The sequence below is a fragment of the Aquila chrysaetos genome, chromosome 11, assembly GCF_900496995.4.
Source record: "Aquila chrysaetos chrysaetos chromosome 11, bAquChr1.4, whole genome shotgun sequence".
In the NCBI taxonomy this organism is placed as follows: Eukaryota; Metazoa; Chordata; class Aves; order Accipitriformes; family Accipitridae; genus Aquila; species Aquila chrysaetos.
Genome location: NC_044014.1, coordinates 18,716,586 through 18,838,481, shown reverse-complemented (window position 1 = coordinate 18,838,481; position 121,896 = coordinate 18,716,586). Strand labels below are relative to the sequence as shown.

At 36.8% G+C, this 121,896-nt stretch overlaps 2 protein-coding genes across 6 annotated transcripts; one reads left to right on the top strand and one right to left on the bottom strand.

Annotated features, from left to right (window-relative positions):
• Positions 1–4,863: 4,863 nt before the first annotated feature.
• Positions 4,864–18,675, bottom strand: CEP55 (centrosomal protein 55). Of its 2 annotated transcripts, none has more exons than XM_030029720.2 (8): positions 18,194–18,674; positions 16,212–16,496; positions 13,907–13,972; positions 13,122–13,263; positions 10,705–11,021; positions 8,678–8,749; positions 7,712–7,837; positions 4,864–6,083 (listed from the first exon to the last, which is right to left on the bottom strand). In XM_030029720.2, the coding sequence occupies exons 1-8, from the start codon at positions 18,374–18,376 to the stop codon at positions 5,877–5,879; spliced, it is 1,398 nt and encodes a 465-aa protein (XP_029885580.1). In that variant the 5' UTR covers positions 18,377–18,674; the 3' UTR covers positions 4,864–5,876. The 2 variants fall into 2 exon arrangements, with proteins under 2 accessions (XP_029885580.1, XP_029885581.1); XM_030029721.2 differs by having other exon boundaries at positions 5,839–6,135; positions 18,194–18,675.
• Positions 18,676–20,462: 1,787 nt separating this feature from the next.
• On the top strand, positions 20,463–93,455 carry MYOF (myoferlin). 4 transcript variants are annotated; one of them, XM_030029719.2, is made up of 54 exons: positions 20,463–20,670; positions 26,734–26,789; positions 27,686–27,777; positions 38,652–38,760; positions 39,978–40,062; positions 42,328–42,488; positions 43,005–43,133; positions 44,596–44,658; positions 44,771–44,821; positions 46,409–46,439; positions 46,901–47,016; positions 48,251–48,377; positions 49,673–49,776; positions 50,699–50,767; positions 50,890–50,933; positions 51,387–51,469; positions 53,786–53,824; positions 56,333–56,457; positions 56,939–57,055; positions 57,437–57,614; positions 58,457–58,581; positions 59,070–59,176; positions 61,417–61,609; positions 62,659–62,814; positions 63,802–63,933; positions 65,279–65,442; positions 67,247–67,361; positions 67,481–67,586; positions 69,647–69,789; positions 70,089–70,262; positions 71,361–71,472; positions 72,913–72,990; positions 74,787–74,968; positions 75,062–75,220; positions 75,382–75,480; positions 75,775–75,936; positions 76,479–76,644; positions 77,222–77,298; positions 81,040–81,051; positions 82,399–82,497; positions 83,157–83,282; positions 84,058–84,213; positions 84,327–84,418; positions 85,771–85,941; positions 86,477–86,625; positions 86,851–86,990; positions 87,958–88,046; positions 88,132–88,227; positions 88,850–88,991; positions 89,308–89,407; positions 90,274–90,467; positions 91,503–91,612; positions 91,956–92,103; positions 92,574–93,455. In XM_030029719.2, the coding sequence occupies exons 1-54, from the start codon at positions 20,583–20,585 to the stop codon at positions 92,607–92,609; spliced, it is 6,177 nt and encodes a 2,058-aa protein (XP_029885579.1). In that variant the 5' UTR covers positions 20,463–20,582; the 3' UTR covers positions 92,610–93,455. The 4 variants fall into 4 exon arrangements, with proteins under 4 accessions (XP_029885579.1, XP_040983139.1, XP_040983140.1 ...); XM_041127205.1 differs by lacking the exon at positions 53,786–53,824 and having other exon boundaries at positions 20,568–20,670; XM_041127206.1 differs by lacking the exons at positions 87,958–88,046; positions 89,308–89,407; positions 90,274–90,467; ... (1 more) ...; positions 91,956–92,103; positions 92,574–93,455 and having other exon boundaries at positions 20,568–20,670; positions 88,850–88,877.
• The last annotated feature ends 28,441 nt before the right edge of the window (positions 93,456–121,896 follow it).

The following is a 121,896-nucleotide window of genomic DNA, read 5'->3' as shown; positions in this document are numbered from 1 at the left end:
GGTGTAAGGGGAGGTCTCTCTTCATGGATATGTGTCCTGTTTGAAGTCTGCTTTTTTTTGCAAGAAGAGACTCATTTGTCATAAGCAGCTAATGCTAGAAGAGAACTTCTATCTGTGAATCCTCAACAGCACCTCCTTTCTGTGCACCTAGTCTTTCTTGAGGAGTAATGTTTCTCACTGGCTGGCTTGGGTAGCTCCCACTCAATATGCTGGCTTCCTGAATCCTGTTCCTGGGCACCCTGTGGAGGGGAGCCCAAACTCCCCAAGTGCCAAAGAACTGGACACCACAGCACTCTTCGTTAAAACAATGTGGGAACAAGGCAGTTCCCAACACTAGGGAATTAAGTGACATCAAGTTGCACTTGGGTCGTTTATCTTGTTTTACAGCGGGGTTGCGATGCATGAGTGCAAAAACTGATTTTAAATGGCTTCGTCTGCTCAGACTAGAAGCTTATACAGACATAGGAATGCCAATAATTTTCCAGTTGAGAAACAAGGTGAAGTTGGACTTCTGGTGCAGTAGCTACTGATTTTGCATGGAGTGAAATAACATGAAGAGTCAGTGCAGAACAACCATTGTTTTACCTGCTTTTTTAAATTATTTAAATCTTACAGTGTGTTGTTTGCAGGTCTATACATGTCATTAAAAATAGGGCTTCAGGGGACTGTGAGAAATCATCGGGCTGATGTCCCTGACCCAAGGCAGACTCACCTGTCAGGAATGGTTTATATAGTTACATAAGTGTCCCTGTAAATCTCCAGTGGTAGAGATTTTGCAGCCTCCATAAGTGATGTGTTTCACTGCACATTTATTTCAACCACCAGAAAGGCTTTCCTTTTGTCAAAATTTCTCCTGTTGCGATTTTGAGCTTATTACACTTCTCACTGAGCATAGGAAGACACTATTTCTTTCCTCTTTCTGAAATTTTGTCATTTTTCTTCATGGTCTTTTCTAGACTGCATAACCCTGATTCTTTCATGAATTTGATCAGAAATCTGAAAGACTTCTTCTACATTCACATTAGTCTAAATTGTTCCTGAAGTACAATACTCAAAATTGGATGTAGTATTCCAGCTAAAAGTCTCACCTGTATTGACTAGAAATGAAAGCTTACGTGTAAAACATGTAAGAGTCTGTTTATTCATCATGTTGTAAAACTGTTGCAAAATCATGCAGGTGGGATATTGAGTCATGTTCAAGTTTCTGTTTATTGTAATCCCAAGAAACTTTCTGGAGGAGCTGATACACTGTCATACTATTTATTTGGGGGTTTGGTAGTTGATTATTCCTACATGTAGTACTTCATCCTATTTATTTCAGATCATTGGTGTTGATAAATTGAAAATTCCTGCTGTCCTCTAAAGACCTCTCAGTTCCTACCTTGGAGTGTCTCAGATTTTATCTGTACTCCAGTAGCATCTGCATCACTTATGAAAATAGAAATAGTTTTGGAATCAGACAGACTGCCATGGAATTGTCTAATACATTATTGTTATTTAATTGTTTCATGTTTTAAAATGGGCTTAAGGGGAGGCTAGAAGAGAAATCCATTCTATCCATTCTAGTACCTCTAGAGAGGCACTAACACATGGGAACCACACCTGGCTCTAATAAGGAGCCTAATAAGCTTGGGATTATTAGAAGGTCCCACATATGCATCACCTATCCTTAGGCTATATCCTAAGCATCCACTTCAGGCTGCTTGTCAGAGACACTATATGTTCTGGCCATGTGGGTCAGAACAAAGATAGATCTTTCACTGCACTTATGTTCTTAGGGCTATAAATTATTGATACTTAATTATGTAATGCAGCTTTTCAGCCAGTTGTGCCACCCATTGTATAGACTAGAGGAAATAATTGTATTTCCCTACATTGTTATGAAACTGGCATTTGAAACTAAAGGTCCACATTAGCACATCTTTTGCTTTTTCCCTGTACACAGGACTTGCTCAGTTAAGAAAACTGGGGACATGTGACATGATTCCCACTGCTGGTTCTATGCCAGTGGGTTTTTTCCAGGAATTGAAGTTAGGTTGATTTGGTCTAAAATTCTTTGGCTTCTCTTCTTCCTTGTTAGGCATCACACTTTTATTTCCTTCCCCACCTTTTAAAATCCCACCTACACTGCAGAATTCTCCAACACAATTGCTCGCTGTGCAGGTGACTTCAAAGAGGTCCTGCACTGCCCTTCCCTGGGAATATATGCAGCTGCCTTACTCCAGATGGCTGCCTTGAAAATAACCCAAACAGACCCCCATACTGACAATATTGCCATACTTTTAACACCCAGAGAATTTCAGCAGGACCATCCCTTACTGCAGGAAGTACCACTTTGCTACCTAATTCTGTCACGTTTTCCAAATTAGAGAAAGGAAGGGATTTAGAAATGCTGCAAGGAGTATTCTGAGTTGCATAGTCCCACTGTACATCATGTAGCTTGTATTACTATTTATACTGTATCTTTCTTGTATGATAGAGATAATTGCTTATCATTTTTAAGGTAAAACCATAGGCACAACTGTTACTGTAATCTTAACAGTTCAATCAGATTACAAGATACGGAAACTAATAGACACGTTGATTACCAGATTAAAATGGAAATGCCTAGAGCTCCTCTACTGCTACATTTTCATCACTTGTAAACTCCCACCTATCTCTGCTTTGTTACAGAGATACCACAAGAACAACATTCCCCCTAGTTTTCTTGAAGACACTGCACCATTTACATTAGTGTTCTTTGCCAGCTAAACAGTGACATCCTGTTGTCTCTAAGTATTTGTGCTGTTCAGCATGGTTCTTTTACAGCATAAGCAGCACTACACCTCCCTGCCACTTTTATCTGCGTAATTAAACATAAGTGCTTTATTGTATAGTTTGCCTAAACACCTGTAGTACAATTACTGGCACATGGCAAATAACTGTGAAAAATGGTTATCAAAACCAGGAGTAAGAGAGAAAGCTGCACAAGCAAGTAAGTGATTAGAAGTTGATCTATTTGACATCAGAAAAACAACAGAGCCATCTTTCAGTTATTATTGCACAAGCAGCTGTCCTTGTGTAAAAAAAGTCAGTTGTTATGCAGAGTTTAGCTGTCTTTCCAACCACACCACATTGCATCAAAACCACTTAATTCCCTTGCTGTTTACAAGAACACTGTATGTGTAAGCCAGGATTTAGAAATATGCTAGTAGTAGTGAACCCTTGTATTAATCCAGAAGCTTCCCTAGACCAACATCTTCAAATGATGCAGACTTTATAGAATTCCTGCTAGGTTGAAATTCAAGTACTTGAAATGGACATAAAAAAAAAATAAAAAAGACTACTGAAATTGTAAATGCACAGTGCTTGAAATAACAGCAATTTTTTAATTACTTCCTGCCTTACAAAACATTAAACTTACAGCTAAATCTCAGCATTAAATGAGCTCATTAGGCACAAACCTCTCTTTCCTGCATATAACAAGAGAGGAGCAGCAGACCTTTTTCTTATTCATTTAATTTTAGGATAAAAAATAATTTTCAGTCTTACACTCATTTGTAGCTTCTGAAGGGTGAAAAAAAGCAATGATACAATCCACATGCTTCATGGAGTTGTTTTATAGTTAGTCACATGTAAATGATGACAATATTTGTGGTTCTGCCTTCAGAATAGGTCTTTTGATGCATTAGAATGTTATTTTGGTATTTTTCAACATGTACCACACTGATGTATATAAATTTAATCAGTAAGGGTTTTTTGTACTTAGGCCTAATATTTAGCAGTAGGACTAAATGCATTTTTAAAGTTCAGAAGAGGTGCTGGAATGAACAAAACTTTTTAAAGGTTATCACATTATCAACTTTATGAGCCCCCCCTTTACAGTACCAGCTTCTAATGAGGAAGTGTTTTACGCTAATTTAAGAAAGCCTTAGAACTACTGAAGAGTGCTGACCTGTAGCAGGCAATCTTATTTCATCTATAATACATAAAAGATCAGAATTTCCTTTTGGAGAAACTATGCCAAGTATACAACTGGGAATAGAATACTAGCTGATTAATGTGCTGTTAAAAGACAACTAACTTAAACTTCCAAAAGTAGTTTAATTAGAGATTATTAGATAATAGAGATAGATATTATCCTGAATTTAAAAGATGTTTAGAAAGACAGACAGACATAAAATTAAGACAATTTTTCTCATGGCAAAACCATGAGATTCTGAAGCATAATTTCTGTTTTACTCATTAGTTCATCATATCTTTGGTCAGAAAACCTGTTGCTACAACTGAACAAATTGTCAAACACAAAGACTAGCCTGAGACATAGTCAGAGAAATTGAAAAGTGGATAGATAGTGGCTAGTAAAATAGGTGTGGCAAAGATATTTCAGATATAAAGAAAATAGCTTTTAACATTTTCTTTCTGTCTCACGAACACTGGATTTAATCAATAACAACATCACTTAATATTATAATAGTTATTGAAAACAACTTGGAAAACACCCTTATATTTCAGAATAAGGTTTAACCATCAGAGATTAGGGTGAACATTATGGGGTAAATGCATAGTTTGCAGCAAAGCATGATGGAAAGAGCTGACACTAGCTAGCAATTAGAATCAGTATACCAGAGAAAGATAGACCTTGGGTATTTCACTGTCCTCAGCAACTATAAACTTGTACAAGAAGCAAATTTATCTTTACTCGTGTATCTTTGTAAAATTTCCTCAATTTAATAATTTTTGTTGAAAGAACTGCCTGTTGGACTTAACTACATATGCAAGGAGCAAAATGCTAGCAACAGATCCAGGTTTACACCACGACAAGGTGCTAGAGGAAAATAACACTGTGATTGCAAATCCATAAGGGAATTTTTTGCCAGTTTCTAATTTGTTGCAAGAATTTATTGCTAACTTGTTTTCTGTATTAATACCAAAATACAGTGACACTTTAAGTCCACTAGAGCAATTTATTAAAAACTGCACTTTTAAACTGGGGCATTTGTCAAATGTAACAGATTGAATAACTGGCATTGCCTAACTTTAGCGTCTAAAATACAGAAGTGCAAACAAGTTTACTTCAGCATAATTCCATATCCAAACTTCAAAAATGGTCTCTGACATTGTCAGAAATACAAACTTTTTTCAGTACCAAGGAGGTTTGTATTTGCTAGGAAGTTTGTTTTCCCAATGACAATTTTTTTGAGAAGCGCTTAAACCTTGGTCAGCATTTTTATATGAGCTCTAAGTCACACCTGACTGTGGTTCAGGAAAATAAGCTACTTATGATTAATGTTTTCAACATGAATCTTAAGCAGCAAAGATCTAGCTTGAGTCTTCTGAGTTTTAATGTATCAAGATGGTGATACATTACATATGTATATGATACATATATATAATACATGTACATATACACTGTACATACTATACATATACACACATACCATGTATATATAAATATATATATAGTACACCTACGAGGGCCAAAAATCTTTTGCAGCTATTACTGTCAGTTAAGGTACAAGCACAATCATCAGGATTCACCAACCAAGAACTGGATATGGCAAACATGAAAATAAAGTCTGACACAATAGGTGTGCTTTTACTGTTCTCATTTTTAATAGTGCAAAAAAATAAGTCAGTAGTTTACTATTTGAAGATATTCCCAATTCTAAAAATATTTCCATTTGCAACCAAAAATGCAGTAGCTGCTTTTTGCAAAAACATCGGGTAAAATAATTGAGGCCAAATAAATAACTATAATGTTTTTGTGGAACTGAATATAAAACTAGTAGTCCTTTATACAACCTTAAGAAAAAAGCTTTAAAAAGATCTTTTGCCTTTGTAGAAAAGCACGTTGGCAGTGTGTATAAAGCAAATACAGTAAGTCCATTTGGAGCTCAAGCTGTACAGAAGTCAATATGTGCTAGTAATTCTCTATGCTGGCTTGTTGGATACTGCACTTTACATCTGGGACACTCGAGAAAACTTTCATCAAGAAGGTTTGAATGTTTCAGGGAAGGACTTCTGTCATACATGGTCAGCTTCTCTTCAAACACAGCTTGCAAATCTTCTTGTGGTTCCATACGTCCAGATTCCTGGAGTTTCTGGAAAAGCAGCTTTAGTGTAAGATTGAGGCATGCATGCGCTGATCAAATACTGTAGGAAAAAATATTAAGGTTTGATGGCACACAAGCCTTGTGTGTGTTATAGCACTAACGGTAGAATTTTAAAGATGGCTAAAGGCAGTTATGCTGCTTGTGTTGATTACAAAGGGCCTGTTGTACAATTCTAACACCACATTTAAATTAGATTGCAGGTAGCTTTTCTGCAGACTATTTAAGACAGGTTTCCCACAATGTCTGACTGGGAATCCTTCCCCAGCCATCTTCCTAGCTACTCACACACTATCTTTCCTTAATAAAATGATGCCTCAGCCCCTTCTACATAGGATGCTGCCTAGCTATCTTCCCAAAAACTCTGCCATAATTTTCTCTTCTCCTGATCCCATGCGTGAAGTTTCTGTGCGTGAAGGCTGACCCTAACTGTAAAACGCAGCTGGTTGTCCATTTGACAGCTACTTCTCCAGCTTCTTAGCACAGAGAAACTCAAAGCTGTAGCTTCCCTGCTCTGCCCAAACTTCTGCTGTACTCCTAGAAGGTTTTCCAGGGGCTTCCCCTGGCAGCAGCAACTGCAATCCTAGCAAGTGAGGCTCTCCCAAGGGGCAACACATGAGTGAAGAAGAACATCAGTATCTCAGGATTCATTCCATTCCCTTCCTCATTTGAGAAAATACTTCCAAGTTGCATACAACTAAGAGGGAGAGTAGTCTGGCAGTCACTGAAGAATTCTTCTCATCTGCAACTTGTTAGGAGCTTTTGCATTTATCTCCTCTGCAAAAATCACACTGGCCCCAGACCTGATCTAATGAAGGACACAGGTGTCTGATTTCCATTTTGAACGTCATTTAAGTCCAGAACTGCAGTTTTGACAATCCTATTCAGCTATCACCTCATCTTACAAGATACCTTATAGTAGAGTTCCAGAAGCACCAACAGTCAAAATGCATTTCTGCTCAAGACCAGGGCAATCCTGGATACAACAGAGCAAAACAGATCAATGGCTTGCTTAATACTTAATCTTTCCCTACAAATTTCTCCATTCAGTCTAGGGCTTAAATCTAGGTGGCTTTCTTTGGGCTTGTATAATAAGCAGCAAACAGACCACAGTCCTCATAGTACAACAAACGTCCTTTTTCATTGTAGTAGGGAGCTTGTCTTTTTGGAAGTGAAAACGCCAGGTTTTAATGACCCACCCATCCTGTATCAGATGGAGGTGGGGGAGGAATTCTATATTTAAGGATTGTGTCCTGTTCACTAGCAGCAAGTCTGAGTAGAAGCATACTGCAACTTTGTCATTGTGCAATAGTCCAAACTAGGTAACATGCTGTGATACAAAATACAATTGTGTTCCCTGCTCAGGAACCTGACTATTCTGGATCTCCTTCTGCAGTACTAGTTCTCCATACATGCTGTAGAGAAAAACAATGCCTAGCTAGCTGACATAGGGTTCTGCATCTTGGGGCCACATACCTAAAGGATGTAAGGACCTACAGTGAATATCTGATAACATTAACCGAAGACTCACTACAGTTGAAATAAGATCCCAAAATGAAAAGATGTACATTTATGCAAAATCCCTGACTAAATTTACCTGCAAGTTATTCATTACATACCAGAGGTTCCAGACGGGTTATTTGCTCCCTGGCCTTGCGCAGTTCCTTAAGGACTTTGTTTAATTGATGCTGCAAGTTCTGGCGATCAAGCTTTTCATTTTCAAAATCTGTGGTGCATATCTGGATCTGGCAACCCCCCAAAGTGAAAAATTAAAGAATTAAAGTCAGAATTTATTAAGAATTGGGGTGTGGAGAAGAGAAAGAGAAATGTTTCCCCTTTATATATTTAAAGTAAATTTTACTCTGCAATCATATCCTAAAATAGGATTTAAAAAAAAAAAAAAAAAAAGTCACTTGTTGCTTTCACTACAGTGAAATTCATACATGCCTAGTTATGAAAATCTTCTCCCTTAGTAGAGATGGAATTTGAAGTTATTTTGGTTGGAGACTATTTTAAGCTGTCTTGCAATCTTAACATTTTGTAGAAAAGCATATAGTGCAAGTACTCATTAAAAATGCCAGTTTCTACTCCAGGATCTTTCTTGTAGCAACATAATTTGGACAGAACCTACGGGTAACACTGTACACCCAAGCTTAGCAAATAAGTGTAACTTTTTTTTTTCCCCAATAATATCAATTAGATCTGTAAGAATGTAATTGGAAAAAATAAAGAAGATGGAAAAGATGACAATGCAATTATTTGTATAACTTTATCAAGAGTATATTACAAAACTTCAATAAGCTGATTGGTATTCAGATGTTTCCCATACCTAACCTGAGGGTGTACAGTTGAACAAGTGATTGTGGAGAAAATAGCATTAAGTTTGATCACACCCTCTTATCTGTAAAAGATTACAGATTTTCCTCGACAGACATGCCAAAATTTTTAGAAGCATCAGGAGATTATTCACAGTTGAATATTCATGTCTAATATTACTTTAATATACTACTCGTTCTTAAATTTGAAGTTAGTCTAGAAAGCCTGTGTGCATAATACAGATTAAGTATTAGCATATAATTGGCTACCTGTTGTTCCAACAAAGCTATCCTAGTGTGTTCCTCCTGCTGTTTGAGCAATGATTTGCGAAGAAGTTGCACCTACAAGACAGAAAAACATTTGTAATAAACAACATCCATATACAACAGTTAATAAGTTTAACAAATAATGAATCTAAAAAGGGATAGAAGTAAACTTTTATATTCCAACACCAAACAGAAAAAGTATGCCTGTTATGCAACAGCCAAACCAAATTAAAATATCTCTGCTTCCCTGGAGAAAACCTCAGGGAAGCATTATTATTGCATTGAGCAGGGGAAATGCAGAATGATGTTATAAACAACAACAACAACAACAAAATCAAACTGAACTTTCCTAGGTGATTGCCAGGATGCAGACAAAAATATACACACAAAACCTATGTTTGCACTTACATGCCACTATGTTAAAAAACAAGCAATGCAATATTTTTTTTAATAGAAGAGAACCAGTTTAAGACTCAGAAAGTACTATACTATAATGGATTAAGTAAATGCATACATAAAAATATCATCTGTTATTAGCATGTATCAATTCTTGTAGTGAATGCTATTGTTCAGCTGAAAAAACACAACAAAAAACCCCGAAACCCCCCAAAACCAACAGCACCTTTTAATCATTATTAACCAGGGAGAATCAGACAGTATTTAGAGAGGTAAACTGTTGTTCTGGTTTTAGCCTACTTTGGTGCCTAGTAAATTTTATTCTCGTACTTCAAATTTCAGTTCTACATTGCTTTATCAACCCTAAACTTCTCCAAGTAGCAAGTCTATCTCATTTGGATGCCCTGAGGACAGTCCTTTTAAGGAGGACTTTCCAGTTTCTCTTCAGCAGATACATGGTCATGATTTCATGTCCACAAGAAGAAACAACAGGGGGTTTTTTTTGGGTTGTTTTTTTTTTTAGCATCACCATGCTGATAGGAATATTCCAAGACATCACTGTAGCTCTCCATGTAGGGGAAGTGGCATAGTCCTCATGAGTACTCCAAACAAAAGGAGGTAAGCACTGAATATTTTTACATACAAACATATAGCACATACATGTCTTCCCCTGCCTCTGATCAGCCAGAGTGGTTAAAGTCATTGGGCTCAAAAAAAAAGAAGGAAGGAAGAATTAAGAACTTCACATATGAACAGAATTATTTCACTGAAGTCATCAAGGTACTCTCTGGGAGATGGGCAAGTCCTGCAAACAATTTGAATCTGATGCAAAAGCAACAGAACAGATCTGGCAACAGTGTAAACCATGCATATTGAACAGCCTGCCTGACAGGCACATCTTAGGCCTTTATAGGGAATTACAGAACTCTTCTCAGTGGTTTCTACCATAGCCATCTTCAAGACAGTGACAACTTAAGGTCTGTCCCTTCCCTTGCTTATCTGGCGATCGCTTTCTAGTGCTCAGGCATGCCTGCATAGTTCTTACCCATGGCATCATAGAGAGAACCAAATGCAGGAACTCATCTGAATGGAACAAAAACAACCAAACAAAAAACCCCAGCTGCATGGCCACAATGGTTGGCTGGGGTTATTATCCAGGGACACAGCTGCTTATCCACTAAGTATGAAACTACAAGCCCACATGTATTTTGTAGCAGCCAGGTGACAACAAATATCAGTGATATTCCATAGTTAGGATCACATGATAAAATAGCCTGTATGGACTTGAATTTTTACCTTTCCTGTTCTCATTTACTATTAACCTTGAGGATTAACTAGATTAGAATCAATTAAGTATTCTCTTACTTCTCCCTCTTGTGTCCCATAAGACCAAGGAAATAAGTGAACAAATAAGTTCCTTATTTAAACAAGGAAACTTAACAAAAGTTTGGATTTTGATTCAAACCAATATATTAAAGAAAGTATTCAGTTTTAACCTCAAGAACATGAGTCTAGATATACATAAAGAACAGTTACCAGAGCAAGCGAGTGATGATCCATTCTGATTAAGTATGACTTTTCAGCTCTCTTGATTCTTTGCTAATGATGTTAAACCTCTAGATGCATGCGCTTACCTGACATAAAAGATCTTCAGACTTTTTCTTTTCTTCTCTGAGCTGTCCTTTAATAGTTTCATTTTCTTGTTTTAGTCTCTGCACTTTCTCTCCTTTAATTTTATTTTCATTTTCTAGAGTCTTCATTTCAGCAACCTGTTGTGACTGCAGTAAGGCATTTAAAGTTGTTATTTCTTGTCGTGTTTCTTCATACTTCTTTTTGAATTCGTTAAGTTCAGATCTCAGCTGGGTTATAGTGCGTCTTTCAGTCTCAAGATCACTCTTAGCAGTTAGTAACAGCTGGTCATAATATTTTTGCTTTTCCTCTTGTAGATGACCTTAATGAGTAAGAAATAATTGAGATAGTGGGGGGGGGGGCAACCAACACACTTAAAAATCAGAACACCAAATCCTTGACAGGATTTTAAGGTATATTGATTGAAGTTGACATTCTAGGCTCTTCACAGCCCAGACTGGCACCAAACTTTAGTTAAAACACCTTTCAGTACTCCTAATGCCGTGAAGTCTCCTTCCCAATATAGTTATCAGAAAACTGCAACTTGGCTTGCGTGTGGTATTGTGTGCTACAGCTACTTCTTTCACTAACCCTTATAGCAATATTATATCCTTTGCCCTGACTACACAAGCTCCATGACCCACACATAGTTCTTATGTGGCCTCAGGCATTATACTGACACATGGGAAGCAAGGCCCAATGGCGCTAGATTCTCACTTCCAGATTTAGGCCCCTTAGCCAAGGTGCTGGCATTTCTCCCTCCCCTGGGGAGTATATGGATAACCTGGGGATCTGATGGGCTCTACTTCACCATTGTTGACCAAAGCCAGACCTTCCATTGTCTTTTGCAGACTATCTTCCTCAAATCGTATGCCATCGTTTACTTCTAAACTGCAAATAGAAGGGACTAGGATAGAGTTTTTTTGATAAAAAATGCCTGCTTCTTGGCTAGTGACTGTTCCTTAAACCAGAGTTTGAAAAATTTCTGCTTGTTGACCCAAGGAGAGTTTAGTAAGTAGGGAAAAAAAAGAGGTAGTTTGTATAAATTCAGTAGTAATACAAAATATACCTAGAAGCAGAACAAAATGCAGAAGTTCACAGGCTTTGCTGATTTTTGGCACTGTAATTTTCTTAACTTTGATTCTTTTCCTATTGAAGGCTTCCCCTCCTTCTTCAAATTGTAAGTTACTAGGGGGAGTTTCTTGCTTGACTGTTCTCCCTCCCCTCAACTATGAACTAAGCCTTACCTTCTCATTAGCGATACTCCTTTATAGGATGGTGAGATCCTCAGAGATACACCAACTTTTTCCTTGGAAAAAGTTGTCCTATCTACTTTCAACTTGTATAGCTAGGTTCTTAGAAACTTTGATTTCTGCTACTGTCTTCTGCTACTGAAGAGAGGAACTTTCTTATACCCTTACTCCTAGTCTCCTGGCTGCTCTGATGACAAAGCTTTGACAGCAGTAACTCAGAGTTACATTTCCTGGTGAGCTACTTCAGTCTGTCTCCCTCTGAAATACTGCTTATAGATTTCTGAACACCACCAAAACAAGATTATGATGATATTTTACTGCTTTCCACAAAGATTCAAGCAGTAATACAGAAACCAAGCCACTGTACATGAATTACTAAGTGGCAAGTATCTGTGGGCATACTCTTACTCCAGATAATGCTAGTTCTATTTAGTGAATTTACCTTGCAGGTCAGTTGCAGCATATATGAAATTAATAATTTGATAATAAGAAAAGCAAGCCAGCTCCTTCGGGTTCTTCTGTTCAACGTGATTTTAATTTTACTCCACACATTGGTCAAGCACCACTCAAGTCAATCTGAATGCGTGGTGCTGAGAGGGTGCTCGTTACTGAGGAACTGCATAGCACAGAAGTGAGCTAGAGGTGGCCAGATCCATGTTGCGAAACAGTTTTGGATAGGTGCCAAAACCTATCACAGGTTTTTGTGCCCTGTAACAACTGTTCAGGTAAGTAAAGAACATGGCAGTCTTGAGTAATTTTTATAATATTTATTTTGAAAAAAGTAAATTTAAAAAACCCTGATCCACACCTAGCTAATAAATCCTTAATGCTTCCATTATGTAGGTTGAAAGTGTACTTTGGAGGATGGGATACATATATATATTTGCCTCAACACTTTCCACAAACAGAGAGGTTGCTAATAGAGTGTCAAGGCTATTAAAAACCATCCTTGAAGTAGATAAGAACGTGAAATACTGTTGATCAAGTAACATAGCTAGATAACAGGAACCAAAGAAATTTTACTTACCCAAGTTTTACCATTAAGAAACCAAAATGTTGAGAAGAAATTCTTGATTTTCTTTAATTGTGCTATAATTTGTTTTCAGAAAACTTAATTCTATAGATAATTATGGTTTGGGTCACTTGTGGGGAAACAATAAAGTCGATACCTTCTGAATTGAATTCTTTAGATTCTTGTTGGCTAACTGTTTCTGACTTCTGTTCAAGTTCAAAGATCCTTCCAAGCAGGCCCCTGACATATGCTTCACGTTGCTGGTCATACAGTAGCCACTGTTGGTTTTTCTCAAGAGCCTTCATGAAAAGGAACAGAAGAACAATAAAAAAGCCTCTGTAATTTATCAGACTTTAAAAGTATTAGTCTTATTTCTTAAAAATGTTAAAAAGTTATATATTATACAGTTTAAAGATAAGCTGGAAGTTGTAGTAATCTTCTCTGTACAATAAATAAAACCCATCTTCATTTGGAAAGATAAGTCAGGTTGTTGAGCATAAGTTAAAATTGCAGCAATATTAAATACTGATTGGCTTACTTCTTGGAATGGGAAAATTACTTTGAAACAAAGGCTTTCATGAGTCATGCCCAGATTATGAAGAATTAACCTTTCAATCTCAAATATAAAATAAAATATAACACATCTTGAAAATGGAATAAACTAAAACTGTATCATGGCAACTTAAAGTTTGTAAGAACAAGGACATGTACTTTATATCTGATTGGATCATAGAATTATTCAGGTTGGAAGGGACCTCAGGAGGTTTCTAATCCAACCTCATGCTATCCCAGGCAGTGTCAGCTCCAAGGTCAGACCAGGTTCCTTGGGGCTCCCATTTTGTCAGCAACCACTTTGTTCTGATGTTCCAAGCAAGGTAATTTACATTCTTACGCATCTTGATACAGATGATTTGCACTTGCAATTTTGTACAGGAAACTTACATCTTTCAGTTGTTTTTCAACTTCATAAAGATTAGTTGATGATCCAGTGCTGTTTGTTATGAGTTCCTGCAGGCAAAGAACAACCTGTTATTGTTCTTTAAAATAGATGGCTGAAACAGTAAAGCTACTCCTGTATAACTATTAATCTCACATAATCAGCACAAGAATATTTTAAAAATGGAAAAGATGCATACATATGCCTTTTGTGTTTAAAGATCTTTATAGTTGTTTGTTTGGGTTTTTTTAAAGGATCTAAGTTATGTAGAAAACCATTTCATAGATTTAAAACAAAGTCTCCTGCAGGATACAGGACAAAGATTTACATTTCATTTCTTCCATAACTCTGCAACTCATAGTTATATTAAAACATTTCCTAAGATGACTGTCTTGTGTCTTCTGCTGAACTGCTATCTTAGAAGACCTGAGGAGTGCAGGAGAGCTTCTGAAAAATGAAGATATTCAGGGTATTATTTACATGAACAAAAAAGGTAACTGTTCTATTTTCATATCCTCATACCAGTTTGACAATAAGCCAGACCTATAGGAGTTGTTGGGGAAAGCTAGAGACCTTGACAACTTCCTTGGCATAACAGGAGGATTTATAAACATATGGGAAACTATGCAAGCCTGTCTGGAACGATAAGGACATACTGACTGATTTTCTGAGACCTGATCCACAGTAGAGTGCTTGAAGTATGAGTTGGAGAGTTCTTTACACCCATCTAAAACTAGAGAGCAGTTAAACAGCTATACTTCTTTCATGATCCGATATGTTTATTCACTGCATGATAGAAAGCTTTTTTGAAATTGTATGGATACATAGAGGGAACTTTAAGGAGATAAAAATGTAGATTACTACCCAAATCCAAGCTACATTTTTCCAAAGTTTTCCTGTGATTTTTGGAACATGATTTAGAACAAGCTTTGTAACTGAAGAAATACAGGAGAACATGAATACAATTATTAAACTTCAGCACTGCCTGATAAAAATAGGATTTAGAGACAATACAGTTGCTCAGATTTCTATTTCTGTGAACATTAGAACTCTGCCTCAGTGAAAATTTTCTCAAAAATGTGTCATAAAACTGTTGTTCCTGCTGCTCATGTGCCACCTAGCAGTTTCAAGCAGCATTGCTAGACTTGTTTTCAAGTTTTCCAAGACATCCAGTCAAAACATCAGTCACATTTTGTTGTCCTCTATTGATAAATCAGTAAAAAATTTAAAAGAAAATTCTGGTTTTAAACTAAAAGATATTTTGGTGGTTCATTGACAAAAATATCATGGAAATCTGCTGAATTAACATACATTAAGTTCAAAGTCTCTTGAAACTGAAAATAAACATGTTACATTTAAAGTGGTATTTCTGAGGATACTGCATTATTAGAAGTGATACATATATTTATTATCATTGAAAATTAGTAAATTAAGGTATTTTGCTATGTATTTGGCTAAAGCTGAATTTCTAGAGATTACTCAACTTCCAGGTAGAGCATGCGGAACCAGCACCATCTGCAGGTCAAAAGCTGGAAAAGACCTATAGGCACCTACTTCTAGACACCAACTTCCCTGTGTCCCTTATTGAGATACTACTGTATTTTCCATGGAACATTAGAACAGGCAGGGGTGGAAAAACAACTGTAGAAAAATAAATGCACTTGTAAAAGCTCCAAGTACCTGGCACCATACCTATTAACCACTTTAAATGAGAGAAGCAACTCATTATTCTTGTCCTATCTTCTGTTACATTGAAGTATTTACCATGTGTGATGCCGTGTAAAGTACAGGCAACTAGTTTTAACAACTGAGGGGCAAATGAGGATTCATAAGAGCAGAGAGGGGAAAGATATTCTCATGACTGAAGCCAGATGAAGTGAGCAGCTTAGTTTGGCTTTATAAATGCCCCATGTCTATTACTGCTGCCTTGTCAGTCTGTTTAATCACTGCGCATACAAACCCAAGAAGGCATACCTGCTTAAGCAACAGTGGATCATTACATGTAGTACCACTAGTCATACCACCTGCGTGTGAACATGAAAAAGGAACCTTACCATACAGCATTAGAGAATTCCCTCCCCAGCTGCATTGCCTGAAGTTGTGTTCCCTCACTGTTCTTCATTTAGCATTCAATCTGGATACCATCTCTCTTCATACAAGAATATTTCAGCATGCAACGCAACTTGTAGGAAGATTAAAAATCCATCCTATTTTATAACACATACTGGTCCTTAGTGGGCACAGATTCCAAGTTTAACCTGTAAACAGGTTAGACTTGGAATTTGCAATTGCAAACTTCTCAGTGCTTACCTGGGGTGCCTGAGAAGTACTGGCTCTGTTTTCAAGCTCAGAACATTTTGCAGTAACGCTGGATAAATTACATTTTAACCGGTTCATTTCTTCTGATAGAGAACAAAGTAACTGTTCTCTCCTTTCTGCTTCCTTTGTTTTTTCCTCTAGCTGACTTTGTAATAAGGAGACTTCACTATTCTTGTTTTTTGACCTAAGCTTATCTTTCAGATGTTGGATTTCTTTGTCCTTCTCTCCAAGCAGGCGGTTGTGATTTTCTTTTTCTTTTTCAAGGGAAAGTATTTTCTAAATGAAACAGAATTAGAGAGTGACACAAATGAATAAGTGTCAGTTTATGCAACAAATGCATTAGCAAGTTTACAACTGTTTGAGAAGATACTCACTTTGAAAGGTTCTCCCTTAGTCATTATTTAGCTGAGAATATTACTTTTTACTCAAAACAGACAATACTACAGTGATCATCTGAAATATTTCAAGTGATAGTAAAACCAGCCTGAAGTAGATAAAACAAGGAAAGAATGCAGGGAAACAAATTTCACAGACTTGGTGGGTACTCAGTTTTGTATATGAATACAGATCACTACAGTATATGAACCTTAAAACCCAAGCAGTACAAGAACTCTAAACCACTTCGGTGAAGAGGTTGGCGATACACTTCTTAGTGTTGGTTAGCATATTTAGTAGCTTTGGAGAAGCAGCAGAGCCTTCTTGCAAACTAAGTGACTGTAAGTGAAGTTACAAAAGAGTTACAATAAAGCATTCAGGAGAAGGATCCTGTTTGCCAAACTGTCTGGCCTTTTACTTTAAAAGTGTGCTGTATTAGATATTTTCAACAGGCACTCTCTTTTCAGCAGGCCTCCAGCACAGGTAATTATTACATAGCATTAGTACTGCATTTGAGATACCTTGGGGCTCTATGTAGACTTCTGTTATGATAGCATTTCATTTTTCTTGAGAAAGGTTGACATTGAAATCCTACATGTTGACATCAAGTCAAGAGAAGATAACAGAGAAACTGAAAGAAATTGAATTTTAGAGAGTCTTATTTAGGGTGTGGTTGACAACCACACAGTGCTCACTAGAATTAAAATATTGACACCAAATACTACCTAGTATATCCAAGCATGCCTGTGATTTTCCACCTGTAAAGCAGGAATCCAATATTAAGTAACCAACACGGAGCAAGCAGGAAACTCCACCACTCACAGCAAATACACGAATTCAGCCACAACAGTACATGAGCTGTCTACCCATAGCTGGTACTTGGGTTAGCACTTCTCAACTGATGTTGTAGCACAGACATATGAAAAGCCTTACGGTCAAAAGAAGTAGCCCAGAAATGTTAGTGTGCATAGTCTCCATTAGTTGTATCCTTTGAAAGAGTCCATTTATAGTTTCCTAGTCTTTCTGGGAAGCCTGACAGTGTGTGACTTGAACTTCTTTCTCTGCAACCACAGGTTTACCTTGAATGGACTACTGCACAGAAATTGCAGTGTCTTAGTTTCTGCTCTTCGGTTGTAATGGGAGAATAATGTGGTGAACTGATTGCAGTTTTACTTACCTATAGCTGAGTGAGCTTGAGAATACAGTTCAAGCAAATGCTCAGCACTTTTTAGTGTGTTCTTAGGCAGCTGTTTGCAAACATGGTTCTTTGCAGGAAGCATTCAAAATAATTCTCTGGGACCAACTGTTCGAAACAGTTGGACATGTGAGGACAGGTCTTCATAGGCTAATTGTCACTCTGGCCTCAAGTCTTTGTGTTTAACAGCCTTGTCAGATTATTGTAATTTTATTAGTTCAGTCATCGTTGAAAAATATTTGAGAACAAAAACGTCAAACTAAAACAACAGTGACATCAAAGTAAACTAAATTTTAAGAGGAGATCGGCATCCTGCTTCCAAAGCCGGACACACTCAGACTCACGATACCGTGCACAATTAGGACACCACAAACGTCAGCCCGAGTACCCACATCCACCTCACCTCTAGGAGCCCGTTCCTTTCCGCGTCGGTCATTTTGCCTTTCCCTTTAACGACTTCCTCCATTGATTTTCTCAGGGCAGCGTTCTCCTGCTTATACTTCTCGAGATCACTCTCGCGTCTGGAGCTACCCGACTTTAAGCCCCACTTGCCAATAATTATATCTTTGGCGGTCTTGGAATTCATCTTTAAGCGCCTATAAAAAGTAAAGGTAGCGTTACGGAAGAGCAATCCCTGCTAACGGGCCGGACGTGACTTCTTACGCAGCTTCAGTCAAGCCCGGGCAGCACAGGGCTTCCCGGCTCCCGCTGCCGGCTCTCGGACCGGGGCGCGGGGAGCAAACGGGCCCGTGCGCGCCCTGGGACACGGCGCCGCAGGGACCCTCTGCCCGCCGGCGGCGGCTGCTCCGGCCGGCCCCGGCCCAGCCCCGCTTCCGGGAGTTTGAATCCCGCGGCTCCAGCATCGTCACTTCCGCCCGGGCCGCCTCACAGTCGAAGCGAGGGCTACGGCGTCGCCGAGGGGTCAGAGAAGGCGGGGGGAGGGGTTAAAGAACTCTTCCGCGGAGACACTGGCTAGAGGGGGCTGCGCGAGCAGGCGTGGGCGGGGCTGGAGGGGCACGAGCTGGGCCGGCGTGGGGTGGCCGCTAACGGCCGGCGGGGCGCTGCCGAGTTCTCCGCAGAACGCCTGAGAGGAAGCTCCCCATTGGCTGGCGTTGGGCGGCCGCGTGACCTGTCTGGCCAATGCCAGGGGGCCTTTCTTCTCTCCGCCTCGTTTTCCTGCCCCAGCGCACGTGCTTGCGAGCAGTCGCCATGAGGCGAGGACTGGCCCGGGGCGGCTGGGCCCTTCGGAGCGGGCTGGGCGGCGGTTGTTTCCCCTTCGCGAGGCCGTAATTCGTTTTTCCCCTGAGGGGATTTCCGCTGCGTTGTTAAAGGGCGGCTGTAGAAGGAGGGGCGGTGGCAAGTCGTCGCCCCATCATGTTTCTTCCCGGCGGGTGTCTCGCCCACCCTGCGCAAGGCTTTAGTCGACGTGTTGTTCGGGCGGGGGGGTGCAGTGGCTACCAGCTGCCTGGGGCAGCAAGCCTGGCCTGTGGCTCTGGCCATGGGCCAGCTGGGGGACTTGTGCGGGACTGGGGTGGGTGGGGATGGAACAGCCTGTCATGATGCTTCAGCCAAGTCTTCTGGGTCTTCTCAGTGCTGTGTCTTGTGTGTCTTTTTCTTCCTTCCTTCCTGAACATGTTGGCTGTGGATTACCTTTTCTTTCCCCAGAAATCCTTTTCTTCAGCTACCCAAAATTTCATAATTTTAGAAAGGAAGCAAGGTCCATCTTGGCTTCAAAAGTAATAAGCTAGGATAGTTGTCGTGTGACCATGTAAAAAACTAGGCTGAACTTTGTCCACATGTGACTCATTTTGCTCCATCTTGCTGGCTTCCCCTCTCATCTCTACTTAAAAACATATTTTGCAGTGGTACTGTGCACCACTTGTGTTTTTTGCATCTGGTCTACAGCTGAGAAAAAACGCTGTAAAGCTGAACACTGGGTAGCTTTGAGCAAAGACTTCTTTTTACTTAAATATGTAAGTTTTTCTTAGTTTTGTTTTAGTGCAATCTACTGCATGTATTTATGTTAAGACAAAGTATTTATAGGCTTCCAAACAATACAGAGAGTCTTCTCACGTGTTTTGCACGTATTTCCTTAATTATTCTTTCTTTATGCGTGTAGATGTTAATAATTTCTCAAGAGATCTACTAAATTCAGCGTGTTAAATGCAGACCCTGTAGTATTATGTAAAACGTAGTTGTTCCAGAGCACAACTGAAGAGGGAGCACTTAAACCATTTTTGAAGACCGTATATTTGTGATTATACACTGACACGGAGGCGAGGTAAAAACAGTTACGAACAATGAAGTTCTAAAAATTAAGAGGAAAAAAAAATATAAGCTATCGTGAAATGTAATACCTTGGTATACCAAGAAGCAGATGTGATGTATCTTGAGGACTAGAGTTGTGTTTAATGTTCATGTTGCTTATGCTTATTTTTGCCTCGGTTATTTACGAGAGACTTATCACACAGCTTAAGAATAAAAGCAACAACAAAAAAACCCCTGCACTCGTTTTTACACTGTGCCCTTTCTGTAACTGGATTTCACTAACGACAGCTCTTTTGTGCAGCAACGCAGAACTTGGTGTCAATTTACAGGTACTTCTTTTTTTTTCGTAGCCTTCAGTAGCGAGTCTTGTCATAGATCCACCCATAGACCTTCTTTACTGTAAACCAGCTATTCCCTGCCTCCTCTTCCTGCTAGCATTTCAGTCCAGAAGTTAAGGAGTTTGAAATTTAAGACTTCCTTGAATTTCTTTCGTAACAATCGACGTTTAGTCAAGACGGGAAACAATGCTTCGGGTGATTGTGGAATCTGCTACCAATATCCCTAAAACCAAGTTTGGGAAACCAGATCCTATTGTTTCTGTTATTTTTAAAGGTAAGGAAAACTATCATAAATGTACTCAGGGAGGAGGTTTTCTGAAGGATAGTGCTCTATGTTAAGTATTTGAAAATCTGTGAAAACATGTTTTGCTGAAGTTACATCTGATGTAACTTTAGGGAAGACTTTTTAATTAGACAGGAGTTACCTGAATGAAGTTTGAACTGGGTGGAGTGCATCGGTCTTTTCTGGCCAGCAGTGCTTCTGTTTCAGGATCTGCGTTTTACAAGCTTTTGCAAAGGTTTAGACCTTTGCTTTAAAAACCCAAATCTAACTGCATAGATAAGTCCACTTTTAATTCTGTTATTGAAGATTACCTTGTTGTTTTCCATCTGAAAAAAATCATTCCTCTGTCTTGATTACTTTGCACAGCGACTGCTCACTGTTACATCAATTTTTATTGTGACTGGTTTATTGTTATTACCAGCATGTTGAAAAACAGTAGTACCATTACTGAAGGTGTTTGGTTTTGTTTTGTGGTTTTTTGGTTGGTTTTTGTTGTTGTTGTTGTTGTTTTTTTTTACAAACTGAATTGCACTTTAAAATTTTGCCTGTTGAGTGTATTTAATTTAAAATAACGATTTAGGAAGGAAACCCCATTTTACACTTTCATTGCTCATCAGATACATACGGGAGAAGGAGAAAACAGTGTGATAAAATCAGCATTTATATGTAAAGCTAATTATATTTTACAGCATATTTTACCTGTTGCCATCATTTCCTTATTTGGCTAGACTGAAGGAACTTGATTTCAAGTATTGGTTTATCTTTAAGGTGCAGAAACCTCCAAGCAATTTTGGATCATGTAATACGTTAAACCAAACTGTGACAAACAGTCATCTTAATTCCTGGTGACCTGGTTTCCTAACTGTGCACTGAAATGGAAATGGTTATTTCTTAAAGTATGAAAAATCATTGCAGGAGTTTGTCACCTTTAGAAACTAAATCTGAAATCATGGTATTTTGCTGGAGGCTGGAAAAGGACAAGGTAGTACACGTCCAGTATCTTAACTTCCAAAACATAAAGTTTTTGGATATTTTATTTCAGCATCAGAAAGACGTGATATCATTCCATTTCCTTTCTTTTCCTCCTCTTTTTCAAGTTTGTTTTTTTACCCCTCTCTGTGTTAGGGCAAGTGGCTGAGCCTGTCTCAGTAGCTTTTAGAACTTCCTAATCCTTAAAAAATTATTTTATTTGCCTGCAAAAAGTGCTGTTACTGTTGTACTGTAATTTCTCTGGTTTGTTCCATTTGTTTCTGCTGCTGCTTAAGCATTCATATTCTCTTTTCAGTTCCCTGTCTTTCTCTTTGTTTTCCTGTCACAGTTTTGCCTTTCTGTGTTACCACTGTTCCTGCAGTTTCATACTCCAGGGTTGGTTTATGCCTTCACTTCTTTATGCCTTAAGTGTCTGTTTAATTCCTCCTTGCAATCTTTTGTTCTGTGTACTCTAATGGAATTCAGTTTTACCTAATAAATATAAGTTACAGATTTTTATTTTTTCTTCTGCATTGCTGGATTTGTTTCTCAGACCTTCAGTTATCCAAACATGGATTGGGCAACAGACATTAAAGGAATTAGATTATATTTGTCCTTTATGTGCTACAACTGGGATTTTTAATGTTCACAAACATGCTTAACCATTGTCTTAAAGACAACTTCATAATTGTGACAGTTTTTTAGTAGGATAGTTCTCATTATACCTGCCACTTCTTTTTATGTGGTTTTACTGCATACCAACAGTCTGATTTTTTGCTTTCTGTCCAGAGTCATTCAAGGGGGGGCAGAAAATATCAGACTTTTGCCAGATATTGAGCAGCTCTGATTTAATTTGTAAGTGGAGTACCTGGTTGCCAGGGGCAAGGGCGTAGGGATCATATCTGAAATATGTTGAACTTCTGGCTGTTTATATTTATAGATGTTTTTTATATACAGCCTGTTTCTCCTCACCCTGTTAGTGTGTAGAGATGGGAAATCAGTCTTATTTTTGGGAAGGCATATGTCAAAGGGCAGCAGTCTTTAACAGTAGTCCATACCCACTGTAGCTCCTGGGGGACATAAAAAACACAATTGGGAGTTTATTTTCCAGACTGGGGAAAAACTCGGGCATTTGCAGGACTTTGGCCATAGGCCTGCAGTATATTTTCATGTTCTTGTTTGACTCTCGAGTATTCTTGGAGAAGTCCTAGAGAACAGCACTCATTTGACAGAAAATTGCCGTGGAAGTTGACATTTCATTAAACAGTGTTCTGTTCGTTAGCTTTTTCAAACTGTAATTTACATAGCCTTTGCTGATGTCAGGTTCAGTAGGTTTAAGACTTCAGTGAAAACACACAGTATCTCTCAGGATTAGACCCTTACGGCTATGCTGTGAAGAAAAAGGCCATGATCCTACAACTGTTAGTATGTAAGTGACTCTGCAAACACTATATGTTAACACACATATGTTAGTATAGTTTCATATATGTACAGAATAGACTTCATCAAATTTGTATAACTAAGCTAGTTATAGACTATACAGTCAGTACAATTAATAGTGACATGTATTAGGTACATATTAAGAGGAAATACGCAGCTTTTTCTGATGTGATATCTTACTTAGAATAGAGGGGGTTTGTGCAAGCATTTGCCTTTTTTTGCACATTTATGTTTAGTCCAGTGGGATGGAACTTTTATTTACTTTAGGAACAACTCACTGTTCAAAGAGAACTACACCCTGAGAGTAAACGAGTATTGCTGTCTGCAACTGGGTGCTGTTACTGCAGAATTCGGAGTTCATCATGACTTTACGTTAGACAGATTATTAGTCAAATTAATATGAAAAAGTGTTGCCATTTGCTGAAGCGGTGCTAAGTGGTAATGATTAAACCAGTAAAATTCTTTTGCTTTGTCAGATATACCAAACTGGAGAGGAATGTGTCATTCTTGTCTTTGGGTGTAAAAGTTGACAAAATTGCTTATATGTGCAGTCAATACTAGGACATTTAGTGCTTTGATCATTCCTTTTGACTGCCTCAGTCAGCTTTATACATTAAAAACTGATGTGAAATGGCATTCAGTTAGATTGGGCCAACTTGAATAAAATTTCTTTTTCTATTTGTGCTTAATCTAAGAGCTTTCCAGCAGGCCTGCATTAGTTCATAGCTGTTAGTTTATATTTCAGTGTGTGAAAGAAAAGAGTATTAGAGGGTAATTATTCACTAAATTTATATTTTCTGTTTTGCAGAGAATTAAATTACCCTAAGTTTAATTTCCTGGTTTTTTTGGAGTTCTGCCTGTTTGATCCTGCAGTTGCTGCCACTATGCAATCTTAATTCTTCATTCACAAAACTTTAATGGAAAACTTAACTGAAATGTGACTCTCTCTTGAATCTTAGACTTAAGACTGTTCTAAAAGATAATGTTTGCTTCTGCTATTCCTCACCTGCTGGAACGGATCAAAATGCTAGTTATAATAGAAAAAATTTAAGATGTAAGCATTGGTTGTTTTGCAGCACTGTAATTGTCTTTCTAATGATGGAACAGTTATTATTTAAAAGCTCATCTTGAATGCATTTTTTTGAACAGTGTAATCTCATTGACTATCACCAAGTTCTTATTACATTCATTTCCAGTTGAGAATATTAAACATGTCGTAGTATAATGCCTCTATCAAGATAAAGCAAATAATGATTTCTTCTACAGTACCAAGGTTATTGTAGTTAGTTTTTACAGAACCAAGTCTATAGGGTGTCCTACCAGTATCCATTATCATTTCTTACTCTTATTTCTTGGTAGGGCCAAACTAAAAATGATGACTGGCCCTATCTTACAGTTTATCCTGATGCGGTTTACAGTCTTGGCTACTGTAGCTGGATTCATTACCAGTAGAGGACAGCAGCCTGAAGACCTGAAACTTATGTGAGCTTCTGGAATAACTGGACAGTTCATCTTACCCTGCTTGGTAAAGATTTTTTTGGTGGGAAGAAGAAAGCTCTTTGCCAACAGTTCAAAAAACAAACTAAAAAACCCCAGTGCATTAAAAGAATGGTAAAAGGTGTAATAAAAAGAAAGTCAGTGAACTGAAGAAAATACATGCAAAATAAATGCTTGAGGAATTTGAATGCTACACTCAGACTGACTAAAATTAAAACTAAAACCCAATGTTTCCCAGCGTTTTTCATCCAACTTCCAGACAAATGCATAACACAAAAAGTTTTTTTCTTAGTATAATCTAGAATATGGATATTGTTAGTGGAATCATAGATCTTGCTCTTGTTTTTATGAAAACGGATAGTCCAGAGTGGAAAATTTTACTCCTTGTCAAGAATTGTTTTGACTGTTGTTCAAGCCAGGGCTTTCCTTACCTTACAGAGTTACATTTGAGCTTAGGCAGGGATCATAGGACTTTTATCCATTAGTTCCATCAGGATCAGGTCTGTGATTCATTATCTCCTTTACAAACAGCTGCAACTGTTCCTTTTTTCACCAGCACTGAGAACATTTTTCCCTGACTCTCAGCTCCTATTTGTAGGAGGACCTGGAGTACCAGTGCCAAACCCCAGATGTTCTGGGATATTCAGTTTTGAAAATGCTTTGTCTCCTGTTAGATAACATGAAGTTGAATTTCTCTTACTAGCATGTTAATTAGTTCTTTGTTCTGCAAAATGCAAGTCCACAGCATGGTATGTTATGAATGCTCTTTCCTTTGTGGTACGATGTGAGTCAATATCCTGTATAAATTGTAGACAATTCCTGTTACATAAATGTGAGTCAGTTCTCGCAATTTGCAGTATGGACTGACTTTTTTCTTTCAGTACATCCCCCTCTCATACAATAAAAAGAGCCACCACAGTCTACTGCTTGAATAGTGGATATATGAACTTGCCCGTGTGGCCTATCTTTACTCTTGCTTCCCACGCCTTTGCAGTGTTTTCCTGGCAAAGTATAGCCATGACTTGCAAATAATAAAAATGCTATTACCTGTACTGTAGTCCTTAAATACAAGGAGAGCATCTGAAACTTAGCCTTCTTGTGGTAGCTGAGCATTTTATAGATCAGCAGTTAGTTTACAGCCTGTACTTAAATATACTCACTTGTTATCACTATACAATTTCTCTTTAGACAGCTGCGTGTTTGCCAGTGTTCTTTTGTGCTACTGAGTGTCATGTCAAGACTTGTTCTCCATCAGAGCTGTATACGTATAGTGCAACTAAAAAGTAAAAATAAAGCCATGGCATGTTACTTTCTTTGAACCTGTTTTAAGAACAGAATTTTGTTTCCTTTTTTAGTAGGTGAGGGGGGCCTGCAAAGGGCCTCTGCAACACTTGAGTTGTATTATTCCTCTCAGGAGAAGGAACTTGAATTCAAATGCCACACTATATATAATTTACACCACACCCCACACTCCCATGATTTGTAGATTAACCAAATGCAAATTTTACCATGAAGTATGGAAAAATTGTAATTTTTAGGCTACAGTAAATGTCAGTGAAATGATCTGCATAACCTCTGGAAACCATTTTTTTTCAGGAAGGACTGCAATTCCTCTTATATGCATATGTATTTCTGCTAATATTTGCTCATTTAAAGCAGAAAGTGCTGACACTGTAAGCATACCTTCTTAAGATTTTTTTTTTCCCCAAGTGATTTTACTTCAGAGCTAAACACAAGTATTTTGTAACTCAGATATGGTAAATGTGTAACACATTTTCTTTACTACTGAAGTTCATCACTTTGAGGTTACTGTTTGGTGTGATGTCTTCAAGTCTTTTAGTCTGTCTTCTTGCATCATTACTGAAGTTGCAGTCAAGGGTCATAAAAGGTTGAGAAACCTAAACATTAATTTTGCTTTTTGGGAATACATCTAGCTATGCTTAAACAAAACAGAATAAAAAGCCTCAACTACTAAAATTGCCTGGGAGATATTTTGATTGTAAAATGTGCAGCTACTGGAAGAGGCAAAAAGAATTGGAACATTTGGTTTAAAGCTCACACTTTCTTTTGAAAAGTGAAAGGAAAAATGATGGTATTTGTGTAGTGCTTTAGCAAAAACAGATAATCACGCTTTGTTTGCATTTGCAGATGAAAAAAAGAAAACAAAGAAAATTGACAGTGAACTTAATCCTGTTTGGAATGAGGTAATTTTTTTTAAATCAGTTCTTGGTCTTTTTTAAGACAAAATGCTTGTAAAAATGGTAAGTCAGTTTCTACAGTTGTGAATATCAATTAGAAACAGGAACTAGTGATATGTGTTCTTTCAAGGTGTTAGTAAATGCAGGTGAATGGATTCATCTTGCGCCATGTGTTTCAATTCATTAAGTAATGTTTTTAGGTAAAAATAGATGGATATCTGGTGAGTTTGTGGCCTAGTTTTGTTCCCTCTTACTTTGGACTAATTGATATTCAGCCATTGCTTAGCCACATGTATGGGAACATAATTGGATCCTTTATTACATACTAGGAGAAAACCCTACAGAATTAGAATGAATCATGTACTGAAGTTCCTCATGGTTTATTTGTAGGACTGGTGCTATTTTGCATCTTCAGTAATGTTTTCCTTTGGGAAAATGTTTTCTTAGTAGTGTTTTTTCACAACCAGAAATGAAAGTTAAAGATTATTCTTACATTTTGTAATTAGGAGTATAAAGAAAGGGAACCTACAAATATTTGTCTAAATTCAACAGCAGCTGACTTCAACTAGTATTGCAGGGGAATAGTATCAGATCTTATAAATTATAAGAAAATACTTATGTTAGTGTGAGAATGTAGAACTGCAAAAGAGGTTATGGCTCAGTATTAAACAATTTAGTTCTTTTTCTGTTGTTGTTACTAGTAACTAGCAAATCAAGAATGTGCTATGAGCATGTTCCCGGATTTTTAACTTTGCTTTTGCAAATGGAAGCTGGTCTGGTCTGTCTCTCACTAAAAGCAAAATTTATTTCTAAATAATTTTGTTGTATATGCTACTCTGGTGTTAATTAATTTACACATGACTTGTAATTATAATTTGGTTTTGCTCTGTTTTTTTGTTCAGATTCTTGAATTTGACTTGAAAGGAATTGCTTTGGATAATTCATCTTCCCTGACAATTATTGTGAAGGATTTTGAAACAATTGGACAAAACAAGTATGTTCTCTTTTTGTTTTCCAGTATTAAGCACAACTTTCAATACAGAAGTCCAGGGAAAAAATGGAACTGATAGCTGCTGTAGAGGAACGATGGATGCAATTAGATGGTTTCTGATGTAATACCTACTTGTAGCCTATAAGCCAGCGGGCTTTCCATCCCTCACCAGTTGGATTGTTACTCTGAAGCAAAGCGTCAGTTTTCTTTTTATGCTTAATTTTAGACATGCTGAAGCTAAATTCAAGGAATATTTTAGGCATTTAAAGCAGAATTTGGGTAAAATATACATCCCTTCACCTATTACTGTAATTTGAAAACCACAGCTGCCATATTTCACTTGTAATAAAGGTCCTTGTGTAACTAGATTTATGCCACTACAGATACATGGTGCAGGTTGTCATCTTGCAGAATGGTGCAGGGCAGTACCCAAGACCACTATACATAATAAGTGTCCAGAAAGTAGTTCTGAAGAACTCATGATTGGCATGCTCAGAGCACAGCTAACACAAACCATCAAAAATTACAAAATGCAGTTAAGGCCCTGAGAGGCTATGTTTTACATCACTTCTTTAAGTCTTGCCTAGGAAGAGGGGAAGCCTAAGTTCAATTCTCTATCTTGTCTGGAGGGATTGAAGTCCTAGACTCATCTCCTGGAAGACTGACTTAGTCATCAGGATAAGTATGTTGAATAAAATACAAAAACTCTTGGGAATGGAATCTGGGTTTCTGTTGTCTTGAGTGTCCTAGCTAGGGGGGTCTATGAAATGTCATGTTCCTATTGTACTATTCCTGGCCCAATGAATCATGAGTTCTCTGCATGGTCATTAAAAAGCTTGAACCTGAAAACAAAAGTAACTTCCCCAAGATCAGCTTGCAGAACTCTTTTTCAATGTCAGGTGTGAGAGTAAATTCTCTCACACTGAGTAGGGAAACGAATCTGCAGTTGTTGGCCAAGTGTTACAAGCCTCAGGCTTGTTGCATATGTGGAAGATTAGCAATGCTGTTGCTACCTCCTCTTCTGGTTATGTTTTAAAAACCTTGTTTAAAAGTGGATTGAGGATTTTTTCTTTGTTTGGTGGTTTTGTTTTGGTTTGTTGGGTTTTTTTTAAAAAAATATGTAGTTTGGTATTAAGAGAGTCTTCTGTGGAAAGTAAATTGAATAACCTCAGCAGAAGAAGAAAATGGATATCTAGCTTCCCATTCCTTAGAGGACTTGAGACTTATAAAAATGGGGTGGGAGGCCACTGAGAATTGCCTTTTCTGACATTCATTTCTTGGAAAGGAAAGGCAGAGACTCCTACTATCAGTAAAGGATTTAGAGTTTAGGTCTGCAGTAGATAGAAACACCCATTTTCATGATGTCCCTAACATGCAGGAATTTAAGGCTCTTTCCCTCCTGCACCATTTCTGGTCGGTTAGTGCTGTTAGTGCATGTGGATAGGCTTGAATCCTACTCTAAAAGTCTAAACTCTACCAGTGCAGTATGTACAGCACCTAGATACCTAAAATTGGGTTCTGCATTTTTCAGATATCTAAAAATCAAGTATCATGGGATCTAAGGCTGCAGATCTTTTTGTGTATGGTCTTTTTTTCTTTCATTTGTGAGAGGCTAAAGGACAGTTTCATTTGTGCAGTTGTTTGTTGATTCCTCAGTGCTCAGCCAAAAACTTCTTCATGTAGTAGTAAGATGCTTAGATTTAGTTTTGACAAAATCAGGTTTTATTATTAATTTTAGAGAACTGAAGATAACAAACAGTAGCTATATCTATGTGTGCCTGGAAGGATATCACACAAAACAAATAGATTTCCTTCAGCTAAAAAATGACAAACATGTCTAGTTTTTCTACACATGAAATAATTACAGCAGAAAAGATGCACAGAGTGTATGATTTTCTGTAAATGATTTTTTTTTTTTTGGTTTAGTCATGCTGTTGAAGACACTGAGAAAGGAGCCACCTTGAATTGAGGCTTCTATCTTATATAAAAGGAGATGACATTATAAAAAGTTGTAGAATACTGAAATGCTGTCACGTGTCCCATGTTGGCATTTAAACATTTTTTGTAGGTTTATACTCCTACAGAATAGGAACATGTAATAAGCAAACATAAAAGTAATTAAGGTGTCTTGTTCAACTAACTTTTAAGAGTAATCTTTGTATTTTTCAAACTTTTTTTTTTTTTTTAATAAGAATAGATTTTTTCCTGTGAATTGAGTTGATAGGATCTTTTGACTGTGGCCGTTGAAAAAAATTTAAAAATTGTTGCAATGAAAAATTAAAATGGTATATATGGGAGCACTAGAATTCAATTAATTCACATTCTATTAAAAAGTATACTATAGAAACTTTAGTAAAGCTGGAGGGCGCTTTTTGTCATTTTGACTTGGACTTTGAAGTTCCTGCTGTATTTGTGATGAAACAAATACATAACGCAGACTCTAACAAGTTTTATGTGGTTCTGAACATAAGATGATAGAGATTTAAAAAAAAAAAGTATCTAGAATTTTGTAGGATTTAAGCTTTAATTTAATATCAGAATTGGAGGTGTACAGGATACTTTAAAGCAATGCATGCAGATCATTTCAACGAAGAAGACATAAATTACCAGTTGAAATTGTTAGCAACCTTTTGTGTTCTGCATGCCATTTGTTTTATGACTCATCACACAGAAATAAACCTGGTCCCTGAAATCACCTGCAGGAAAAGGGTAAGGTCTTGGGTGGCGGCAAGCTAATCGGAAAGCTTTTCTTTTATATAATCTACAGCAGGGATACGGTGTATTGTTTTGTGTTGAAATATGCTTGTACTAAAAGCTCTGGCAAAGTCTAGCAGTTCTTTGTTAACACACATAAGATAAAGCTTCATCAATGTGTTTAATCTTTAGCTGTCCCACAGTGGTTAAGATCTGCCTATCTCTGCTTAAATCATAGGATTTTTGTCTAAAAAGGTAAATATATACATTTGGACAAGCATTATTCAGAGATTATTTTTTTTAATCTGTGCAGAAAAAGCAACAGCTTATGAAAAATGATATGCCATTTCCCTACTTCTTTTTTATAAAGTCCTAGCTTTTAAACAAGGATCTATTTCTCTGTTTGCTGCACTCCCATGCTCCCTCTTTTCTGTCAATGCCAAGTAGTGTTGGCTGTTGCTATTTTGAAAGGGAGTATGATATCATCTTCTTTCCTTTTTTTTTTTTTTTTTTTTGTGTGTGTGGCAAATTTGGATATTTTGTGACACTGAGCTAGGCATACATTCATATTTATTGATAGTAGTCCACTTCCATTGTTAGGTTTTCTTTACTACTTTCTGCCTCCTCCCAATATGTGAATTCAGGTTTTTACAATACTCCAACAGCTCTGTCATAAAATCACCGTGAGTCAAGCCGATGCCCTCAGATCTCTCATTCTTGAGATTTCTGTAGGTCAGTAAAGCAGGAATATGTTGCATGCCTGTGGCTTTAGGGAAATCCCAGAAATCACAGAACTTGATATAGGAAAGCTTGCCAGTAATCAGAATGTTGTGATGGATTTTATAACATATCAGAAAATAAAGGAAAGTGCTTATCTGAAGCTCCTAAAATGTTTCACTCTGTATGTGGGCTCAAAGCTAAGAAGGCATGTGTTGGGTTTTTTTCAAACTGTATTTGTAAATATCATCTGGACTCATATTTGTAGTGCTTAACCCCCAGCTTGTGCAAATGCCTGTTTGTTTTGCTTGGGTTTATGCACTGGTTTATGCACTGCTTACTTACTCTGCGTACAATTTTAAAAATGAACCAGTAAAATTCTTTGGGAAAGTGAATTCCATGTATGGAGCTGTGCAAAAATATGTGTAGTCCATACCAAAGATAGAGCAAAACCTTCAAAGTAATGCTCTTTGAAAATAAATCCTCAATAACTGCCACATATTTGCAGCATGTGATGTGTTTGGAAGGGCTGTTGGCAGGGAAATAGGATAAGGGGGTGAGAAGTGGGACACATGAGTAGGCTTCCTGACTCTAACAAGATAATAGGAAATGTCATCTTAGATTTCGTTTAAAGACACAAAGCACTGTAACATCAGAAGAGATTTGGTATTAACGAACATTCACATTTAGACAAAGGAGCATATGAAAGAGAGAGTGTGGAGTAAGTTTCTCACATATTAACATGCATGTATGCATAACCTGTGTTTCTGTAGAGTTACTGATTCTATTGACTAACTGAGTTTGAGAGAGATTTAGGACTGCCATATCCCAGTTTTGCCATTCTTTCACAGTATCCTCTTTAATACTTAAGAAAAAGTCTATAGTTAGATACATGCCTGCAGTGTTGCAGCATTCCAAAAAGATGCTTGGTGGAAGAGTGTGCAAATGACACTCAAAGATGGAGTACGAGGCCTACCTAAGGTCCTTACTACTAAGAGCTATTGTAATGACAGTTTTAAAAAGGGGGGGGGGGGGAGGAATGGAGAGAGGGCTGGACAATATTGTAATAATTTTTACTTGTAAATTTGATGTGGTTAACTGAACTGAAGTCTTTCAGAGGTAAAGGCCCATTATTTCAGAAACCCAGGGTTTGCCATGTGCTTTTGACATTATTCATGAGTAGACCCATTAACCTGGGAGGTGTATCTGGTGTTTAAACTAAGTGGGATATGAGTCTAAATCAATAATCTTTCCTTTAGAGGTTCATGTTTTTATATATTTTACTTTAAAGTCTAGATTGAATTGGGATTTAGTTTTTGAGTGTAAAGGGTACATCTGTGGGACTGTGTTGCCTGAGAAAGAGTGCTGAGAAGAAACTACACCATGGCTTTGGCTTTATTTTCTCTCTTCTGGAGGAAAATAAGCAATGGGGATTGCTGTTGTTATCTTCAAGGTAGATACAACTTTTGCTCAAGCATTCTGCCACAGTTCTTTGCTGCAGTGTAGGCTAGAAGCAGAACAATGTGTTTCTCAACCAGCTCTCTCTCTGGCTGCTCACTCACAAAGCTCCTAGCCAATACACACTCTGCTGCTCCATGCAGTGCTACTCCTGACTACTTCGGGGCACCTGGTCTGTTGCTGCGCCTAAGAGGTAACTACAGAACCCATACTCCCCTCTAGAACAACGCAGCAGAAGATTGCAATATAACCCATGATTTGTTACAGCTCCTAGAAACTTACACAGCTGTTGATCTAGCCCATTCTTCTACTGATGCAGGAGGAGGAGCACAGTGGATGTTATTCTGTTTTTACACTGTGCCAAAACACTTAACTCATTGCTTTGGCATTTACAAATCAAACCTGAAAGAACATTTGAATATTTTTCTGTTTCTTTTTTCCTGGAGATAGAATTTACTGCTTCATTTACAGGATCACGAAACTTTTGTAGATAGATTAAATGAGTGCTCTTCATGGTAAAAAGACACAGTCAATGGAAAAGATAAATAAAGCAAACCACACTGACATGTATGCAGACAGACCATCATAGGAATAAACTAGAGAGGACTCATATGATCCATGCTTAGCTAGATTTTCCAGCATGAAGATGTTTGAAAAGAGAACACATCTGTTTTCTATTATGTCTAATACTGTTAGTAGAAAGACTTCAAACTCTCAGAACACAAATCTTTATGCAGTTAAAAAAAACAAACACCCCCCCCCCCCCCAGTTCAGTTGTCCCCATGAAGTTAAGAAAAAAAAATGTTAACAGGAAGTTACAGTTGTGTCTGAATGAAGTGATTTTCATTCTGTTTGAAAGAGAGTTGGGATTATGTGTTTCCCCATGTTCTTTGCATAGTTAGTAACCTAGCGACACAGAGGAAAAACAGATTGGGCGCACCCTTTTCTCAAGCAGAAAAATGCAGCCACAAATGAACAGTGCAGCAAATTATTTAATCATGTTTAAGTATTTTCCATAGTTAAGTAATTTCTAGATTGTTTGAATCCTCCTACAGCTGTACCGTTTTGTGTGGATTCTTTTCTGCGTCAGTGTGGCTGTGCATAGTTGCACATTTTCCATGCATATGTTGTATGCAAGGTCCAGCCTGGTTATGATTCAGTTTTGGGGTTTTCTGCCTTGTACAAAATAGTACCCATGCTTTGTTTCTTTTTTAGAGTTTTTTCTTGCAAAGAGTATTATCAAATAACTAAAGAAGATAAAAATAGTTGATTTGCTCTTAATAAAAATTCAAAACACAGCACAAATAACAGAAGGTGGGTGTTGGGTCTTGTAGCATAGAATCTATAATGGAACATATACACTGAGAAAGAAAGGTTGAGTGTAACAATTATAACTGCAGTGTGGGATCAAGTTTGCTGGTGAGAATAATCAATATAAACCTCTGCGAAAATAAACCCCTGCCAAAATAAACCCTTAAAAATAAGTCAAAAGAATTTAAATGCTTGACTCTCAGGGGATTAAAATCACTGGGCTTCCAGTAGAAGTAGCATGTAAGCAGCTGGAGGACATGATATGCTAAAGAATTTAGTATAAATTGCTAACTTCAAACAGAGGAGGAGTAATAAAATGGTTGGTACTGTGAGTTAGCATTTCCTGATCCAGGCATGGGTGTGAAGTTTCACTTCTCTTGGTTATTTGGGCAGCTAACAGGAAGTGCTAACCACAGCGCTAACGGATTAATTAGCTTTGGCACAAATGCAACACTGTGTTTAATAGTTGGTCATCAGTAGTTCATTGATTTCATGCTGATAAACTAAGTATTTCCCTTTGACTACAGGGGTGGAAAGTATCATAGGCCTAGTACTGATTTGAAGTGGTTTAAAATCCACAGTCTTTGCATTTATTTTTGGTATCTTATTCAGTGGTAGACCAGAATGTTTAAACTGCTTGTGGCAGGACAGTTTTTTTGCTTTACTTCTGCAAAGTTGGAAAAGTTTAAGAGACCTGGCTGACTGGGCACTATACACATACAAGTCTTAGGGATGGCAAAAAAGGTACTTAAGCAGAGTTAAGAAGCCAATACTCATTTGCTGTCTACTGCCAAAAGAGCTGATGAACAAAATGTCAGAGGATGTATTGAGCTATTCCAAAAGCAGAAACTATCCCACTTGATGGTGGCAAGAGACCAGTGTGATCTGGAATTAAACAGGCAAGTGTTGTCTGCCTAGGGAAGAGGAAGAAAGCTGAAAGAGCTCCAGCAAAGAGCAGTGTCCTTTGAGGATGAATAGGTGACAAAGTCTTTTCAGCTGTGCTGGAAGGAAAGGACTTCTTGTCACCTTGAAGGTCATGACTTCAGAGGGGGATTGCATGCAATCCTGCCTGACGGTAGAAAGTCTTCAGAGTTCAGAGGAACGCAGCAACTTCACAGTAGTCGTGCAGAGAACTGGGGGTCTAGTTACATATCAGAAGCAAGTATAGTAGCAGACCTTGCAGCAAAGCATTAAACAGCCATGAACCATTAATGGACGTGTTGTCACAACAGCTGCTGCTATCTGACTTGGCTGACTTGGTTTACCTGACTTAGCCCAAAGATTAGAGACATGAGAGAAGCATCTCAGGAAAAAGGCTTTCTCCAAGACCTGTACAAGTGACAAAGATGAGACTTAGTGATGACCTTGAGGCATTCCTTGTTACGTTTGAAAATACTACTTCAGCTGTTAAGTAGCTGTATGATCAAAACCCAACTGGACATGGTCCTGGGCAACCTGTTCTAGCTGACTGCTTGAGCAGAGGGGTTGGACTGGATGATCTTGAGTGGTCCCTTCCAAACTCATCAGTTCTGTGGTTCTGCTAAGGGAGGGGTGAAACATCCCAAATCCAGTAAACAGGACCACTTTGGGGAAGGCAAAAGACTAACTACCTAAAGCTTAGAAGTAGGCTAAGGTAGTGTATAGGGTGAATATTAGATTTCTTACTCTTGCTAGAGTGGAAAAATACTGGAGACTATTGTTGCCCAACCTGTTAAAGGAGGGGGAAACAAAGGACTTTAGGGGCAACTAGTAACAAACAAGTAGTCTATGTAACTGACTCCCTCTTCAGTCTTCTGAAGGTGGTCAGAATTTTAAAAATGATTACTATGTATTCAAATGTGTACACAGTTATCATTTGCACAGGACAGATAAGGATGTAGAAATGGAAATTTACACTGGAAAATTTCAAAAGCACTACTGTTGAACAGCTGTTCTTGAGTTAATATCACCGGATAGGTGGGTGTGGTTGCTGAAAGAGTCATCCAGATGATTTGAGACTGCGTGACTTCTGTACTGAAGTTCTTTTTGGAGTTAATGTAAGTCACTCCAACTCATATCAAATCAAAATAGCAAGTCTACAAAATTTTTCTACAAATGTACATAGGAGAAGATTTTCTTTGCCTTTCTCCAGAATCAGATTTGGCCTAGCTGGTTTTGGGTAGTCTTGTTGGGTTTTTCCCTTCTATGATACCTCAAACTATGTATGTTTCTCTCTGTTATTCTCAAATGGTAAGGAAGGCATAGTCATGGTTGAAGGATTTGGGGAAAATAAGAATATTTGGAATTGAAAGGTTTTATTGATTCATTTTGCATTGAAGGAAAAAGAGTGAAGAGAGGTTGGTTTCTCTCAGTATGCAGTTGTGTAAATGAAGTTGTAGGAATAGTTTGCCATTTGCTTATATTATACTTGCTTTCAAAGCTATTACCATGTTAGAAGGCTATGTAATAAAGAGAAAAATGCATTAAGCTACCCAATATTTTTCTCTCTTAACTGCTTTGGGATTTGCAATCATTATGGAATGAACCTTTTCTGCTTTGCTTTGATTTTTGAACAGTATCAGTGTCTGTCTGCATGGCACCTGCTCTTTATATAGGAAAGTTTGGTCAAATATAGAGGGAGATGTTCTCTTTGGTATGTAATGTCAGACTTGCTTGACTTCTATATAACACCAGTTTTTGGAATGTTGAAGCCACAGGGGAAAAAATAAACCCTCTTTCTGTTTAAGAGAGACCACCTTCTGTTGTTTCCTGAGCTAGGTAGACATTACTCTTTAGTGTCTATATTTGCTACATCACATCATAAGCAATGCCAAATAATACTACAGTTAGAGGGATAAATAAGACCACTGCATGTATACCTAATGTTCCAAATCTAGGTTTGTCTTGTGGGTTGAATGCAATTTTGATTGCATAACAGGAGAAATTGCTTCTTAAGCTCCCTAAAGTTGAGAAATATGTAGAGTCAGTGTTTCAGCTAACGCCCAGCTCTGTGCAACAAGTTGTAAAAAGTGAAAATGTACCTACGGTTAATCTAATGCTCACTGAAATAACTAGGTGTATTTCAATAGTTTTTTAAAGGACACTGGATCAAGACTACAATACTGAATACAGGTGTCCATTCAGTAAAGGGAGGAGAGGCAGGTGTTAGAAATGGCATTGGAGTTTCAGTTATGGTCATCTTAAAGGTTAGAACAGCTTCATGCATTTCCTCTGCAGCATGGCCTGATCTTAAACTGCTTTTCACATCTAGCCCATCCCCTGTGTGTGACGAATATGTGAGGCATAGCTGGAATATTACTGTGCTCTGGCAATTTGGGGGGCAGAAGTGAAAGGTTTGAGTAGTGAGTCAAAACTATCAAAAAGACAACTGGAATTGGAGGAGTGAGATGAACTGGGAAAGCAGAGTTGACTGAGGAGGTGACAGCACCAAAGTAATTCTAACAGGTCATTCAAACAGAAAGTGTAGTTATTTTTTGTGCACAGCTAAACAAAAGTTGTAATGTGTAATACCTGGAATGTATACTTGCAGGAAATTAATGTTTTATACTTACCTTTCCTAATGTAGCTTGCAAAAAGTAAATTATGTTCTCATGACATAGCACCTGAGAGTAGCTCCATGTCAAAAAGTGCCCTTGCATCCTTAGCTTCTCCATGAAAAAGCACTATAATGTATTCAAAGGGACCTCAGTTAAGTCCTCCGTGTACAGATCTTTTTTCTGCTTTGGCAGCAAAGCTGGTATTTTGTTTGTAAGACATGATCTTTGTAATATTTACAGGGTGAAATTATCTTAGGGTTTTTTCACTGGCAAAAATCTCAGTTATTCCAATAATCCACTTCAGTATGGGAGTGAACTGCTATTACATACTATGGGAACGAAATACAGTGCCAGATATCATGAGACCAATGCCAGCCACACTGTTAGAAACTCTGCCTAGGAGAAGTTTCTCAGGTTAAAAGTGCATGCAGTTTTCACTTTTTTGAAGAGGATGGGCATGACAGATGCAGTCCCAAAGTAGGCAGAAGGCGCTCAGGAGAGTCTACTGCATCATGTCAGATCCCCTGGGTATCCTTTGGTAGGCCTCTCTAGAGCCATATCGAAACATTCTGAGAATTTAGAGGTAAGGATATGAACCTATTCCAAAATGTAGAGTATGGGCAAGAAGATTAATTTTGTGAAGGCTCTAGTAAGCACATTGATTACGTTTGTTCTGTTTCATTGTATTCATTACAGAGATCTGTGTATGTCTTTTTGTGTCTCTGTGTCATATCTACCTTTTATACATTACTTCTCATCTGAGAGTTTGCAAAGCTATATAGGGAGAGAAGTGTTACATCCTTTAGTTTAGCAATGAGAATTCAGTGGCTGAAACAAGTGACATGGTTGTTGAAAGTTATACAGAAGATTATTTTCAAAAATACACATAAAATTTATTTGAATTTAGGTTTTTAACCTCTTTTAGCTTAAAGCTGTGTCTTCCGTAAAGAACACCAGCACATTTAAGTGCAATGAAACAGAAAATACAAATTAGCAGTACACAATCATTAGACAACATCTGCAATGATCTTTTGTTGTGTCTTGGGTTTTCAAGTCATGGCTGGAGTTATTTGGTCAACTAACAGACACTAGCAAAAGACAAAAGGAAACTTCTGTTTGATGTATACTTGCATTCTAATAATGATTTTTACTTCATTTCAGATTAATTGGCAGTGCATCTGTAGCACTTAAGGATCTTGTAGGTAACCAAAGCAGATCTTTTCCCTTCAAACTCATACCTCTGCTAAATGAAAGGGGACAAGAAACTGGAGTGAGTGGCTTACATTTCCTTATTTTACTGCATTCTTGATCAAAATGCTCCAGCAACAGGGCTAATAGTGAAGCAAAAATATTTTCAAGTTATTTTTACTTTATAAATTAAATGCTTGGAATTTTGTAGCAAAAGCTCCAGACAGAGGAAATTTATAACAAGATATGGTTATGTCTATACCATCTGAGTTTGTTTAATATCCTTTAATTTAGATAAATTGTTTTCTGTGTATGTATTATGTATCTGTATATATATGTTATAAATATTATGGGCCACAGAGTATGCATGGAAATCAGCCTGATGTTGAAAAAGAGCTTTTTCCTAAGTACCAGATGGAGTTCCCATATGTACTTTTTTGCTGTCTTCTTTATAATATCCACATGGGTCATAGCACTGATTCTAGAAAGCACAAATCATGTACATGTTCACTGCCAGCTCAGTTCAGAAAGTTACACAAGAACTTGCTTAACTTGGTTTAGCACGTGTTTAAATTTAACAGTTTATTAGTTATTAATTAAGTGGTTTCTAGAAGTGGGACCTTACTGTGTTTGTGCAGTCTAGCTGTTAAGGCACTTCATAGTGCATTCTAGTACACTTAATAATAAGAGACTTTAAGGGTAATTTCAGTATCTCATCATCTCTAGTTTAATATCATGGTTAGTTGGTCACAGGGTTGGTCTTTTTTTGCTGACTCCTCATGTTACTGTGGCAACTAGGAATAATAATGGTTTGTTCAATAATCCAAAACCACAGTGAAGGACAAAAAAGGCAATTCTATAATTAGAATGAAAAATGTCATAGTGTTTCTTCTAGGATGGAGGTATGAACAAGCAATTAGAAGAGTCAGATAGGAAATTTTACTTATGATTCAGACTTGTTACGTTGTTCATCAGATAGTGTTATTTCTCACTGCCTTTGTTTTTCCGTCTGCAAATTTAGGGTGTCACCCAGTCTACCATGAATATTGTGGAACTAAATAAATTAACATTTGTAGAACACCTTATATATTTGTATTGTGACAGATTTTTCTAAATATAAACACAGTGATTCCATTTGTTAGATATTATTTTAGAGCCTATTCCATTAGCTGCAAATTGTGTAATCTTTATTGTTCATGTTCTAACACTGTTCATGTACGGTGTTAGAACAACTTACTGCTTTAAATCAATTGTTGTGAATACTGTATGCTACATAAAAAAACGTGTATTTCTCTATAGGCAACAATTGATTTGGTAGTAGGATATGAGCCACCAGCTGGACCTGCAAATCCAAATGATCCAGGAGGGACCAGTACACAAGAAGGTATTTCAGTCTTTTCTCAGAACATTATTGTTAAAAGATCATGGAGATATTTAAGGTAAGGCAAGAAAGTGATTCAACAAGCATTATTCATCAGAAAAAACATAACCAGAAGCAAGCATGTCAAGACTGCCAGATAGTGATTTTAAAGAAATTAAGGATGATTCAGAACTACAGCTAGGAAGAAAATTGGCATTTCCTGACATAAAATGGTTTTTAACATCATTCTCTCCAGTGGAATCAGGTTACAAAAGAATGATGGTTGCTTAAAAGCTTTTCAAAATGGCTTTTGTTCAGGAAAGAAAGGTTTTTGAGCGCTCAAAGAAACAGCAATTACCTGCTGTAATGCTAGGGCTAACCAAAAAACAGGGAAGCCATATTTTTAGAAAAATATATTCGACTACTTTGAATGTCAGGGAGCTTTGTGAAAAGATTTTCTTAAATTGTTAAACTTTTTTTTTTCCTGTAGAATAAGTTTTGAAAGACACTGTTGTATCTTATATTAGGCTTGATATTTGACTAGCCTATGAAATACTGTGATCAGCAGGGAATATTCTTTGGTCTCTATATATCATATTAACCAGGCTTTTGCTGAGAGTGTTTTTGAGATCCCCTGTTTTTCCAGACTCTTAAAAGAACTGTGAAGTAACAACAGGTTTTTGCAGTTGACGGACAAATAATTACCCTAATATCCAGGCTGTGTTTGTGCAGAAAGAAGTAAATGTTACAAATGTTATATGTTTGAGGAGAAATAAATCAGTTTGACCATTATCTGCTGATAGATAATAACATAAGAAGGAAAAAATTGAAATGAGGAGTGTTCTGGGAGGAAATTTTGATTCCACTGACTTCACTGAGAGGTGTTCTTAGGGAGTGGAAGGATAGGTAATGCAAACACAAAAGCCATGTGTTAAATTACTACACTTCAGAGTAATTTTATAGAAATGTGGACTTGAAGGCTAAAAATGCAAATTGACTTCTATGAGATTATTTTGATAGCTTTTAAAAAATGTACTTGACTATAAGGTAATACAGGTAAAATAAAACATGGCAGGTTTTTTTGCTAGTATCCAGCAACTGCATGAAAATTATTTCAGTGCAAGTTATCAAACACAGCTTAGTTAATTATTGTAAATACCTGTTTCCCATGAAATGAAATCACCTCCCCAGCTGAGATTGCTACAGCTCAGTTTCAGAAATTAAAAATTAAGTGCTAAGTGGGTAATCAATTGGTTGCATGGATCCATCCAGGCAGATGGATTTTGAGAGATATTAGGGAGGTGGGATCTTCCAGTTACAAAATACATGGTATGTCAGTCTCTGTGTTTTATACGTCTCTTAGAAGGAGAGGACTGAGGACTTCATTATGCAAAGCGATCATCACCCTGTGTTGGCAAACTAATTCATAAAGTTAACAAACATTCTGTTAATGCTAACCATCAGAGACGCAGCTTGTTCTTCCTGTAGATTTTACCATAGTCATTGTCCTTTAGTTAAGAAAAGAAGCTGGAAACACAAGGGAGTGACACACTAGATATTTAGGGATCCTGTTTTGCAATACTGGAATCTCGCTGTATGATCCAGTATTGTAGTGTCATGTGGTTGTAGAACAGTCTTCTACAGAGGTATTGTGATTTCAGAACTGTCAAAGAGGCTTACTAAGAAACTTTAACTTATTCCACAGTTAAACGCTGTGGAGGAGGATTCAGAGTTTTAGTTTGGATGGCAGACCCTAAATGTCTTCAAGTTTTCAAGATTCTGAAATAAAAACCAATGATATGCTATAGCCTAGTCTTGCTGCTGGGAAACAGCTTCAACTGAAATAAAATTAATCACTTCTGGTATATTGTGAACTAGTCTGGTGACAATTACAGCTGAACTGTTTTTTGCTAAAACTTCAATCAGTTGGTTCAAGAAAGTGTATGGGAATTGTATTAGATACTCTGCATCCTGAAGAGGGACAGATCTACACTTAGTTTGGTTAGGATATAAATTTGTTCTTAAGCAGGCTAAAATGACTAGCTTTCAAAAGGAGTTGTAAGCATGTGGTTAGCAAAAAAAAATTGTTGAAATGAGATAATAATACAATTTCAGTGGAACTCTTGAATATCAGACTCTTACTCCTATAACTTTAACATCAAGCTGTACTATTTGTTTATTAATTGCACTGTTTTTTTACTGTATGAGATGGAGAAGATGATGGAGGTTATGAGGATGGCTTGGATGGTCTATTTGTTTATTAATTGCACTGTTTTTTTACTGTATGAGATGGAGAAGATGATGGAGGTTATGAGGATGGCTTGGATGGTCCAGTTGGTGGTATCACACCAACAGTTCCAAGTGGCACGAAGGAAGCCCAGCTAGCTAAACGCATCACCAAAGGAAAGAAAACACGGAGAATCCTTTCTAACAAACCACAAGATTTCCAGGTAATAGATTTATTAAATGTTGCATGTTCCCCTTTTCTGCCTGGCATCACATTGTTCTTTTCACATAGCCTGAGCATAATTTAATGTCAGATTGTGCAAATCTAATGCACTGTAGAGACAATTAGCGTCTTCATTTGAAAGCCTGTATTTCAAAAGTATTCTTCAAATTTGCCTGTTACAGTGATGTCCAATTTTGCAGAGTTCTGACTGAAATCTAGATGAACCTTATTTATTGTATAGTTGTATAGATTTCAAACTACAATAGCAGCTTTAAAAATAAGTAGTAAAAGCAAGTAAAAAAATTTTTACTGAAATAATTATCCCCAACTTGTCTTGTAAAATTCAAGTAAAATTATAGTTGCTATCATAATTAAGTTTGAAATGTCTGTCGGTGCATAGCTGCCAGCAACTTCAGGTGTTGGCTAACTTTTTTGGTGTAAGAAACTGTTGTCACCAGGATGATAAATAATATAGGGAATGTATTAATACGAATATTTGAATTATATTTTTTTTCAGATTCGTGTTAGAGTCATTGAAGGTCGTCAGTTGTCTGGAAATAACATAAAACCAGTAGTCAAAGTTCATGTTTGTGGTCAGACACACCGAACAAGAATCAAAAGAGGGAACAACCCATATTTTGATGAAGTGAGTGGCATAAGAACACTGTAGCTGAAATGTGGATGCCATCACATGTAGAAAAATAGTTATTACAGCTTTCATTATCATCAGTGAATAAGAATATGCTAATATTTAAGGGTAATTATGGCTAATACGCATTTTGCAGTTCCCAGTCCCTTTCTTTATGTATTCACATCAATAAGCACATCTCTCTTGCTGGCAGTCTTAGTAGATAAAGCTATCTAGAATGAAGTCAGACTTCAGCTGAGATGTATGGAACATGTTCTTTGATATAGTTGGCCATGTGACATAATAATGACTTTGAATAGTTGTGTGCAGGTTATAAAATCACAGAAAAATTAATTAGGAGTCATTATAGACCTCTATGGTGTGTGCAGATGAGCTTTCAATGTAATGCTTTGGGTCAGTAAGACTGCCACACAGAATCTGGAAATGTCATTGCCTTGCTACCCATGGTTTGTAAAAGCACAACTAGATTTCTTTGTCCAGAAGGGATCTGTACAACAAACATACTGAAATACAGCAGAGAATTCAAAGCCATATAAGGGACACAAGAATGATCCCATGTCTGGAAGACTAATGTTGCAAAGCTTAAGCTTAATAGAGAGAATGCTGACAGATAACTCTCATTACCTGGACGTGTGTGGAAAATTCAGAAGATTTTGGAACTGGGTGGCAAGCATGTTTAACACATACAGGCAAAACCAAGGAAGGTATAAACTTAGAGACTTGAACTAAGCTGTAAGTAGCAGTCAAGATTTATGAAGCAGTGGTAAAAAACAGGGAAAGGAGAAAGCCAGTTGCACCTTGTATTGAATCAATTCCTAGGCAGTCTCAGTATCCAGACTAGGCTAAAAATGCAATAGGAGGGACCATGTTTATGTACCCTTCCCTTTTGTTGGATAAAGTACTGACTGGAGTATAGCTGGACTCAACAACCAAACTTAGTGAGGCATGTATTATTAATAAAACAAGTACCTTCATACTGTCAAACTATCAGATTTATTCCTGTGGCCTTGAATTTCAAAGATGCAAATCATTACAATCACTATCACCACTAGCCCTAAACAAGGCTTTTTTGACAGCTACAACAGAGATGGCTAGACCAGGATTGAATGTCCTGGAAAATGAACAACCTTTGTAATTCCCAAAGTTGTTCCCCTGAGGAAACTGTGAAGTGCAGTGCAAGGAGCAAGGGCAGTGCTGAAAGTCTGCAGCATAGCTATGCCTACTGCATTCATTCAAATTGAAGTTGTGACTGTCTTTTGTCTATTTTGTACTGTTTATTTACTAAATTTAGGTTTTTATTCTGCATAAATTATCGTGTGTCCAGCAAGGAGACAGAGTAAAAGTACTGTAGCAGGCATGCTTCACAAGCCTCTTAAATTAATGTTTCTGCATTTTCTGTTCAGAGAATTATGTGTTTGTCATTTTGAGACAGGTTTTTTGTTTGTTTCTACCTTAACAGATATTTTTCTACAATGTCCACATGACTCCTTTAGAGTTGCTTGACGAAACAATTAGCATTCGGGTAAGGAAAAATGATGCATGTTCAAAAGGCTGCTGGATGCATATAGTATTGTCTGACCATTTCACTGTGATGTTTAGGAACATTCCTGTTTCACGCTTGTCTGTCTTTTTAGGTGTACGATTCCTATTCTCTACGAGCAGACTCTCTAATGGGAGAATTTAAGGTGGGTATGAAACAACTTCCATATCTTGACTAAATTAAATAAAATGAGAAATTTTTTAAGTACTTGTTTTAAATGTTGAAATTTATACTACTTCAGCATGGGGCCGAAGAATTACCTGATGATGTCTTCTCATGCTAGAGACCATTTGCTCAAGGCACTAGTAAACAGTTTTCTTATCTGAGTAGAATATTATTGTTACAGAAAATTGTATGTTTTATATACCAAGTTCTCTAACTTGCAACCAAGAGAAAAAAATATTTACCAAAAGGTAAGTTTTTTCCTCAAAAGGTATCAGGGTGATTATTTGGTATGAGGTAGGGTTTGAAGAGATAATTTCATTAGATAGATAATAGGCAGAATAGTGATATGTGTGGCAGCATAAAGATACACATTCTCAAGTGATGTGCAAAGATATTCCTTTGGTCAGAAGTTTGTTAAGTAACAGAGATTGTGGAAAAGTCTCTTAGTTAAAGTAATTTCTGTGGTTCTGATTATATTAGTGAGATTGTCTTTATTTGTATTTGTTATAGTCAATATTGGGAGGTAGACATCTGCCTGTTGAAGGTATTCCTAAAGCAATACAAAGAATTCACATGACAATTGTAATGGCTACTGGGATCCCACATTATAACATTTCCAGTATCAGTGTTCACTTTATTTTCTGTTTGCTTATTTTGTACTGCATAAATTCATTAGGTCTCTAGACCAGCTTTTCACAAAAAATATGCAAGTGTGGAAGAGTGCTCTTTTCTAAATGAAGCAGTTTCTGCCACAAAGCTGGTTGCTTTTGCTTCTCACTGCTTATTACCTATGTAATTTCTAGTGATTCAGACAGCGGTATATTGCTTTGTGGAGGATTGATCATTCACTAAGCAGGTGACAGCATGTCTTTCAGGTACTTTCTGTTGCTGCAGGCACACATTCCAGGAGAAAACCCCAAGGGTAATTCTCTCTAGAAAATCACCCTTTCAGACTTTATCTGCAAGGAATACTAGCCCCAATTGCAATGAGCAAACATACTTACCTTCCTGAACATGTTTGAAATCTGATACAATGAATACAGTCATGGTATATGTGCAGTCTTGTCCAGATTTGACACAGTGGGGGTGAAAACTGCCTGTGATCTTAATAAAAGAAAAAGGAAATTATTAACGAAAAAACAAACTTCATTTCTGGAACTGGAGGATGAGATGTTGAGCAGGAAATAGAAACAAAAGAGTTCTGAAAAGCCTGTCTGAACATAAAATAATGGGGAAACCTAAGGAATTCAAGAAGCACTAAGCTAGCCCCATCTTCTGTCTCTAATAAATGAAAAAGCTGGGAATCTGAGGAAAGAAGAAAGTAACTACAGCTGTTAGTTCTAATACATCTTTTCTTGCATTTTCTTTGGCTGCTGTATCCATTCAAAATCCCTCATTTTTCAATGTAAGGCATTTTCTCTTCCTCCTCCCAAGAATATTCTATGTAAACTTTTGTTTGTGACAAGAGAACAATGTAGTAGTACACATGGAAGATTGAGGGGAGTTGCCCTAGCATTTTTCTGTTTTGGTATTTCTTCAGAGGTAATGCCTTTGATCTTTATTTCAGATTGACATTGGCTATGTTTATGATGAGCCTGGTAAGTAACAGTTACTTCAGAGCTTCTTTCCTAGCTTGAAAGTTGAAACATTTCATTAAATTTCTAAAGTAAAAGAAGAAAGTTAATGGAAAGTTATTTGAGATTTCTGCTTTAACTTTAAAAAATCCAACAATATATAATTCTTTTTAGTGGTTTCAAGATGAAGTACAAGCACCTAAAATTTGGATATTAGTTTTGGTATCAAAGACCTAAAATGTGAAAAATAATGCAAAAATATTTGATAAGTATGTCCCTGAATTAGTATGCCACAACATTTAAACACCACTAGATTTCTTGTTTTGAATGGCACTATTGAGACCTGTCTAGGAGAGAATAAATTTTTAAAATAATAAGCTTTAGGATAAAGTATGCTTTTGGAACAGTTGACTTTGATTTTATGATTTCTGCCATTTTGTAATCGTTATTACTGGGGGTGCGTGGTGGTGTTTGTTTTATTTTAGGCCATGCAGTCATGAGAAAATGGCTTTTGCTGAGTGATCCTGAAGATACAAATTCAGGAACTAAAGGCTATATGAAAGTCAGCATGTTTGTCCTGGGAACTGGAGATGAGCCACCAGTAAGTTTCATTTAAATGTTTTTCTTCCCCTCTCCACCCCACAGATATTTATTCATGTCCCCCTGAAATTTTTTTAATACTGTATAATTCACTCTGTGAGCAGTATTTAAAAGTAAGACAAGATTTACAAGTTGTTTCAAGGGCATCCAGTAGTAGGTGGGTAACTCAAAGCTTATTTTGTTATCCTGTCCAATTCAGCAACCTCTGGACCAGCTCTGGGTGTGTTGATCTACCATTTGTAGATACTTCTTCACATCCTAGAAAAAGTGGAGATGTATTAGCCTGGTGTTGCATGCAAGCTAATATCTAATTCTCCTTAGCATAGCTAATCAGGCTGAGCAACATATTGATACCAGTTCCAGGACTAAGTCAGGAATGTCTTCACTACTATGTAATGTAGACAAGCCCATAGAGAAACCTGAGTACCAGAAAGCTCCAAATATTTGCCAGGTGAAAATCAGACCTATCAATAATTACAAGTTAGGCATAAGTAATTTGATGCATATGAAAGCAGTAGATAGTTTTAACAATCCAATCCTTAACTGTCTGCTGTTCTGTCAAGGTAAAACCAGGCTCTCTTTTCTGTGTGGCATTTTTCTTACTTGACCATTGTTGCTAGTTTAAGTTCTGCTGTTCTTCCTGCCTGAGATTTTTTGCATACTGCTACTCCTTAGTTAAACATAATGTGGTCCCCAGAACCATGGAAGATCTTCTTTTTCCATGTTAACTCTTCCTTTCTGCTATCCTCATGATTCTTGAAATCACAAGGATACGTCTAGTTATTCGTGGTGAAATTTGTTATTTCGTATTTGTTTTTAAAGGAGGAAGAAGTAAGTTCTGTAAATTATATCAGAGTTGTATGGATTTTCTAATTGCAGTAAGATACCTTACAACAATATTCATCTTGAGAGGAGTATGAAAATTGCATGAAGTTGGCATTGTACAAGTGCCAAAATCATCATCATCATCTAATGATGATGATGTTAAAAGTGTGATTATAATGGGCTCCTGCAATTGAGTACTTTAGAGATAAAAATGTAAATAAAATACTTTAGGTAGAATTCATTTTTGTGGCTTGATAATTTGATAAAATCTCATTCTTTATAATGAAACTGACAACAGTCCTCTATCTGAAGAGTATTGTGGGCACCAGTTTAGCTAATCACCTTAATTCTGTACATTACTCTGTCTTTCTTATGTACCAGATACTATGTACCACTGTATCTCCCAACAGGTTGAAAAAAGGGAAAGAGATAATGAAAGCGATGATGTGGAGAGCAATCTGTTATTACCTGCTGGAATTGCACTTCGATGGGTCACTTTCCTTCTCAAAATCTACAGAGCTGAGGACATTCCTCAAAGTACATATCTTCTGACTACTTGTCCATCAGTGTATTTGATTACTATCAGAAATATTTGTGTTAGCTGTTCAGAAACATTCCTTGAACATAAAACATCTTGAATGTTCTACATAGTTACTTGAGCCAATAATTCTGTGATGGCTTAAGTAGCCCATTTCAAGTCCTTTGGTAATGCTCAGTAAGTCTACTTAATTCTTGTAATGCATAATTTAATGTGTTACCCATTAGATTAGTAATGCTCATCTGTTGCTGAGTGGGCCACACAGCTTCTGGTAGTGGGAAAGGGTCATCTTCATTAGCCATTCTCCAGTTGCAGAAGTTACATGCAAGTATGTAACATTCAAGTACAGTTGATCTGCAGGTAAACTGGATGTTCTGTGCATGTCTAGCTCAAGTATACAGTGCATGTGTCAATTTCCTGTTGGATCCCAATCCCTGACCACTTTCAAGAGGTTATCAGAAAGCTGGTTCCCTGCAGCCCTCTTTCCAAGGCCATTTAGATCCTAGAAGATAAGTAATACTGCTGATGGCCCCCTGCACCTCCCTCTTTCCAGCAATCTGTTAATTCTTCTTCACAGGTGCTCATAGCTGCAGCTATTTTGCAGTGGGGGAAAGGCCACAGGACTGCTGGAATCAGTCAGCCGCTGCTGTGATGGCCAAGGCAGTCTGTATTGCTAGCAACCTGCTCCTGAGTGGCCATAGGAAATAAGTAACTAGGAAGTGGCTGTATCCCAGAAAGCTGCATGCAGTTTGTGGGCTGTAAATTGTGCACCATAAGCTTAAATAAACAGCCTTGGAGGGCAGGGGAGCTTGTAAGCAGTTTGACCTTAATTTGTTTAGTGAGATTTTACTTGTGTCAACCCTATATTGCTGAGACAAAGGCTATTTCTCTCATTATATGCCATACGTGTTTTCTGATGGAACATAGGTGGCTTTTATCCCTTCTTAGCATAATTTCTCAGCTATATATGTGACAACAAATGACAATGTCTATGGGTACATGCATAATGTTTTTCAAATACCACTATGCCTTTAAATTCAGGAGCACATCAACACTCCTTATGATATTTCAAAAATTTATATTCTTGAAATTGCTCCTAAGACTAAATTCTCCATTTTTACCAGCAACACTGTTCAGAATTTTGTTTATCAGATTAAACTTCACCCTACCTAGACCTGTAAGCTGGTTGATTTTGGTGGGATTGCTATGGACAATTTATTATTTAGACTGAAAAAATAAATAAAATAATAATAAAAAAGCATAAACCTTAATTTCTTCTTTGACACCTCTCCAGTGGATGATGCTTTTGCACAGACTGTCAAGGAAATATTTGGAGGAGAAGCAGACAAGAAAAACCTGGTAGATCCATTTGTAGAAGTTTCTTTTGCTGGGAAAAAGGTAATTTAGTAAATATCTGAATCTTTGCATTCTAATCATAGTCCTGAGAACAGATTTTATATGCCAATATAAATTTTTATGTTTACTGAAATAATGGAAATAAAAAAGCATTAGCCCTAAAGTTCACTTCATAAAATGAAGACAAACTACAAGGTACAGTAGAATGGGTGTAAAGCTGATGACTAATAAAAGGAATGCATGACTGCTAGGAACTGATGGATGCCAGATTCCTTGCCTACTGGTTGTTCCTGATTGCTTTTTGTAACTGATGGTGCAGATTTTTCTGGACAGGTTAACAGCATTTGTACATTTTATTACTAATGTGTTCCTTAGAATACCAAATTTGAGTTGAAGCATAATTGCACAACCTATATTCATTGCTAGCCAATCTTTTTTTTTCTTTAAGAAGAAAAACGTCAGTCCTTTATTATGTTATATAGTCAGGTTGCCACACCCAGTAATGTACAGGATCTCCAGTAGACATGACTAGCAAATCATATAGGCTCTCCCTTTATCTACTCTAAAATCTGCATAAAGCAAGCTGGAATTGAGTCATTCCTTAGTCTCATTTCTCTGCTGTGATAAAAGACATCAGTACTAGTGTGAAAGCACATTAAATTGTAGCTAGTGGAAATAACAAGCTTCTTTCTTGTAGAGTAACTCCAGTCTCGGGTTTAAACACCGTTTCAAAATTTTCTTTTCCCTCCAATAGTCATTAATGTTGCACATGCAGATCGGTTTAGCAATATTTACCAGTTGAAAACTAATGGCTCATCACAGCATAAAGCACTTGGGATTCATCATTAACTACTACCCCTCATCTTACCAAACAGAATGTGATTTATCCTAAATCATAGCTAGTATATGCTTTTTTGTCTGTTGTATTTTTGATGTGCTGTATAGTTGATTTCATTTTTTGCAGGCTTGCACACATATAATTGAGAAAAATGCTAATCCAGAGTGGAATCAAATTATTTATCTTCAAATCAAGGTCAGGTTTTTTTTTCTTATTTCTGTAGAAAACAGTCATCCTTTTGGAACTCAGGGCGTTAATGTTACAGAGGGTGAAATAAGTAATGGGTTATTTTATTTTAATTGCTTTTTTTTTTTCAGTTTCCCTCAATGTGTGAGAAAATAAAACTTGCAGTTGTTGACTGGTGAGTTATGACTTAATCAAAGTACTAGACAAGGTAAATTATATTAAGGGAAGAAAGGTAAAAAGGTAAATTATATTAAGCGAAGAAAAGTCTGGTTCTATAGATGTCAGGTATTTTTACAGTTTACGAGAGTATTTAGGCAAGTGTTTAAGTATCTTCCTTTATGGTTTCTTTACAAGACACCTGATTAGTGTAACATGGGAGTATGGTTAATTTTGTGCAGTGAGCACTATTGCTATTTAGGTGATACTGTAAAAGTCAGGTGACTTCTTCATGATACAGCCTACTTTTGTAAGTAGCCATTACCATCTGTGTTAGTAATATTAAAGCATTCCAGGTGATATAAAATGTGTGTACACCATCTTGGAGTGCATTTAGTCACTGGTAGCTTGCTTCTGTGTAGGATGACCAGCATTATATTTAAATAAAATCTTTCTTCTTTTCTTTTTGTAGGGATCGTCTTACAAAAAATGATGTAGTAGGAACAACATATTTAAGTCTTTCAAAAATTGCTTCTTCTGGAGGAGAAGTTGAAGGTAATTGATTGAGCAGTATGTAACTTACTATCTTCTCTTGTGTTGTGAGGAATAGCAAAGTAAGTGTTCTAAGAAAGCACATTTTCCTATAGTTCCTCAATTCTGTGGCAACAAGATCATCTGTTCCTGGAGTTTTTCAAAACAACGCTCCTAGAAAACACACTGTGGGACTTTTCAAAGTAAAGTTTTAAAATTTTAATGTTTAAACCACATCATCATGGAAATAGCAGTAACTAATTAAAAATTCAGTGTTCTGCTATATATATATAAAGTTAATGAATTAATTAAATTTGTGAGTGCTTTCCCAAATTGAGAAAACTGTGTGATATCACAATCTATCATGAGTAAGATATGCAAATTTACTAAGATACTTAAGAAGACATTTAATTTAAAAACAATCCAGAGTCACTGTTTCAGAATCGCTACTTCTATTGGGCACTAGTAGACAAGACTTCTTTTGCCACCTTATAAGCATGTCTGTTCTTTCTCTGGAAAGAGAACCTAAAAGCTGGGGAATGTTCCTGAGCAGTTAGCCCACAGGAGCTGTCTAGAACCACTTGCTCATTTCCTGTACAGTACTAGGCTGCTTTCAGATGCTGGGGGAACTTGGATCAGTCTCTGCTCTGATCAGTAGCTTACTAGAAATGGGCACTGCATCTCATTGCATGAGTGCTCCAGATGACTACTTAGTAACCCGTATTTTAGGAGCTTCAGTGAATGAAGATTTTAATTGCAGTGCTATGGTCGCAGACAATTAACTTACGTGCTTTGATCAGTATAGGTGACTGGATATGTAATTTCATAAAAACTAAAACCAAAACTGATTAACTGCAAGAAAACAAATTTAGTTAGGCAGGATATGAAGTTCCTAACATGTTGTCCCCATTGGACAATACCTTTGTAATAAAACTCTTCTTTACAATATTATAAGAAACATTTTTTGTGCCAAGATTTTGGGAAATATTAAAAAAAAAACCCTGTTACATTTATGTTCTAATATAATATTATGATTATTGGTTATTTCTGTGTGATCTATATCTATAATCTCCTTTTTATAACAAGATCTTTCATACAATTGAGCCAGCTCCATGACAAGGATTCTATGGTATTCTATGGTATTCTATGGTATTCTATTTGCCAGAAAAAAAGTTTTATCTTTTTAATATAATAAAAATACTATGGTATATTAGTTGTCCATACAGAATTGTAAAGTTCTTAGCTAAACAGGCTTAACGTTTATTTATCTGACTATCTACACTAGGTTGAAGGACCTGGCTCAAAACCATTTCTACCATTGCCACAATAAGAATCTAAATTACTATTTTTTCTGTTGTGTTTATGAAATCTATATGATATGTACTTGTCTGAGACAGACCAGTTTGTCCTTAAGTTGGTAGCTATGTCAGGAGTTTAAAAACAAAATTAGTGGCTCCAATCCTGTAGTACTTGAGTCAAGTATTTATCTTATTGGATGGAACTGTATTTTCAGCCAGTAACTTCAAGCTTATAACCCAGTCCTCTTAGAAGTACTGCTGTTGAAGTAAGACTTTGTGCAAACATTCTTTTCATATATTCTATACAAAACCAGAGGCAAAAGAAAGGGTTACAGAAAAAGGCAATGGGAAATCAAAGACAGAAGGGTTGGGCTGTTGGGGAAAATTCGGTTCTGGAGAGATCAACTTGTACAATCCACCTAAGTGTTTAACTTGAACTGCTGCTGAGTCACAGCTCATTTACACTTCAAACCCAGGCACTTAGTAACTGAGAAAATCTTATTTGTATTCTCTGTCTACTGAGGTACTGACACTGGAATAGCCATTTAGGTGTACATATACACAGATACAAATACAAATTTGTGTACAAATACACAGATTATCTTCCCTTGAGGTCAGTGCCATGCCTGAAGCCTGTTCTGGTTTCTAAAGGATTGGGAAACTGAACTAGTCTACCCTCTTCAGTAAATGAAGATATCTTAATGGGCCCTGAAATGTAGTGGTTTTCTTAAATGTTCTTAAGATTTGTAAGTAATATTAAAAATAAAATTTTATTTTGTGGGGAGGAGAGCTATACAAAGCTGAAAGAGAAGCATCAAAACAATATATTTTGTCAGCTACATGCTTTTTTTTTTTCTTTGGAATTTATACAGGAAGAGTAATACCTTCATATTTTAATCAGGAAGCAAAATTCTAGCCCATGTGAACTTTGTTTTTTCTCAGGCTTTCAACTTTACTTTAATAGCAGATTGCTTTGTGATGTATTTGTTTTTAAAATGCTGTTGTCACTTGTCATGTAACTTCTTCTCTTTTCATAATATAGAATTTTCATCTTCGGGAACAGGGGCTTCATCATATGAAGGTTTATATCTTCATCTGTTACCGATTTTGCTTTCCATTGCCCAAACTGAGAAGTATTGCCTAAGAAAATCCATCATCTTAAAAAATATTTTTAATAATTACTTGTCTAAAAGACTTCACCATTATGATTAAAGAGTATCAAACATAACTAACTGTATAAAACAGTTTTGGCACTGGAACTTGTTTGACTATTTCTGTTTGGCTGGTGCTTCAAGCTGTGTTTTAGAGTTGAGCATGCAGTTGCTTCAATTATAAAGCGCTTAGTCTAACAATGGCTTGCAATTTTTAATTTAGCTATGAGATCACAACTATATTTGCAGCTGGAGAGCCCTGCAGAAGTAAATAACTGCCTAAAATAATTAGTGGCTGTTTTGCTTATGCTTAGCTAGTTATATAAATAAAGTCTGAAAAATGAAATCTGATTCTGTTAAAACCTGGAGAGATGGCTTTTTACACAACTGCCTAGGTTGACATCCAGTTTTGAAAGACTTTGTGGTAGATATATAGTGAGAAATAAATACAACTGGAGTGCAGTTGAAAGGTAACAAACATTCATCCACACAAATACTTCATTTACTATCTTTCTTTCTTAATAAAGTAATATTAAATCAAAGGCGGAAATAATTTTTTGGAATCACTTTCTGTAATACATGATATCAGCCTTCTAAATGTAAACAATTGTATTTCAAATGTAAACAAATACAAAATATTCTTTTTATTCCAGCTTGGGGGAGGGGGTGTGTGTTTGTTTGGTTTGGTGGTTGTAAAATTTATATTCTGTTTAATTTATTAGCATCAGTAAGTAGTGAATGTATTAATTCAACACAGATCTGTACCTTAAATTTAGTCATATTGAGATCTGATGTACGCAGTTCACTGTTAGAATTTTTAAAAAATTGGATGGTATTCCAACAAGAGTCTGAATTCTTCATTCAAATTTTGATCCGTTTCTGATTCAGATGTAAGGATGTGAAAGTATCCAAATGCAAAATAGAGAACCACAAATCTTTATTTTGTATTTTGCAGATTTTATGTGACTTTGTGTTGACAGGAAATCACATCAAGACATAACATTCATTTTTATTATTCATTTGTGTCACTCAGTAGTCACACTGGCAAAGTCATACAAGGCATAACCCTTTATTTTCACTTTCTTATCTCAGCCATCCTTTCCTGTGATAAATGCATCCTTCTTTGTGCTGCAGATCACTCTAAGTGATATCTGTTGCAAGGTTTAGAACCGGATTCTCCTTTTTTTTATACCAGGATCATTTGTTCAAAGACAAAAGCTAGGGTACAAGAAGAAAAAGAATATAGAATCTTCCTGTTCACTCAAAACTATGCAGTATTTTTCTGCATGTGTTGCTTATCTTGTTCTAATTCTCTTTGCACGACTCATCATATTTATCAATCAATAGCCTTAGCATGTGTTTGATTGCTACTGAAAGAACAATTAACTCCCGTAAGTATAGATTTTATTTGGCTCTAAGAAGAGCTTTTTAGAATCTCATTCATCTAATTTGCAAGGCATGAATGCAAACCCAAAAGATAACAGTAGTAATACAACTAAGTCTTCTCTCTATATATTTTTTGCTAAAAAACAGAACACTGTTCAAAATACAAAGTTATGACAGTAAGCGTTAGCAATGGAAATACCTTTTCAAGTTCTTGGGTATCTCAAATATCTGAAAATAAACAATAGCTTTGCTGTGCAGTTTCCTAGCTTAGCTATTAAAACTGACAAAAACATCTAAATCCTTATTAATTTTTTTTTTTTAGCTAGATTAAGACATTGGGAAATTTTAGTTTGTTAGTCATGGAATAAGAATAGTATACAAATTAGAGTTTATTGTCATTGGAATTAATGGAGTTTGCAGACTTTCAGTCTTGTATGAATTTTAGGTTACTGAAAAGGGATTTTGTGAGAAACAATGCACTGTAACAGTTATGATTAGAGCTTGCAGTAGTCTGTGTTTTACCCTGAAGCATAACCACAGAAAAATTATACTAAAAATTAGAACAGTAGGATTAACTATGGTAAACAGTAGGGTTTTTTCTGCTGCGGTGTGCAACATTTTTGTAGCTGTTTAGCTAGAACAATGGCCTATGCATTTAAATGATTGCAAATGTTGTTTTACTCAGTTTCATTTATTTCTAGAAAATAATGTTTTCTGTGAACATAAGAGTGTATTATTCTTCCACATAAACGAAAACCTGATATTTGGGGTGGGGCAGAAGTTCTGTTTATTCTGTGGGGTTTTTTTCTGCATGAAGTAGTATCTAGTAAGTATTGTACAATGAAGAATGAGGTTAGGAACAAGTACAGTCACTGGTATAATTACTTTAAATTCATATAGTATAACCAGAGAATAAAGTGTTCTTACTTTACTAATAACTAATACTGAACTAATATCTAACATTTGTTCTACTGGGTGTGATAGTAATGTTAATTGTTTTTGTGGCTCTGAATGATAATTAACAAAGATATAACGGTAATATTTTCTGTTAGTAAACACCGGAGAAACTGAAGTTGGCTTTTTACCAACATTTGGGCCTTGTTACCTAAACTTTTACGGAAGTCCAAGAGAATACACTGGATTTCCAGACCCATATGATGAATTAAACTTTGGAAAGGTCAGTTTCTTTATTCATTGTTTTTAATAAAAGGATTAACCCCAATTGTTTTTAATCAAGGAATGAATGAATTTTAATGGTTTTTTTTGTTTATTTCACATTACGCTCCTTTTGGTGTTTCTTTTTGAATAATATTTTATATTTATGATTGATAAGGAAGTATGATAGTATTTTCCATTCTTATGTTTTTGTTTTAAAGGTGTTTTTGAAGGAGCAGCAGTGGTTTTGATGATTTTCACTATCTACACCTCTGCATGCATTTGTATTTCTTATTTCCTTGTTTTCATAAATATACATTTTTTACTTCTAGCATTAATTGAAGCGAACTGCTGTATTTAATTTGTTCAAATATGTACATCCATGCCTCTGCAGAAGTTTTAGGAACACTTTAGTGAAGCCACAAGCATGTACAGCTAAAGAAAGAGTACGCTACTTTAGGAGAAATATATAAAATTGGATTCAATGTTTGATTATGTTACAGGGAGAAGGAGTTGCTTATAGAGGGAGAATTCTGGTTGAACTATCTACAATACTTGAAAGCAAACCTGTTAATAAAAAGTTAGAGACGATTCCTAATGATGACTTACTGGTTGTTGAGGTAAATACTTGTTTTATTGTCAGTGTTGGTAATGGAGATGTGCCTTGGCCGGTTATTTTCGGAGAATGATCTAACTTACTAAAATTGAAACAATTGAGCTGAAGCTCAGAATTGAGAGGTGGTTATTGATGTTGTGGCTACAAAAATGTCATACTCTTGTAGCATAAAATGTTAATTTGAAACATTTTTATAATCTCAAATACAGTAACTTATTATACACATTATATGTAGTATTATTATTATTATATCTTTTGGTTGCTTCTCAGAAAGTAGTAAAAGTATTAAAATTATTATTTCTATTAAGAAATTGCTATTGTTTTCTGTAATTGTGGATCCTGTTTTACAAATATTGAAATACAACTAAAAATGTTCTTGTTGTAGAAATACCAGCGCAGACGCAAGTTCTGCTTGGCTGCTGTTTTTCATTCTGCTACCATGCTGCAAGACACTGGTGAGCCTATCCAGTTTGAAGTTAGCATTGGTAACTATGGCAACAAGTTTGATACCACCTGTAAACCTTTGGCATCAACAACGCAGTACAGTCGTGCTGTTTTTGATGGTAAGGATGCTGCTGGTATGGAGATAAAATAATGTAAAATGCTCTTTCTGAGGTGCTATTTTATAGCTTTAGAATGACAGCTCTAACTCCACTAAAAACTTATTGAAAATGTGACGGAAAAGAACGTGTGGCTCTTCATGGCTTTTAAGATTGAATTACGTTTATGTAATACATGCTGCGAAGCCTACTGAGGTTATTAAAGAAATTTTCACAGAATTCAGTGAAATCTTTTGACTGTGTACTAGATGTGCAGAGGAAAATTGGCAAGAAAAATATCACATTATTTTACAGGTATGTAAAAACTAGGGATTAAATAGGGAAAATACCCTTTGAACATTCTGATTTAGAATAAAATAAAAACGTGTTTTTAAACCAGGTGTCTGGCAGCCTAGAAGAAAACAACCTAGCTAGATCACAGGAAAATATATTTTGGCTATGACTTTTTTTATTAACTGCAAAGAGTAGGAGTTCTTTTTTTCTGTGTATTAAATGAATTAATCAGGTTTACTCTGGAAAATAATTATTTGAATATTTTATTTCAGAGGTATACTTGTATTAATGTGCTATCTACATCAGTAAGTTATGGGAAATAATAATGAACATGTTAACAGATAATTTATTGAAAAAAATCCACTGGATTTTGAAACAATTTGAAGTAAAAGTTTACCATCCAACAGATACTACAGTGGCTGAAAAATACAAATCCTTTGATAAGTTTGGACTAGCTTGTATGTTCTTATGAATTGTAGTACATAAATGAAATAAATATAGCAGCTTGTGCAGTGTACAGTATGTATTCCTGCCATGAATTCTAACTCTAACGTACAAATGTTTCACATCAGGTAATTATTATTACTACTTGCCATGGGCAAACACAAAGCCAGTTGTAACGCTGACTTCCTTTTGGGAGGACATAAGCCATAGATTAGACTCTGTGAATGTAATCCTAAACATGGCTGAAAGACTGGTAAGACACTTAAGATCTTTCTTTTGCTGATGTGCTTTTCATTTTTACTTTTTTTCATTTAGAGATGTAATCAAAAAGTGACATTTTGAGCAGATTATGGAACAGTTTTCTGACACTTTTCCCTCCTTTTTTTCCTATTCAAAATTAAACATAGCTCAGTATAACAAATGGCACTGCTAATCATAGGTCTGTATTCTCGCAAGGCCCAACACACTCCAGGAAGGAAGAGTCCTCGGTATTGGTTAGGGGCATGTTAAGTCTGTAGAACTGTTACTTGTTTTGGAAGTTAGGTGCAATATCATGTATTGTTAAATACAGTGAGAACATAGGAGTAGACCTGTTAAATATGAATTAAGTTTGAACATCTGAGTCTTTTTTGATTTGGGCTTTATACATACAAATAAATAAGATTAAAGTCTTGAAATTCATTGACCATAAGCCACAATGGAAATTTATAAATGCAAATCCTTTTCTTTTAAATTCCTCAGCAATCCAACTTAGCCACCTTAAAATCAGGAATGCAGGCTAAAATTTCTGAAAACCTATTAGCTGAGATGTGGTTGAAGCTGATTGATGAACTTACAGAAGACATAAGGTAAAAGTACCCTTTTTATCTCTTATGTTATCGTTCTAGGCCTGCCCAGAATCTTTGCTATTGCCTTTAGTAAGTCACAAAACAAATTCTAAGGACTATAAAACGGATTACCCCTATGAAATGACCTGAGAACTGGAATTCCAAAAGTCTTTGAAAGTAGTAAACAGCATGGACGTTGCCAGTGAAGTCATCCATCTAGTTTTGTAATTCTCCTTTATCTTAGTCACTGACAGTAATAAAACAGCATCTCTTGAAAAAAAATTTAAGGCAGGACTGTTCTGAAAATGTGAAATTGTGGATCTCTGCTGCCTTTATACTATCTTTCCTTCTTTAGAATTCCTCATGTACCTTTTTTTTACCCATGTTTCAATGTTATTTCTGAAACTGAAGACGGAGGAAATTCTGTGATTTACTGGTGAGCCTAGAATAAAAATTTTAAAAGCTATTTAGAGCTTAAGGGCCATAAAGATTATTTTTTTGAATAAGCCTTTAGTCAACATGTCTGTATGTATGGGAGTGTTCAGACAAGGCAGTAAGAGTCAGCACTTAAGAGTCTGAAGGAGAATAAATTCTAAATAGAGAGGAAGGAATTGTATGAGAAATAGACATTAACAGAGGGAGATATTGAGGTGGGGAGAGACACTTGAAAAACATTGAACAAGTGGGTGATGAAACAGCACAGGAAAAGGAAAGGGAAAATGAAAGAACAGTTATTATCCATTAGAGGAAATAACAGAGAACATGAAACTAGAGAACAAATTCATGAAGCTTTAGAGCCAATGTAAAAGTGAACAGAGGAAAAAGCAAACAGTGGAGATCAGTATATACTAGCAAAGAATTATATCATAGAAAGCTTATGTCAAAATATAAACAACTTCATAGAATACCTGCTATGACCTGCAAAAAAGCAGAGAGAAAGAACTGACATACTTCAGGAAAGCAAAACGTGAAGAGCGAACTATTGCCACATGGAGCTATCTAGTGAATATAGGAACTTCAGGTTTTATATCAGTTATGTCGACCCATCTTCCTGACACACATCTGCACTGTTACTAATTCAGTCCATTATTTTATAAAGTATCTTATCACTCAACAGTTATGGAGCAATAGCAGCTAGATGTATCAACCAAATGAGCTTCCTGTTGTTCATAGGATACAGTGCTCTTTATGGCTTTTTTTTCAGCAGACTCATGAAACCTGTGTGAAAGACACAATTCCCTGTGTTGAATTCATGGAACAATTTTTCTTGCCATGCTAAAGTTTAAATGAGTTAGGGGTTTGAGAGAGTTTTCAGTGCACTATTTAAACGTAAAATGAGGTGACTTTCTGGAAGTTCTGATCTGGTACATTTGATTCATGTGTAAGTACTTGCACCCAGGGCAGGCAGCACTTGCATTCAGATTAGTAGAACTAACTGTAGTGGAAGGCATAATAGTCACTATCAAGGTTTTGCAGAATCAAAGCCCTTAAAAGTGCATGGCTTGTCATTAAAAATAGGTCAGAGAAGAGTCAGTCTTTTCAAACTTGGCAGTGTCTTTGGAAATTTTTTTTTTTTTTAAAGTATCATATTAAAGACCTGTTAATGAACCGTGTTGAAGGGGTATAATCATTGGTCTTTGCAAAGCTGCCTTTTCCTCAAACCTCCTCCAACTCAAAAAAGCTCATTTTTCCTGGGCTCTACTGTGACGCTATAGGATTTCTTGGTTACATTGAATAGTTACTCTGCCCTCTGGTGACTGAAGTTCTGTGTCATGGATTTCTTTCAGAGTTCTTCAATGTTTTCATGCCAGGTTAGATAACTCTAGTCATAGACACAAGGCATATTTGTATATGTTTCTGAGAATTTACAGTTTCCAGTGAAGGAAAGGAACCCAATCTTGGTCTGAAGGCACTGATTTAATCTTTGAGATGTACATTCTGAGAAAATAATTTTCTAATTTGAATATATAGGGAAATTGATTTTGCTTGGTTTGGTTAGCAGCAGTTACATTACAGCATACACCTCGAGCTATTCTATGTTGGTGCTTGTTATGTAAGGACAGCATTTCCTTTGCTTACTGTAAACACTTTGTCAGGTGGAAATCTCTGCAGAAATAGATGCTACAGCACTATTCTGGTGGTTTTCAATCACAGGAAATAATAGCAGTCAATCTGTTGCCACTGTATGCATGTCCACATTTAGTGTGTGGCTAAATAAAATCCACTTAAATTATTAACCACAATAAATATTCTCTTTTCAGTAAACCATTTCCCCTCATAGAAGGCAAATCTAATATTACAGTCCTTGACACTCAAATAGAAAAACTGCGCCTCAAGTCTCTCAGACAGATTGGAGAAGCAGCAGCAAGGATGAGAAATGAAGCTACTGATGTGAAAGCCACTCTGACAGAAATTGAGGATTGGTTGGATAAATTACTGCAACTGAGTGAAGAGGTTAGTACTACACAATACCAGTGGTTCAGTTAGTTTAGAAATAGCTGTCTAACACAAACTGGTGTACTGTTCACTGCTAATCAAGCAATATCCACTCTCCTTAGAATAGTAATTTTGGATGCTGTGAAAGTAATCATGTTCCCCTCTGTAATTAGGATTTACTTAAATATAATGTTCTAGTGTGTTAGGTGTCTTCACTGAGAACGTGTGTTGGGAAATAACCACTCTGTGATTTGTAGAATAGACTGTATTCTGTTTAAAGTAACAGTATTTTGTCCTTCCCTTTCTTCCAGAATCACAAGTCACATTGCTGGTTCAGGGACTGCAGGATATATGTTGTACTTCCACAGCTTGTTAGCCATAGTAATCAACTTCTAACAGAGTTAAATCTGTTTGTTTCTGTATTTTTTAAATTTTCAGCAGCATCTTAAGTTTTCATCTCGGTTATCTCATAATTGGTTTTCACAACATTGTAGAAACGTTTTATTTTTTTCTTTGTCACTTCTGCTTTGAAAGGTTACTGATTTAAAAAAAAAAAGGAGCAGTTAATTTGGCAGACTTGCAGCTAGCATACAAAGGTGTGCACAAAGCTGCAAAAAGATAGTAGGCTGTTTCTGTCTTCTGCTAAAAGTCTTATGATGATCTACCCTTAACGTGAAAGCATTACAAACACTTAAATATGTAGCAGGTCAATCCAAAGCATTAGCATTTGGGATCAGTCACTATAGTCACCATAAAGGAATCGAGATACAAAATGTCTCTAGAAAAACTTGCAAAAGATATAGGAACTGGTTTTTTAAATAAAACTTACTTGCTTTCCAATAGTCTCAATGGTATTTTTAATGATTGTTTCAGAACTATATATTGCATTACTTGCAAAGTAAGACATTTTCCTCTATTTATCATAAATTCATGTTAATTATTCATTCTAAGTAATAAATCATTTGACATAAACCCTGATTTATGTTTCTGTTATCTAAGCATTAGATTAGTTTAACATTATATTAGTTACCATTCTTAACTATCTTTTCTCCACAAATAATCCACAGCCACAAAACAGTATGCCTGATGTAATTATATGGATGATCCGAGGGGAGAAAAGACTGGCTTATGCTCGTGTTCCTGCACACCAAGTGTTGTATTCCACAACAAGCCCCGAATCATCTGGTAAATATTGTGGAAAGACCCAAACAATCTTCTTAAAGGTACTTATTTTTTTTCCCCTTAAAAAATAATTAACTCCCTAAACTGTGATGCCTTCTGACATTAGCATGAAACATGCAAACAAACTATGAACAATGAGGTGCCAAAACTCATGACAGATTAAAAGCCAACTGCCTATAGTTTCTTCAAAATATCACAGATTCTAAAGTGAAGTTCATCACAAGCCAGTTAGAACCAGCATCAGCCCCTAACTGAGGCTTTTCTGAAAGCGCTCAAAATTGTGACAGGACTTTTAAAGTGTTACTGGGTTTCGTGTTTTGGGGTTGGATGTGAATGGAGACTTTCAGAGGGAATAATTAGTGTAAGTCAGGGAAGTTTCAAAAACCTATTCAAAGTTTTGGAAGTTCCCTAGTATGTCTCTCTGCATTGAGTCTTACTCTTGAATAGGAATGCCTTCCTCCATTGAAGTTTATATTGTCTTTAATTGGAATAAACTTAACCAGAAAAAAGGCAATCTGACTATAACAATAGCATTTACAGACTTTGTCAATGTACTAGTAGTTATATTGATTAATCCTTCAATGCAGACAAGCCTATATCTTCATGTTTTTATGCAAGCCCCTTTATTATGCATGTTATGATGCATTGCTTCTACATTTAGTGAACCATTTTGACTAACCTCTACATTTCCAGAGTCTCCTAACAAGAAACAGTAACATCAACATTGAAGTTTTAAGTTATTGTCATAATTAAAAATCGATTGCTGGATGAAACTTGGGAGAGAACATACAGGAACAGGGATGATACTTCTGTTACTGTTTGTTTTTTACATGCCCTAGGCAGGTACCATCTAAAGAATGTTTCCTTTCTGAACTATTTATTACTGGCTTTTGAGGAAATGCAGTACAGGAATAGGTCAATAAATCATGTATTATTACTCATATCTCTATGTTATTGTATATATTTTACTGAAAGCTACAATACCTACATAACATAAGAAAGAATAACTTTTTCTGTTCATGTGCCAGTACCCACAGGACAAGACGAAAGATGTCAAAATGCCTGTGGAGTTGCGAATTAACATTTGGCTTGGGCTCAGTGCAGTTGAAAAGAAGTTTAATAGCTTTGCAGAGGGAACGTTCAGTGTTTTTGCAGAACTGGTATGTCCATCATTGCTTTCCTACTTTAAGCTTGGACGTGAGTGTTAGGAATTCAATGAAATTGGAGCTCTTTTGAATTTTATTTTTTGCATGCCAGGCAGAAAGGGAGAAAGTATTTATTATACTGAAACAAGTAGACCCCATTCAAGGCAATTAATGATCAAGTCCATTGTGCCTACCAGATGAACTTCAGCAGACCAGATTCTAAACTGGTTAATCAGGTAAAAATCTGGTTAACTTCAGTGATTTCAAAGACATTTATTTTAGATTTTTATCAGTGTAATTAAGATTGGGATCTAGACCATTATGTTTTGGCATGTGAATAACCCTTTTATTTTAATTGCTTCTTCACTTCTACAAATAATACTTGGATACAAGTGGTTTTGCTTAATAATGGTTCTTTTGTAGCAGTAGAAAATCTACTGTTACAGGAAAAAACTGGTCAAAACCAGTAGATTTTTCTGACAAAAGGCTATAATATGATAACATTTCAATGGTAAGAGTTAACAAATTTGGAATAAAAATGCTTGAAATAGTCCCACAGCATAAATAGAAATTTTGAATGATAATGGTGAGCAGCAGGTGTCTTATACATGCCCCATCACCTAATGGTGCATATAATCCAATATCAGTATAATAGCTAATGAAACCAGACACTTTTACAGAGACTTGTGTCACCATTGCACATATACTTAAATATTTAATAGTGCTGTAGTAAGTCACTTAAAATAGTCAATAGATGTTCAAAGCCATTATTTAAGTATAGAGTTTAAGAGGCTATTGAATATCTTATTTTTTGTTCTTCATACAACAATCCAACAATTTTACAGGAATAAGAGCAGAAAACTCAAGACCATCATAAACTACGAATGATCCCATTAGCATAGAGGGAAATATACTATATAAACTGGACTGACATCGGAATCATGCCCCTAGTAGCTTCCATGATAAGACTATAATTCAGTTTTGCATGATAGAAAATAAGAGATTATAAATAGGAGGAGATTTGAGATGGAAAAGAATGCAAGGATCATGCGTCTAGGGAACAGAACTTGTTTGAATAATGTAATGGAATTTTATTTAACAAAGCTTTAATTTGGAGGAAGTTTGACTGTATTTGTAGAGAGGCATTAAATTGAGAAGATAGTTTAGGTTAGCAGTGGAATCATTGTTTAACGATGACATTGCAGAGTAATGTGGGAAGGGAGTACTTAACTTCAGAGAAAGGAATCATATAGTAGAATGTTTCAGTTGTAACAGTTACATAAATATCTTTTTTTTTTTTTTTTTCTCCTAAACTTTTTATTATTCCTAAAGCACTCATTTTTTCTTTCTTCTCAAACAGTATGAAAATCAAGCTCTTCTTTTTGGAAAGTGGGGTACCTCAGGACTTGTTGGTCGCCACAAGTTTTCTGACGTCACAGGAAAAATCAAACTAAAAAGAGAGTACTTTCTGCCCCCAAAGGGCTGGGAGTGGGAAGGAGAATGGATGGTTGATCCTGAAAGAAGGTCAGATTTTTTTAATTTTATGCAGGCAGGAATAAAAGAGTTTAATCTCAGAGTGTAGCGTAAAAGCTCCTCCCTGTTTTATTGGCTAAGAAAGAGATTTTAAGCTGAAATTTCTAGGACAGCAAAAGCCAGCCAATAGTCAAAGCTAGTTAATGACACTAAAATTGACATTACTGTTTTTAAAAAGTAAAATAAAGCATACAACAGAAAGAATGCATCCATTTCCTAGGAACCAGCTTACAGTTTAGAAGTCCCCATGTGATGACAGGCATATTGCTTATATTTTCTGTGTCTTGGTGCCTCATCTTTAAAAAAGGAATAACAATAGTTTTCCCTTCCTAGAAATCTACTGTGAGGATCACTTGTTTCTATGTAAGGTTCTCAGATTCTGCTGTGATGGTTTTGGACAGGACCCTTAGATAGCTAGGTCTTCCATAGCTATAAACTTAACCCTGACATCCAGTATAAAGCTGCAGTTCATGTTGTATCAACACCATTACAGCATTTGCATGGTCGTTCGCATACAGTGGATGTTTTTTTTGTGTTGTGTTTATTTCACTAAATGTTGAGACGTTCTATTGCCCTTGTTAAACAACTGTCACAGGTTATTTCTCAAACTGACTCAGGGCAGGGGTTGTTTTCAGAGCCTAAGGTTGTGGTGCCGTATGACAATCCCTCCCCTGGTGGACCAAATTCATGAGGTGTCAATCCTCCCCCAGCTCTAGTAGGTTCAGTCTTGCTCTGTCAGAGGTTTTCAGCTCCTGAGTTGTGCCAGTTCAGCTATTTGTGTTGCCACACTTTAAACCAGACTGGGTAAATTATTTGTTTCATAAACAAAAGCCAGCATGAGAAAGAGATTATTTTCTTTTTTCTTAAAAGAAAAGGTTCAGCCCATTTTAAATTCTTGTGTTCTGCTGGCCAAAAAAGTACAGGACTGTTGCTATAGAAAAACTCTCCAGGAAGAATATGTGCTATTATTTGATCCATTTTAAAATTTTATCAGTTTATAGGTATGAATGGATGGATTTACTTTCATATTCAATGAATAGTTTTTATTTCAGTGAATAATCTGACATGAAAAAAAGCAATAACAGACATGGAGATACTTTCTCAGATAATGAAAAAGACCCCTACTGTTAAAACCCATAACCATGTTTATGCCTTGCATCTGCTTTTATTGGAACATAATCTGCATGGCTTTATTTGACCAGCAGATGGCATTTTAGAACATACTTCAGTGTTTTCTGAATCACAGTTAATCACAAGTGGAAATCAAGGCTATTTTGTTTGATTTAATGTTCTCATTTCTTTTACTTGAAAGTTAGAAAACTATTAGCCAACTGATTGCTTACCTTGTCAACAGCATAAAGGGGAACAAAATTAAGTACATCATTGCCAAATTTTAGTGCATAGCTAGATATACAAAAATTAAAGATGCATATAACTGTTATGTGCAGTCTGGGTTTTCCTACACTTAAATATATATTTTTTCTTTTTCCAAGAGGAAGTGCTGAAAGCAGATCCCGAATAACACAGCAGTTACAACACTCCTGCTAGTCACTCATGAGTAATGTTCCTCCTATTGCTTACTACTACTGGAGTTGCTTCAGCTTTAGGAAGACATTCTAAGGAAATAAGTAGCCCCTCATATAGATGAGGGCTATGCTGTACTCTATTAATAAATAGAACTTCACAAAAATGGACAATCCAGAATTCCAGTACATTCTATACATTGTTTCTATATATTCTCCATAGCTAACTAAAATATGTTTGGTTTCTTATTATATTTGCTTTGGACTTGCAGTTTGTTGACTGAAGCTGATGCTGGTCATACTGAGTTTACTGATGAAGTATATGAAAATGAGAGTCGCTATCCTGGAGGGGAATGGAAAGCAGCTGAAGATAGTTACACAGATGTGGTGAGACTTATATTTTTCTCTGGATAAGTAAAGGTTTAAGAGAAGGAGTTCTAGGATTTGCCACACAGTGTATTTCATCTATTAATGCACGGAACTGTTATGTTTTCCCTACATAAAAGAATGGAGAAAAAGCTCCACCGCCACGTGAGTTCACTTGTCCTCTTGGATGGATGTGGGAAGATGATGCTTGGAAAGCTGATTTAAATCGAGCAGTGGATGAGCATGGTAAGATTTACTGTTTATCTGCTGATTATTAGGACAATGTGTCATAGTCTCTACTGAAGGAGGATGGATGTCAAGACCGTAGCAATGTCCTGAGCATGACGGTGGTTGCCCTGTGCAAAAATGTCAAGCAAATATTTGGATAACAGTTGCTTAAGGAATCAGATAAAATGACATTGAGAAAGTGTTCACTGTTTGCATCTGTTTCTATTTCCATTTTAATCACTACTCCATCAAACTCACTGTTCTCATTGAGCCTTTTCTTGGATCAAAAGGGACCAGTATTTTCAACAGTATATGTAATAAATGCATTTAGAAGTGCCTACTAGAGAGAGAATCACATAATCTAAGAAGCTGTACATTGGTCTTAACAACAGCACCAGATGACAATTTTGAGCCAAAAACTTTGACAAATTAAAAAAAATTAAGGCTAATGCAAACAACAGTCTATTAACATGAAAGGTTCCAGTTGGAAAAACTCTATGTATCAACAGTGTGCTTGGAAATAGAACCCATCCTTGTTTGAAATAAGTTTCCAGAACTTTTTTCCCCAAGTCCACTGTTAATGCAGTCCAATGGTTAGGATTGGGCCTGTAAGACATGGATTAGTAGCAGTAATTGGGTTTTTTTAGAGAAGTCAGAAGCTTAACTTGAGATGTGAAGCCTCTGTAATCGCACCAAGAATATGTGGCAAAGCCAGCTTTGGTTCTACCTGGTAATTTAACTGGGAGCCTTTAGCCAGGGGACAAGTCACCAAGCAATGTTAAGAGGTGAACCAGGAGGTCTGGGGGCCAAAGGACATTAGGAACCTGTTTGTGTTGGTCGCACAGCACACAAGTGTCTGAAGGATTCCTATATCGTTGAGAGCAGAATAACTGCACTGAATTTGTGTGGAAAGGGAGCCATGCAAGACTGATCAGGATGAGATCTTAACAGTATGCAACTGATTATTAGGCAATTCTGAAATGAAAAAGACTTCAAAGCCTTTCCGTGAAGAATCTGACACTGCTAGACAAGAGTTTTTCAGATTAGATGTACTACTAACCTGATCAGGTTAGAAAATCCTAAGTGCATAGAGCCACCATTTTTCCTGGAGTTGCTTTGACTTTCATATGCTTGTTATTTAGACTAAATTAAAACTGTTACCAGCTTAGAAAGTTGTGATATAAACAATCTCATAAGACCATAATTCAGATTCTACAGCAATAGAAAAAAGCGGTAAATCTCTCATAGCAAAGTATTTACAGGGCGTTAATGATTCGAAAACAAAATGAATAATAAAAGCAAAAGGGAAGGTTGTAGAAGATCCTGGAAAGCCCAGAATTTTGCAAAACTATCATTAATTTTAATTTGTTCTAAACCAGCTGAAAAGTCTCAAATACTTAATGCTTTTAAATAATGTAAATATTATATTATAAAATAAATATTATTATATTAAATAAATAGCGATTTGAGTAGAAAAAATATTTTATCTTAAAGAGTACTGATATCTGTCTGGAACTGGAACCTCTCGTAGGAGTCTGCAGTAACTTTTTAATAAGAGATCAATCTAAATAAAAGTCTGAGTCCTAGATACCTGACAACTGAATTATAATATGTAGAGCCAAAATACAGTAACAGGTTTACCAATTCTTAAAGTTTTTTGATCAGAGTTCAAATAGTTGGTGTTCCTTTAAAAGCCAACCTGCTGGAGTTGCAAGAGTACACAGGACATTCCACTCAAAATTAAGGATGATTTTTCCCTGTGGTGAAGTATAAAAATGTGGTATCAATACACCTAACATTTGAAAAAAGAAGAATGCAAAGAAAACAACTTAAAATGTATTGTATGTGTTTTAATGTAGAGATTTTTTTATTGTCATATGTATTATAACATAGCATCATGATAAAATGTCATCAGTTGCCCCCTAGCTATTGGGCATTTAGGGTTTGCAATATCAAATAGTCTTGTGTGACTAAAGCTTCATCCTGTGTAGATACAATAACTCTTATTTCCCATGCTTTTCTTCTTTGTATCTTGCTTGTGTTTCTGGAAATATACCAACTAATCAATTCTGTTTTAGGATGGGAATATGGAATTACTATTCCTCCAGACACTAAACCAAAGTCATGGGTTCCTGCAGAGAAAATGTACCATACACATCGACGACGAAGACTGGTGCGGAAACGTAAGAGGGATCCAGCTCAAGCAGTAACAGCAGGAAGGGTAAGCAGAAGAGAGATGCAGTCAGAGACTTGCACATTGTAACAATTTGAGTTTCTTTTTTAAAAATAAAATCCGCATGAGCTTACTTATTTCCTGAATAAAGAAAAAATTTAATACCAAACAAAAAAAATCTAGAACAACCTTGTGTGTTTTCATTATATTCCTTTTCTTTGTCTTTTGGTAAATAGATGTTTCCAGCTTTGGTTTATGAGGGGATTATGATGCCTGCCAGAGCAAGTGCCGATTTTTTTCATTACATTTGTACAACTCAGTGGATAATAAGGATGTATGTCTTCCAGGGAATATCATCATATGAGGATCAAGAAGGATGGGAATATGCTTCCTTGATTGGCTGGAGATTTCACTGGAAACAACGCAGTTCTGATACTTTCCGTCGAAGACGATGGAGGCGAAAAATGGCTCCCTCAGAGACACATGGTGCAGCAGCTATCTTTAAACTTGAAGGTGCTTTGGTAAGGGACACAGTATCAAAAAAGTCTTTAAATGTTCAATCTGCTAATTTATACTAAATAAACAATTATATCAGCTATTTTAGTCCCTGAATTGTTAGATTGATATGTAACTGAGGAACTAATACAGTATATAAAGTCTTAAAGGGACCATTAAAGTTGAGTAGAGACTCTTGCATAATGTGCTGCTTATTACTTTATTTTTCAAATTATTTTTATTATTACATTATGTGAGATTTAGAATAAAAGGCCAAATTACTAGATGAGCCTTCAGTAAGTAAAGTGAAAAGATAGCTCAAGCTTTTCATGCATGTAATTTAGAAGTATTAACATCAGCACAAGAAACAACAGGCACTGAAATAGCTGCCCCTGATTAATATTTGCATGTATAAACAACCAAACACAAGAAAGGATAGCAAAGTGTTGGAGAAGCCAGAATGTCATACACCACAAATAGATCACCAGAATGTAATTATTCCTCGAGTTTTCAGGTTAACACAGCTTCATAGATAAGCTCGATTTATCAAAATACAAATTGGAGCAAATACTGCAAGAAGGCTACTTTGTTTTTCTAAAATAATGATTCCAAGTCCGATTGCATAACATTAACGAAAGTTTGTGCTTTTTTCCTGGTTTGTTTCTCTTTTTTTGCACCAAATGTTGACCTATGATTCATTGATAGCATTTTCTTTCTCGACTTAATTCGGTTCCACAGAGTTTAAAAATTCCTGTTTCAGTTTCTCTTCTGACTATACTTCCTGGGCTATGGCTAGGATAAAGCCTTAGAGCAGTTCTCTGCAACAGCACAGTGCAGAAGACCTGCAACCTCTACTCCAGTAAGAGCTGATAGGTAGCTAGTGTATCTCCAGAAATATGACGTTCTGGAAAGTAAGATGAAATGACTGGATCCGATTTCTGCACAGGTTCAATGGCAATAAGAAATGACCTTTGGACATGCGCAAACATCTTTTAAACTACATTTACTCAGGAAAGTAAATTTCTCCTTGTCCTGGAGAAGAGACCAAAACCCATATATTCACACACAGAGTCTTTCTATGTTTGTAAATACATAGTAACTTTTTTTTCTTTATATAACTTTAGGGAGCAGACACTAGTGTCGATGATGGAGAAGGGAAGAGTTCAGACAAAACCAAGGAGTCAGCTACAAAGGTGTTCGGTGCCAATACACCACTTGTTTCCTGCTACTTTGACAGTAGGTTCTTTAACAATTCCTTTCTTATAAATCATGTCTGTTTCTCCCTGGTCTCAAACAGAATTATAATTCTTTGTGTTTTACATCTAGGTTTATATACCTTCTGTTATTGCTATCTGATCCTTGATTGGGCCCTATTTAGGCTACTAAAAGAAAAATTACAGTTAGTCATTTTGATATTTCAGTCCACTGTCACACAGACATTTTAAAAACCTGTATGGGACAGGAATTCTAAAGCTAGCTATTGCAGCACCTGAATGTCAGGCTGTCTTAAATGATGCATTTTTAGTATTAGGGTCCCTCCACAACAATGCAGGGAGCTAAGCCAGCAGAGAAGATCTATGTACAGTTAATTTTTTGCTGTTTTAGCTCACTTAAAGCAGCTCAATGCAAGGGCAGACAAATGCCTGACCCAGAGGAAGCAGTAAGACTGTGTAGTTGAGTTGGTAAAGTGAACAAAACTGACTTTGCCAACCTGGATTGGCTTTAAATGCCTTGGAATCACTGTAATGGGATTCACAAAAGCAGGGACACTGAGATGGGAGCCACCAGTGTTAGTTAATATGAATAGAGGCCAATCCCATCCACTCCTAAGACTTAAAATCCTTTTTGAGGATCTCTGACCAGAATACTTAGCTTTATTTGGACTCTGCAGAACTTGATCTCCCTGCTGGGAATAGGTGCCTAAATCTTCAATCTTGTCCCTCACCTTCTGAAAAAGATTATTGTGGTTTCTTTTAAATAATGACCACAATAGGAGGAAAATGGCACCTTTTCCTGCCAGAGTTCAGAGATTTCAGCTCATTAAGGCTATGAGCAGCTCAGATTTTTCCAAGGACTGAAAGGGTTAGAGCTTACATCTTCTAAAGAAAAGCTGTAGTAACTTAGCCACATGCTGTCCTGGGTTTGGGACGCACTCACATCTTTCTTTTAAACTATTCCACTTTGCCTGCGGTGATTTTTTTTTTTTTTTTTTTTTTTTTTTTAATCTTTTAGCCCAAGAGGCAGAGTTGTAATTGGAATAATTTTCTAGAGCTAACAGCCAAAAATGTGAAACTCCCAGGTCCCTCCAACCACTGTAGTGAATACTTAAGCACAGGAATGCCCAGTTCCTTATTCTCTTCGGAGAAGCTAGATTATCACACTGTTTCAAACAGGAATTTTTGAATATGAGGATTTTTAGATGATCATACGGTGAAAAAAGCCCAAATAGCATTAGAGTTTTTTTCATTTCTGCTTTAAGTTTTGTTGGAACAAATGTTCTCAGGTGCCAACTTGTTGGTATTAGTACACTTGTCACTAGAAAAGAAAAGTAGAAATGTTACTACAGTGCTTGTGCTTGAGTTAAAATGTGTAAGGCATTTTTATAAACTCAAAGTATCTTCATTACAGAAAAGAAGCCTGTATAATGCTGTTGAACTCTGTGTTTATTTTTTACAGGAGTGTATACTTACCACCTTCGCTGTTACGTCTACCAGGCAAGAAATCTCATGGCTTTAGACAAAGACAGTTTTTCAGGTATGGAAAAATCCTGCTAATGGTGCAGAAAACCCACAACCCACTTCTGCAATGAACTACTAACTTGATTTAGCTATAGAATATCTTAAATCCTTAAGGTCTGTGCGTAGGTCCCAGCTACTGAAACCGCGCCATAAAGGAATTCTCAGTTTCATTACGTGTGATCCAGATTTGGTTAGTACTGCCCCAGAAGCTGCCAAAAAAGAAGTGCTCTGAATGCGCAGCACCTGCTGCTGCCAATGAAGTCTCAGTGAGGGAATGGGAATTCAAGTAAGGTCTGAATTTCCCATGACCAATCCCTTCCCTATGCTTTAGCTTTTCCTTCTAACCAAAGCCTACATATAGTTCCTAAGCTGTCCTGCAGGAAGCTTGCACAAGAGCAAGGATGAAGAAAGCTGGATGGCTGTTATGTCACCAACTGCCTCTCAGTGTTCAGTATTTTATGTTAATTCATTACTGAGATGAACTTGTAGAAAACTACACTGTGCCTTACTAATAAGCATGGCTTTTGTTTGTTTACACAAGTGTACCTGTTGCCCTTTTATTTCCAGCTCTTAGGTATTCCAACAGTGTTGTATCCATTTGGCATCTTTGTAGTCAGGCTAATTCAACATTCATGTTATCAAGTATTTAATTTTCACTAATTAGAATTAAAATTCCACTGGGAAGTCAGAGAGCAAATTGAAATTAGATTCTGTAAGAATATGACTTTACACTTCCTTTAAATAAGTTCAGCCAAAGACAAAGGTGAAACGGACACTTTAGAATTTTCCTTCCCCATCAACCTCCATTTGCATCCTTCTTTTTCTCCCTGTTTTAATTGATAGGTGTAATACATTTGTTAATTTGTTACAGAAGATACAAAAAGCTAGAGATATTTTAGTGCTGTTTTCTGAAATGTACAGCTGCCTGTGTGTATTTGGTCTTACTTCAATACACAGCACTTACTTACTTAAAAACAATACAAAGAAACAAGAGTAAATGCCTCTAATTTGCCTATGTAGAATTCAAGATAGGTACCTCAGATGCAGTCACACATAAACTAGCACATCTACATCTTATTTTCCTCTAAAACTAGTTTGAAGAGTTAGCCAGATTTTGTAAAATTCTGATCATGTACCTAGCCAGAAGCTGTTGAAACTGACCTAAAGATAACTTTAAAATAGCCTCTAGTCCTTAGTAATTGCAATTTGTACAGGAAATGTTAATGACCATCATCGGATACCTTCTACAGAGCTTTTGATGATTTAAAGACCTGCCAAACACTGGGGCTAGACCACTCTAATCATTCAGCTGTTTCACAAGAAGAGGTTGCTATAAATAAGCATGTTTGAAACCAAACTTGGTCTGAGCAATACAGCCTGGGAGAATTTGTTGTTCAGCAACTAGCCAGAACTAGAATTATTTTTTTATATTATTTATGAGGCTGTACAGTTGTATATCAATGGAGACAACAAAAAAAGTTTCTACGGACAATATTTAAGAGGAGATTAGCATAGCCAATGTTTCATTTTAGTTTTCAGGTTCTCTTTCTGATTTGCAAGATGTTTTATCATTTTCATTTATTACTCTGTTAATCAAGACTTGTATAAAGGAAGCTATTTAGTAATTAAATGGAATTTGCCTTATATGTGTATGTGTGGGCTTTTGTTTTACATAAAATGGCTTATAGAACTGGTAATGAGAGAAGAAAAATAACATGCTATATTTGATAAACATTGTGCTTATGTGCCTTATGGCTTGATGGGGTTGTTTGTCTGTAACTCTATGCTTTTAATCTTTGTATGGTATTTCAGATCCGTATGCTCATGTTTCTTTCCTCCATCAAAGCAAAACAACTGAGGTCATTCATTCAACTCTAAATCCTACATGGGACCAAACTCTCATATTTAATGAAATTGAGATCTATGGGGACCCACAAACAGTAGCCCAAAACCCACCTAACGTTGTTATTGAACTTTTTGACAGTGACCAAGTGGTAGGTGAATGCTTTTTACTCTGATTGTTTTATTATTTATTTATATTAATTGAGAATAACATTAATGGCTATGATTGCTATTTTCGGTTGCAGGGTAAAGATGAATTCCTTGGAAGAAGTGTTTGTTCCCCTATGGTCAAGTTAATCCCAGAAGAGGACATCACACCAAAACTGCTCTGGTATCCTGTAACAAATAATGGCAAAGCTAGTGGAGACATTCTTTTTGCTGCAGAACTTATTTTGAGGGACAAGGTATATATTTTTTCTATATAATTTTTGTGTGTATATATAATATAATTTATTATATATCCTTTTAACAGTGAGTCATAATGTGAAGAATTGTCTTAATACTTGCAAGGTATTTCATTTAAGGAAGATGAGAGAAATTAACACTCATGTTTGTGTCTTAATAGGGTGGCGCCAACCTTCCAATTCTTCCATCACAAAGAGCACCAAAGCTTTACATGGTACCTCAAGGGATCAGACCAGTAGTTCAACTCACTGCTGTTGAGGTATGGCTTATTCTTAAGCTAACTGAATACAAGTACAGTCATCTCATCCTCTAAATAGTAAGTTTGTGTATTTGCTTCAAGAAAAAAATATTTCATAGTGAGAAATAGGGGGGATTTTTTAAGTGGTTTTGAGTTTCATTTTTTCCATTAACTTTCCTAGAACAACCACCATGAAATATTTTGCCAGTCACATTTTATTATTGAAAAGACTTAATTTCTTCTTTCCTACTTCTTGAGTATCTAACCATATTGATATCTCTCCCACTTTTTCTTATATTGGATTTTATTTTACAGATTCTGGCTTGGGGGTTGCGGAACATGAAAAACTACCAACTGGCACCTGTTATGTCTCCAAGTCTCATTGTGGAATGTGGGGGTGAAATGGTGGAATCTGTGGTGATCAGAAACCTCAAAAAGACACCAAATTTTCCATCTTCTGTCCTCTTCATGAAAGTTGTACGTTGCAAAAAACTATATAACTGATTTTGCTATAGATAGCTGGTATCTCATACTTTTGAAGGTCAAGGATTTGTTATGCAAGAATGAACAGAAAAACTTGCACATCCTTTCTTGACTTAACATAAGCAATTTACTGAGCCTGAAAATTCTAATAAAGATCATGTAAACATGTCTGTACAGTCATTGATAAATTATACAATTTTATATGCACAATCCAGTGCAGTATATATATATATATATATATATTTATTTGAAAAGGCATCAGTTTACAAGTAGATGTGTGACTGCTTTCCTACTGCCAGGATGGGAGCTGTGCAAGAGTCAAGAAAATTCAAGATTTGTGGCAATTAAAATTATTCTTACTGACTTGTATTGAATCATAATAAGAGGTTAGAAATTTTCATTCACCATACAGCCATAGAACATAGTAGTTCAATATTAAATAAATTAAGTAACAGCTGTAATTTAGGGGGGGAAATCTTTAGTCTTCATTTTCCTTCTGTTTGCATTATAAACAAACTCTAACCTTTCATTTTTAGCTTTTGCCAAAAGAGGAGTTATACAGTCCATCTCTTGTTATTAAAGTAATAGACCACAGACCATTTGGACGGAAGCCCATCGTGGGACAGTGTACTATTGATTTACTGGAAAGCTTTCGCTGTGACCCCTACACTACTAAAGAAGACATTGCACCACAACTGAAAGGTAGACAGCTGGAAAGTGAAAAGTTCTACTTTCTTAGGAGATGCTAGAATAACCTATCTTCAGTGTTTACATACTGTACTGATGAATAGTCATCTTGTGTTGTGGACTTATTTGGAGATAACATAATCTGAAAGAAAAATCTAATCACAGTATTAATTAGTGCAAAGGCAAGTCCACTCTCAGACTTAGTAAGCTGGTTCCCTGAAGTTCCTTTTTAGTATCAGCTTGGAATTTAACTACCTGTAGATTACCCCTGCACTAAATACCAAAGTAATGATCCAGTAGTCCAGCAAGAATGCTCTGAATACAATGCTGACATTTTCCTCTATATTTTTTCCAAGTTTTACTCTTTTTTTTTAATTCTATATATTTCAGAAATGTTTGTGTATCCTGCACAAAAATATGTTGTGTATTTTTAGCAAAAATGGCAACTAATTGCTTTCTTTACATGATCAAACCTACAGCCAATGAATTATTTTACATCTTCTGTAAATGTTTGGATTTCAAATCTGATTAAAATGTTCAGTAAGACATTTCTCCTACACCATAGTGCCTTAATAAAATCTTTGGCTTACAGTTAGTCTACTATCTGCTGCTCCTCGCCAGGATACGGTAATTGAAATGGAAGACACACAGCCACTGCTAGCAGCTCAGGTAATCTCTGAAATTTGATGCTTGACTTTCTTCTTCAGATCTGTGATTTCTGAGAAACTATCAAGACAGCAAAATTGTCAGAAACATATGCAACCTTCTGGAAAGCCAGATGGAATAAAGTTACCTTGTGACAGGAAAGCAAAGGAAATATGTTAATCATTTTAACCTCTGTTTGCCTATAGTAAACATCAAACTATGGCTTTTTGTGCATGGTAAAGTTCACCCAGTAACTTAAGAATGAATTCACATGTTCAATAGCTACTGAAAGCATATGATAGAACATTACCCAGTTGTCCACTGGTGATGGTTACAGCAGCCTGATCTTGCACAGACTGAGTGGTTCTAAATAAAGGAGCTAGAAGTAGGTGCATGCTTTGGTGGGTACAGAATCAAAGCCATGGTAACACAGTCCTTCAGCCATTCATTTTATCACAGTTGTGGCTTTGCCTCTCTTACCATGAAGTCATCCAAAACTGATAACACTGAAACAATTTTTTCTGCACTAACACTTCTTTTCTCTCCTTTTCTGTTGTGCTTTGTGAATCTCTCTACTGCTCTGATTCTTTCAGGACCACTACAATACAATTTTACTTTCCAGGTAAAAAATAATTCAGCTTGCAGAATTTTACTCTTGAGTTGAAACATGAATGAAGACAAATTCCAGACAGTACATTTTCAAGGAAAAATTTGCAATTATTTTAGGACTGTAAAATGTTCCCCTTACCTAGAAGGTGTTTTCATAAATTTCTGATGACCTGTTATTTTAAAGGAAGCACAAAAGTTATGCCCTTTAATATAGTAATTTTGCAGGCTCTTAACCCAAAACTTTGATTTTTCAAAAATGCAGAATTTTTTATTTTGTTACAGAGGTCCCAAAGTAAATACTACTGAATTTAAACTTTCGAACTCTCACTGCTATTTGAGTATGTTATTGATTGCATTGTTCCTCCTTCACTTCTTCTTCTGTATCTTAATGTTATGATATTCAGACTCTAATTTAAGTATCTCATAGGCCATGTTCTTGTATTTACTTTCATCATACATCTAAATTGTCTTTAATTTAGAACAGTCTCTAACTTTTATCTGAATTAGGCCTTCCATTCTAATATAAATGCTTTATAGCTGGTACAGAGAATTTTTATTTCCTTTAAAAATTTTAGGAAAAGACATTAAAAAAAAAATCTTAGCACTTTGAACTCACTGGCAAAATTGATTGAATTTGTGTAGTTGATTTCAACTATAAGAGGGAGAATTTTAAATGCTACATAAGGTGCAACACAATTTCTTTTAGAGTTTGACATCACCCAAGCCAAATATAACACTAGATACAGTGATAGCATCTATAGGAGACAGGAAAGAATATTCAAAACAATTCAAATAGAAATAAGTACACAAAATGCCAAAATTTCATCAATTACATTCCAATTTCAGTGTTTAAGCAGTATGTCAACAGCACTCAGCAAAATGGCTTCTCCAACAACAGTGCATGTATGTATGTACCAAGCTAATGCATGGAGATGACCAGAACGGGGTCGGATGGGGAAAAATGTTAATGTGATGTGGTCATGAGGCTGTACTTCTCTTGGCAATTATTTCATACAGAGATTTTGGAGGACATGATGCTCATGAATCTAGTATGATTAGTTACAAATATTAAGGTATCCTTCTTCTGAAAGTCTCACTGTGTGTGCACAATATGTATGAACTATTAAAAACTTTTTTTGTGTGTCAGCTTATTTGGAATCTATGTATTAAAAGCACCAAAATCAACAGGAATTATTTAACCACACTATTAATATTTAAACTTTGTTTAAAAGTCTACTTTCTGGAGAATAAAATAAATCTACAGTAAATAAAATTCTAACTCTTAACTCTAGGGATCCACTGTATCTCTTGGGTTTTTTTCCATGATTTCAAGAAGTTAAAAAAGCTAATAGTTCAGTGTTAGTGTCTTGAAAACTTCATGTATAACAGTCTACAGTGAAGTCACTGGGTACATTAAAAAAGGACCGTAACTGTTACATGATGTTTACCATGTGAATATTTCACTCCAAAATCTCAAATTTATCATATGGCATTTTATTCTGTGTTTTGGCATTCTGTGAGCACATCCTGCTTACCAGTTTTAGCAACAATAATATCCAAATATTGAAGACACGTTATTTGGTTTGGGAATTTTAAAGAAGGTCTTAAGGTTTTGATTTTCTTTTTTTTTTAACCTCTTCCTCCCAAAGCTACCAAGTGCATTATTTGAAGAGACATTTGAAGGTATATCAAGGGGAAAAAACAACCAAACTCACAAACCCTAATTTAAACTCTTCCAACATTATGCTTTGATGAAAGGTACAGAGTTCTACACAGTATACTTTGTGAAAAAGCTTTAAATTGGGAGTTTAAATTATTATTGCATAATTATGCAAGCTACCCTTCATGTTGTCAACATTACAAACCAGTGTTTAAACAAAGTCAAATTTAAGTATGGCAAAGTATTCAAAATTACCTCATGAATTCTGCCTGTAAGTTTTGAAAATCACTAATGATACGATTTCTGAGAATAAATCACTCCAATTGCCTTTAGAAAATCTGACAGTCCCATGCAAATCTGAAAAAATTATGCTGTATTTCTGATTTGAAGTTAGACAAGACTACTAAAATACAGTAGACCTGAACATCCCAGCAAGATAATTACTTACAGCATAGAAATGGGAGTAAATGAGTATGATATACCAGAGTGATGTCCTGACCTATTGATGCATTTGGCTTGTATTCATAAAATGTTTTGCATATTTCTTCCGCTTTGCACAAAAATTTATGGAATATGCCTTTAAATTAGAACACAAGATATGATCTATAAACACTAGCAAAAATCACACTTGCTAATCATGGCTTCTAAGTGGGATGCATGAAGGCCTATCTCTAATGGACTATCGGGTCATAATTAACGTATCTGTGATTTAACAGGTGAAGCATTTTGGATTATGCAGATTGTTATTACACTTACACAGATAAATCTATAGACACATATACTGGTTGCTACTGAACTTTATAATTCTTCATATTTTTTTCCAGACTCCTGAAAATCCACAGCCTGTAAACAATTGAAAAATGATCGTAGAAGGAAAAGGGAAAAGGCTGTTGAGCATTAGCAAATTGTTTTATAAAGGAGTAAATATTTGAAAAGGGCAAAAAATCACTTGAATTTTATGTATGTGAAATCTGTTTGGAAAAGAATCTCTGGAATAGATTCAGTTTTGTAAGTGCTCTTAAAAACCTCTTTCATCTGAAATGAATCAGATCCAGTGCTCTCTGCAACCACAGATGAAAGCAGGGAATGATGCTACTGTGGAAATCAATAAATAGAATCTGGAGTGTAACACTGCAATAAGAAAACCCAAGTTTCTCTCAGTTTTGCTTTGTTATGTGAAGAACAAAGCACAGGGTGATAATGTGTTACAGGCCTGAAAGCTTGCTTTTTAAAACTTTTATATGTATGCTCCAGTTTAATATCTAGGACATACTGATAGCAGCAGGAAAAAAAAAAAAAAAAAGTTACACACATGGTATCTGAATATTCTTGAAAAGTATTTATAAATTATTGGTGTTAGTAACTTACTTTACATACATACTATATACAAAACCCAAAACTTTTAAAGCCTATTTAACTGTATAAAATTCTACAAATCACACCCTTATCATTGTTTTTATTTTGCTCTTTTTTTATGAATTGATCCTCATGAGCAGCTTACGGAAAAGGTAATGTATACTACTTTTAAAAATCTACACATTGCTTTCTTGTAAATGAGCTCTCCAATTGAAAATCAGTATATCAATAATGCCTCCTAAATTAGCATTTTAAGCATGTGGATGAGAACGGTAATCTCTGAAAATGTTTGACATAAAACCTACAATCAACTTGTAAAATGGTAAATTTAGGAAAAATATGCAAGACTGAAATAATAACCCCTAGATATTAAAAAAAAAAAAACAAAACAAAAAACCAACAAAAAACCAGCCTGACATTTAATGATCTGTATAATATTTTAAGACTCCCTTTAAATCCAAACAATCTTAAAGATTTTTCCAAATTTACACAGTGAATGAATACTATTCATTCTTTTCATTCACACTGAATGACTACTATTCATTACCAACTGAAGTATGTTTTCAGGGGCAAATAATTATATTATGCAATCCCTATGGATAAATACAGAAAATAGCACTTTGTTGAACAAAGTGATTATCAGACTTAAATAAATAAAAATATAAAAAACCCCACTGAAATACTGTCTTAGTGGAATGTATAGATTGCTAGCATCTAGGGTTTCATGAGGCTCACTGAAGTATTATTTTTAAGAGGGCAAGACTCACTGCTGTTTCTTTTCAACTGCATTTGGTAAACATTAAGGTAGAACTCCCAACTGCAAGATTCTGTCATGAGACAGACAATCTCCCCTGGTTTTAATGGAATGATGTATGGTTGAAGCAGTTATAGGTCTGTCCCAGTGTTATTATATGGCGGCGGTTTTGAAATAAATGGGAATGGTGAAAGCAAACTATTATCCCTCAGGAAAGAGTTTTCAACATGTTCGCTGTAGTTTTTACAGTCATGCAATTCCTGTAATGAAAATACCATGTATGATGGTGTTTTTCCTTAACAGCTGGAATAATGACTGCACCGGCTAAGTGTACATTCAATTCCTCTGACTTAAATAATCTAGAACTTAGGCAGCTAGGCTGTGCTGCACTGCCAGAAGATGGAGGAGAGAAATATACACACCTCCAGAAGTCAGTCCTTTGAGATAGGTATCTAGATACCAGTAATTAACTGCTTGCTTAGAGATGGCTGGCTGTTGACTATCAATGCAGCTGGATTATAGACTAGATACCTAAACCTGGGTAAGAGAAATTCTGTCTTTTTAGCCTTAATATTTACATTCTAATTCTCTTTCAGATAAACATTTAGTATTATTAAACTGATAATAAGTTTTAGAGTATACTATCTTTTAGTATGCTTAATTGTTCATTGTTTCTGCTGTATAGCATGATACGAAAGAGGCATTATCTCCCAATAAAAGACTTTTTTATTTGCTTTTCTTTAAGGAGGAAGAAATTGTTGATTGGTGGAGTAAATTTTACGCTTCAGTAGGAGAACATGAAAAATGTGGACAGTATATTAAAAAAGGATATGACACTTTAAAGGTATTGCTCAGGATAAAATAAATTAGCATAGCTTAATGTTTATAGGCCCAAAACCTGGTCAGAGCTGTGCCCTTTGTTTTTTTAAATGCTCTTCAAAATTTAACTGTGCATGATTGCCTGTAAAGGGCCATTACTAATTCATGTGGTGAAATGAAGGTTTTAAGAAGGTATCTTTGCTTCTTTTCTACTTAACTACATTTATTAAGAGATGTATTAAGAGTTTAATCTAATCTTCAGTCAAATGGAATTTTACCCTTGACTTCTTTGGGTACCAGGCAGATCCTAAATAAACATACACATTGAGAAAGTATGAACACAGAGGATCAGTACTTTTACTGTCTGTTGGTTAGAAGTTGAAGCCAGACCACTTTCATTTCTCATCTAATACACATAACAAAGAAAGTAAAGATAAGCTTGTGAAATGCTATTTACGCTGTTTTTAACAAGGCTTAAATGAAGCTTGATAGCATGTTCTCCAAACATTGCATTTGCTTCCACTTCGATGTAAAAATAAAAATAGTTCCAAATGCTTTGGTTCCTTAAGATATTTCATCAAACATACAATACGCTTTGCAGTGCCACAATGGTGGAGCTGATATCTTATGATAATTTCTAAACTGCACTTTTTTCATTTTCCATTTTTATTTTCTTGTTTTAAGGTGTACGACTGTGAATTGGAAAAAGTACCTGAATTTAATAGCTTAACAGACTTCTGTGATACATTTAAACTATACAGAGGCAAATCTGAGGACAGTGATGATCCATCAGTGGTTGGGGAATTCAAGGTAAATTTCAAATAATGGGCAACAATGAAATGCTAGATGCAGTCTTTTGTATGTAAGTGGTTACCATTTAAGTAAGTCTACATGCAAACTTTTCAGCTTAAATATGGATGCATGCGTTAATAGGGGCAACAGATGGTCGTAACTACTTAGGTACAGGCCCTTCTTTTTCAAGGAAGGTACAGCTACCCATTGCTCACACTAAATGTGATGCATGTTAGTTTAAAAGAAATATCATCCCTGCTAATGGGATCTTCCCTGGTACCTGTGGAACAAAACCTTCCCTGATAACCTCTTGAATAGGGCTTAACTTTCACCTGCAGATGTTTTGAGTGAAGTACATTTTTAGAATGAATTTGGAAAAGGTATTTTGTACTATTTCTGTGACTCTATGACTTTTAAAAATCAAAATAATGTTAACGTTTTAAAAAAACAAAACAAAACAAAAAACCAAACATTAAATTATGCTTTTGGAGAGGGAAACAAATATGAAGTATGTGTTATGTATTCTCAGCTGGAGCAAACTCAGTAATTGTGTTGAAATCAAAAGAGCTGTATTGATTTAAATCAGCTAAGGATATAACCTTGCCTTTGTAGTAAGTCTTATCCAAAACCCACTAAAGTAAAACAAAAGACTTCTAAGTGACTGTGGATCAGGCTATAATTTTGCTATTCCTATATAAAACAGTGTGTATGTGTAGGATAAATAAGAAAAAACAAACCTAGCAGAGTGAATTTTCTACATTTATCTTGACTGAGTCTTTATATTATTTTTTAGGGGTCCTTTAAAATCTATGCATTACCTGATGATCCTACTATTCCAGCTCCTCCTCGCCAGTTCCGTGAGCTACCAGACAGTGGGCCTCAGGAGTGTATTGTGCGAATTTATATTGTTCGAGCTTTGCAGCTTCAACCCCAGGATAATAATGGGCTGGTGAGACTTTTTGCTTTTGGAATATCTGTGAGCTAACTCTGCTGTAGTATATTTTAAATAAAGTTAGTCTTGATAACTATTTCTTAACAATATTTTTTTCTTATTTTAAATAGTGTGATCCTTATATAAAAATATCCTTAAGTAAAAAAGTAATTGAAGACAGAGATAATTATGTACCTAATACTCTCAACCCAATTTTTGGCAGGTAACAAACTTTTTTGTATTTTCTATTTATTATGTTTTAGAATGTTTTCCTATTTTTTAAGATAAACCGTTATTTGAAATATTCAGTGTTCTATTCATAGTTATATACTGACAGTTAACTGTGAGTGAAGTTGCATAAGGCATTTCCCTTTCAATTCACTGGACAACACAGGTGTTCGGCTAGTCTGTAGATTTTCTGTATCACATGGTTAAATTGTACAAAGTCAAACAATGCATATATCTTAAAACCGTCGTGTCTTATGCATACAAGAATAACAATATGCTTATAGAATATGGAAAAAGTTTTAACTCTGAAAACTACTTGGATGACACGATGGGTAATCAGCTTAACATATATTCCCAGTACACTGGTCTTTCCTTCAAAGGCTAATGATATCTTTGAAATATATAAATAGAAAAATAATAATTAGGAATGGAGAGGTTGCATCATCTTTATAATTACTAATAAAATTCTGGGTCTGGTTTGGTGTCCAGTGTTAGAAAAGGATTTTGATAAATTAGAAAGTTAGGAGAGGAGGACTAGAAGGATCATAAAGAGTTTGGAAAGCATACTTTGCAGTGATGTGCTGCAGGATTTCAATTGTTCAGATTATGCAAAGAAATAGACAGCAAAGAGACTTGATTACAGGTAAAAGTACCTTCAAAATACCAAGTTTTCCCAGAATGATTCTGGAAGTCAAAGTTTAAAAGTTAGACTAGAAATAAAACAAAAAAATCAAAAGATGCAGAGAATAATTAACCATGGAATATTTTACCTCAAGGGTAATGGATTCAGCAGCAGTAGAAACCATCAGGCTGCTTATCTGGAAAGTAAATTCAGAGAATTAATTTGAGAAAACTCTACAGTCTGTTTTGTGTAGGACAACTAGATGACAGAATAATCCCTTCTAGTCACAGAAGCTAAAAATTTGGACCATATCTTTTAAGGCTCCAACTGTGTTTGTATTGTGGTAAAAAAAATTAAAAATTTCTAATCATACAGAAACTATGGATTGAACAACCATCCTTTTTACGGAGTGGCTGGCAGAGCCACACTAATTTCTTTCTCAGTCCCAATTCAAGCTGCTGCACAGAACACATCTAAGTAATACATTGCGCAGAAAGGAAGGATATACTATCCATAGTAGTACGAATGGAATTATTAGTAAGCACAAATAGAAATTGGAGCACAAGTGGTAACTACTGCTAGATTTATCAGCACTGAAAGCATCCCTTTAGTATCTTGTAAAGGTTATTGATCAAAAATAAAGTAAAAAGTGGTTTTTTTAAGTTCAAAAATAAAAAGTATTGCTCAAAAGAGCAATAGCGTTAAGTGGACATTTTTATGTTTAGAATGTATGAACTCAGCTGCTTCTTGCCTCAAGAAAAGGATCTGAAGATTTCAGTCTATGACTATGACACATTGACTCGTGATGAAAAAGTGGGTGAAACTATAATTGATCTCGAGAACAGATTCCTTTCTCGTTATGGATCTCACTGTGGCATCCCACAGCAGTATTGCATGTAAGTCATTTTGTCTATTGAAAAATGTTATCTGTAAGATCTAGTACCCAGTCTCTAAAAAATCTGGGCTTCCTGCATCTTAATTATATGGTTAAACAACAATGCTATGGCTTCTCATGGGTGTTTGTTGTGCTCACTCTATCATCTGAATTCCAAGTTAAGCTGCAAAGTCCTCGGAAGAGCCTTGACTGAAAACCATGATGTCAAACATTTTAATATTCTCTTTATATGGTAATGTGTGTTATTTCTATTCAGAGAACACACACTTAATAGAATTTTCTGACCTACTCGTGGAAATAAATATGAAAACATCTGTAAGCGTAAATTATTTTGATATGTAAAGAAAAAAGTACTCTGTCTTGGAAGGTAATTCAGCTGCTACAAAATTGTCACTGTATCAAACTGAAGTGGCCTCAATCTAGGCAGTTACAGCGCTGCCCTTTCTGAATTAGTTTAATAAATATATGTTACATGACATGTAAATGCCCTGAACGCTGAATAATTTTAGGATGTGTTTCTTTTGCTTTCCTAAAAGTTCAGGTGTGAACACCTGGCGTGATCAACTAAAACCAACTCAGTTATTGCAAAATGTAGCCAGGTTTAAAGGCTATGCTCCTCCTGTCCTCTCTGAGAATGGCAGAAAGATTAACTACGGGGGACGAGACTATACTTTGGAGGAAGCTGGTGAGCTTGTTAATTTATTTTATATTTCTGTCTTAAATTCATATTGATACAAATATAAAACTTCTCAGTTATTTGTGGAAAATTAGAAAAAAAATCTTTGATTTTTTTAATGTTGAGCACAGTTTTCCACTAAATTTTAAATATCTGGTTTTAAATTTTTTTTAAAGTTCAAATGCAAACTCTAGTTCATGAGGCCCTGTACTTTTTCCATTTCTTTTATTTCAGAAGCTAACAAAATTTTGCATCAGCATCTTGGTCCAGGTGAAGAACGGCTAGCCCTTCATATCCTCAGAACCCAGGGTTTGGTACCCGAACATGTGGAGACAAGGACCTTATACAGCACCTTCCAGCCCAACATCTCCCAGGTACTATGAACCAGTTTACTTCTGGTTTCTTGAATGCAGAAATGGAGCATTCCTGCATTTATATCGACACAGTGGTATCGCTCAGGGGCAAGAGGGCTACAAATTAATATTACTTGGCTGAGAAACTAAAGCAGGTTAATCTAGAAACGTAACAAAATGCAGTTACGTTTTGCCATTAAGGCCCCCAAATGACACCTTAAACACTGACAGAGTGGAAATCGGGAAAGATTTATTTATTACTTTGTTACTGAAATAAACTGGAATATGTGTTTAATACCTCACCAACAATAAAGGAGGCAGCCTGGCTCAAGAGGTTCCTGTCTAAATTCAACAAATGAGACCAAACTTGTCATTTCTCTACAAGGTCCAGAGGTGCTAGTTTAAACACGAAGTCTTATATTGGACCTCTCTGTTAAGAGAGGAACAATGGCTAACATTTGTTCTCTAGCATTTACTAACTCACCAGTGGTTGTTTTTTAAAGAAAGTTTCTGCAGCAACCAGAAAACTTACCTGCAAAATAAAAAGGCCTGCATTTGAAATAGAATATAAAATCTGCAGTGGTTGCCTTACTTCAGAGTCTACTTAAGGGGACTGATCATCTGCATTGGGTAGGCCATCAGATGCAAACTATCAGCCACATGTATGACACTGTATTTAATACCACCTCTGATAGAACAGAAACTTGGACTTAAAGAATGAGAACTATTTAGGCACCTAACTTGCACTGAATTCAGTAGGAATTAACATCCCGACCATCTTCTGAATTCTTGGCATTGTTAATTTGAAGCTTATAGGAATTGGGCTTGCTCCTATCTGAAGTCTGTAGAAGTTCTGACATTGATAACATGTGAGCTGTGCTCTGTGGCTAAAATTAGTACTAAGCATGTCAATAAGCAGTTCCATGGAATTACCATGACAAATCTGTATGCAACAAACAACCCTCATCCATCTTCTCCACTGCTACAGGGAAAGCTCCAGATGTGGGTTGATGTTTTCCCCAAAAGTCTAGGACCACCAGGCCCTCCCTTCAACATCACTCCCCGAAAAGCCAAGAAGTGAGTATCCATATATACTATGCATTATCTGGCAGCCCTGACAAAGGCAATTCAATTCTCTTTCCCCAAACATCTTCTCTCTTAGGTATATCTTGCGCGTGATTGTCTGGAACACCAAAGATGTCCTTCTGGATGAAAAGAGCATCACAGGGGAAGAAATGAGTGACATTTACGTGAAGGGGTAGGAGCACCTTGTCATGTAACTCTTAAAAATGAATGACGTTCAGAATGTCCTGGGAAGGCCTAGATCATGGGTTCCAAAGATGATTTGGTTCAGCCAGGTCAATGCACGCTACAGCCTCTGAAATAGTGCTAACCTCAGAGAAGTACAGAAGTATTATGAGACAAAGCATGACCAGTTAATGTGCAGTGAAAGATCCTAGAACTTCATCTCTTGAGATGGGAAGCAACTGAAAAGACAGTGAGTTAGCTTTGGTGCTGCATAACCTGGATTCTTACTTTTTACATTTCCTAGTCTTAATGTAAAAAATTCAATAGAAATCAGAGAAATATACTACTAGGCTAGTGATCCACTTTCTTCTAAAAAAGAAATAAAAAAGCCCTGCCAGCAACTCACACTGATTGATACAGTACTGGTCTTAGCCGATCAGAAATTCAGTTCAGATGTTGCTATTTACAGTGCCAAATTGGAACCAAACTGAGAAAGGGTGTGAAAGACTCTCCAGCCCTCTGTGAGCAACTCTTACAGCTTGTTTGCAATCACTTAATGACATGGTTACAGTACAAACAAGAACCAGTGTAGTCCCACTGCAAACACCAGACACATCTCTCTCTGTTTTCAGATGGATGCCTGGTAATGAAGAAAATAAGCAGAAAACTGATGTTCACTACCGATCATTGGATGGTGAAGGGAACTTTAATTGGAGATTTGTTTTTCCTTTTGACTATCTCCCAGCAGAGCAACTCTGTGCAGTTTCCAAAAAGGTAAGTATTTCTAAAGATTTCAATACTTAGAATACAGATTGTAATTAGTCTGATCATTTTGTACCTACATATTGAAGGAGACAGTCTGGCTCCATTCTGCATGCTTTTCTCAAACTGCTATTGTGAACAGATTCAATTTTGCCTTTGAGCCAGGAACAACAGACTGGCACCTATAGGATCTCCTTTTAGCAAGGGCAAGATTAGATCCTTAGTACTTCCACCAACCCCAGAATTCACAAGTACTAACAGACCAGAGCTTTGAATTTTCATAAGTAGTTTTAAAAAGGTGCTTGGGTTTTGCTTTTTAAAATTTTAGGAACATTTTTGGAGTCTTGACAAGACAGAATTCAGAATACCACCCAAACTCATCATTCAAATATGGGATAATGACAAGTTCTCCTTGGATGACTATCTGGGTAAGACTTCTAAGAAAAGAATTATTGTTGTCTCAAAGTAAGAGATAAAAATAAACAATTTTAAATTATCGCATAAGGATTGTGTTTACAAAGTGAGCCACTGAGCATGCAAATACACTCCTGCTTTCCCACACAGTACAGAGTTACTTGTGCTCATGAGTGAATGAGTGAGTATTCACTCAGTAAAGGCCTACTTGCAGGTAAACCAAGATACTTTTCATTCAGGTAAGCCCTATCACAAAGTGCATGAAATGATAATGTGCATGAAAAAACTTACTTTGCTTCTTTCTTTAAGTAAAATTACTTAAAACAAGAGTACTTCAATTCTAAGTAAGAGTATTTACACAAGGCTCTAATTTAGGTTAAGCACCATTATTATTTGTACTTCACACCATTATTAATCCCTACTTTTTGTAGAGATAATGCTCTGCAGAAGATTCTCTGCCCTGTATTAAGACAGCTCCAAAGTCTTTAGCAAATTATTTATAACCATCATTAAAGTTAGCTAAATCATGCATTTAACTATCAGAAATTACATGTGTATTACATTGCTGTATTTGGTTATCTTTTGTTTAGGTGTGTGGGGAAAAAAACCTCTATTAAAAATCAAGTGATCTTGCATTAAAAAAAGGGGAGTAGAGCTTGCTAAGTCCAGTTTATCAACACCAGCAAGATGGGCTTAAACACAGCCTGATGTGTCCTACTTCCCTGCCTCACAACATCCTTAGACAAACAAGAATGTAATGTGTATGTTGATTTTTTTTTTCCTGTATAACATGTTTAGAGATAGGAAAGGTTGATGTTGAACCACTATGCTGTATGGTTGGTTGTGTCATGCAGTGTTTTTTTTTTTACCCATCTCCTAGGCTTTGTGGAACTTGATTTACATAAAACAATCATTCCAGCAAAAGTTCCAGAGAAGTGCAATATAGACATGATTCCAGAATACAAGGCAGACAGTTCTCAGAAGGCTCCCAGGACCGCCTCTCTCTTTGAACAGAAATCCATGAAAGGATGGTGGCCATGTTATGTTGAAAAGGATGGCTCCCGTATTTTAGCGGTATGATTATTACCTCATTAAAAAGTACTTAAAACATGCTCATCTTGCTTTTCAAATTATGAAGAAAGACTGTAAAGAGTCCCCCACTTAGCTGTTAGCTTTCAGTGGATAGATAGAGGAGGAATAAATAGAACATTCCATGCACAAGTTCAGGAATTTTGCTCCATCAACAATTTTTTTGTTTTAAAGTATGAGTTTAATACTTACTTTTGTTTATTTTGTTTTTAACTCTGTTTAACTTGAAGGACTCTGGTGCCAGGTTGAGTCATGTTATCTCACCAAAGCAGCCAATAGAGTTATTGAGTGAATGCATTTATCACGTTATTGCTGAGGAGAAACACGAGACATCCTAAATGCATTAAAGACTAAACAAAGAAGTTTAAATCCAAAGCATTGTTGTACACAGCAAATATAATTTATATACTGAGAACCCAGACTAGTTTTGTGATTATGAGGGCAATCAGAAGACCTAAAGTATTTTAACATGTCCTATGAAGAATATAAATGCATATTTATCATTTGCTAGAATATTAAGCCGTTCAAGTGTGTCTGTGTCTTCTTTCTAATATTATTGCCTTTAAACTTTATTACTGGAATTTAATAAATGAAGAAAAATATTCAGAAACATCCATCAGCCACAGCAGTATAAAAAATGAGATGCTTAGTCATTTGGAAAAGATGCAGTCCTTGGGTTGTTCTTGAAAGAAAAGAAGAATTGTTTTTGTTTTGCTCCTGAAAGAAGAACTGGTTTTGTTTTGCTAAATCAGAAAAAAACAATGTATAGATTAAAAATAGAACTACAAATGAATTAGCAGAACCATTTTATGTACTATGATTTTTTTTTCTATTTGTCATTCTCTGATACTGTGTTGTGACACTGTCATAATGCAGAAATAAGTGTATTTTGAGAAGGAAATGGAAAACAGACAGATGCACAAAATGAGCTGATCCCAAACTCTGCTGTGTAAGTACCAAGCAAGTACAATTAGTGCTGTTTCAATAAGGTGCTTGTCTCATGCCACATGTTTTCTGAAGGGTAAAGTTGAAATGACGTTGGAAGTTGTCAATGAAAAAGAAGCTGAGGAAAGGCCAGCTGGTAAAGGAAGAGATGAACCCAACATGAACCCCAAACTAGATCTACCAAAGTAAGATATTTTTCTCTCACTAGCTTCAGAAATATATAGTATCTGCTACTATGATGTTCTTGACAAAATCCGCATGTGCTGAAGGATCTATTAGACATCAATTATCCTTTGCAAAACTTCATTTATAAAAGCCCGTCCTGTTTCCATCTGCAAGCATTAGGATAAAATGCAAGGTGGTTTCAGTATTAATGGCACACGTTTACTGAAACTGCTATCTTATATTACAAAACTACCTGTGTTTTCTTCAACCTCCAAACCAGAGTGTTTTAATGTGTTATACTCTCATGCTTAAGTATTCCCTGTTTTTATAATATGAGTAATATTTGTTTCTTTCAAAATGCAGCCGACCAGATACTTCCTTCCTTTGGTTTACAAATCCCTGCAAGACAATGAAATTTATTGTGTGGCGCAGGTTTAAATGGCTCTTTATAGGCCTTATCATCTTGCTGATTTTACTCTTGTTTGTAGCAGTACTCCTCTATTCATTGCCGGTAAGAATTTTTAATTGTTACTGTTCTTCAGCTGTGGTATGAAGCTAGCTTGTAAGTAAGTCATCAAGAGGAGTGTATCACTCCTTACTCTGAAAAGAGATTCTATCAACTCAGTTTTAGCAGGGAGATAGGGATTATATCCTTATAGCCATAAACAATTTCAACTGATTTTTATTGAGAAACAATTAAAATTTATGTTAAAACTAACCTATTAACTAACAATGGAGCAAATGAGTGCCTTAGTGTTAATAATGCACACAAAAATAGTTAATAGATGGTCTAGAGTCTGGATTTCAGTCTACTTTAATCTGAAATATCTTACTCGTTTTTACTGTATTTTAACTGAAATCACCATACCCTGAATACATTCTGATCCATTTTAATACCTTAAATGTCTTTTACAAAACTACACTGAAGTATTTTGTGTACATCTTTTTACCTCTACTGTTTCTTCCTTCCTCCCCCAACAGAACTATTTGTCAATGAAGATCGTGAAACCAATTTAAAGAAGAGTTTTTTACCTCATCTTTTCAAATAGTAATGAGGTTTCGCCTCAGGCTGTGGACCAAATCCAGCAAGGCTCTCCATCCTCTTTATCTGCTAGTATTTGGAACTGTAAAATAGATAAGTAAGAAGTTAACCAAGGTTAGCCAAGGTTCAAGAGGTCATGACAGGTGTTTTTAAAAAACAAAGGATAAACTCCCTCATGTTTCATGTACATTTTTTTACTTCAGTAGTATCTACACATGGTAAAGTTCTGACTTACTTGCTTTTAAACTAGATTTTTCGTAAAAATCACTCAGGAGGCTGCCTGCTATTGCTGTCTCTGTTTTTTAATGGATACTTCCTTTTAAGAATTCCTTTCTATTGGGCACACTTTGAAACTTTGCATTTTAACTTAATGAAAAAGAAGCACTACTTATGATTATGTATACGAAAGAAACCTCCCAGTGCAATCAAAGAAGGGTCAGACATTGGTTCTAGAAATGTTGTCAGCATCATGCTGCTTAAAATTCTTAGTTACTGCACTGTAGACTTGATAATGCTATATATGTATCTTGACAACAACTGCATGCACGTAGAAATAAATAATATACTGTTTACTTAGTATAATTTACAAATGTTTAAATAAACTTATCCATAAGTAAGATGCAAGTTTCCAGTTTTCTTCATCTATTGCAAAACTACAATGCATTAGGGTATTGTATAGTGTCTGTCAGAGGTAATGCCACAAATCTGGAGTTTAAGGTATTTTACTGTTATCTTTACAGTAAAGAATAAGGAAACACTTCTGCATAAAGTTCTAATTAATTTCTTCGTTAATCAGGAAATTAATAAAGAAATGAAATTTGTTTAATAGTTTCACTATACTCCTTATATCTAGAGATTATCTTGAATGAAAACATAAGAGGATACACAACCCAGATTCAACCCTTGTTTGAAATCTGATCTGCACATGCTCAGTCTCCTGTCCCTAGGCACAGTAATATATAATCTGCACTAAAAATCAGGTTATAGTCTGGTATTCCACCACACTTTTATGGAGGGCCAAAGCAGAAGCATCTCTCTGAACATTCTGTGGTGCTTGAAACATAGGAAATCTGCAGCAGAACCTGAAATAAGCATTTTATGATTGTCACGCTCTTGACTGGATAAAGGCTTCAGCTGTCTTTAAAAAGATGACAAAAAGAACTGCAAGAATGAATTAGTCTTGAAAAATCTCTGTCATTGTATTTAGTGGAATACTTAATGCTTTCTTATAACACAGCACTGTAAAATAAGCATGCACTTGTCAGGCAAAATAAGTAAATTATACTGACTTAATTCTGTTGAACAAGCTAGAGTAAAAGTACTACATGAAATAATTTCCAGAATATGAAGTCCCATTGGCTAGAGTGGAGCAAGCAGCAGTCATCCCGTCAAAAAGATAACAACGCCTATTTTTTGGTTGTTAAGAAACTCTCAAGCATCTTGACCTATGAACAAGAGCTCAGAGCTGGAACTAATCACCAGCCAGATGGATTGTCCCTTCACTAATGATGAAACAGCACTCCAGAAATAACTGGCAATTTGTGTGAGCTAATGTTTGATCATCCACTATTAAAATCTGCCTCAATCAATGCCATAAATTTGACAGATGGTAAAAATCACAGCAGCCTTATTTTCATTGTAAGACAAGAAAGTGTGTTGGTTGTAATTAGAAAGCATTTAACTTGAAAGAACATTCCCCAGAAAACAATTATGAAATGGAGTAGAGATCTGAGCAAGCCTGTTCACCTAGCATTTGAAGAGGGGCAGGTACTGCCCTTCTGCATCGAGTTCACCCTCTTCCAGATGCCTTTTTGTCCAAGCATGCATAGGCTTGATAGTTTCACTACAATTAGGCAATGCTATTAAAAACAGAAGTGAAAAGTCTGAGAAGCCCTTCTGTCTCCCACGCTGCTTCAGCAACAAACAAAAGAAAATAAATGTTCACAAGAAAACAAATGTGATCATTAATATTTACATACAATACTGGTCAAATCTGCAATCCCTGGTGTAGCTGCTGTGCCTGACTCCAACACACAATAGCTTTTTTTTTGCCTAGTTCAAACAGTTAGCAAAGATTTAGCCCTGTGGAGGGAACAACTTTATGCTGCTCTTGTTCTGCACTGACTGCTGGTATGTTCACTTTGGCCAGGACAGCTCTGCACTGCTCCAGTTGCCAGCAACTGAGGTAAACATCCTTTGAGGCCAGGGAAAAAAGGGCAGAATGTAGATGTGCCCGATACAACGAAGAGTGATAACAGGAAATTACTTAACCCCAGGAATTCCTCCTCCTATGAGTTTGCTTTGCCTAAACTAATAAGCTGACAAATATTTTGGCTCACGCTGATGGGGCCAGTTCAGCTGCACGCCTGTCACTAAGTCCCCAGGACACAGACTCTGTGCTTCACAGAAAAGATTATCTGGGTCTAACATGAATTCTCTGTTCTGGGAAAAGAGTATGTTTGATGAAGCTACCTCCTCTGCACCGGCATGTCATTCAAACATGAGATGCTAGCCAGCTGAAACAGCCAGGGAAAGGCTAAAGCCAAACAGAAAGTGCTTTTAACAAAAAAATGTCTAAATACCAGCAGTATGTGACTTGCCAGCAGTACGTCTGAGTCCTTCTGCCTCTGACATCATGTAATTTCAAACAACAGCAGCTGCACTCTTTGAGACACTTGGGTGTCCAAGCAGCATGTGACTTCCTATTGGTTGCTTGCTGTAGTCACCCCAAACCCTGACTCCTGGAATGGGCTGTAAGGAGGTTAACAGCTACTGTCATGTACTTTACAACTAGTCAGATTGTACAAGAAAGATTCATCATGCAGCTCAAGAAGAAATATTTGCATCTAAACCAGCTCACTGTAAAACAGAGGCAGTAAACTCAAGACCTACAAGCTGCTCTTGCATTTCTTTGAACAGCCACAAGATGGCATCCCAAGTCTCATGTGTTCACAAAGTCCTTCCAATACTTCTGTTTTATTTCTATCCTAAATACATCTCACATATGGAGATGAACAACAAGATATATTCAATAGTTAACACAGTCCCATCAAAGTCCATTGCTTCTAAGTGTATTTGGAAAGCACAGTTGTAAGTGCCTTTGGCACCTGCCTATTACATACAAACAGAAAGTGACTCCAAGCCGGGTCCCCGCTGACTTGAATGCTGTTGCATAAGTAGGATTTCCACTTCATGCCACTAGATGCCGAAGTATCTATTTAGCAACTTGAAAGCAGTGCCAAAGAGTGAGATGGCAGCATTCGGTGGTGAATCTTGTGTCAATGTAGCTCAGCTAGTAAATAGCACTCAGCTTTTTACACAGTACTGTCCACTGCTCAGTTGTGTGTGTCGTATACAGACAGGGACCTGAATTAGAAAAACAATTCTCTAAAGAAGGAAAACTAGAAAGCTCTTCAAAAATTCATCTACAGAAAAGAAACGGGAACACACAGTACGTCTGTTGAGTCTGACTGTACTCTGACCACAAAGCTACTCGCTGAAAAAGTTTGTCTCCTTTGTAACCTTTGCCGTGGCTAAGAGCTGAAATCCATTGACAAGTGCAAGATGAGGAACACAGTAGAGAAAAAACATACTTCCCTGAAGCCACCAAAAAACTCTGGATGCATTATAACTGCTTATGAAAGACTCCAGGGCAGTTCTGTTCATCTCCCAGACCTACAAGATGTCAGGACCAGCAGCAAAACGCAGTGGGGCAGTCAGAATGCAGCAACAGGTACGCAGACACCCTGAATGGAGCAGTGGGACCGCCAACCACCTCAAAGGGATCCACAAGTGCCAGCACAGAGGAGAGAGGCGCTCGCTGAATTCCTTTAGGGGAGCTACCCAGAGATGGTCAGTGAGAGACAATGAGCCTACAGCATGTCTTACTAAGCCTAAGTGCATGCCTTACACCTCATTGCTCAGGGCTGCAGCAGGGTGCCAGCATCCACGTGGGATCTGCAGACCTCCCCTCCATTCCCTTCTGCAACAGTGCTGCTACCACAACAGCAGTGCTGGAGCGTCCCCACCAACACTGACTGCACCTGTAATGACACGCTCAGCCAGGCAGCAGGTTTTGGTTTAAACTTTTCAGGCAGCAAAGTGAACTGAACCTGCACTTCCAGCCTCCTGTGTAGTTCCTGTCACTGTTAAGCAATTATGGTAAAACAACAGAAGACACGATCACCACCGTCTTCTAAGAGAAAGTGCGGGCATTCAGTACTTCAGCCAGTTGCACTCTCAGATTGCCCACCACCTCCAGCCCAGGCCTTCGGAGATATTGAAACTTTTGGTCACGATGAAGGTTAGGTGCTAAGCTCCTCAGCTGTAAGAAGACACCCATACTTCCAGGAAGGAAGAGATGCAGAACTAGGAGTGACTGGAGAGTTTTATGTAAGCCTTAAGTGCAACTGCTGTTAGGCAGTAATAGAACAGTTACAGATTTGCACCTGAGCACCTGAACTCCATCAGTACCTCTTTACACAGTTCTGTCCTCTATTGGGTCTGCCATTGAGAGCAGCGCAATATGAAACAGCAATTAGGAAAACTATAAGTTAGAGGCATCATCAAAGAGGGAACAATGAATAAACCAGAATATGTTACAGTGTTGTATCGGTCATAATCCTCTTAATGTTCAAACTTCATATTTGATTTTGCTACAGGTCTCAAAAAAGGCACATTATAAATGAATAAAATTTCAAATGCGGACTCATAATCAAAGTAATCAAGAGCAAGCAGGTAGGATAAGGCCTCCTGTACAAGAAAAGCTTAAGAGGTCAGCACTAGCCTGGAAAGTGACAGAGTAACAAGAAAATAATAGATATCTAAAGTAAGCTAGGGAGGTACAGAACATATACTTGGACACCTTTCTTCAGGGACTATATTAAAACCATGCACGTGCACATGAAGTCTCCTTCTTCCCCCTCAAAACCTTCAAACTAAAAGGCAAAAAATTTACAAAAGGTTAAAGAAGACATTTTAGTGCAGATTTTAGATAACTGTTGGAACACACTGGCAGACCATATTATTTGGTTTAAGAAGAACAAAGAAAAGCTGTAATACCTCCTTGCATTTACATATTAGGACAGCATTACAAAATACACTATTTGTTATACTTCACCTCATCCCATGCTCACTGGCAGAAATCCCCAGAATGGTATTCCACTCACAGACGGCACTGTGCAACTGGGAGCAGGATTATACACTCACAGCTGTGAGAGATGCCCTTCCTTGCAGAATTCCAAAGTTTTCCAGCCTAGAGTGCATACTCCTTCCTACTCAGGTTATCAGATAAAATACCATGAAGCAGTGATCTCCAAAGATCACAGACCAGCTTCAGAGTCACCATTCCAATGGGGCCATGACTTCGTAACACATTAGCATTGGTGGCATTACTAACTTAGATATTTATTCCTATTCACTACCATGCCCTCGACAAACAAAATCAGACTTTGAACAGAAGGAACCACCACCAACCTCTTCCTACACCCTTTCTGAATTTTTTTAGTGTGGGACTATTCTCTTATTTGCTTCAAATCATAGTACTATGGTGTATTGAAAGAAATCATGGGTTATGGCCTTAAGAAGAATATCTCAAGTTGATGTAGTCATCAAACAAAATATTCTCAAACTGAGTCGTCAGCAAGTTCCTTTCCCCGAAGACTGTTTCAGGACTGCAGGCAGACTCAGGGAGACAAGAACACATCAACTGCACAGGAATGACCTTCAGAAGAATTTATTTGCTCACAGGAGGACAAATATAATAGGGAAAATAAATAAAAATAAAATTTAAAAAAACTAAGTAACAAAAAAGTACTCAGCCACCAGTCCGCATATGTACCAAAAATGAGGATGGACATTGCAAACATGACAACTTATCAGTCGAGATAAAGGATTCTTTAAGAAGCCCAACACTTACTCTAAATGTAAGAGACATAAATTAGCATATGCTAAAACAATGAAAGCTCCAGTTGGTAGTAAAACATTAGACATCACTATCTTGGAGAAAAGCATCAGGCTTCTGCAGCAAAATTCCAGATTTCTTAACACTCCTTTCCCTGATTTCCAGGGGAGAAACTTCACAGAAGTATTTTGTATATGAATCTGCTCTGCTTTTACTCCCGGATACATGAAGCCTTTGTTTTAATTAACATAGTTAACAAATGTTTTGTTCGGATCGCTATCTGGCTGAGAACTGATAGCACAGTTAATTAGCGCCTTCACTTCAGCCTTATGCCCTTACTTCTCCCGTGCAAGAAACACACACTGGCCTCCAAAGGCTACTTGTGGCCTCGGCGCCTCCGGGACTGCAGCGGTGAGCTCCTGCTCTGGACCTCTGGCACTCCCTGGCCTGGCAGAGGAGACCGGCTTCACTGGGCTTTTTTCAAAGCTAGAGAGTTCCCATTTTGGAGTCAGAGGCAGCCAGTTAAACTTTTAAAACTGATGCTGCCCGCATCAGATCAGTCTAGCCCAAAATACACGCATTCTACCACATAATCCCATCTGCCCTCATGCAAAAGCCTGCACTGTATATGCAATATATATAACTGCTACTATTAGAATATTAAGAAAGAAGAAAAAAAAAGACTGAGACAAATATTTATGCAAGAAAGAAAGGAACCGAACACCTAGCGAGATCTTCATCTGGTGTTGCCATAGAGGGGCTCTGTTATTGGGGAACTATTCCAGTTTTTGGCTCTGTTTCTTGCTTTAAAAAATCCCGAAACAAAATGGGATGGTCCCACTGTGCTGCGAGTTTAAACATACTAAAAAAGTAGACAGGTAGAAGCAATCAGCTCTGAGAAAGGATTTACTTTTACTTCAATTGCACAAGTGTATGTGCGTGTGTTTTTAATTAGAAATCAGATGTCTCCCCACATCTTGCTCTGATCCATGCTGTGCCAACTTAAAGCCTGCCAATGAATCTGAATAGTCAAACAAACCTCTATCCCTCCCCAAACATCCACCATTCACATTAAATAAAACACATAACAATGGAGGGAAAATAGACCTGAAAAGAGCTTATTTCCAAATGTAAAGGTCTAACCTGAGGATAGCTATTTTCATGCAAATCTGAATTCTTCTTGCTCATATATATGGACCAAGAATTATCTGTTCCCTTAACACTCTAAGCTTCTCTTATGCGATTAACAGGGAGGAGCAAATTAAAGGAAAATTGAATGCAAATCCCCCAAAGCAATGAAAGAGAACTGTACCTCCCCTGCTCCCAAACTAGCAAAAGACCCTGAAAACAAACTTGTGCACTCAGGGCAGTAAAGAGGGAAGAAAATTGGCTGGAACCACAAATCCATCTTGCACAGCAAAAGCCTGGCAAGCCTGCCAAATCATGGGAGAGTTCTGCTGTTAGCATCAGTTCTAACGGCTGATCTGCTCTCCGTCCCTTTGTCCCATTGGAGCATATGGGGAAACGTCTTCAATTCAGCCAGCCTCCAGATCAGTCTTACCTTTGCAAAGCTCAGGCAGTACAGATGCTGATGCACCTCTGAAACACCTTCCCACAGCAATTGTTCAGCATGTGGCCACCTGCTCCATAAAACTTCACCTATATTATACACATCCACTGCTGCATGTCACTACTGGTCCAAAAGCTGAGCTTCCAGTTTGGAAACTGGAAATACCAAATTTCACCTCCAATTTTTTTTTTTTTTTATCTGAATGCAATAAAAAAAAATTGCTGTGTAAATTTGGTGTGAAAGCAATTAAAAAGGGGTAAAGAAAAAATCCATTGCCCATCTGTGAAAACAGCATGGTTGTTGGTTTTACCATGAAGAGCAGTTTCAATGAAAAGCTGCAGAAAGCTACCAGAATTGCCTGTGGTAGCAGTAGCTACATCTAAACTGGGCAAAAGAACCTACAAGCCCAATGCAGTGCTGGAGCTGTTACAAGCTCTCAGGAATACAGGCCAGGCTGTAATAGACCTTTGTCCCTGCATCTGAAAAAGCTGAACAAACCCACAACACCTCAACTGAAGTCTGAAGCTCAATGAGCTGATGTTTTCTTCTTAGGGATAATGAAGTAATTACATTTAACCCTGCTTATCTGAATCAGAAGTGTTCTCTCTACTGGTGGCTCTAACCAAATAAGCTACTCGAAGCCTTGCACAAGGTAGAAACTGTTTCTATTAATTCACAGAGGCAAGGCCAGGTGAATTAGCTACTAATTTAAGTCCTAGTCCTTTCTTTTATTATTAAATTTTTTTCACTGATCATGAGTATGTCCCAGGATTAAAGCAGGACTACAAATTATCAATGGTATGTATATAAAAGATCTGATTCACATTAACACTCACAAGGATTAAACAAGTTACTGTAATTTTAACCACAAAATCACCTAGACCTTATGAGAATGAGATGAAACACTAATAAGAATATCATGAACTGGTCTACTCTAACACATCCTGTACTACTCCAGTCATAAGACAATAGTGAAAAACCATATGGAAATAGCTGGCAGACGCAACACCATAGAATGAACTCTGATGTGAAAGCCAAGAACTAACATGAAGACACAAACTCCAGAGACCTTGGTGAACTGTAGTCTTAACAAGTCGGCATTTTTCATGAGCTATTTGTAAATGTCTTTTGTCTTGCAAGAGAATGAGTAACAGGGAAGGAACGAAAAGAAGAGGAGACAAAAATTAGCAGTATATTGAATTATACCATATGAGCCACTGCCTTGTAATAATGTGGCTTTACAGAATTTTCATGCTTTGTGATGCCAGTAAGAAGATACATGAGGAAAAACACCAATGATTTATGTTCCTGGAGAAAAAAAAAACACAAACAAACCACTGGAAAGCAGTGATCTTGTGAGAATAACATTATTCAGTGAACATGACTGCTTCTGTGGACTGCTATCATAGAATCATAGAATAGTTTGGGCTGGAAGGGACCTTTAAAAGTCATCTAGTCCAATCCCTCCACAATGAGCAGGGACATATTCAGCTACATCAGGCTGCTCAGAGCCCCGTCCAGCCTGACCTTGAATGTTTCCAGGGATGGGCCATCTACCACCTCTCCGGGGAACCTGTTCCAGTGTTTTACCACCCTCATCATAAAAAAATTCTTCCTTTTATCTATTCTGAATCTACTCTCTTCTAGTTTAAAACCATTACCCCTTGTCCTATCGCTACATGCCATACTAAAAAGTTTGTCCCCATCTTTCTTATAAGCCCCCTTTAAGTACTGAAAGGCTGCAATAAGGTCTTCCCAGAGCCTTCTCTACTCCAGGCTGAACAACCCCAACTCTCTCAGCCTTTCCTCATAGGAGAGGTGTTCCATCCCTCTGATCATTTTTGTGGCCCTCCTCTGGACCTGCTCCAACAGGTCCATCAAAGGACTCTTTCTCAAAAATCTTTTTTTCCAAAAATCTACATTACTCATCCACGACTGTTAAACAAGAAAGATCACAGCACACCAAGTTTCTCATAAATGTAACACTACTTTGACAGAGTTACACCAAGAAGGACCCTATCTCCTCTTCATGTACAATGTATTCTTCATTGCAAAGCAGATCTGCCAGCACAGGTGTCAATGTACCTTCTTAGCTACCACTTTCATTGTGGTATTGGATAATCTGCTATTAACGATACCTGACCACCCCAAACCTAAAATTTTGCTTATGTTTCTTAGTTCGTTCAGGTAAGTACATCCCCCTAGAAGATTTATGTCTGACAAAGATGAGTATTTTTAACCAATTTCAGAGCAAAATGGTATGTCTCAAAGAAAACTCAATTCTGAACTCATTTGTCTTAACTCGTAACTCAGAGTTACCCTATTAAAATCAATTATTTGGCATAGGACATAGAATCACTAAGCAGCTCAAGGAAGGATGTAGGGTTTGGGGAGGATTTGAGGGAGAGGAAGAGTTTACATAACAACAAGCATCAGCATGTGATATTACAGAGGAACATTCACAAACAATGGTGCCCTTATGATACCTGAGAAAATAAACTTAAGTTAGCATTTATAAAAGGCACTATTAATTTCGAAATATTTTTTTCTGTTTATTTCGCCGAACAAAATTTCTAACAATACATAAAACTAGGGCAAAAAAGGTCTAAGAAGGACATCATTATTCCTAAGGATGCTAAGAGAGTGCACAGTCAGGAGAATACAACATCCCATACCCCAGTGTTGAAAAAGGACAGGGGAAGAACGGCTCCTGATGAGGTTCCCTCATGACCTCAGCAGCCTCAGCTCCCATGCAACTCTTCAGCCACACACTACTCTGACAACCTGCAGAGCCTCCACTTGCCAACACAGTCTTTGAACAAAAATTCTGGTGTGTAAAATGCAAAGAATAATGGTGATAGCATGATCCACACCTGCTGAATACAAAAAGCTGCGTGGCTAAACTTAATCAGCATTTCCTCCAAATGCGTCAAACAATCCTATTCTTTCATTGTGTAAACCATCTACAGAAAGAAGTGCCACAGCAAGTAAGGAATTTCTTAAAATATATTTCAAAGTTATTAGTAGATATTACCTTTACTACACTACCTCCCTTTTCCCACGTTACAACAAGCAAGGTAACTTCAAAGTGTAGCTGTTCTAGTTCACTTACCTACAGTAATTCTTTGTTCACTTCTCTGCACTCTGACATGATAGCTGGAAGGGTCCCCTTCATAATAAAGACAGCATATGCTAAGCCAACATTCTTGTGTAATACCTCTCAAAAGTTATAAACACCTGAATTGTGAATTTATCTCAAATTATTCAGAAAATAATTTACTCTAAAACAAACCAAAGCCAGTGAAATTTTAGGAGACCTACTTTTACTACAGATTATCTTACCTCTTGAATAAAGTTTGCAACAAAAGAACTAAAAGGGGTAAACTATGTTCATCAGCTCTCCTAGGTGGACATCTGTTGGGTTTGGAAAGGGACTTTTTATCAATTCAGAATTCTGCCTGTGAAAAGACCAGAAGGGACTCTTGTGATCCTTTGGTTTTTGTCCTGCACTTAAACCCACAGGAAGACTGTCCCAATATCAAACTGATATTTAAACATTTTAGCTTTTTGTGCCCAGGGCTCCACCTAGGAGCATAGCTGCTTAGGTCTGGAAGACTGGATCATTGGACCCATTATTATCAGTCAGGTCTTCTCTTATGGTCCAGCTACCTCAAGATAAAAGCCTTGCTGTTTAAAATCTAATCAGCATCCTGTTTGCATTATGCACAGTAAATCTCCACTGAGCTCAGCCTGCATGCAGTAATGGGGGTCTGAACTCTAATTAGCACAGAAAGCAGCCTGATACTAGTACTTATTATGGCATGTAAGCAAGTACTCCTCTTAGAAGACAGATCATTCAGACTGTGGATTCATCAGCTCCTACCTCCCTTCAGTAAAACTTGGCTGCAGCCTCACCCTTGAGCATGTCATGCAGAGCCCATGATGCTTCACTAAGCTTGGAAGATCCTGGGAAATCCTCATGAACAGTTACCTATGGCAAGCAAAGGGTCATCTGCTAATTTCGTTCCTTCCACACAAAACGTTATCTGTGATTTCTGTTACACACACAGTATCTTCCCTGCACTCTCTGGATTTTAGAAACTTAACAGTAATTCCATTTTGCCATAAGGGGAAGGAAAGGAAAGCATCATTATTAGACTGTGCTAAGTGCTCTGCTAACAGCTAACTGCAGGCTTGATCTAGCTGTCAGTGGAAATGGGTAAGACCCTCCTAGACAGTGTCGATAAATGCTTTGATAGGTGTATTTTAGAACAGTATCTCCAGACTATAAAAGCACTGTTTATCAAATGAAATATATTATGCTTAAAAATTTCATTATATGTATTTGAAGGGAAAAAAATTTTGCTGCAGCAAATATACTACTAAACTGTTTCTGAGGTGCAAATATCTCATCCCCAGTTGTTTCAGAAACTGCAAACAAATAATTAGCCCTTCTGAACTCCAGAGTCTGTAGCCTGTAGTTAATGTGATTTTACTAATGCATTTATAAACACCAGGCTCCAAAGCCAACACTGAGATATTCCATCATAATTTAGATCTCTCATTAACTTCACCACCCTGACCAACATGCTGTCACTGGCAGAGTGTTTGACAGTTTACATTACCTGCAGACATGAATTCGTGTCAATTCAATTAAGAAAGATTAATTCCAGAACTGACAATGCATAAATATTTTTAAATTACACCTGGCCTTGTTGGCAGTGCTTACTCCAAGGCTGACTTTAGAAGAGAAAACATGTCTTTAGCCTCCTGGGCAGAAAGGGAAACTAGAAGGAAGGTGAAAGGAAGAATTTATTATTAATTCAGTATTCCATCATACTGTCCAAGCCTATCTTTTTTAATTCCCCCCCCCTCCCCTCTCAATAATTAAACAAGCTTATCTCTCACTGTCTGTTACAGAATGGAGGGAAACAGGGAAGATTTGATCCAAAGAGCCACTGCCAGAAAATTGTCAGTGTCATCTTTATGATGATCATTTGCTGACTGGTTTAGGTCTAATTTGTGTACATTATTGCTTTGGAAGGCATTCAGATACCATGGTGATAGACACCATATGAGAATGTAGATGGATAACATTTGACATTTATCTTCATGAACAAAGATCTGGGTAACTCCCCACTGATTGCACTTCTGATGAGTGAAGATAAATGTCACATCAGACTAAGCCATCTCGTATTCTAGTGAAACACTCTTACTCTTGGCTCTGGTGTGTAAAAATATCTAGCTTCAGTGCATAAGAACAGGCTTAATAGGTAAACATCAAGCACAGGGTGATAAAATTATTTGCTCACTATCATCAAACAGGTCAGGAGCCAGAGGAGCCAGATTTATTGAATTCTGGTCCAAGGTTTAATCTATTAGAAAAAACATTCTCTGAGATTTCAATGTAAAAATTACACAGCCATTGTGTAACAAGAGCATTTTAAAAAGCAAAAACTCCTTACTGCTACAGCCAAATCAGTGCCATACCCAAACAAATAAACTCTGTTGAGAAAGAGTGCAGTCCAACATGAGTATCACTAGCACCCTGCTTTTGGGACCAGAGCTTTATCTTTGTGCTAAATTATGCTGAACTATGCAGATGCACCAACTTCAGTGATACTAACATTGGCTGATGCTAAACAAGGCGGACGTCCTTAGTGCAATAGGAGTGGGAATCTCTACTAAAACATAAACTGGGAGTAGAAGAGGGAGCATTCAGCCAGCAATGGGAAAGGCAGGGAGAGGTAACGCGCTCCTGCCGTTTTTAAGTTGATGGCTCATCCCATGGACTGTTTCTTCTGTCCCACTGAGTGAGCTTGGAATTAGGGTTAAGCGGGACAAAAGCACTCACGGAATCCAGAACCACCTGACATAAGCATTGAAGATTCTGATGATTAGACATGACTTTTCGAATTTTTCTGCACTCACTGGTTGAAAAGATGGGTTGACTGGCTTGCAAGATATCTTAAACTCACGAAATCTGAGTACTTCTGTACTAGCCAATATGTGGCAGCATAAAACCCAGACAAATACAGCAAGAAAAACCAAACCCAGAAAGTAATAATGTTTTCAAATCCCTTCTAAGGTACAGGTTTGAGCAGATCTTAAAACACTGGCCCAATTCTGGGTTTTAGCTTGGTTCCCTAAGAAACAAAGGCTTATGCTACTGTATTGTTCATCCATCCCTCTCTCATCAGGCCTTTCCTAATAAGGGTTGAAGCTGCTGGCCAGGCTCCATCTCACACACACAAGGCTTCTACATGACCAGCAGCATATAAGAAAATCCAGGATGGATCCAACAGAAGGTGTAAGCACTTTCATGTTGGACAGCAGGCAGATGTTATTATTAGGTGCCTCTATTCCCTATGAAGTGTATAGAGCGAAGTAAATGACACAAAATCAAAGCCAAAGTAGTCAGCACATGGAGCAGCCTACACCTGACCAACAGAGAAGCACTCAGGGCAGGTGTGTCTGAAATTCACCCTCTACAGGGCTTAGCTTTCTTCATAGACCTGAAGCCTCCCCTGTGGGTAGAGAACGACATCGAGACTGATGCTTAGCCCACTCGACATGGAATTTTAGCCCTCAAGGACTGTTGTTCATTTTATCCAATTATTATCCTGTGTAAAGGTGGTGCTCTCTTTTGTTTTTTTCAAAGTATTTTGTTTTATTTTTAAATCCTGGACTATATTTGCAAGAGTATTAGTTGTTCACCACTATTGTTATCATAAGGTATGCAAACAACAGATTTCCAGATTCTGTCATCAGCTTATGGGGGAACTTTCAGTTCTGGTTGGAATTATTTTTTTTTCCAAAGGCTGATGATTTTTAGAATCTGCCAGGAGAAACAAAATGTTTCAGAGGTTAGACCTTTTTCAAGTCACTTCAGGATTAAAAATCCAAAGAGAAATGCCAAAACCAAACAAATATTTTAAAAAAAAACAAAACCCAAAATAAAGAAATTGGTCTCAAACACCACCAAGGCAGCATCTAAGTCTTTTCACATATTCAGCCTCACATGACCCAAAAAAACCTAACACGATGTGGGGAGAGGGGGAGAGTAGTCCATGTGCGACTACAGTAGCGGTCCTCTGTATAAACGAGAGATGCCTGAGTGTCTGGAAAACAAACCATATATACACACACATTACAGTTCTCACTTATCCAATCAACTTTTACTATAACATACTACATCTGACCTGGTCACCACACATATCAAAGATATTTTCACCAGACTCTCTCACCCTGTCTGCCAAAGGCACCCACCTGTGGGTTTCCTCCTTGTGGTGAACATAGACTTGGCCTTTTGAGCACTGAAATTCATTAACCTTAGCAAAGCTGAGAGAACTGCAGTTGAATACAATTTCTCTGGAGGTCCTTCATTACAGCAAGATTTAATGCAATTGTATTCTTAATTCCAGAAGTGCACTAAAGAAACCTGGACTTACTGATGATAATGCTAAATTATGTTGAATTTCAAATGTCTCTAAATAAGCAATTTGTGAACTAACTGTTGGCATTTTCTCCCATTTCAGCTTTGGAGGAGATGTGTTTCAGATTGAATAAAATTTTGATGATGCTCATTGATTAAACCTTTTGGCTTAATTTCTAGCATGGGTGGTTTTGTTTTGTGTTGGGTTGGGTTTTTTGGTCTTTTGCGGGGGTTGGAGGTTTTTTTTAACAAGAGGACTTAATTTTTCTTTTTTTTTTTAAAGCCAGGTTTTCTTCAAACAAACCTCCTCCAGTTGGAGGGCACAATAAGCTTGGGATCCAATGGAAAAACTGTTGAGGCAATTTTTAGGGGGAAGTCAGAATACACCTATAAAAAAACCTGTATTAAAATAACAAATTTTATTTTTATGTGAGAAAACATTCTCTATTCTCACTCTTTCTTCCTTCCTAACAGCCATTTTTAGACAGCTGACTGACTTAGCTATGCTATCTTTCGCTGGGATATTGCCTTAGCTGGAGGAGAGCCAGCATCATCACTTGATGTCTCAGGAAAGTGACTGGGGCTTACACTATGACTTCTGTCAAGGACCAACAACAAGGCAAAACTTGCATCTTTAGGTACTTGAAAACCTGCAGTTCTGAGCTTTGGGCCAGAAGTCTTGATTCATACCAAATTTGTCCTACTGCTGGTAAAGTAGAATAGCTGATAAATCTCTTCTTTGATTTAAAAATCTTCTTAAGAAGTTTTTTTTTAAGGACTTCTGAGTTCCAAACCCTTTTGCATGCAATTTCCACTCACACTGCTCCCTCCACTGCATAGTCTTGTTTTTTCATACAGAAAACGAGTGATTAAAATGAAAATTTAAAAAATCCAAACCAAATAAAATCAAAAGGCAGCATGAGTGGAATTGCAGAAGACTATGCCAAAGCTTTTGGATTTAAGCCAGTTCACAGATCTTGAACTTAGAGCTGAAATACAACTTTCCCAGCCTAGCTCTTTGGTTCATTTAGTAATTGTTCTGAAAGTATTAATGTTCACTTCATTAACAGTTTGATAATTTACAGAATAGTGTGATTTTTATGAAGTGGGGACAATGAAAAAAAAGTTTCTTTTTTTGACAATACATTCAGTGAGATTATGAAATAAACCGTGAGGAGAATACTGCAGTGGCTGTTAGCTTTGAGTCCAGCTATCAGTATTTCTTGATGTACTGCATTATTTTTTTTTAATTAGATTAGCTATAGAGACAAATGGCAGCTAAAATAACAAGAAAAGAGTGACTTATTTTATGTTCTCCTCCTCTGCAAATAATCTGCCCTGTTATTTGAATGGCAAAAACTAGCGTCTGTGTTCATCTTTAGCTTCTCTGTAACCACAGAGGAGACAGAAGTCCACTGCACTTTCATTCTTAGGGACAAGAGCATCCTGATATTGGGAGTAACTGGCTATGTTTGCGTTTGGGAATACACATGTGCAGGTCACACCGTTACTGTTCTTGCAACCAAGTGAAAGATGTTCCAGGCTGCAATATCCTGTGGCTAGCAAGCATGGAGTAGACCAGGAGTAAGGACAGCAGTTTTCATTCTTGCTTTGGACATATTTTTCATGACCACAAGAGAGATACCCAGTGGCTCTGGCATAGCAATATCACTAGCAGACTAACCAGCATTTTTAACAGGAACCTAAGTGCTAGAGAGAGATTCCCCCAAAGACCTGGGACAAGCAGTTTGAAGCAGAATACAAACTAATTATGTTTTACAGCTGAAAGAAATGTTTGTACACAAGTGTGAAAACAGAAGAAAGGAAATGGAAAAACTCATAAAAGTTGCACGATAGTTTAAGAAGGGGTTACACAAGAGACAACGAGGCACCTGTGTGCAATTAAAGAAAATACCCAGTAGCTACAGAAAGCAGCTAGAAAATAGAGTAGCTACATAAAGCAGCAGAATGGGCAAAACAAAATAATAAAAAAGGGCAAGCAGAAATAAATAAAAATGTCCTTCCTCCCTTTGTATCCCATTTGTTTAACTTGTAAGATCTTTAGGCACAGTGCTACCTTCTTATGTGTTTCTAACACCTATAGCACAAACTTTCAGACACTACAGAAATAAATACTTCAGGAGAATCACAGTGTAGCAGATGGTGCAGTATCAGAACAAAGAAGGCACTGAAAGGCTAATATGTTTAAGGTATCTTATATTTTGGTTTTGGTCACGGAGGGGTGATTTTGTTCTGACTTTGAAAAAGAATATAATCTACATTACTACATGATCAGCCTCTGCATCTGCATCAGGCAACAGAAGACCTCCCTCTGAGATGTTTAGACCCCTCTATGTTTTCCTGAGTCAATCCAATATGACCACAGGGAAATCTAAGTTCCCTAAAAGAAAGGCCATCAATGACATCAAACAGCATACTTCACTGTTAGCTTTGAAAACAGGTATCTAAATTCTGTATAGGCTTTATCCTAATATTAGGTTTTGGTACAGATATTTTTTTTCCTTTTTTGCTACTAACAAATGGCTGCAGATAACTTTTTGCATTTACCAGGTTTTTAAAGTCTCAAAATATGAAGAATACTGTGCCTCACATTTTAAACCAGTTTCTTGTCTACGTGAGCCATATCTAAATAGCATCTTCCAAACACAGATGACCTTTGTCATTCCTTTAGAAGTCCATTCTAGGCTATGTTAAGATAACCAGTTTTGGTTGTTTTTTAAGAATAAGGGGGAAAATAAGTCTACTTTGTTCCTTGTACTTTTCAGTTTTGCATAATTTGCTTTTTAAACTGCAGACATTTTGTGTGTTTCTAAAACATACCAGAGCTAGAGTCATAAGTCAACAGCTGGATTAAAATATCATGCTGATTAAATAATGCCAAAAGACCTGGCCTAAAATAAAATAGGCAGGAAATTAAAAGTTACATCTGACACTTCATCTTTAACTCAAACCACTGAAAAAAGGTTAAAATGACAAAGATTCATCTATGAAATTCATCTGAGAGACTGAAGAGTGAGACAGAAGGTGGTAGACTGTCTGCAAGTTGTGCCATCACACAGTCACCTAAATAGTTTACCGTCAACCTGGACAGACAGGAGAACACACAGGACAATCCAGGATGCTGTAAGCAATGGAAACAGGGGTTCAGCAGGTGGAACTAATCCCAGCAGGTGCTCCCTTTAGCTTTGGAGCATTCTGAACCCTACACTTAGCTACAACAGACACGACAATATTCCTGATCACTTAGATCATTAAACATTTCAGGGCATTTATAGCAGTAAATATATAGATTCCACTGGACAATTCTATTCCTTCTTCTACTCTCCTTATAGCTCCACAGAACGCACATCCTTCATTCCTTTTCTTGGAAATAGCATGGCTCCATTTTAGGAGCAGATGAAGTGAGTTCAAATGAATTTATAAATCTCTTCCAACTGAAAAACATTGTCCTAATCCATCTCTTCAGTAATTTCTCGGTCTGATGTATTTCAATGTTGTTGAAAGGCACCTCCAAAAACTGCTAAGATTCAGCTGTTCTTAGAGAAACAAAAATAATCAATAGAAAATACAAGAAGATTGGCAGACCTAAGACCTGCTCTGTCTAGAACAGCCTAAGAGAGATTCTGAAATTAGCTGGAGCTCTCTGAAACACCACCAAGTCACCCTTGGATTCAGTGAACTAGAGATTTGGAAAGCAGTGACGACCAATGAGCTCGTGCTCAATGAATATCAAAGAGGTCTGGTAATTATCCGATCACACCAGTATCAAGGGAGATGCTCACTTATCAGAAGCATCTAAGCACTCTGGGTCCCTATCTTAACAGTAGGATTACTTAGACACTTCTAGCTGAGCAGATATCCAAAAAAGAAACCAGTCTCCCAAATGGAAAGCTGATACACTTTGCTGACTCATTTCATAGTCAGGTGACAAGAGGATGTAATAAACCACAAGAGATTGCCTTGAACCGTAAAAGCTTCATTAAGTGGAAGTGCTGCCCTAAGAGTTAATGGACCATGAAGAAATATCCAAAAGGTTATGGGTGAGCTTGGCTTTCTCCTTAAGTGGAAGACAGATCACTAAGTCTTCATCTGCCTTTGCTCTTTTTCTTCTGTAGGAGTTCCTCACCCAGGAGTCAAGAAGATTACAGACACATGGATGACATTAAGCAGCTGCAGTGGATCCAATGGACGCATTTCTGTGGGGATGAACAAGGAGCCATGGGGCTAAAATTGAGAGTTTCCATAGCTCTTTTTACACTGGTGGCCAGGGGAGCTTGATCATTGCTGGGTATGGTCAGCACTGAACAGTGTCCCCTCTAGCAGGGCGAAGAATCATGATGTGATGCTGCCGAGACCCACAGAACTCAGCATACCTGAGAAGCAGCTAAGTGCCATTCTAGGCCAGAAACACATCTACCCTGAAAGCAGAGCATTTGGACTTACCTTCACCAAAAATGAACTAAGAAGACTTGAACAGATTACTGATGCAAGAGAAGACTGACAACCAAAGCTATTAACAGAATTTGCCTCAGGTTTTGTGGTTTGGTTTTTTTTTCCCAGCAGGCATTTACATGGACTGAAGACTGATGATAAAACACCAGCAAACAATAGTAGGACCAAAATCTTCATCATTTCTCTACATGAGAGAGAGTTCTTCAGCAGAATGTTTTCTCCCCCAGGCAGCTGAGAGGAAGCGAAATTGTGCTAGACATACTCCACCTGCACTGAATGTGAGAGACAGCACAGCAGGAACACACACCTTCCATGTGAAAGCAAAAAACTGGTCAGTCTCAGAAGCAACAGCACTGCACACTTGCAGTGTAAATGTACTTGCAGACTATCACTTCAAAAAGAACACTGTTAGGTCCAAATATCAGACATGGTATATAGGATCCTGTATTACACTCAAGGTAAGACCTACTTAGCTAATGACCATAATACCACTTACTAATAATTAAAAAGATGAAATCTAAAATACTATCACTCTTACACAAATATGCAATGAATAATCAGCAGCACTGTGACCGGACAGGAAACAAAACCAGAAAGTCTGTCTTGAAAGCAGCGAAGTCAGAAGTTCAAAAGCAGAGAAGAAAGGCCTGTAAGAGTAAAGACCTGTAACACAAGAAAGAAGAGAGGGCACAACTGTAAGGAGTGAGAGTCCAGCAGCTAAATGAAAACAGGCCAAGTAAAGAGGAACTAAAAACAGGATACATGCAATGTGTGAAAGAGATTCGTCCCTAAGAGTCCAGACAGAGAGAAGAGCAGTCATGTTTTGCAATAGACAGCTGTGGTCTGTGTTAAGCATGACTCTATGTCATACAGTATAGTCACAGCTAAGCAGCTGCCTAGTCTCCCTCCCTCCTTTCCTCTTTCTTCTCTGCTTAGACTATGGCTAATTTTGCACCAGTAGGGCAACAGCTTAAGAAAAAAAAGAGTTTAAAAAAAAAAAAAAAAAAGTCTAGTTTAGTAGCATTCTGGCTTCTTCCATGTGTGACTTCAGGTAAGGCTCCTTGATCCTCTGGCAAGCAGGCATGAGTAATCTAATGGTCGCACGGTGATGGGATCAAACCAAACAGTGGAATTAGTAAAACTGTGATGTGAAAGGTAGGTGGTCTCCTCCTGGCTTCTTTACAGGTAGGGCAGGGGATAGACCTGGACAAAGATGACATTGAATTCTACTGAGTAGGAAGAAGACACTGCATGCAGTGCTCACATTATGAGTGAAGAAAATACAACAAATTTAAGAAAATATTTCTGAGAAATCTAAAGTTTTAGCTTTTCAATTACCTTCCCTCAAAATGACACTTCAACAGAAGGTTGTTTTTTTTTTTTTCTTTCCTAACATTCAAAGATTAGACGGTTTAAACAAACCTCATCTTTGGTAAAAAGCACCTCTCAAAATCTGTGGGTAAAGGAAATCAACAACCTTTATGCAGATTAATAATGAGAGTCAAACACCTCAACTGCTTCAATGGGTGAATAAGGCATAAGGAAAACTATCTACCAATGGAAGATAGTATCAGCTTATCTCAAAACAGTATTATACATCTCCATCCAGCAGATTTCTAAGCATAGGAGAACAGCTTTTTCTTTTTTTTTTTCCCCCAGCAATTTCTTAAGACACTTCCATAATGCATTTAATAAGCTCAGAGATACATGCCCATTACTGAGTTTTTAACATCCCCACAAGAAAGTTAGGTCAGAAGACAAAAAAATTGTCTGAACACAGTTATAATATGAGGAAGAATTCCAGTTTACTGAACAAGTATCATTAATATTGATATTACTTGATGCATATTGTATTTCACTCTGACTCAAAGTTTTTTGCCCCAAATCTTTGTAATTAAATGTATCACGGCAAACACACACACACACATTCATAAAGAATATCCTAATTGTACTTGATCATGAAATCTTAGGGACTCTGTATAGCACTTCAGTAAATAGTAAAAGATCTTATCTCTAAGTCTCGTTATATGGGTCATGAATAATATTAGAAAGGATTGCTGTGTCTCAAAATTGGACAACAAACAAGGGAGCTACAGAAGAGGGATAACAAACACAATGGACCAAAAGAGAGAAACATACATCCAAGGCACTATGTCACTGCCCTACTTCATTTATAAAAGAGTTGGCTAGTAATGAGCATTAATTTAGTTTACGTTTTTTAATGGTATGACATTATTCTAGACATACATCTTCAGTCAAAACAGAGTAGTGGCACATTAGCTTACTTTTGTTAGTTTTACACCCAATATAATTCCAAAATTAGCTAAAAAGCAAAACCATTTAGGAAAGACATGCAACTCAAATAGGACATCCACAAGGAAAATATGTTTTAATCACATGATTTACCCAAAAAGAAGTGTAAAATCAACATAAACAGGTCCATTTTCATCTTGACTCTCTGTAAATGTTTAATGTGAAAAATGTGATAATTAACGTTTCTATACTCTTATGCTTAAGGAGTCATTACAATCAGCCTTTGTTTGCTACAGAGTTGGCAGCACAGACCTGCTGCATTTGAGAAGGGAATGTTTTAGGGTCATTTAACATTATATCACTCTTGGTGATCCAAGAGCTGCTATAATTCTGCCAAAGAGTATAGAGGGTTTCCCAGTCAAGTTTCATCCTGATTTTGATTATTGTTTATCTCTAGTCCACGTCTGAATAGTTGTAGTAAAATAGAGGAAGTTTTACTCCTGAATTTGAGGTCAGCTTGTAATGAACCATGGTTTCAATCGCATGAACAGCTGCTTCTTTTATAAGCAAAAAGGGTTCACTTACAGTTCAGGGTAACACAGTAATAATTTAAGGAACAAGGAAGCTTCTATTCATTTCTTTATTTTTTTATATGTTTTTGAAACATTTTGACATCTGAGTGCCTATAGTGGACTTGTCTGAATAGAATGTAATATTGACACTATTCTTCTTTACAAAAAAAATGAACAAAGTGAATTTTAAAACCAGAAATACAGTAGACCTATCAATCATCATATAAAAGCCTTTTTCATTGAGAACTTCATTTTTCATAGCAAGAAAAACTATTCTTGAACTTCTAAAACTTTGTAACTCAAGTTAAAAGGGACACAGTAAATCAGGTATGCTCTCTGAAAACAGGACCAAAATGGAAATGACAACAAACCAAAGGGGGAAAACATCCAAAAAACCAAGACATTACTAAAGTCAGTAGGACATAAAATTTCTTACAATTAACCAAGAGCTCAACAGAAATAAAAGGGGTTGGGTTCCCCGCCCCACCCCATCTAATTTGCAAATGTTCTTCTGGATGAGCTGGAGTAATTTCTATGAATTACAGAACTAAATAAATAAAAGATTAACAAGGAACCTTACATTCGTTCTCTTTTGCTCATTTGTCCAGCTAAGACTTGTGAAAGTACTTGTACGTTGAATGGTTTTAAGAGGTGAATTTAACAGCTTTCTGGCATTTGTCATCTCAAACATACTATGGCTTCCTATTTTTGCCAAAATCCATGTTGATGCTCTTTCGTTAATCACCCTGTTTGCTTTTGGCAGTGCATAAGTCACTGGACTGGAAGCCAAGAGACCCATGCTGTATACCTGGCATAGCCATTAACTTGTCATATGATCCTAGGTAAATCTCTGTGGGCCAGATTTACTCACAGTGATTCTTAATCATCCAAGTAATCCCCATGGCAGCTCACTGAAGCTCATTCTCAAATAATTTCACATTTTAGCATTGACTGTCCTGTATTAAGGGCTCTGCAGTCAGTCCCAGAACTTCTGTGAGCTCAGTTTCACTATCTGTACATGGAGAAGATATCCATCTCAGAAAGTCCTTTAAGATAAGACTGCCATTTTTTCACTTTATTTATGTTCCCATAAAGACCTTATGCACTTTGGTGCATGTATTAGGGTTTCTCCCTTGAGCAGGAGACAAACTGATTTGTTGCTCATGATCATGGGCTAAGCATGAAGCTGGAGGTTTTCACTTTTCTTCCCCAGGAATAAAGGAATATCCCTGTTTCCCACTGCACATCCTTCCTTGAAGGTAGCAAGATGGTATTCCAGATATACATTAACTGGAATACAGTAGTAATTCAAATTTTAAGCCTAAAATTTAGACAGATTTCTGAACTCTGCCTTTATCTGTTTTTTCCTTCTTTGATACTTTCAAATACCCAGCTGTTTCCAAGAAAGGAAAAAAAAAAAAGTACCTTTGATCATGAGCATAATGCAATTCAGGAATAAACATGAATCCAGAAGTATCACAAAAGCAAAGAGAATTTTGGAATGAGATTCCCCCATAGACTTACAGAGATCTCACCTCAAATCAGTGCCACTCACTGGATCAAAGCAATCTGAGCTGTGCTGAAACTGCTGCAGGGTCAACAGAGACTGGGCATGGAAACATACCCACTGTCATTGCTGTGAGACTCTCAACACCTGCCTGTTTTCTTCTCACTTTAAAGCAGAATTTTTCTGTTCCCTGGGCTCTGCCAGTGCCTAAGTCAACCCCACTCTCATAACGTACTGTCAATACTGACCTCTTGCCTTCAGTCTACTCACTCCAAATCATGCAGTGGACCTGCTCCTTATTTATAGCAACTGAAAAGGTGAAGAGAACCTGGTGACTCATTTCATTACTCAGCCGTATGCACACATTTTTCCAGTGTTATTTTACTGATATGCCAAGTGTCTTGATTTCCACCAGTCCTTTCAAACAAGATTTTACTTGTCAATACCAGCACACCCACTCCCACCAGGCTCTCCCACTTAGAGGCATTCATTTAAATGTATCCAATTGTTTTGCAATGCACTTGAATTTCTGCTTACTTCTTTCTTTAGCAAGTAGCCGTCATCAAGGACAAATGTTGCTAGCAGTGATTTCACAGATTACTAAAGGTCCACTAAAATTTAGTGATGTTGGGGTTGGTTTCTTTGTAATGTAATTTAGTGTGGTGACAGTAAGGCCAATGCAAATCCAAGTGTCTGAGAGTTTTATTTTACCTAGGAGACAAAGCTATGGCAACTTCCAACTCACCTGAAGGAAGACTGTCACAAGGAACTCTAAAACCTAAATCCAATTCTAAATGGGCCAATGTCCTGAATCTAGAGGTAAATGGTTTCTTTACCTCTTGGGAAATACTCAGCTGTTCACAGGAGAACTAGCTGATGGAGAGAGAATCCCAGGAGGAAAGGAATGAGAACATTTAACATACGAAAGGGTACATGACTATCAGGCTACGCCTTTAGTCCTCTCCCATGGTTGAGCTGTTACTTGTCTGATAACTCAAACAGGCTCTTGGCACCTTTCTGAAGTGGCTGAGGTAGGGATGAGCTAATTCAGCATTTTATGTGACCTAATTCAGAAAATATGCAGCTATTCCACTACAGCATACACTGTTCTGCAAAGTTATTTTCTTCATGACTATGTATCTCTAAGGCTTTGGAACACTTGGAAACTTATATTTCTGAAACCTGCTGCTCTCCACATGTCCTCCTTCCTCCCTAACACTTGCTGTAATTCACCTCTTTACCAGATGAAAAAATAACTGATTGGTCAGGGTACACTAACCTCAGATTCCTTGTTGGATTGGCCATTTTTAAAATGTCACAGAAGAACAGCAGGACACACTTCCTACCATATTCAACGGCACAACACACTACAAAGAATAAATAGCATGATGAAAGCAATCTCTCCGGGCCTCCTAGCAACAATTCTTGCCAATTCTTGGAGCACACACTTGTGGCTGCTGGATTAATGCAAGTTCCATATTTGAAACCTTTTTTATTCCTTCATTTTTGATGGAGAAAAAGCCTTATGTAATCTTGACGTTTCTAACTTGCACCATTGCTTCTTTTCATGCCCAGTTAGGTTTGTTTCCATTTTTCTTCTTCCTAACCTCTCATTTTTCTATTTTTGATGCTTCCTTAAGTAAGGATTTCTGCCTGAAGCAGAAGCATGACCAGCAAAGCAATGCTGTTTATAATGCCCATTAATGATTGTACTATGCATTACAAATTTTCTTTCCTTTCTTGCTATACGAAACTAAAATATCTTGGTAAGGCATACACTCCACCCCACATGTCTGTATGTGTCCTTTTATTTAAAATTTAGCTTTGGGATTCTTGTTTTGAACTTGAGCAATATTGGCTTGCATACATTTGCCCTGCTCAAACTACAAGGCATACAAATAACCTTTAAGTGCAAATAATGATTTATGTAACAGAAGTTTTTAATCTTTTACTTTACCTATCAAAAGAGATTAAGAATTAGAGATATTTTACTTTGCCAGCCTTGAAAACACAGAAGTATTTAGTATTGTCTCAATAAGGTACAGATCCTTTTTCTAATGCTGAAACATTCTCAAAATGCTTTCTAGTTATTTGAAGTTACTAATTGTTTCAAAAAAAAGGAATGCTTTGGCAAAAAAAAACAAACAAAAAAACCCATACCTTTAAGAGCAAATTATCTCCTTTTCTTAAAGCCTGTGGAATATATAATTCCCATTCACACCTCACATACAGCAATGAAGAGACTATTTATATAAAAATGGAAACTTATGGATTATAGAAATGTATTAATGCTGCTAATTTTAATACATCATCTTATTTGTACACAGAGATCTTCCAAATGTATATTAATATATTAAAACTGGTAATATAATTTAAAATGAAACTTTAAAATTGTATAAGAATTGTGTACACTTGAGATCAGTATATAGGCTATGCTACAGGCAATGGTGTTTTTCTGAAATATCCCCCATAAAATTTTGTCCCATACTATGCAGAGCTCCCCAGACTTGATTAAAAGAGCTCTTGAAATTTTTTCCTAGATGTCTGTCTTCCTTCTCTAGTAGCACAACACGGATAAGAACCAAATGCCAGCTTATAGTTAAGCATATACATAAAATGAGTTCCTTTTTTTCCATGAAGACAGACTGATGTATAACTTGCCTACAGTTCCAGACTAGAACCTTGTGAGGGAGACAGAGAAAGAGGTGGAAGAGAGGAAGGCTGCTCTGAGCCTGCTGGTCCTTTCTGATTCTGGCCAAGTAGAGTTCCTTGAGCGCAACTCTGGTTTCACACTGTTCCTTTTTGTCTCAAACAAAACCAACAGTAAGAAATTAACAGGAAATTACCAAACTCAGAAATGTTTTGCTGATTTAAGTTTTGGGAGCCTCTCTAAGTACATCCATCTACTCCAAGCTTCAAATTAACTCCTGCCTTTTAATGAAAAGAGCTATTATTTGGAATGAAGCATTTAAAAGTTTGCAGCCTATACAGGAGGTTCCCAAAGTAAGCTTTTCCTTGATTATACAGCAAACTGTATACAAACACGTATGTCATGTTTTCCAGCTTCTGTTAGCTGAAGACCATTACACACAAATTATCAGATCAGCAGAACTACAACCATCATCCCTGGTTAAATATCTCTTTAGGAAGTTAGACTTACAATCAACAAGCAGTAACAGAACATGAATTAAGTTTAAAATGTGAAGGAAAAAAAATACGGTAGCACTAATGAAGCGCATTGCACCAGCCAAGCTATGGAACAAAAAGCTTACAGCCAAAAAAAGACAGCAGATAAGAAATAGAGACCTAAAGAGGCAGTAAGCTGCTGACAGCCAACAAACATGTATTTATTTAATGGATGTTATTAACCACTCTGCATTAGCAAGCTCTACAAAGCTGGTCAACCCCTACAGAAGTCATTCATGAACAATTATAAACAAAACAAGAGGAAAGTAAGCACTGACTAAAGTTATTATTGGAACAGGCCTACTTGTAGTGTGAAACAGAGTAGCCTCCATCTTTAAGGTTTCTAAATGAAATAAGAGAAAATTGCACCTCTGGCAAAGGCACGCTAGGTGCCAGACTCCTTGAAAGACTTGGTAAGATTTAGGCACATGTATTTCTTAAGCCTTTGAAAGCCTCCCTCACAACTTGGTTGACAAACCACTCCGTCACATCTCCTGCAGTAACACAAACCTTTCTACCTCTGTGTTCCCCTCAAGAAATAAATTCAAGATAAAAGGTGAAGCTACTGGGTGTCACAGGTGCTGACCCTCCAGGAATTCTGAAAAGAACTTAATCACATTTTATGTTTTGCTGCTTCCTTATAAGCATGCTACCCTGTACTTCAGGAGATCATTGTTTTTAGGCAGCAAAACCATGCCCTCTAAGATGTTCAGTTCACATATAGCAGTCAACTTCTAATAATATTCTGAAAAGGAGAAATACAGAAAACACACCTTAGATGAGATCTACCTATTAAGTACACGTAACATTTCAATTAATAAAAGGACTGCTTATTTCTCAAAGTCAATTATAAACAGCATACTACAAGTAGGCAAAAAAAATCTCCTTGTGATCCAAAGCACAGTGTAGTGCCTTGTTTTTATTTCCACCTTGAATCGGTCTGCATTTTTGAGTTAGGTTAAATCTTCACATGCTTGTAATGATTCCTGCTAGTACAGCTCATCTGACAAAGAAAAACACCTCTGCAAGTAGTTACTAATCATGGTTCACTACTTAACAGAACTAATTTTAGAGTTATAAAAACCAGTGAATCTACCACTTTACCAGGTGGCATCACTTTGTTTCACTGAGATGTTTGTAATAGCAAGTCATTAGCTAAAACCCTATCCATCACATTAACCCAAAACAGTATTAAGACTCATCACTCATTCTTCTTTTCTCTTTTAGCTACTAAGCTTACTACTGTCTTTAGTTCTTCTACTTTCATTACCATTTGCTTTTCATATTAATAGTACTTTGGTTCAGCATTCCTCTGAAGGTCTGTTTTTGCTAACATAGTGCTAAGGTAGATATCTGTTATTTTGAGGATGCAACTTACAATCGGCGATAAGGAATAACGCAAGGGACAAAGCAAGTAAGCCTGAAGAAAACAGAATGCAATCTGACCAAAAAAGGGGAATACTGTTAGTGGCTTAGTAGTATAAAGTGACAGAAGGCTATCACAAGTAACTAGAATAAAATGCACAAGAGAAATTTCATGTTCCAAAATGGTGCAAAGGGACACTATACTGCGAACTCTGATGCTGGAATTCAGACAGCTTTGCTGTATTCTGCTCTCAAAGCACAAAGCACATGGTAAGATACCAAGCAGGAGATGCACGTATCTGACAGAGCAGGGATAGTTTTTTAAATTAACCATAGCACTTCAAACAATATTTAGATACCAAATACAATCATGAAGGAAAAACAGCAACGCTAAAATGTAAGGGTGAAAAGGAAACTTTAACAATGTTCTTCTGTGTGCACAATAAGTGTCAAGCATGGCATTTCCGTATCATGCCAAATACAGATTCCTCAGGATTTTTAAGAAATTAACAGCAAACATACACCCACATAGAAACATGAGAATGTTTTAATCACTTACAAAGGCGGAGACTTAAAGAAATAGGTGCTAAAATCTCAAACCTAATGCAGTGACTGAAAAAAATAACTATTGTGCAGAGGGTTTGCTTTCTTTGCTTTGTAACATTGGATGTTTCCGTCCTGGTTACAACAAGCAAATCCAGCTACCATTTGTGTTAAACCAAGGAAGCAGCAGCTCACTGAACTTCCCAAGTTGAAATCCACAGGAGAGTTAACAGGAATTACAACAGCCTAGATTCTGGTACATTCAGTCACACTGATTAGGTACTATTAAAAACCAATTTAAAAACAAACACACAAACAAACAAGACACAAGCAACAAAACTTCCAAATATTATAGAGGCTAGCTTCCTTCCTGGTCCAATGTTAACATGTAGCCCACTCTTGGCCCAGTATAAACATTTTTCAGCCAGGTGATGTTTCACTTACATGCCTCCACCA

Bases quoted from the DNA above. Each gene is read 5' to 3' on its own strand.
- CEP55 (XM_030029720.2), bottom strand. From the start codon at position 18,376: ATGAATTCCAAGACCGCCAAAGATATAATTATTGGCAAGTGGGGCTTA. The intron at 8,750-10,704 runs GTAAGCGCATGC...TCTGTCTTGTAG, and splicing joins CTGAAGATCTTTTATGTCAG to GTGCAACTTCTTCGCAAATC. The intron at 6,084-7,711 runs GTATGTAATGAA...CTGCTTTTCCAG, and splicing joins TAACCCGTCTGGAACCTCTG to AAACTCCAGGAATCTGGACG.
- MYOF (XM_030029719.2), top strand. From the start codon at position 20,583: ATGCTTCGGGTGATTGTGGAATCTGCTACCAATATCCCTAAAACCAAG. The intron at 50,768-50,889 runs GTCAGGTTTTTT...TTTTTTTTTCAG, and splicing joins TTATTTATCTTCAAATCAAG to TTTCCCTCAATGTGTGAGAA. The intron at 62,815-63,801 runs GTACTTATTTTT...TTCATGTGCCAG, and splicing joins CCCAAACAATCTTCTTAAAG to TACCCACAGGACAAGACGAA.